General features: G+C 48.2%; 2 protein-coding genes across 2 annotated transcripts; one reads left to right on the forward strand and one right to left on the reverse strand.

The window, feature by feature from the left end:
• Positions 1–1,638: 1,638 nt before the first annotated feature.
• Positions 1,639–25,931, reverse strand: MOGAT2 (monoacylglycerol O-acyltransferase 2). Its single transcript, XM_054220151.1, has 6 exons — positions 25,833–25,931; positions 16,495–16,673; positions 5,198–5,402; positions 3,698–3,872; positions 3,342–3,541; positions 1,639–1,803 (listed from the first exon to the last, which is right to left on the reverse strand). Exons 1-6 carry the CDS (start codon positions 25,924–25,926, stop codon positions 1,649–1,651), a joined length of 1,008 nt encoding a protein of 335 aa, XP_054076126.1. The 5' UTR covers positions 25,927–25,931; the 3' UTR covers positions 1,639–1,648.
• A 13,172-nt stretch (positions 25,932–39,103) lies between these two features.
• On the forward strand, positions 39,104–75,134 carry MAP6 (microtubule associated protein 6). Its single transcript, XM_054188904.1, has 3 exons — positions 39,104–39,804; positions 72,796–73,009; positions 74,934–75,134. Exons 1-3 carry the CDS (start codon positions 39,104–39,106, stop codon positions 75,132–75,134), a joined length of 1,116 nt encoding a protein of 371 aa, XP_054044879.1.
• The last annotated feature ends 50,229 nt before the right edge of the window (positions 75,135–125,363 follow it).

The raw sequence follows: 125,363 nt of genomic DNA on the forward strand, positions 1-125,363 counted from the left end.
GATCTCAGCTCCTTGTCTTCATCCCTGGAGACCACTCCCATCCCCACAACACCCCTTGGGAATATCCCCACCACTCCCCTCCATCAGTGTTCCACATTGGGATGTCTGCAGAAGCTCATGGTGATGTTCCTGGGATCTACAGATGGTAGGAAAGGAGAGGAAAAAACAACTGGATTTAGGGTAAAGCTTGGATGGTGATGAGCAGCAAAAGAAAAAGGTGGGATAGAATCATTTTTATTTTCCTGGTATGTAGATCTTCCCCCTGCTTAGGCACCTCTGTCCTTAATTAAGGACAAAAGAAAAAGACTATTAATAGAAAGCAAGCAAGAAATCATAGCAGGTGACCTGCTTTATTTGACTGGATTAAGCGTGGGATTACAGGAGTGTTTAGAAATGTCGATAAGGGCTCCATCAAATTCTTCCCTGTTGCTGCTTGTTTTCTGGGAACAGGAGGGATTTCCAGCAGGTCATTCAGATTAAGAATCCAGTGGAATAATTTGATCAGGGCAGGAGGAAAGGGGAAAAGAAAACAAAACACACTGATGGCCCTGGTATTGTCAGTTTAGAAACAGTTCTGTGTGTTTTCCTTGTTAAATGCAATTCTTGCAGCTGCAGTAACAAAAATCGGGGGTGCAAAGAAGAGCATGTGCTCTGAGGGATATTTGGTGGTTCCTTGCAGCTGGGGAATGGGACATGGGGAAAAGAGAAATGAAGGGAGAGACAGAAGAAGGTGATGGTATAAGGCCTCTACAATGTAAAGCTGATCTGAGCAGATGGCTTCCTGCCACCTAAAACTTCCACGTTGCGAAATCCCATTAAGCGCAGTTTAACAAAGTTCTGGATATCAAGAAGAAGCCGCTATTTAAAGCCTTGATCACCTGCCAAGCATGGCTTTATGAGCCACATTTCCTGTCCCAAATCACTTCTCCCTTGTCCCATCTAGCTGGTGGCTAGTCCAAGGCATTCTCGAGCAGGGGCGTCTGGGTTTAAATTAATAAAATTATAAGCAGGACTCCCAGATCCCAGATAGGGTGAACCCTCTGGATGAGCCCTTGCCCTTTATAAAAGTTTTATTTCTTTTGCCCTGGTGGGATCTGGCATCGTGTTGCTACCGAGGGTGCCTGGCACCATGCTGGGAGTATGACCTTTCTGATAAACTGTGTTTCAGGTGGGGAGAAAAGAGCCCAGAACGATTAAAGACACAAAGAGGACCAAGCAAACAATGATCATTTGTTGATCTAGACAAATTATATTTTTAAAAAAACCCTATATGCATTCACCAGAAATTGTGGCTCATCATGCCATTTCCGAATGAAAATAGTGCAAAGGGAACTTTCAATAATTCATCTCCGCCTGGAAATATCTTGAAATGGAAGTGGGAGTTTTCTGCTGGGGAGTGTCAACAGTGCTGACCACAGATGGGATTTTTTTTTTTTTTGTTCTTCTTCTTTATACTTTTTATGTGTCCTACAGGGAGAAGAAATTTGCATGGCCCTACGCTCATGCAAATGCTGGGAAAATTAAGTCCTTCTCCCTACACCATACAGACCGTATGTTAACCGTGACTGAGTTGAGGTTGTGAAATAGTTCCAGAGAGAGGAGAAAACTTGAAGCTTGAGCTCCATGGTTTCACCTTGCTTGAGGAGCTCTATATAAATTCCAGGTGTTTGTCTTCTGGGATATTATATTTAGCTTTGTGCTCCTCAAATAGCTTGCACAATTCATTTAGGTATTTCTGATGTACTTGATCAACCTCTTCCTCAGATGGTCTGTGCTTCCTCTGCACCGGAATTGGCTTCCCAACTGTAAAACAAGCACAGGTATTAGGATGAGCCAATGTCAAGTCCCTCCAGACACTTTGCACATCTTAGCACAGAGCTGGGGTCCACCTCTCCAAGGATGTGGTGGATGGATTGATATGACCAGTAATGTCCAGGGCTTTGGGAAGTAGGAAAGCCAGGGAGATAGGGAGATGGACATTCAGATCCTGGCTCTGCTGTTGGTCTCCAAGGTCACATCTCTCCTTGCCTCCATTTCCCCATCTGCAAAGTTGGTTAATGCCAAAGACCTGTCTTCGGCAAAGAATGTGTAGTTCTTTGAAGTAAAAAGTACTGCATCCCAGTGCAGTCCCTACAGCTGCTCCGAACATCTCAGATGTGCTGTGGATAAAGGCAACATCACCCTAATATTTGAGTTGGTCTTTCCAAGTTGTTCCCACATGGTCCTGGGAATCTGCATTGCAAATGGGGAAACTGAGGCAAGGGGGAGCCCAAGAATAAATAACACCAGCGATTGGAGTGCTTCACTTTGCTCAGATTAAAGCTTCTGTGAAACATTTGATTTGTATTAGGCACAGAGTACCCATGTATCTTTTGAAAATCATGCTTTTTTCAAGGGCAAATCTAATTAACTTGATTCCCAGCACTAGAAGAAGCCTCTTCCCATCTCCCAGAACCACCAGCAGCAGGACCGGGTGCCTGCAGAGAACAGGGAAGTCCATGAGATGCCTCTCTTGCTCTGGTCTCTTACTCAAATTGTGTTTTTCAAGTGGCGGAGGGTTTCATCATCATGTAACGCTGCTCCTCATCGGACTAATGAAGAGCCCTTGTGATACTGCACAGCTCATAAACCCATTGAGACAATCCAAACAGGTTGTAAAACAATTAGAATTAATTGCTGACTGTCAAACCTAATCAATGGGATGAGCTCTGAGCTTTCCAAACAGCCTCATTAATTAGACTAATTCACAGAGCATCAGCCGCACTGGTGGGCCAAGCATGGAGTTGTTGAAACCAGGCAAAACTTCTTCAAAACCAAAGACTTTCTTGAAATTTGGTCTCCCATGGACATGATCTCTGGTCAAACAGCTTGCCTTGTTCATGTGCGAAAAGGTTGAGGTTTGTGGCTATGTCTGCACGGGACACTGAGTAAACCTGCAAACTGCTCAGGTGTTGTCCTACTTGTGTTTGTAAAATTGGCTTGTGAGAAGTTTAACCCAACGCGATTGCAGTGATTCATATCACCGGGTTGCATTGGGATTGGGGTTGGCTGCATCCCGCAGCGGTGACGGGATGGCCACGTTTGCTCTGGAGCTTTCCCAGCGCAGCCCAGATGACCTGGGCTCTGTGATAAGACCAAGCCAGAATCCCAAACCAACATGGCATGGGAGCAGTTGGGGATGCTCCTTTGCCAGCAGGTTTCTAGATCACCACAGCTCCTGCCCTCTGGCATGATGCTCCAGCCTGACAGGAGGATGACACAACCCAGGAACTGTACCTGGTCCCGCTTTGGGGAGGCTGAATGTGGCCAGCATTGTGCTGGCATGCCAAGGAAGGACGTACCCACAGTGTAGATAGGTCGGCGGTAGGGTATCAGCCCGAAGCTGTACTGGAAGATGCCTCGCGCATAGAATAGGGGAAGGGAGATGCCCATGATCTGCTGGAGCCGGTGCTGGAGCTGCCGCAGCCAGGAGCCCTTGGGGTTCCTCACCTGATTGAAGAGGTCATTCTCCCCAAAGGAAAAGATCGGGACCAGCGGGGTGCTGTGGGGAGATGAACCCAATGTAGGGGCATGATTAGCAAAGCCCACCCCAAAACACCTTCTCTCCATCTCCAAAACCAGCAGGAAAACTCCATTAACCAGCCCCAGACCGGTGCATCCCTCCCCAAGAGCCCCTTGACCCCGACCCCTGCATCACCCCTGCTCGATGGCCACGCGGACAAATCCCTTTCTGTTCTTCAGCAGCAAGGTGTAGGATCCCGGCCGGGCATCCAGCGCCTCCTGTGCCCCACCAACAATGATGACCAGCATGTTCCCACCCTCCGGCTTCTGCAGCACATAGGATGCACTCTCCTTGCTGGAAGAGACAAGGCCTGGAGGGCAGAGAGGAAGAAAAACCGAACATCTGTTGAACCCACACGACTGTGGTTTGCTCTGTACCTTTTTTCCCCATTATCCAGCTCCGGAGGGGTGTTGCCACTTTATTTTCAGAGTTTTCCTACACTTTGTCAATCTCAGCCCAGCTGCCCTGAACGGTGCTGGATTTGTGCACAGCTCTGCTGTGTGAATATACAATTATCCCTTTGCTGCCTGGCCCAGAAGTAAGAAACAAGAAGAAAATCAGGAAAAAAGTAAACTGAGAACTAGCTGCACTTAACCCCAGGGAAAAATCTGTTTCATTTTGTTGTCAAATGAAACTGTGTCCATTACTGAATCTTTCTAAAGTCAGTGAAACATTTCCTTTAGGTCAAAACATACATGAATTTCAGTGGATGCTGCTAATTGAGTGGAATTTGATGGGGAATTTGGTCCCTTGATGTTGTTTACTTGCAAAAGTCAGAAATCTTGAATTCAGAAATGACAAAGCAACATTGTTTTGATTTTTTTTTTAAATCCTTTTTTCAGGGGCTGAAATAATTTGCAAATTAAAACCTCTTTGTCAAATGGATTCAATCAACCTGAAAATGAGCTATGCACCAAACTCCCACATTACAGTGATTAAACCTTCTTTCGCCCCGGTCATAACTCTCTCATATCTCACTGTTATGATTCCTCGCCCTCCGTGTAAATATTTTTTCAGCAGCAGGAGCCAGAGTTTATGTGGAAAACAGGGTGATGAATGCCCTGGGGTATCTTAGATGAAGCTGGATGCCTGTGTTTAGTCTATTGAATCCTGCCCACGCCATGAGCCCGTTCGGATGGAGAAGTGGCCCTTCCCCAAGCTCACGGGTGAAAGATGGAGACCGTCTCCTGCCAGTCTCCAAAAATCTCTCCAATCTCCCTGTGCCCTCTCTCCCTTTAATTTTTACCTATTCCTTTTCATTTCTTCTTCCTTTCCTGCTATGGGGTTTTGCAACAGCGTGAGCTGCTGTTTGCATCCTCTCTCCCTGGATGCAACAGCTTCAGAAAAATAGTTTTTTTCCTTTTCCTTTCAGTGGCAACCTCAATTTTAAGCCTGAATGTTGCTTGCATGGAAAGAAAGGAATACGGGACCACCTTGCCCTGCTGGTCTCAGCGTTTCTGCTCATGATTTCCTCTATATTTTGATGATACACAGTACCTGGCACAGCGATGCCCTGAGCTCAGAGGTGCTCTATGAAGTTGAACAGAGATAACAGCGAGGAGGGCATTTTTTAACTTCAGAGGAGTTTTGGGTGCCACCTCCAGCAGTTGTGTTCACGCAACCCACCCTGCTTACCTCCGCTCATCAGGCAGTCCCTCAAGAAGGGGATGCGAAACCACAGGGAGAGCATCATCAGGTGTGGAGTGATGCCCGGGAAGAGCGTGGAAAAGCCCGACGCCTCCGTGCAGAAATTGATAAAGGCTCCTGCTGCCAGGACCCCGTGGGGATGAAATCCCATCAAGTAGTTCTGCCTAGGGTCCAGCTCCGCCGTCTTCACCAGCTAGGCACAGGGACAGAGCCAAAAAGGGGCCAAGAGTTAGTGCTGTCCCCTTGCGGAGGGGTGGAACATTGCCTATGGAGAGCAGATAGGGGATTCCTGGAGGGGATCCCTGGCACCCACCATGCCTTCTATTGGCACAGATCAACTGGAACAACTCAATCATTTTTCACTGCGATGTGTTTCATTGCCTGTATTTCCATCTCCTCCCATCCATTGGCCCAACTTGTCATTTGCAATGGAATAGTTCCTCATAGAATCATAGAGTGTGTTGGGTTGGAAGGGACACCTATAGGTCATCTAGTCCAACCCCCCTGCAGTGAGCAGGGACATCTTCAACTAGACCAGATTGCTCAGAGCCTCATCAAGCCTTGAATGTCTCCAGGGATGGGGCCTCCCCCACCTCTCTGGGCAACCTGGGCCAGTGTCTCACCACCCTCAGTGTAAAGAACTTCATCCTAATGTCTAATCTAAACCTGCCCTGCTCTAGTTTAAACCATTGCCCCTTGTCCTATTGCTACATGCCCTTGCAAATAGCTCCTCCCCAGCTTTCTTGTAAGCCCCCTTTAGGGACTGGAAGGCCGCTATAAGGTCTCCCCAGAGCCTTCTCTTCTCCAGGCTGAACAACCCCATCTCTCTCAGCCTGTCTTCATAGGAGAGGTGCTCCAGCCCTCTGATCATCTTTGTGGCTCTCCTCTGGACCTCATGTTGCCTTCAGCTGTCCTAGATGCTCTTGGGAACCTACTTTGTTTAAAATGTCCTCCAATACATTTTTCTAATATGGGGAAAAAAAGCTAAAAAGTGAGAAAAGGATGATTATTTCCCTCCCCCTCCACCCCACAACCAGAACAGCAAAGGGAGTGCAGAACCGCCCTGGCAATAATCCATGTAAAGCTGCTGTCTGGCTCACGGGCACGTCCCTCAAGAGAACAGTGTGGACCCAAGGCTTGTCCTGACCTGGAGTACATGTCAGGGGATTCAAGGATGCTTTCATACATGGTAGAAGGAGACCCAGATCCCAGACATCTAACAGAGCTGATGGTCTCCTGGGGTGTATTAAAAAGAGCGTGGCCAGCATGTCAATGGAAGTCATCCTATACCTCTGCTCTGCCCTGGTGAGGCCACAACTGGAGTCCTGGGTCCAGTTCTGGGCTCCCCAGAACAAGACAAGGTACTACTGGAGACAGTCCAGTGGAGGCCACAAAGATGCCGAGGGGACTGGAACATCTCTGTGCTGAGGAAAGGCTGAGAGCCCTGGGGCTGTTCAGCTGGAGAAGAGCAGACCGAGAGGGGATCTCATCAATGCTCAGCAAGAGCTAAAGGGCGGGGGGCAAGAGGATGGGGCCAGACCCTTCTCAGTGGTGCCCAGGGACAGGACAAGGGGCAATGGGCACAAACTGGAACACAGAACATTCCGTCTGAACATGAGGAGGAACTTCTTTCCTGTGAGGGTGCCAGTGCACTGGCTCAGGCTGCCCAAAGAGGGTGTGGGGTCTCCTTCTCTGGAGAGATTCAAAAAGCTTCTGAATGCGTTCCTGTGCCACCTGTTCTGGATGACCCTGCTCTGGCAAGGGGTTGGACTAGATGATTTCCAGAGGTCCCTTCCAACCCCTGCCATTCTGTGATTCTGTGACTCTCTGATTCTGTTTTCTTTCCACTGGGGAAAGCCTGCAAGAACCCAGCTGCTTGTGCCTGTGTTGGGTGCCCAGGTAATCCATAAATCCATCAAAGAGCCATGGATGCCTGCCCAAGATTGCTGCAATTTTACTAGGAGGAGGGAATGGGGAATGCCCATGCCCAGCCTTTAGAGATGGACAGCATGGCTTGCAGATGCGGTGCAGCATATGGCCAAGCCCTTGAGGGTCGACTGAGCAGCTAGCTGAAATACTCAGCCAATATGAAAATGGGTTTGGAGCCTGGGAGATGCTACATGGGAGAAAGGGTCCCACAGCAGAGGAGGGGAAGATTAAAGAGAGTTAAGGGACAACCGGGGTTTGGTCTCTGTGGGTTACACTTGCTATGGATTGCCTGGAGGAGAGGAGCTGGTGTGACAAACCTACCCTCCAACTATGCCACCGAGAAGACCCTGCCATGCCAACATGAGCCAGCACACGCGTAACCCAGGGAGAAGCAGTCAAGACTGAATGCTGATGCCTCTGCACCTTTTCTGTGGGTGCCGAGGATGCTCACAGCACCAGGGGAGGACGAACCTTTCCAAGGGTAGCCATGACAGAGCCACCATGAATTTCCAAACAGCTCAAAGGCACTTGTGCTCAAGAAGAACCAAAGCCCTCTGCGGTGTAGCTCGCCACCCCTCCAAGTACCCTGGTCCCATCCACGCTTGGGGAGTAGCTAATGGTGCATGTGTTTTCCTAGAAGCAGCCAGAACCACAGGTTAATCACGAGGGTGTATTTTACTTTCTTACATCGCAGCTAATTTTCCATCTGTCCTAAGGCACTGTTGACTGTACACATGTGCCCATTCAAGCGCCTGCTCCTAATGAGGGGAACGGACAAACAAGAGTCCCACCGCTGCCCGGGTGCGGAGGTGCCTAGGCAGGAAGAGGGGCAGATGGCTGAATCACTAAGTGCCCAGGGCCCCTGACACCATTTGCTCATTTTTTGAGTGATTTCAGCTTGCATCAATGTTTCCTGCATTCATCTTCGGTTCCAAACAGCCTTTCATCTCTGCGTGATTTATAAGCAGGGAGGCGAGATGCTCTGGTGTGGTGGAAACTGCTAACTCTCCATCTGTGTGTGTGTGGCGGGTGGCAAGAAGCAGGGGGGGTGACAGCCTGGCTGCATCCCCAAGGTCACCCCATCCTCCTTGCTAATGAAGAGCTAAATTCAGGTTATCTGCTGAGCCATGCAAACTGCTTCAAGAGGAGATTTCACCTGTGCTAAGACACCACACATCCTTAAAAACCCTCCCTAGGAGACATCCAGATGCTGCCTTGGTGCTCACCCCAGTGAAAGGGAATGGAGTGACTTAGTTGAGTTATTTCTTAATTGAGTTATTTGACTTTTTCAGCTTTGTAGACTGGGCTCAATGAGCAAAGCAGGAGAGAGAAGGTCCCCATTTTGTCACAGCGTCTGCTCACATTTGGATGATTTGGCCAGAACTTACAGAGAAATCAAAGAGCTTGTACAAGACTGAGAAGGAAACCTGTAGCAGAGACGAGACTTGGGCAGAGTCTCTTACGCCCCTGGACTCTAATTCACCCTACTCCTTCTGGAAACTCTTTAACACAGAAACTCGATCCTCCCATCTGGATTGTTCTCACTGTTTATTCACTTCTTCCCCCTCCTCCTGCCAGAGGTCAATCTCTGTACCACAGCCTGTTCCCAAGCTGCCAGGAAAGTTAATACTTGACACCGCCGCACAGCCCAGCTCTGGCGTACGCTCCAGCCCCGACTGCTTTAACGGGGCTGGGGTTGAGGTGCAGAGGGGTGGGACTCTCCTCCCTCCTGCCTTGTCATTTCCACTTCTGCTGCTCTGGTCTTTCTGGGTGAGTTGAACCTTTAATGATTGTCAAAGGACTTAAGGGTCCAGCCAAGCTGGTCTGTGCGTAAATATCTACGTGAGACAAGTGCTTGACTTGAAGTTTGCTTGGTAAGACAAGAGCAGTTCCTCATCTCAGAGGTCTGAGGGATGCCAAATTAACGTGTCTGACCTATGGTCGAAAGGCAAAGAGCTGTTATCAGCTCAGGGTTGTGCTCTCCAAACTGAGCCATGGGTTTGATGGCTTTCCCTGAGCTTCTCCTTGGCATGGTTGGGATGCTGGCTTGATTCTTGGCTGCTGACAGTGGTAATGACCCTTTGTCAAAGGTGTTATGAGGCCTTCCAGATCCCAGACCTTGGGTAATCATGGTCTTCCCAAACAATGAACTGAAATTTGTGTTTTGAAGGATGAGGTTTGCTTCATGCTTCTCCTTCATGGAGAAATATTTTGGTAGCTACAGTTGTTCACTGCTCACAGTCATTGCTCTGTAGCAGAAACGCCCTTTTACCCTGTCTACTCACATGTGGGTCCAAGACATGGGTGAAACCCTGCCCCAGTTTCCCCAGCTCCTGCAGAGATGCGGTGATACCTGCTCCATGCACTGCCAGCCGTGCTAGGGAAATGCATGTGCAGACTTTCAGGAGCTCTGATAAGAGCCCACATACCGACAAGGATCTCAAGAAAATTAATCCAAATTAATTTTAAACTGGATTAGTTAAACCACATTAACATCCCAAGTAGATGCTCTTAGCTGGAATTAAAGTGGCCTTAGTTTGGTATTTGTTTTGTTTTGCATTTTTTTTTTTAAATTAATTTTGGAGTGGAATTAGGCTAATTGGAATTGGGGCTTCTGAGGGACTGTATCAGCACAGGAGTTCAGCACTGGTTTAATTCCTTTAATTCCCCTCTCGAGATGTGGCTGGGGTTTCCTGTTTGTCCCATACAGTCCCTGGACTGTCCTGTCCCAGATCATGGGAAGAGGGAGGACAGGCGATTCCCCATATAAGGCTGGTGCACTAATGCTTGAGGAAAGTAGAATTCTCCACAAATCCAAGGGCTTGGAGGTCTGGGTGCTCCAGCACACCCTGGAGATGAAGTGATACCCAGGTCCCCAGCCAGCAGCGCTGGAGGGATTAAAAAGTCATTAAGTGAGGAATTAGATCAAGTCAAGTTGAGATGAGTATGAGCACTGCATGGTGCTTGCTGTGCCGGGGGACATGCAGTCAGAGCACCGATATGCCATGACATTGCATCCCTAGGGATGCATGAACATATGACGGGAGACAGGGAGTAGCATGGCATCACCCCAACAGCCATTTGCAGAGCAGAGGAGGATGTGGTCAGGAAAGCTGGTCAGCAAGCTTGTGCCTTCTTCATTTAAAGTCTCCCAAATTGAATTGCTATTGTATTTCCATCCTTCTCTGGCCCCAAACTGTTTCCCAGGATGTTATGTTCATTAATCTGCTCTTAAGCAGGCTAAACCTCCCTTAAACTTTGTCCTAAGCAAATCCTCAGGTCCCTTGCTGCCCACCCAGGCACCTCCAAAGAGCATCTCTAGCAGGATAAAACGTACAGCCAGATTCTCTGTGGGGTAAAACCCAGCAGATAAATCCAGAAAGCCAGCCAGATCCAAGGAAGGAGAAATTGTGCCAAGGCAAAGAGAAGTGGGTAGCCCACCCAAGGGTGTCTGGATGGGAGACCAAAGGAAGGGCAAATATCTGCCAACAGCTGCTGAGGAAGGTGGGTTTTAGGTCCCAGCAACGGTGTGAGTCTGAGAAGGACAGTTGGAGAAAGAGGGCTTTGGTTTTCTTCAGGTGCCACAATGTCAGGTCAGATCTGTGTTTGCAGCAAGTATTGGGGAGTCTGACCAACCAGATGGGTTTAAATTGAGTTAAGATGGGACTTCATCACCTTGACTCCCAAAGCTGCAGAAGGATAGCAGCTCCAAAATGTCCGAGGCTTCCTAAGTTCCTGTGTGATGCTGCTTCTGGGGTCTTGTGGGACTTCCCTTATCCAGTGGCTTAGCATGTTACTTGGCAGTGCAGATGGTGGGACACAGTCCTCCGGTGGACCTGGCTTCAGCAGTGGCCTCTATCTTACTTAAGGTTACCCGAGGGCAGAGAAAAGAGGGCCAAGACATGGGACAGAGAAGTTCCTCAGCAAAGGAGAGAGAGGTGGCTTTGGGCCATTTGGCCATGTCTTGCTTTTGCCCTAACAATCCCTCTTCTCTCCTCCAGCCAACAGAAGGAAGCAAAGTGAACAGCCAAGACTGCTGTAAATCAGAAATTATCTTTAACGTCATGGGCCATGACACAACATCCCTAGTTACAAATAATATCACTCTTCTACGAAAAAAGAGAAAGCATTCCTGGCAGGGTTTGGTTCACACGAACTTGGGCTGTCCCCTTGTCCCCTCTCTGCAACGCCTTGTACTTCCCCAGCACCGCAGCACACTCAAATAACCCCTGTCATGGCTTACGCAATTATGAGAATGAATGAGTTATGGGATGGAGCCATCCCAAATCACAGCTCCTAGGGGTCAACTCGTTTTACTTACGCTACCAGAATAACAATAAAGCCAGCACGTCCCCAAGCACAGTGACAGAGGTTGGGACTCTGCCAGTTGCTATACATAATAAGGTCCAACTGGCACTTAGATAACCTCGAGGCTGGTAAGAAATGTCCTGTGACTCTTCACAAGGGAAAAACAGCGCAGTGAAGACCACAGGAACCTTCTCCACACAGCAGGCACTTTTCAGGCTGCCCTAAATAAAGCTGGTAAGATGGTGTCTGCTGGGGTTGCTCTTAATAATGATGACACCTGAAGAGAAGATTTGTCCCTCTAAGACCTTAATTTTAGCTTCCTGCTGCTAGTTTTAACTCATAACCCAGGTTGTGTGATGTAAAACTGAAATGTCTTGTCTAAGCCAGCCCCAAGTCATAGTCAGCAAGAGAGATGGTGACTTCTGCTTGAGGTAGAGGTAGAGATGGATCATGTCAAGCTTACGCTTTCCCCATTTCACTGGCGTCCTCACCTTCTGCATGTCTGTGGTGTTCCTCAGCACCTTGGCTGTATGAGGGATGTTGGTGACAACAGCCTTACGCTGGCAGGATGGGATGGGGCGGGGGAGAAGCAGCAGTGAAGATGTGTATTCCCTTGGCCATGTGATGGAGAAATTTGTTTTTACTGTAATGCTGAGTGCATTCTTCCTCATAAAGATGCCACGCTGATAAATGATGGGGAAGGGACTGTGAGAATGGAGATAAGGGTTTGGGCAGAAGCCTGGGAGCAGCAGACAGATGAGGAGGCACTGGAACACGTTGCCCAGAGAAGCTGTGGCTGCCCCATCCCTGGAGGGGTTCAAGGCCAGGTTGGCCGGGGCTTGGAGCAAGCTGGTCTGGTGGGAGGTGTCCCTGCCCAGGGCAGGGGGTGGAACTGGATGATCTTTAAGGTCCCTTCCAACCTGAACCATTCTATGATTCTATGATTGACTTCTTATTGAACATAGCATATGTAGAGCAGTCCAAGGCATCCAAAAATCTCTCTGGGGGCAACATCAACCCACAGCAGCCATCACTGGGTACCTGTTCAACTGTAGCCTGTCCCAAACAGATTAATTTTGCACCTTTTTGGTATATTTTCCCCACTTTTAAGACCCAGCTGAGCTCAGCTGTGTATTGCAGGCCTATCATGAGAGTGTATAAAAAAGAAGGACTAGAACAGGGTTAAAATATAGGAGAATGAAGCAGAAATAACTTTCCTGGGCAATGCACTGGCTCCCCCTTGGATTTGCAGTGTTTTTTTTCTTTTCTCATCCCTCTTTTAAAATCACCCAAACTTATTCAGGTCCTGCCTCACCCTATAACTCCCAAACCCCTGAGTAAAATTCAGTTAGCTCCAAGGGGAATAACCCGAGCAGTGAAGCGGGACTCGTGCAAGGGTGGTATCGGCAGAGGGTGCTCCTCGCACGCTCTGCGGAGGCACGGCTCGGAGCCGGCACGCTCCCACATGCCAGACGCTCGCTGCAGCAAAATGCAAATTCACGCTGCCCAGATTCCCAGAAAACAGATGCTCATCCCAACCTCTCTTTGCTTTCACGACAGTAAACATGCCCAGGGATCCTTTAAAGGCAGCATTTAAAGCCACTTCCTAAAATAAAATAGCAGGCAGCTCTTCCTGCCTCCAAACACTGGTGCTTGGCCATGCTAAGTTTGCTGCCGGGATCCGGGGGGATTAGGAGCCGCATTTAATCTTCCCAGAATGACTAATCTTCCAGGGTTGAATGAACTCAATCTACACACAAATACAGCCCAGGGTGCTGGGTGCCTACCCTGTCCGTCTCCCCAAATCCCGTTCGCCTTGTGCTCCCGTTCTGGATGGGGATTTGGGCGAGGGAGAGGTCCATGGGAGCCTCCAGCTGGGTGTGTTCAGACCAAAAGCTCAGCTCAGCTCCTCGTGAGAGCAGCACACAGGGTGACAAAAGCAATATTTACGGTGCTTCTCTTCCACCCTGCTAGGAACAAACCAGCTCGTGCTCGGTGGTGTGAAATTAAATGCCTTCCATGAAAGGAAGCAAACACGTTTGGGGTTTTTAGGTGTGAAAAAAAGGGTGGCAGATGGGGGATGTAACAGAGTATAAAAGCAGGAGTGGCAGGGGTAGGTGGGACAGGATTTCCTTCGGCTAACCAGGGGTTTTCCAGCGAAACAAGCAGGGAGCAGGGAGGTCTTCACACCCTGTGGTTCGCCTGGGGAGCTCCTTGCTGTGCGATGTTGGGGTTGCCAATTTTTTTTTCCATGCTCTCGTAGCGACAAAAGGTAGCAGATGCATTCAGCAAGGGCTGTTAAATCCTATGTTCTGGCTTAGAAAGTCCTTGAGCCAAAGGGTGGAAGACTGAGAAAATGTTTTAAGGAAATAATATTATGTGACTGCTTGGTTATAATAGCCCTTTTTATTATATATTTTTGTTTTCTGCGGTCCTTTTGCGGAGCCCCCTCTGACTTCTTTCTCCCAGACCAGCGGAGAGAAACGCTCCACCAAATCCTCCCTGCCTTCACCCACTGAGCTTGAGCCAAACCCAGTAGCCATGCTCCCTCTACTGGTCTTACTGGTCCTCCAGTCAGGTCCTCCCTGCCTGGCAGTGGCACCCAGGGAGGGAAGGACAGATGGACAATGCAGTGTGGCGTTCAGGAGGGAATTTGCACGGCCTTACCAGGGGACAGGAGAAGAGGTATCGCTGGGCTGAGCTGGCAGCTAAGTTTTACCAGAGAGGTTGGTCCGACACTGGCCAAGCAGTGGCTTACAGCCAAAAATAATTTACAGAGTATATATTGCATATAATCATTGCAGCCACTTAAATAGCTCATGGGAATTCTAGCATTTTCTAAAGCAACCTTGAGAATAATTTATTGGGAACCCACTTGGTGTTTCCTATTAAACATCGTAAAATATTGCCTGTGCTTCATGGTAAAACTCACCACAAGCTTTTCTGGGATGTGTTCCCATTCCTCCCCAGAAGACTATGATATATCTTTTGGGGGCCATGCTTTGAAGCTCACGCAGAAGCCCTTAAATCACAAGTTAAACTCTGAGATTAGCCACAAAATAACTCACCACAGGTCCTCAGCATCACTTTCTGCCATGCCTTTGAGCAAAAAATCTCAATGGCAGTAGGACGCACACAAGGTAGGCTTATTCTGATGGATGGTCTTGGAGAGAGGCAACTTGGAGATGCAGTTCACCCAGCTGAGACACGGGAAGTTTGGTGAGCGTATGCCAGTTTCCAGCACAAAATTAAGTGGGTTTACATGAATTGTCCACAGCAGTGGAAAGGGAGAGTGATGCTCTGGTTCAGCTCAGCACATCTACTCTACCACTTGCACCCAGGTCCTATAAGACGCAATCCCAGCTTCCACAATGCTGGATGCCACTAACCAGAGAAGGCCACAGACAACACTGCCCTTTGCTTCTTCACCTTAACTCAACAAGCATACTGGGGGTGAGATGAAAATTGAAATGAGCGTAAGGGAACTCAGGGGAAATAAAAAAACTCTCATTTTCCTTGTGCAACATTTGCTTTTGGAGTATCCTGGAGGTGGTGCCTTTACAGGCAGATCTAAGATATACATCCATGGTGTTGCTCTTCTGCATGTACTTTGTCTTGATATCAAGTGGTGTTTCCACTCGACGAAAAGGAGCAACGTTTGCTGGGACACACTCTCTGTGCTTTGGCAAAGCCCCCATTTTACCTGCAGTGTTGGGGTCAATATTGTGCTGAGCTGTGGCCTGCAAAAGGGGATGATGTGACATCAGAAGACACATTTTAGGGACCATCATTTTGGGGGCAGATGTGCCCATCTCAGTTGTTATAATACAAGTATACGTAAGATCCACTCAGGAATGGTAGGAGAGATCCAGACAGATCCTATCTTCTTATCCTTTTGCCCAGCTATGACTTATTCCCTAAATTGATCTCCTTCCACACCAGTCCCGCAGTTTGCACCCCAGGACCTTGAACATTTTGGGTGTGTTTTATTGGGGATGTGTTTTTTTTTCTCCCTGACAAAATGAAGAGAGAAACCTCATGTTTTACAGTTGAATTGTGGGGCTGAGATTCGAAAGAGCTCGCTCTTACTTCTGGTTGATGGGTGATCTTGGGCACGTCATCTCTGGTCCTCTCTTTGCTCCAGCTCCCCCTCATCCTTATCCCAGGCCCTTTTCTATGCAGGATGGACTCTCAACCTGGGCTCTTGTTTTTCCTTTGGGCTGATGAGTCCTTTTGCTGCTTGGGCTCCCCACTTCATTTTACCTGGACTGCAGCACCCAGGTCCTGGTTCCAGGCTATCTCTAACCAGCTGTGTGCCTCCCATCTGAGTTCCCTCAACAGGCGATGTTTCATTAAAGGAATTATCTTACAAATTCCCATAGCTTGGTCTACCATAGAAACTCACTCCCTTGCACAGCCCATGAACTCTTGTGCTGCATTGCTCAGATTTGTACCCACTTGTGATGGCTCTGAGGCAGGACTTCATGCTGGTCCATGCATTCATGCCATGCCAAGGGGATACCAGATAAAGGTTAAAGGCCTGCCATATGCATTAAAATAAATCTGGAAATGGCACAAAAGTCCCACTCAGAGGAACAGCAACTCTGTGAGACTGCCCAGCGCACACCCAGCTTTACCCATCCAGCCTCTTCCCCAGCAGAAGCGGGTGCTGACCTTGCAGGGCACCAGGACCTCTTGGATTTTGATCAAAACTTGGCCCCGTGACCACTGGGTAAATGCTGAGCAACCTGAAGAGCGGGAGTGTCGCAATATATGCAAGGGAAACAGGCAAGGGGAGATTTCCCTAACTGCTGGAATGCAGCCAGGTTAAATGGGTGGGTAAAAGGCAGATGAATAAAGGATGGGGTTGTAAAAATGGTGGCCTGTGTTTTTTTCTGGGTTTTGCAGTAATCTGAGAGCTGGGAAGACAATCCTGCATCAAGCCTTCAACACTGACCTCCATGCCACAACTGCTGGCCCCAGATTGCCTTCAAACACCAAGGAGGTCCCTGAGTCTCCTAAGAGCTGATGGGATTGGTGGCACTTACCGTGACGGGGAAGTAGTCCCTCATGTACCTCCAGATGATGCTGTTCCGGAGGGCGTTGATCTTCCTCCCACCCTTGCTGGGTTTTTCCCTGTCTATGAACCACCATGCAGTGTAGAGGACACTGACCAGCCAAAAACGGGTGAAGAAGAGGGCGATGAAGGCAGCTACGCAGCACTGTGCTGAGAGAAAAGCCAGACAGTGAGATGGCAGTTGGGTTAGCTGGGCACTGAGAGAGGAATGATTCACTTGAAGGCACTTGGTCTTTTTGGACCTGGGATGGAACCCAAGTCTTCACTGGCCTTGTTGCTGAATTATTTTATCAGTGTGAAGGCACCTTTGATGGAAAGAAGTGGTTTCTTTCCTGTCTGCCCTGGGAACCTGGAGAGCAACCAAGCACCATCCTTGCAGCAACCACCTATTTCTCCAAAGGCCACCGTATCCCCCTCTTCTCACAAGACCGATGGACCTCACTGCATCCAAGGGGTTCTCATGGATCAGATCTCTATCCCTTTGCTGTCTGGCTTTTCTCTGGAGTAAGTCTAACTTCTGCAACGATAATGCCCGTGTTTTACACCAAAACTCCTGTTATTACCCTCTGATGACACCTGATATTTCGCAACAGCAGCAAAGCAGGCCACTATGCTCTGTCTGTACAGTCCCTGATGGCTTTGTCCTGGGCTATCAATTTCCCATTTCAATTGTGTCTTGGATTTTTTTATTTTTTTTATCTTTCCCATAGATAAGATTTTACTCTTTATTGAGTTTTTACTTATTGATTTTGGACCTTTTCCTCCACTTCTTGGGTTCACTCTCAACTTTACTCCTGGCCTCTAGAGGATTTTCAGTCCTTTCAACTCAGTGTCATCACAGATTTTATAAGAATGCTCTATTTCATTCCCTAAGACATTAATGACTTGGGACTTTCCCAAGCCATTAAAGACTTTTCTGAGCTGCTTCCAGTCAGTGCTCAGCTTTGCCCTCTACCTCCCACCTCCCTCACGCCCTGTGTTTTGGCACGGGAACAAGAGAAGACAAGTCTGTGTACAAACAATCATCACTTGGTACATCAAATCCCACCCAAGCCCAACACTGTCTGTCTGTACAGAGACTGGGAAGCGCTGATGGCCACCAAGATGCCACCTGGTAAAGCAGATGCCCAGTAAAGTGCCTGGGAAGAGCTGTGTCCTCTCCATCTGTCCCTCTGGAAACCTTGGTGTTGTCTGGGAAGGGGAAGACTGAGCTAAAAAAACTCCATTCATCCAAGCCCTTTGCCTTCCCCAGCTCATGGGTTACATCATGTGTGGTGGGCTATATATATTTTGTTCTTCTTTGGGTCTTCATCACAGATATGGTACCCAGGGTTGAAGGACGTGAGGATGGAGATGCCCCGTTCTGCTTCAGCTGTAAGATAGGTGCATCCATGCCCTCATCCTCCGCGACCTGGATTTTCATCTTTGGGAATCACTTGGCACCTGCCCTCTCCAGCTCATCTCATCTCAGCTAAGGTCTATCAGAGCAGAGGTATACAGTGCCCTCATTTAAGACCTCCTTGTACCTCCTGTTTGCATTTACTTAAGGATAAATAAGTAGGTCTGTTTTGTAGGGTTGTTGGTTTGGGGTTTTTTTGTGATAAGCCACCCTGATCCCAGAGCTTTGCGTGTGGAAACAAATCCCTGCCCCTTTTTAAAACACTGGTGGTGTTTTAAAGTATGATGGTACTGATAATTTCTATGAAGGGGAAAAAAGCAGTAGTTTAGCAGGATCATAAATCTCCTTAAAGCTGAAATGGGATCTTCTGTCCTCATATAGGTAGAGACACTGTGGCAGGCGCCTGGGTAGGCAGGAACTCAGTGCGTGGGGAAGGACTGCAGCTGTCTGCAGAGCAACAGGTCTAACTTGCAACGCATCCTCCAGGTAAGAACAAACCACTGCTCGTACCTGACGCCACTCCTTTCAAGTGCCACAGCCCAGACACAGTCTTAATAACCCTTGAGGAAAACAACATAGAGCAGGGAACGGAGCTCCAGGGTCCACATGACACATAAACGCTACTTGAGGGACAACGCAGAGGTTGCAATTTTACTGAACCTGGGAGCCAGGTCATCAGGTCTGCTGCAGAACCCTGCAATGCCTAGTTCTCCTTTTATCATACTGTGCAAAGCTCAAAGTACATTCTGCAAATCAAAGGAGTGGTTCTGGTCCAAATCCACCCACTTATCATTCAAGTGAGGTTTTATCTTGTAATTATATAATTATTAATTTCTCCCTTGATTCATTTGCAATTCAATTTATTTTATTTTTTTGTTTGTTTTGCAGGGCAGAATTTGCACACCGTGACCTTCGCTCTATCTTAAGATTATTTTTTTTGGTGCTTGTAAAATCTTACGGTATCCCGGTTGCTGTGGGAAAGGAGCATATTTGTGTCCTAGCATGGATCCTTAGTCCAAAAGATACTGTGGGTGGGGCCAAAAAGAGAGGAAAGTTCCAGAAAATGGACAGGTAAATCTTACTGTCTGCACCCGAACCAATCCCAGCCTTAGGCAGACACATGATTTTTTATGGGTTGTATTTTGGCAAGAAGGGGCACTCTGTACTGCTGCCTGGTGTGCGAGGGGAAGTCACCGATCAAGGGAGATTGCTGTCCCCCTTCCAACTTTCTTGCATGTCTTGCAAGTTCTGTGTGTGTCTGTTCTTGTGTGTCAGGTCCTCAAACTCTTCAATGAAAACATAGCTGACCCCATCGGTTAGACACCGAGACTTTCTGGACCACCGGTGGCGAGATATTTGCCCCAGAGGCCCATTGCTGCTTCCTGAAAGCCACGTCAGGTCCCCAGGATGGGTCCACCACCAGCCCCACTGCCCAGGACTTCATGGTCTTCAGCCTGGCTCCAGGGTTCCTTCACCAGCACCAACCCGGCCTCTTTTAGGTTACACAGGTGACTCTCCACATCTTAAAGGCTCCTTGTTCTCCAAGATGCTGAAAAATTACCTCCCACCCAAGAAACAGCCAAATCCTGCATCCATTTGAGCTAAGGGTTAGAGGGAAGGACTGTGCACCAGGAGCCAAGATCTATTTCTATTCCTGCAAATCCCGAGTCTTTCCTGGATCCACACTGGAGGGGAACACATGGCTTCAGCTCCCAGAGGCAGAGCAGCAAGGACAACCTAAAGCCAACCTAAAGCTTTTCTGCAGGACAGGAATGGGTGGCAAACAGGAATAGTTGCTTAGTGTGAGGCTGTTCCCCATAATCACTGTTTTCTTCCCTTGAGGGGGATCCTAAGAGGAAAATGAGGAATGACGAGGGTTTCTTGCCTGTCCCTCCCTGAACTGGGGACCACTTCAGAGCTGCCCAGATGAGAACCATATTTCCCTCAGCATCTGCTTTCCTAAAAACGACTGTCATTTTCTGGGCCACCTGCCAGGCAAACACTTTAAAGGATATCACGAACATGGCATTAGGCTCTTGGCCAGAGAACCTCAGCAGATATCTCCCTGCTGGGGCCAAACTCCAGCCTACGTACAACCCGTTGTGCCCACAAAGCAGCCCGCAAAGGGCTGTCGGGTCTTGGAAATGTCGCTGGAAGAGATGTCAGTCTGTGTTATGGTGGGGATGGGGGGAAATCAGCAAGTCTCCAGTTCATTAGAAACCCATCTTTGAACCTCACCTTTGAACCTCTTGCTGCTCTGCCAGGGCTGTGCAGAGCTAGACAAGGTCTCCAGCTTAGAATCATAGAATGGTTTGGGTTGGAAGGGACCTTAAAGACCATCTGTTTCCAACACCCAGGTCTCCATGGCAGCAAGCTCTCTGGTGAGGATGGGGACTGCAGGCACATCAGGCATGCAAATGGCAATGAGATGTGATTGTGACATGGCACTGCCTCACTGCCCTTACAGAATTCTTTAAGCGAAGGCAGGGGAGAATTACCTTTAGCATTCAGCCATAGCATCACTACAGCATCTACCTTCTACCTTTCTGCCCCCATAACTCCCTCGATTCCCAGCCTCGGGCTGCAATCTCTCAAGCCATGGTTGTACACTCAAGGTGGAACAGGCAGGTTTGGCGGTGTGGTTGCAAACAGATGTGATCCTCATCTCCTGCCTCTGCAGGTCTGGACTTTTCTGAGGTAGCCCAACCACACGTGCTAAATTGTTATAAAATAGCTAAAGCCCCTTTCAAGGCAGACATCACCACGGGCTGCAAGAGGAGGTCTAAGGGCATCATGCATGCCTTTGCAATCACATCAGTTCAGTTGTCTGAAAATGGCCAGGTAATCCTAGGCTGGGCTGATATTAGCTGCTGCACCGTCTGCACTGTCTTGGAAAGGGAAGAGAGACCCCCTTCAAACTAAAACCAAAGCCAGAAGGCCCTTGACAAGAAGGAAAGCTCCATACAGACCCTAAATCTTACACTTTCTACTCAGGCCAGATGCAGGGAGGTTTGCCTGTGGTTGTCTGTGGTGAGGTGTCGTTCTGTGTGAAGCAGTCGTAGGACATTCTTAAACTGCTGGACCACTAAGATCTGCACCCAGCCTGTCGACCAGGGGTGCTTCTGAAGCAGCTTTTCATGATCCAGGACCCAGCACGTCACATCTCCATGGCCACAAGGGAGTCAGCAAAGAGAAGGCTCATCCATGTGGATGTAGTGGCTTTCTTGGGTGCCCTCACAGCCCAAGTGGTTTCCTAAGTTGGCTCACTCAAAGAAGCTCAGAGCAAAAACGAAGTGTTTGGTGGTGGGTATCCTGTGTTAAGTAGTTTTGTTGCAAGCTGCAAGTCCCTTCCTGGATGAAAACATAGACGTATCACAGAAAACACATGTGTATGCCACAGGCTCCAAGTGAGCCACAGGCTACAAAGCACATGGACTTTTCTGACCATGTCCCATCAAGATGCTGCTGGGACCAACATTGCTGCTAACCCAGCACTTGCTCATTCAGTCTGAAACAGAGAAAAGAACAGCCTATGGAAAGAGATTTTTGGCACCACAGCAGCACCAGAGTGAGTCAGATTCATATTGCAGTTATCAGGAGGGTTTGCAAGCTGCATATTGCTGTGGTCCCCAATGCCAGCCTAGAGTCCCCAACAGTGACAGCCTGCACAGGTCATAGAATCACAGAATGGTGTAAGGTTGGAAGGTACCTTAAAGATTATCTAGTTCCAAACCCCTGCCCTGGGCAGGGACACCTCCCACCAGACCAGGTTGCTCTGAGCCCCGTCCAACCTGGCCTTGAACCCCTCCAGGGATGGGGCAGCCACAGCTTCTCTGGGCAACCTGGGCCAGGGGCTCACCACCTAATCTAAATCTCCTTTCTTTCAGGTTAAAACCATTCACCTTGTCCTGTGGCTCCCCTCCCTGATCCAGAGTCCCTCCCCAGCTTTCCTGGAGCCCCTTGAGGAACTGGAAGGGGCTGGAAGGTCTCCCCAGAGCCTTCTCTTCTCCAGGCTGAACCCCCCCAACTCTCTCAGCCTGTCCTCCCAGCAGAGGGGCTCCAGCCCTCCCAGCATCTCCGGGGCCTCCTCTGGCCCCGCTCCAACAGCTCCGTGTCTCTCCTGTGCTGAGGCCCCAGAGCTGGAGGCAGCACTGCAGGGGGGTCTCCCCCGAGAGGAGCAGAGGGGCAGAATCCCCCCCTCGCCCTGCTGCCCACGCTGCTGGGGATGCAGCCCAGGGTGCAGGGGCATTTCTGGGCTGCCAGCGCACATTGACGGCTCATGTTGAGCTTCTCATCACCCACCAACACCCCCAAGTCCTTCTCTTCAGGGCTGCTCTCATCTACCTCCTGTACCCCTCAGCAGAGCCAAGCCTGGCCAGGCTGTCCCTTGCTGTGGACTACTCTCTGCTGTCAAGGAGACCTGACTCACCCTGGCACCACCCGCCCTTTGAGCCAACCCTGGTGACGGAATGGGTTCAAAGGCTGGGTGCCGTACGCTGGATCCGCAGAGGCGACATGCACAAGTCTCACTCTCCTGCACTGGTTTGTTTGCAGAGGTTCAGCCCTACACTAATGCTTCTGCATGGTGTGTCTGGGTGCATGCCCATGCCCAAATCCATGGAGATCAAGAATGAGAGAGGCAGCGGGAAGCAGTGCAGCAAGTCTAGGCACAAGCCTCCTGATCTCGGTACCCTGCAGAAACCTGGCTCTGCTGGATTAGGAGGGGGCACTGGTCAGTACTGGGATCCTGCAGTAGGGAGGTGATGGAATCCCCACTCCGTGCCCTGCATCCCATTCTTGCATTGTGCGCTCTCCTTCCAGCAGCTGTTGGAAGCAAATGGCACCTTTTGTCTCGTTTCCCTTTCCAGGAGCATCCTCAAGAAAGGCGGACAATGCCCTGCCTGTTGCCAGGGACGCCGCGGCAGAGCTGCCGTGCTCATCCAGCACCCCACGGGGAATGAATGAGCCCCTCACCCCGCACTTGGCTTCTCGGGGGATGGCCGGGGGGAGGATGCATTCCCACAACCGTAGCAACAGCGGCGGCTGTTGGGATCTCCAGCCAAAGGGCTGTGCAAATGCCTGGCCATGTGTTTTCAGGAGCCCTTTTCTGGCAGCAGCAGGAGGAGCCTGTCTCAGAGAGAAAGGAGCCAAATCCTGCCCACAGAAGGGCTGATCTCTGAACCTGAGCGCTCTAATTGAGTGCGGCACAGGGTGTTCGGCAGCTCATGGGATGAAATTAAGGGTATCCCTTAGCATCAAGTTTTCACAGTTGTTAAACTGGGAGCTTTCGGGTGGAAAGCCGTGGGCTTAAAGAAAGTTTGTAAAATGAACCAAACCAGCTGGAATCGCTCCACAAGGTTTGGTTACCACCTTTCTAGTGCCTTTCTTATAGCATTTCTTAACTGCTTTTCGTGTCAGATTGTATCACCAAAAAAAAACCACCAAAAGCCCAAAACCAAAATCAAAGTAAAATGTTTCCAGGGGAAGACAGTAATCTCTAGAAGGCCAGCCATGGGAGAGGTGTGGGTTTGGGTCTCACCCTCATTCAGAGCAAGCTGTATTTCCATGTGGTGATAGGTCGAGGGGTAATGGCTTCAAACTGGAAGAAGGGAGATTGAGCTGAGATCTTGGGCAGAAATTCTTGGCTGTGAGGGTGGTGAGCCCCTGGCCCAGGTTGCCCAGAGAAGCTGTGGCTGCCCCGTCCCTGGAGGGGTTCAAGGCCAGGTTGGATGGGGCTCAGAGCAACCTGGTCTGGTGGGAGGTGTCCCTGCCCAGGGCAGGGGCTTGGAACTGGATGGTCTTTAAGGTCCCATCCAACCCAAACCATTCTGTGATTCTATGATTCCATGCAGGAGGCAGAGCCTGCATTTGAGTAGCTCCACGTTACCCTCCAACTGTGGAGGATTCCTTCCTCCTGCCCATTTTCTGGCTTTCTGCTGGCTCCATCAGTCACTGCCATAACTGAGAAGTCAAGTGCCAGCTTGAACCTGACACCAAGAAGAGACAAACCTACAGTGCAAGATTTTTTTGCTGGAAAACACACCGTTAAAGCTTTGTAAACCCCAGCTACATCCATGCTGGGAATAGGGTGGTAGTGTTGTATCCCTTGTTAACATTGCAGCCACATCTCTACTGCCTTCCACCCCGTCCAGGCACCATGGAAGGAAATCTGGGTGCAGGGGCAGAGAAGGAGCTACAGAGAACCCCAAAATGTCCCATTCTGGCCAGCTGGCTCGAAGGCTGTGTGGCTTTTGCCAGATCTCCCCTCCCCTCCACTGTTAACCAATGTGTCCTCCTGCAGGGTTGTCTCTGGTGTACAGGGGAAGGTTGATCACAGCTGGGATCTCTTCTGCACTAGAAGAACCCAAGGTTTATAACACAAGTGCGGGATGGCACTGAGTGCCCTGCACTCTGCCATGCCATAACCATGCTCTGTGGCAGCTCAGCTGGCCGTGCCACCACTGCCATGCTGTGATTTCCCCTCCATCTCGAGAGGGATGTCCTCCAGCTTGTCACAGAGCAACCCAAGGGGCCACACTGGTTACAAGTCTCCAGAGGAACTCCTCAGAGTCCGTTTGCTGACCCAGCGGGTGAGTGGTGTTGCCCTGTCATGTCCACGTTGCTGATTCTTTTCCAATAAAGAGCAACCTCCCCCATCCTGGCTACCAGTGCCCAACATGCAGTTTGGCAGAGTGTTACTCAGCATGGGCCAAACGTATGCCAAGAAGCATGCAAAATGCTACACCACATGGACCAGTATGGCCCAGTGCTCCAGTCCAACAGATACTGGTGCGTAAGTGGCCATTCAGCCCCAGATCTGTAGCAGAGTTTGGATGGAGGCATCTCAGAAACTTAACAAGGCTCTGAAGCATAGCCTATGCTTTCCTTGGAGGTATTGTTTTAGAGATTCTTGTGTGCCAGGACCCACAAGACCCACATATGTGTGTGCATATATATACATATAAATATATATATATATTTATACACACACACAAAGATCTGCTGCCTTTGTGTACTGGGACTAGTCAACAACTGTCCTGCCACAGATCCCATCTGAGATTTAAGAATTGGCATGACAATGGGAAACTCTGGGATGTCACCTTCCAGCTTGGCTCCTGATGGGCTATAAATCACCCCAGACAGTTTGCACTCTATGATAACCTGGCTCTGGTCTTATTTCCCAGTGCATCCTATCCAAAATGGCAGGTATCTCATTTCCATCAGCACCTGATGTCCTCCACAGTGAATTTGTCTGGGTCCCAGTTTGCTAATGTGCCTCTTCCCCAACCTGCTTGGGTTTTCCTGGAAAAATGCCCCTTTGGGGCGTGCAGGGGCATGTTTATAAAGTGAAGTGTATGTTGCCAGGGTTGCAAAGCAGAGTCCCTCGTGCTCTTCCCACCCAACCATCCCTTGGTCGTGGGAATGCCATTTCTCATGACTAACGCTGCGCAAGGCAGCACCTTGGACCAGGAAAACACTAAAGCTAAAGAGCAGGAGAAGCCAAAACCCCACACGGGTGTAGCTCCTGCATAAGACCCGTAGATGTTCCCAAGCACAGACATGCAGACATGCACTTCCCTAGTGCCACCGTGCTCAGAACGGGTGGCGAGAAAAAAAAAACAAAGAAAGAAAAAAAAAAAAGAGAAAAAACCCCACACTTTAGTGAGAAAGAGCCTCCCACACTGCTCTCCATACAGTGAGACAAACAGAGACATGCAAGTGCGACGTCTGCTGCAAATCACTTGTCCTCACATGGCCTGGGATTCACTGCAGGCTCCCAGAAGATGCCTTTAATGCCATTTTCCTTCGGTCCCAGACCTTCAGTCCCAGGTCTCCCCTGGGGTCAGGGACAGAAGAGGTTGGGGAAAAAGCTGTGGTGCCTTCTCAGAGATGGAGGAGATGTCTCTTACCTAGACCTAGGAAGCTGAAGACCCATTGAACCACTGATGCCGTCTGAAGCCTTCTCTGCAGGGGCAGGGAGAGCGGAGCAAACTCAACCTTCATCTTGGTCTCTGTGTGTGCGTCTGGAAAGGAGAAGGAAGCTCCGCAAGTGGCGAATGCAAAGTGCAAAGTCGCCCGTCAATATTTACCCAGTCTTACAGTGTAGGGGATTGTGCAATGTACAGTGGCGGCAGTGGCTGCCCACAGCCACCCTCCCGTGTGGGGAGGAGAGGGACGCTGCTGGGAGGTGTCATCAGCTTTATGCCAACGTGATTCACCACGTGGTTAGACAGTGAGGATTTCATGCTTTTACCAGCCAAATCTGGGAAGTAAACTCCCGTCAGGACCCAGTCCTGCCTTCACATGCTTGTCTCTTTCAAATTTTGCAATATTTGGATGTTTGCAGAAAGGATGAGGCTTTTGTGCATGTGAAACGAGGCTTTATTCCCCTACAAACCATCCCGTGCGCAGCAGGAAGGGACAAACAGAAGGGACAAGCACAGGCGGGTCACTTGTATTGGCAAGTGATATGGTGTGGCTGGGCTTCAGACTCAGACAAGGAGGTGGGCAAAGGAAGCAAGGGTGTTTCACTGCTGAGCACGGGGGCACACGAGCAACTTCATGCCAGCAGATGGATGGATGGATGGATGGATGGATGAATGGATGGATGGATGGATGGATGGATGGATGGATGGATGAGCATGGGGGTACACAAGCAACATCACACCTCTGCCAGTGGATGGGTGGATGGATGGATGGATGGATGGATGGATGGATGGATAGATGGGCATGAGGGTACACGGGCACCCTCATCCCTCTGCCAGTGGATGGATGGATGGATGGATGGATGGATGGATGGATGGGGCAGACAAGAGTCCATGTACACCCTTGCACACACTTATGAGAAAGGAAATATTACCTCTCTTTTGCATTTCTACCTCCAAGCAAGTACATGGTCTGAACCTCTGCCTAGTCGCAAAGAGCTGCAATTTACTGGATGGAAAAAAAACCAGAAATCTGGGGGCAAAAATCCTCAGGAGACCAACAAGCTGCTCAGGTAAACAAAGAAATCATCTCACGAGAGGGCCTGAGAAAACCAAGGGTCTCGCTGTAACCAGGATACAGAATAATACTGCTAACAGACTGAATTAAACAATGAGCCGATGCACTGCTAAAGCACCGGCGCGCATACAAAGGCGTCACTTTGTAAATACCCGAGCTCACTGCAGCCAAGAATTACAGAACAAAACTAAAAACAACCCTTGGCACAAGCAAATCAGAGGTGTTAGCTGAAAAATAATCCCGCCTTTTTGTCAGGCCCTAGGAAGACATAGGGCTATGAGGAATTTACATCTGTTAGACTCCATTTTCCAGAGTCACTAGAAACAACAGGGCTCTGGTGAAACCCCAAAGGCTCTTTTCTAAAGGCACTAGTTGCTTTAATTGAGCTGAAATGGCTTAGAGGTCACTTGCATCTCTCCCCATGCTTTGTCTTCTGCTGCAAATGCCGGGACCTGTGTCTGCTCTGAGAAAGAAAAGACGTCTTTTAACTCTTTCAGCTCTGTTGCCTGGAGACGAGTTTTTTCCTGCTGAGAAACCACCAGCAATTTCCAAAATGCTGCATGGAGATCTGCAGGTCCAGGACCCCTGGTCTTCCTGGGCTGTGCAACCCCTGGCATGGTCAGGGAGGTACGTGGTGGGACCAAGGAGGGGAAAGACCTTGGAGAGAAATCCCTGGTCCATGGATGATGTTTTAGGGAGGGGAGGTGGTTTACATCCTGCAGGCTTGTCCTTACGAGAGCCCAACCATACCAGAGAGCTCTGTTGGTTTTCCTAGTGCAAAGGGTCACACCTGAGCCCTGGGGACACCCAGATATAGGGAAAGCATTTTCTTCTCCCAGAAATTCCAGGCTAAGCCTTGGAGCAGTTGTATTGCTGATTCCCCAAGCACTTGTATTGCAAAAAGTCCAGCTTTTTGTTTGGAGGCCGGGGGCAGGGTTTATGACAAGGAAAGCCCCATGTTCTGGATTTACTACGAACGAGTTGGCTCCTTGGAAGAGCTGACCGAGGAATGAAGCAAGGCTCTGCTGGGTAATAAATATTTATGTCCTGCTTTGCTGTAGATATGTCACTTTCTTTCAACTTCCTTAAATCAGGAGAGAAAAATACCTACTTATGGAGGACTTTGAAACGTTCTGCTTAAATTAGAGAGGGATCAGAGATTTCCAGACAGTCAGGAGGAGCCGAGAGAGATGCCTCTCCTTGCTATGTGTCGATAATATAAAATCTGTGGCTTGTTTTAGGGAAAAGCAGAGCTGTGTCTCTGAAGCACTAAACTGGCTAAGCAGTAGGTGACATGCCCAAACACTGAGCCCTGATTTTTACAGCCTACGTCCTGATATCCAGGTCAGCCTCATGCATGTAGTTGTCTTGGTTACCAACAGATGGTTGAATCAAGAGGTAAAACCGAGTGCTGCCAGATATGCTGAAGCCATTCAGGCTCTACAGACCCCATCCAACTCCCAGTTGATTCTTTTTCTCCCCGAGAAACCATTCCAGGCCCCTATATCCTCCTCAGATTCCTCTGATACTTTGGAAATGAAGAAGAAAGCAACCACGGTCGACATTTTTCTTCTCCTTGAGAACTTTGCCGGTCTCCCAGGCTTGGGACAGGGCTTGTTTTCATGCACATGTTACGATTGCCCACAGTATGGCCAGGGCAGTGATTTGTCACCCCATCTTGGCACTGGATCCAGTTTGGGCTCCTCAATACCAGGCAGAACAGGATAGATGGGAGTGAGCCCAGTGGATCCACCAAGCTGGTTGGGGCTGGAGCTTTGTCTGTGCAAGGAGAGGCTGACCTGGGTGTGCGCAGTGGGAGTGATGGCAAAGAGGGTTTTACAGCTGTCTGCAGCTCCCAACTGGGATGATGGAGAGAAGACAGAGATGGGCTCTCCTCTGAGGTGCCCAGTGATGGAAAGAGAGGTGACAGCCCAAGCTGGGACAAAAGAAATTCCTGTAAGATACAAGGAAGCATGTTTTTCCCTATGAGGGTGGTAAAACCCTGGAACAGGAATCTGAGGGCAAGGAGCGGGAATCTCCATCCTTGGAGACAGTCAAACCTCGCCTGGACATGACCATGAGCAACTTGATCTTGTCAGCCTTGCTTTGAGCAGGGGCTTGGAGCAGAAACCCTGGAGACCCTTTCCGTCCAAACTCACTCTAGGATCTCACCTGGCTTTCAGCATCTAAATGTTGGATGCTGAAGTCCAAACTATGCAGCCCAGGATCCCTGCAGAGTCACAGCCGGGAACACAAACCTCCACAGTGAATTTATCTAACTTATTTAGATAAAAGAGAGAGGCAAATTGCTCTTTGCAAGTGTTGGGATCTCTCCAAGGAAGACTTTAATCTAGCAGGAGGGGTTGAAGGGCAGGAACTTGAAAGGCCTATTTCAGCCCAGCTTAGCACCTGAGACTACACCCCAGCCTCAAACAGGCAACTCGTTTCTCTGCAGGGAGCCATCTCTGAAGGTCTCACCTTGCTCTTTGCCAGTCACATTGTCCAGCTCTCCTCCTTTCCTCTTGCTCTCTCCTCCTGCCACTGTCTATATTCTGGCAGGGGAACTGCAGATGTGTGTGATTGTCTAAAAACGTACCTCCATCAGCTCTGGCGCTGCTTTGCAGATAGGTCCTGGTCTCATCATGGTCAACACCAACCTTACTAAAGGGTCTTGCTACTCTAGGAACATCCTTCACAACTCTTAGTAGCCATGGGGTCATCTTTGAGGACTGAAAGGAAATATAACCAAAACCAAAAACCAACCTCATGATGGAGCTAGGCCGGTGTGAAAACCCATGAGGTCAAAATAGGAAGAAGGACTTTAGCTTTACAGTGACTTCACATGAGTCTGGGCTGGAAATGGAGATGTGAAGAGTCATCCTGCTGTGTCTGTGGGGGATCACCATGCCTTGCAGTGTCCTTTTGCTAGATAAAAGCCACCTTACATCATATCTGTCCTTGTAGTATCACAATCCCCATCTTCCCTGCTGTGGGAGAAGTGATTATATGGGGTGGGAAGGATTTCTACTGGGAAATGAGAAGATACAGATTTATTCCCAGGCTTTCTGTGTAACTTTCAGCAAGTCATTCAGCCTCTCCCTGTCTGGACATGGGTGATGATTTGTTATTTGAGAGCAATGATAACAGTGGAGAAAACTTCACTGGCCCTTAGGTGAACCTCTCCATGGCAGGCCCTAACTACTAAAAGACCCATCCAATTTCTCCTGCACCCGCATGTTTCTCTGGTGACTTTTACATCTTCCTTCTCTTGTTCCTGTTGCTGAGTTGGGTTTCAGCTGTGGGAAGGCTAGGGTGGTTGCTCTCCTTGGGAGCATCAGAGAGACAGGCATGGCAGAGACCTCTGGGACCGCCCAGCGCTGATCACTAGCAATCCCTACAAGTCCCATCTTAGCACCTCCTGGGAAATTTTGCTGCTGTTTAATTTACCCTTATTGCTTAATTCTCACTTCCATGGCTTTTAAACCTCATTTTGCTCCATCTTTTGTAAGTTTCTCACCATTTCTCCTTATTTTCTAACATGCTCAAGCACTCACACACATGTGGCCCATGATATAGCTCCGGCTACATTCTCCTTAGCGTTTTCTTTCTCAGGTATTTATAGTCATTTATCCAATCTCTTATGGCTTGCATTTAGTCTGGGACTATTAAATTCCTTTAATCCCTCAATAGGTCGTCCTCTGTAATCCCTTTATCGTCAGCCCTTGCAACTTGCAGTTGATCAATGTCCTTCTCCGAGTATGAGGAGGAGCCTGTAAAGCCCTGAGTCACCAAGCTTTGCAAGTCAGCATGGCAGGGCGTGCCCATCAGACGTCACGAGTGGAGCAGGTTGCACATGGAGACCTGGCCACGCTCCAGGGTCAGGGCTGAGGTAGCCTAACATGGAGGACCTGAAGGGAGGCATGCAAGGGGCAACGCAGCGGCATGTACGGGAAGCCAGGACACTGCGTAGCTGTCCTGCTTTGCCCTGCCAGGAGAAGCTGGTCATGGCTCCTTGTTGAGTCCCTTGTTGAAGCCCCACCACAAGTAGACCCTATGGGACTTCATGCCCCAGTGGACGAGCTAGAAGCTCTCTCTGGAACACTGCTCCTCTCTTCTTATTATAGATAACTCTCTTTTTTTCCCCTAAAGCCTCTGAGTCATTCGCATGTACTCCTAGAACTTCCCACCAACTTAATTTCCCATCCAGTCGGGAAAATTATCAGAAGGAAACTGAAGGTATCCTTCTAGTAGTTGTCCAGTGGTTTCTCTGAGCTCCATCACTCCCTGTACCATCACTCTACCAGCAGTAAGTGTATCTCCCCTGGGAGGTCCTCCTTGCTCGCGATCTTCCCACCACACAAAAGCTATGTGATACCATTGCACCAAGCCTGATCTTTGTCCATCTCCGGCTCTGAGTAAGAGCATGGGTGTGAGAGAAACTCACTTCTGCCTGCTGCTATTTTTTTTAAAAATGTAAATTCTTTTAAAATACAGTCTTTAGGATTTTACTCCCTCTTCTACCTGTTGCAAAATCACTTCTTCTGAAATATGGCTGTGTTATACCAGCGATTTTCATTACAGAATTTCACGTCCTTTTGAGCACCTGAATTATCAGTCAAATTCTTCTTTTCATGCACTTGAATTATTCCCTTTATGCAGCACTCCGATATGGATTTTCTTTGGCTTCCATCCCATTCAGCCTTGAAGCACCCTCCCAATATATATGAATCATAAACAAAGTTGACAAGGAAAACAAGAACACCCCAGGCAGCTCCTCGTTCCCAGCAGTTGTGTGTGATTATCAAATGATTTAAGATGTGAGAAGCCAGTAAAAATCCCCCGTAAGTTGCTACCTGCGGTGTTGTCATGTTCCCTTGTCCCTCGGTGATACTTGCTGGGGACAGGAGCAGTTTGGACAAGCATCACTGGTGCAGAGTTGGTACCTGTGTGAGTTCCTGGGACAACCCTGCCTTGGCAGGGACACAGAGGCAGCAGCGCCGTTGAAGATAAATATAGGTAAATACAGCTTTCCTACATCTAACTTGGGTAGTGTGGAGTTGAACACACTTCACTGGGGGGTCTCCAGGTGTGGTCCAGGTCTAGCTTTGGAGCTGGAGTCTCACCTACCTTTAGCCCATGAAGCTGATGTCCAGGGTCTCTCTATAATGGAGGAGAAAGGCTCCTAAGGAGATACAGGGCTTACCCCCGCCCCACCTTGTTATGATTTCTTTTTTTAATTTTCACTTCATTACAGCTCTTGTCGGTAATCTCCCGTGAGCAATGAGATGAGCCACCATCCCCTTCCTCCAACACTTGTGGGGAGGCTGGTGATTAGCCAGGAGCCAGGTGCCTCCTTTTGAGATGGCTACCACTTCACAACGCTTTTTTTCTAAATAAAACCACCTTCCCCTCTGATGATGTCTTGCACTGAGCTTTGCCACACCGTTCCTACAATGCCATAACATTATTTCTTATAATAATTGGTGGGTACATTGTGTACAGGGCTGGGGGGGGGAATGTGCACAGCACGTTGAATGGGACAGCATGTGATGAGATGTCAGCTGGTGGTCCAAGAAAACAAGCCGATCCCTCTTCGTCATCAGGTCCAGCAGAGAAAACCATAAATCTGGGTGAGCCCTTACAGCAGGAGCATCCACTCACATTGTCCAGCCCACGAGCGTGCTCTTCACACTGTCATGAAATGCAGGAGGGACTCTCAGACCTGCCCCTGGATGGTCTCCAGTAGCTTCAGTTCAACTGAAAGACATCGTGGCTTCATCTGAGGATGCCAGGAGAAGATTCACCAGGTGCCCCATTAATCAGCTCCCAAAATTTCCCTGTTATCGTTGCATGGAGGATGCTTGGAGATACTCCTTGCCTCCACACCAGAGGATCCCAGCATGGATGGGACCAGGAACAACCAACAGGGGTTCTATCCAAATAAAAAGCTGATTTTGGGTGCTGCAAAACACCGGGCCTGCAGGGATGTGGGCACTGGGATGGAGGGATGGAGAAATGGAGGTATGGAGGATGGACAGATGGAGGGATGGAGTGAAGAAGGTCAGAGGGGAGAAGGAAGGGCAACCCACCATGGTGCCCTTAACGTCATGCAAATTTTTGGGCAGGATCGAACCCCATATGGGCACAGTCCCACGCTGAGTGACACCCAAGTCCTTGGCCATCCCCAACACCAACGTCCCACCATGTGGCGTCACTCTCGGCCATGGCCTTTTCCCAGAAGAGGCTGGAGATGGAGAAAGTTATTCCTGCTTTCTACCACGGCAGCTCTAATTTAAACACGGAGGCATTTTTATGTATTTAACTCCCATCCTCTCCGAGCGAGGTTTGCAGCCAGCAAATCAATTCGGCTGATTAGAGCTAATGGATTTTACTTGACGTAAGCTATTAAACTATTTCCATAGCTTATTCCTGAAAGTGAATGAGCAGCCATGCTACAAGATTTATATATAACTATATATTGCACTGCAGGAGACGCTAAGCAATTTTTTTTATTTTATTTTTTTTTTTTTAAGTCTGCAGCTTCTAACTCCATCCAGGTCTGCCTGGTATCTGCAGAGCAGCGAAGAGGCTCCTGACGCTGCAAAACTGTCACCGAGGACTTTTGCCCATGTGTCTTCTTACAAAAAGAAAAAATAAATAAATTAAAAAAAGATGGGTAGTGCATGACAGAGTGTTTTCGTGCAAGATGAGTCCAGGCTCGTTGCAGATGAGGGAAGCTCAGAAAAAGGTTCAAAATCACTTGGTGCAGGGGACCAATCTCCCTCCTGGAATGGGTGCGAGGTGCTGTGAAAACCCTGGTGTGAAGGCACTGGTGGGTGCTCCCAAGAGGGAGATGCTGAGATGGGTTTGTACGGGCTCGCACCCACCAGGAACACACTAATATATTACCTTCCCTTTATACTAAGGACAATTAATTAGTCTAATAGCTTTTAGCAGAGCAAACCCCAAAATGGCAATGCAATTCCGAATGTTTTCTGCTGGAAGCGCCCAAGAACATGCATGGTATCTGTGGGCATCAGGTCTCAGACCAAGATGGGATGAGGGGGAACAGCTTCAAACTGGAAGAGGGGAGATTTAGATGAGATCTGAGGCAGAAATTCTTTGCTGTGAGGGCGGTGAGACACTGGCCCAGGTTGCCCAGAGAAGCTGTGGCTGCCCCGAGAAGCTGTGGCTGCCCCATGCCTGGAGGGGTTCAAGGCCAGGTTGGACGGGGCTTGGAGCAACCTGGTCTGGTGGGAGGTGTCCCTGCCCGGGGCAGGGGGTTGGAACTGGATGATATTTAAGGTCCCTTCCAACCCAAACCATTCCATGGGTTTTACACCCTCAAAAATCACTGTGGCATCTTTGAGATAAATGAAATTGCAGAGAATATTTGTAAACAAACACATCCTTGACGTTCAGCGGCCGACAACCGTGATCCCATTGCAATCTTTTGGTTGCACGTCTTCCTCGCAGACCTTGGGATATATATATATATATATATATATATTCTTTAATACCGCAGTCCATCAGATGCAAAAAGATGTGGAAAAAGCGTGCATGGAAACACAGGGCTGGGGTCTGACACCAGCAGCTTCAGGACAACTCTCCCATTTCTGCTGCATGACCTGGATGAGATGATCTTCTGCAAAAGGAAAGTGCAGGAAGAGCCACGTGCCTTCATAATATTGTTTTTAAAGGTAAAAATCAGCCTAAAAAGTGCTTAGCATATCTATCGTGGGTGACAAGGAGCACCCACCATAGTTCCAAAAGCAATACACAGTGCATCGGTGCCCCAGGGCTCGGTCCCGACCTGGGAGATGCTCAGGAGCTTCCTAAATCTTTAATTATAATCATCCCTTTTAATTGCACTGGATATAAAACAAGGATGAGATAATCCTTGTGGACAAAGCAACACCTGTGTATAAACACCTCTATTTTTAATTAATTTATTGATTTTTTCCAAAGGCTGCTCTTTCATTTGGCCACCCCTACCAGCGAGAGCTCCGATCCCATCTGTAAAATGGGTTTTCACAATTTACCTACAGGCAAGAAGGAAATTAAGCAAATCAAGGCAAAGACAAGCAAAAACCCCCCCCCCACCTCAGGGTCAAACGCTCAATAAGGGGATACAAAGCATCGGATTAAAGACACAATCCCGGCAGGAGTAATCCCATTTTTCACTGCACTCCCAGCAGCTGCAGGCGCTGCCTGGCGGGAATTGTTTTTTCTCATTGTAATTCAATATTCGAGTCCATGGATTTGGGAGGCACCGGGATCACTGGTTTTATTGGGATTATATTCCCGGTGGAAATGGTGGCAGCGCAGCCGTGCTGGTAAAGACCTGCCAGCTTCAAGTTTGGGGTCTTTTTCATGTGGTTAGACCAGAAGGTGGCTGCGGTCAGGTTGAAAATGGACTTTATTGGGTGCAGTAATACAGAAAGGGAATAAAGAGAAAGATGCAGGTAGAGAGGGGGGGATGGAGGATGGAGGGATGGAAGACAGAGGCATGGAGAAATGGAGAAGTGGAGGGATAGAGGATAGAGGGATGGAGGATAGAGAGATGGAGGGAGGGATGGAGGATAGAGGGATGGAGGGATGAAGGATGGAGGGATGGAAGATGCAGGGATGGAGGGATGGAGAGATGGAGGATGAAGGGATGGAGGATGGAGGGATAGAGAGATGGAGGATGAAGAGATGGAGAGATGGAGGGACGGAGAGATGGAGAGATAGAGGGGTGGAGGAATGGAAGGATGGAGAGATGGAGGGATGGAGGATGGAGAGATGGAGGGATGGAGGGATGGCTAACAGAGGGATGGAGAGTTGGAGGGATGGAGAGACGTAGGGATGGTGAGATGGAAAGATGGAGGAAGGTCAGAGGGGAGAGGGTGGAGGCAAGGCTGGAAAGGAAGGTGGGGAGTGTAGTACAAGGTGGGATCTGGGGTTGGGAATCCACCCCGGGAATATGAGTTGCGGCAGCCATCAGCTGGCCTTGCAGCAGAAGTGGGTTCGGGGGGGGGTTGGGTAGGTTTTGCAGCTCCAAACCTGCGATGAAATACAAAAAACCCAGCCAAAATAAAATAAAATAATAAAATACGTGTGAGAGTGTGTGTGTGTGTGTGTCTGTGTGTGTGTTTGTGTGTGTGCGCACAAGGCTGTGCACGCGTGTGTGCGTTTGGCTTTATCCATAAAAACCCCGGGGGTGGGCGGGGGGGCGGGACGGACAGTCGGTTCAGCAGGCTGGCAACGCAACAGCTCTTGGAGATCTGCGTGGGTGTGTGGACACGTGTGTGCACACCAGTGTGTGCGGGGGGGGGTGTATGTGCGTCTGGGTCTGCGCGCACGTGTGTGCGTGCATCGCCGCGCGTCTGTGTGTATGTGCGTAACTGTGTGCACAAGTGTGTATGTCCACACACGGGTGTGTGCAAATGTCTGCGTGTGCGCGTAGGCGTCAATGCGCATGCAAGAATGTACGTGTGCGCGTGCGCATGTGTATCTGCACACGCGTGTATCTGCACACGCATATGTCTGCGTGTGTGCGCATCAGGGAGGGGTGTGCATGCGTGTGCGCATCCGCAAGCGTGTGTTTGTGCGCGCACGAGTGTCTCTGTGGCCGCGTGCGCATGTGGCAGGCGTGCGTGAGCTGGTGCCCCAGGTGTCAGCGTGCCTGCTTGTGCTCCTGTTTGCATGCGTGAGCGCACGTGTGTGCAAATGTGTATGTACATGTGCGTCCGTGAACACATTAGTGTGCATGCGTGTGTGTACACATGTGTGCACATATGTGCGCGTGAATCTGCGCGTGCAGGTGATTGTCGGTGCCTGTGTGTGCAGTATGCAGCTCGGTGTGCATCTGCGTGCGTGCACACATGTGTGTGTGTATCTGCGTGCATGCACACGTGTGTGTGTGTGCGCATTTGCGTGCATGCATGTGTGCGTGTGCGTGCACTTGCCTGCATGCGTTTGTGTGCGTGTGTGTGCCCACAATTGTGCATATGTATGTGCCTATGTGAGATTGTCCACGTGTCTGCGTGTGTCCCTGTGTGTGTGCGTGCATATGTTGTCTGTGCCTGTGTGCATTCAGGTGGGAGTGTACATGTGAGTGCATATATGCACGTGTGTGCATATGTTCATGTGTTTCTATGCATGTGCAGCATGGATATGCGTGTGCTTGCGTATACACATTTGTGTGCCTGTGCGTGCGTGGGTGATTTTATGTATGTGTGTGCATGTGCACATGTGTGCAGGTGTGTGCACAGGTGCTTGTGCATGCAGATGTGCGCACATGCACACGCACATATAGGCGTGCACGTGTTTGTGTATACACGTGCGTGTATGGAGTGTGTGCACGCGTGTGCAAGTGTGAGCGCAGCTCTGTGTGTGTGTACCACCGTGTCCAGCTGTGCGTGTGCGTGTGTTTGTACTTACATCTGCGTGCACGTCTGCCTGCATGCATCTATGTGCACATCTGTGCTTGCACATGTGTATGGGGGTGCATCTTTGTGATCGGGCATGCACATGCATTAGCACATGTGTGTACACATCTGTGTACGTGCATGTGTGTGTGCAGATGTGAGTGTGCAATGATGCACACATTATGTATGTCCATGCATGTGCACACATGTGCGCACATGTGTCTGTTCACCTATGTCTTTGCATGTGTAATGCATATAAATGTGCAGGTAAGTGTGTGACCATGTACACATGTGTTTGTGCAGGTGTGTGTGCACGTTAAGTGGGCATGCCTGTGCGTGTATATATGTGTGTGGACACGTGTGTCCACGTGTGCTGGGCATGCATTTGTATGCACGTGTGCACCTCTGCATGCATCTGTGCGTGCTCGTGTCTGTGCACGTGTGTGCACGGATCTAGGTGTATGTCAGTGCATGTGTGTGATTCTACATGTGTGTGCATGTGTGTGCATGTGTGTGTATATCCACGTTGGTGCATGTACATGATTGTACATGTGCATGCACGTGTATGCCTATGTAGGTGGGTGAATGTATGTGACTGTACATGTGTATGCATGCGTGTGCATTGCATGGAGGTGCATGTGTGTGACTGTGCACGTGTGTGCATGTGTGTGTACATCCATGTGGGTGCATATGTGCAGTTGTACATGTGTGTGCACGTGTGTGCTTATGCATGTGGGCACAAGTGTGTGGTTGTATGTGTGTGTGCATGTGCATAGGATTGCATGTGTGTGACTGTACACGTGTGCGCGTGTGTGTGTATACCCATTGCGGTGCATGTGCACGATTGTACATGTGCACACACATGTGCATTGCACGGGGGTGCACGTATGTGACTACATGTGCGTGCACCTGTGCATTGCATGTGGGTGCATGTATGTGACTGTGCACCCGTGTGCATGTGTGTGTGTATCCATTTCGGTGCACGTGTGCGACTGTACACGTGTATGCGCATCTGTACATACGCTTGTGGGCACATGTGTATGATTGTACATGTGTGTGCACATGCATGCGATTGTACATGTGCGCTTTTGTGTGCACGTGCACGTGGGCGCATGTGTACAATTGTACATGTGTGTGCATGCATGTGCCTGTGCATGTAGGTGGATGTATGTGACTGTACATGTGTGTGCATGTGTGTGCACCCATTTCGGTGCATGTGTGCCGCCATACATGTGTATGCACATGCATGCGCGTGCGTGTGGGCCCACGTTTGTGACTGTGCACATGTGTGCGTGTGTGTGTGTGCGCCCATGTGGGTGCATGTGTGCCACCGTACGTGTGCGTGCACGCGCGTGCACTTGCATGTGGGTGCACGTGCATGATTGCCCATGCGTGTGCACGCGTCTGCACTTGCACATGTGGGTGCATGTGTGCGATCGCACACGTGGGTGCACACGCGTGTGGGCGCATGCACGTTCCTGTGCGGGTGTGTGCACCCACGCACGGCCCCCCCTTCCCTGTGTGTGTGCACGCCGGTGGGTGCTCGCACATGTGCCCCCCCACCACCACCGGCGCCAGACAAGCCCCTCCCCCCCGCGATGCCCGGCCCCCTCCGGTGCGGCGGGGGCGTGTCCTGGCTTGTGTCCCCCCCCCCCCCCCCCCCCCCCCGCCCTCACCCTCCATCCCCATCCCCGTCCCCATCCCCATCCTGCGGCCGCGGGCGCGGTGCGGCGCGGAGCGGGTGCGCTCCTTGCGCGGGGGCCGCCATGGCCTGGCCCTGCATCACCCGCGCCTGCTGCATCGCCCGCTTCTGGAACCAGCTGGACAAAGCGGACATCGCCGTCCCTCTGGTTTTCACCAAATACTCCGAAGCCACCGAGCATCCCGCCGCCCCCGCCGCCCCTCCGCGCCCCGCCGCCCCCATCGAGACCCAGCCCGCCGGCGATGGAGCGGGGGATGCGGCTCCCGGTCCCACCCGGCCCGGCCCGGCCCCCCACGCCTCTCCCCCGGCCGATTCGGTGATGCGACACGACTACAAGCCCTGGAAGGTGCAGCGACCGGAGCCCAGCTGCAAACCCAAGAGCGAGTACCAGCCCTCGGATACACCCTTCGAGAAGGAGACGCAGTACCAGAAGGATTTCCGTGCCTGGCCCATCCCCAAGCGGGGTGACCACCCCTGGATCCCCAAACCGGGACCTTCCCCCGTCCTCGCCTTGGACCGCGGGTCTCCGGAGAAACCGGCTCAGGAGAAGCGCCGGAAGGTGCTTCCCGCTCCCGAAAAAAAGGAGGAAGAGCCCGAGGGGGAGGATGAACACCCCAAAGCGGTGCGGGCCGGGGATGGGAGAGAGAAGGGTCGGAAGAAGGCGGAGGAGGCGCCGCCGGAGGCGGGCAGGGGCAGGGCGGCCGCCGATGCTCTCAACAGGCAGATCAAGGAGGAGGTGGCGGCGGGGGTCAGCTCGTCCTACAGGTGAGACACCCCGCCATCCCCACCCCCATGTCCTCGCCAGCCCTCCTCTGGTCCCCTCTTGTCCATCCCCAGGGGAAACATCCCACCCTGGGGGATGGGTGAATGCGGCTTTGAAGCATTTCAGGAGGGGTTTGGTGATCTCCTGCCCGGGGTGTGGGGGGGTTGTCCTTAAAATTTCCCACCTCTCTGGGTGTCCTGGTTTGGTTCCCCACCTTTCTGGGTGTCGCTGATGGAGTGTGGGTAGGTGCTGTGCAGGTAGTGAATCCACGGGGATCCTTTTTCCCGGTTGGGTTTGGAGCAGGTTGGGGTGTCCATGCCCCCCGCCCCGGCCCCTGCCACATCCCAAAATTCAGAGACACCCAGCATCACCTTGGCTTTGAGCAGGGGGATGTTTGGGTCGCTTCCCCGGGATGTGCAAGTAGCACCTGGTCCTTTCCAAGCTCATCCCTGACATCCCAGAAACCCGCCCGCTGTGCCACCATCCCGAAGGAGCAGTATCCCCACCGCATTGCTGCATCCCGAGGGGCCCACGCGTGGATGGGGGTCCCAGATGCCTGTGGGGTACCCCAGGCGCAGGATGGTCCCAGGCAGCATCCCAGGCCGGGAGCATCCCCAAGACAAAGCGTCCTAGGCCGCTTGGGTGGGGCAGCCTTGGGATGCTGCCATGTTTAACGCAGCGCGGCGGCGGGGGGGTGGCACATCCCTCCGTGTCCCCCTCCATCATCCCCAGGCTACATAGAGGTGCCCTGATTTCACCCCGGGAAGAGTCCCCGTTTTGGGATTCGGAGCGTTGAAACTCCTTGCTGCGAGATGCCGTTGTTATTTCTCTCCTGGGGCAGAGGTGTTTGGATGCATTGGGAATGCGAAACCAAATTGATGGGGTGGCTGCCCTGCGCCTACGTTCACAAGGAGGGTTCGCTGCAATTGTGTTTTTCCAGAGCTTTCTTTGGCAGAGCCCACCACCGCCGAGGCCGGGGTGGGGGTAGAAAAGAGCAGAGCTGGGAGTTGTTGTGACCAAAGTGTAATTGCAGCCTTTTTTGCTTCTCCCCGTACCCATGTGAAGGTGTTTATGCTTTTGAAGGATTGATTTTCTGCCCTGGGGAGTTTTAGAGGTGACACCCTGCCATCAAACAGGTAGTCGATTCATGCAGGTTTAAAATGAAGCTGCGTTTTGACTCTTGTGTCCCACCGGGGACTGTGGGGCACGGCAGAGCCGACAGTCATCTCCTTTCCCACGCCGGTGGGTAGGAAATGCTTCAAGCCATGAGATTTTTGATTTTTGCTGTAGTTCAGCGTCGGCTCTGGATCTTGCCAGGGATGCGAGTGATGCCGTGGGCTCAGGTGCATCCAGGGGTGATGGTGCTGGTCAGCTGAGACGTGAGAAAATGGCCAGGGATTTTTGGAGGTGGTAGGGAAAGGGTTTTCCAGAAGTGCCCACAGTCCTTTCATCTGTTTTGGCCAGCCGTGATTTTTGACTCAGCTTTTTGTCTGCTCACCTTCCAAGGGTCTGGTGATGGCAGGACTCAAGCAGAAAGCTGTCCTAGAGCTGGAGAGTCGTGGTGTTGCTCTCTGACGCTGGTGCAAAGGATAATTAGACTTATTTACTTGCATATTTAAATGCAGATTGCTCACCCTCCCATCCTTCCACGTACCATCCCTCCTGTCTGCTCCAACAAATTCGTATGGCCGCCGTTGCTGCTCTGTGTTTCCTCCCCATTCCCGGGTTGGGTCAGCTCAGATGTTAAACCCAAGAGGATCTTGAAGGCTTCATCCCTCCTTGTGTCGCTCCTCATCTTTCAAGGCACCCTTCGGGCTTTTCTTTCCCCTTGGATCCTCATCTGCTCTCCCACTTCCATGTTTTTCCTTCCTTGCAGCCTATTGCGAGAGAAGTGTTTGCTCTGACGCTCAGCCCTGGGACGTAAGCGCCTCTTCATTAATGCATAAGTGATGCTGTGGCTAATTGTTCTCATTTTCTGTTCAAATTAGGCATCTTATAAGTGTCGTTTATTGTTTGGGTTCTTTTTAAAAGCCAAATTCTCCAAGTCCTTATTACTCCTGAGAACCTTGCTGCTCACAGGAGTCCCTGCTGGGTGGGTTTTGAACATCTGCAAGGATAGAGACTGTTTGGGCAAGCTTTTGGGCCACCCAGCAGCCAAAATGATCTCCTAGCGACCTTCTGCCAGAGAAGAGGAAGGATGGTTGATGCAGGACTTGTCCTTTGTGGCCTTTGCTGGGCTTGTGCGCAGGTGAAGGCTCCCCAGCATCTGGAAGGAGGATGGGAGCAGGGGGAGATGTCCTTACAGTCCTCCGCAAATCAGCGTAATTGGATGCTCCAAGGCTGGGAAACAATTCCTTGGTGAAACCGAAGAGCACAGCAGCAACGGTTTTTAAACTCGCTCTGTCTCCCCCTGTGTTATTATTCCCAGGTGAGGGAACGGAGCGTGGGACACAGTAAGCAACTCTTCCAAGGTCATCGGGGGTAAAGGGAGGAATTCCCTTTTCTAACCTCGTTATACCAAAAAAAATAGATATTGCGGACCCCGCGTGCCTGTGACCTCCTCCCAGGTCTATCCTGGGATTTATTTTTATTATTTATGTATATTATCCATGGTATTTATATTATTTATATTTGTATTTTTGTATATTCATTAAATATTCATGTATATATAGGTTTTATTTAGGTACTTATGCCCAAATAAATTCCTTTGGCAAACCAAGGGAAACAGTGGGGGGACATGCTCATTCCTAATGGTCTCCAAGAGTTAAATGGCTCCCAGGGCAACGTCTGGTTTGAAGCCATCAATAACAAGTAGGTTTGAAGGTGGTCAAGTTGTGCATGATGGGGCTGTGTGAACATCATGAGGTTCAACAAGATCAAGTGTGGGGTCCTGCACCTGGGTCAGGGGACCCCCGGTGTCCATACAGGCTGGGGGATGAAAGGATGGAGAGCAGCTCTGCTGGGAAGGACTTGGGGTTGATGAGAAGCTCAACATGAGCCGTCAATGCGCGCTGGCAGCCCAGAAACCCCCCCACAGCCTGGGCTGCATCCCCAGCAGCGTGGGCAGCAGGGTGAGGGGGGGGATTCTGCCCCTCTGCTCCGCTCGGGGGAGACCCCCCTGCAGTGCTGCCTCCAGCTCTGGGGCCTCAGCACAGGAGAGACACGGAGCTGTTGGAGCGGGGCCAGAGGGGGCCCCGAAGATGCTGGGAGGGCTGGAGCCCCTCTGCTGGGAGGACGGGCTGAGAGAGTTGGGGGGGTTCAGCCTGGAGAAGAGAAGGCTCCGGGGAGACCTTGGAGCCCCTTCCAGTCCCTCAAGGGGCTCCAGGAAAGCTGGGGAGGGACTCTGGATGAGGGAGGGGAGCCATGGGATGAGGGGGAAGGGTTTTAAGCTAAAAGAGGGGAGATTTAGATGAAATCTGAGGAACTAATTCTGTGCTGTGAGGGTGGTGAGATCCTGGCCCACGCTGCCCAGAGAGGTGGGAGATGCACCATCCCTGGAGGTGTTCAAGGCCAGGTTGGACGGGGCTCTGAGCAACCTTATCTAGTTCAAGATGCCCCTGCTTACAGCAGAGGAGGTTGGACTAGATGGCCTTTAAAGGCCCCTTCCAACCCAAACTATTCTATGATTCTATGATGGCATCTGCTTGATGATTAACGCCCTATGACCATTCCTTGTTGGCTGTGGGGAAACTGTGGCAAGGGTGCTGAGTGACCTACCTGAGTCCACACATCAGGGCTGGGGTCAGGGTGCAGCTCGGGGGCATCATTCTCCTGTTTGTTGTGACTGGGTGTGCTTTGGTGTGACCCAGGTTCCAGCACCAAGGTGCTTCTTGCCTCAGTTTCCCTCCCCAGCAGCAGGTGCTGCCCAAGCAGCGTTATAGGGGCAGGTTGCGTCTCCCTTCACCCCCCTCTTCTCTGCAGTCCTGCTTCCCGTAGTGGCCTATGGACCCTGAGGGACCAAGTAAGGACCAGGGCATCCGTCAGAGGGTAGGAATACTAGTTTTTTGTGGCTGACCTGACTTTTAAACAGGGGTCAGGACCCAACCTGGGGGGCTTTTCAGCTGTTCCTGCTGGATGGATCCCTTTCTTCTTCGAATGTCTGGTGTCCTGTAGGACGATCTGGGGGCATCATTGAGGGCTTTATCTCTATTGGGCCTTGGTGACCCCAATACTCGAGTGCTTGGGAGGGGATTTGGCCCGCTGAACTGGAAGGGATGGGAAGAACTCTTCTCCCTGCTGCACCGAAGGATGGAGGGGGCTGGGGTTGACCCTGGGAGCAGAGAGAGTAGGTGATAAAATGTGCACAAAGTGGCATTTCCTGCTCGAAGTGGAACAACTAGAAGAACAATTTGGCAAAAATGCAAGAAGGAATGAATGTTTTCCATTTTTTCATTGAAAATGATGGGAAGATGTTAGAATTAGGTGTTTCCCGAGTGTTTTTTTTCCTTATTCTCTGTCTTGCATTCTTCTCCTTTTGTAACGGCCTCAAACTGAAAGAAGGTAGATTTAGATTGGATCTAAGGCAGAAATTCTTGGCTGTGAGGGCGGTGAGCCCCTGGCCCAGGTTGCCCAGAGAAGCTGTGGCTGCCCCATCCCTGGAGGGGTTCAAGGCCAGGTTGGACGGGGCTTTGAGCAACCTGGTCTGGTGGGAGGTGTCCCTGCCCAGGGCAGGGGGTTGGAACTGGATGGTCTTTAAGGTCCCTTCCAACCCGAACCATTCTGTGATTCTGTGATTTTGTTACCTTTTTTCCCTGAAGAAAAAAGATATAAAAGGGGAAATTTCACCCCCTTTCCAGGGTGTCGGAATGAGTAGTAAAGCGATGAATTTTCCCCAGAGAAGTAATACCGTGAAACCTAGTTTTCAAGTTTTTCACCAAAGAGAGATCTTTTTTCTACCAAATCAATTTTTTTTTTTTCCTCACCAATTTCCTCTCCTATCAGAGGAAACAAAACAAGAAAGGCTTCAATGGAAAATTTTGGACTGCCTCTAGTATTAATGAATTGCCTGTTGCTAATGTTCTGTCATTCATCTCAAGCCCTGGAGGTACTAAAGATGTGGAGCAAATGAGAATTTGTAGTAGCTATAGAGATGAATGAGTCAGCGCTGGAGACTTGCTGTGTATTTTTCTGAGATACAGAGGAGATAATTTAGGGAAGGATGTCCACGCAGGAAGGATGGATTGAGCTACATGAGGACAGAGAATTCATACTCCTTCATTATAGTTGTGGAAATGTAGGGCTGGAAGGATGTCCCAAGATCTTCTGGTCCATGTCCCATTTCTGGGGAAGGGGATGATATATCTAGACCACACCAGATTGATTTTATCTAACTTGTTCTTGAAAATCTCCAGTGGAGGACATGTCCCACCTTGGTGAGACAACTGCTAACACTGCTGGTACTGTCAGATCTGCCAAACTTGGTGGGAAATTTTCCATTGCCTTCTGAAATTTTGGATCATATCAATAGGCTGGGTCTGTATTAGTAAATTTAAAAGTTCCAGAACACATTCCTGGGCATGGGGACGTGATCATCTACACTCTTCAGTTGTTGAAACAGTCCTTAGCCCGCTTCCCAGGCTGGGTTTGGGAGTGGGTATGAGCCAAGAACTGATCCCAACAAGCAGTTGGGATCAGTTGCACCTGGGGAACTTGCACCCCAAGTGCAGTCACCTTGCTTTGGGGGCTAAAGGGGTTTCATAGTGTGAGTGAGGGCAGTCCCAGGCTCCAGTGACAGAGAACATTCCTGGACAGATTTAATTTCCAAGTGTCGTTTCAGCTACAAACTCCCAGTTTGGATGAGAGTGTCATTAAAGTAACCCGTGTAGGTAAATGGATCCAATTTTGCTCCTAGCTGGAAGAGAAGGGGCAGGATGTTTTCTTCCATCCAGAAAAGGCTGTTCAAAGAGATGTTTGGCAGCTTTGGCTGAGGCTGAGCTCTGGCTCAGCAGTTACTTGATACGTACCTTTAGCAGCAGGAGGAGACACAACGTCCACAAGGACCGGTTGTATGAGTATGTAATAACCATGGCTGCAGGAAACCCTTGTGTTTGCTAAGATACAAAGAGGATGGAGGTGGGTGTTGCAGACAGACAGCTGTCCTGCCACACTCTGCGTCTTGATCTCCTCTGGATATAGTCCACCAGCCGAGAAAGGCTCTTGGTATCATCTCCAAGTTGGAGTATTTGCCAACATATTCCCTGCAATCACATTAAGGTGGACAATATGCAGCCCCAAAAGCCAACTGGGAGCTTCTCAGCAGCGTAGGCAATATTCAATTTGGCTGCTTTGACTGCGTGCAAGGTGAAGCTGGGCTGTGTGTGCTATAGGACAGGGTTGAGCAGGTGGAAGAGATGGAGGTGGCATTTAGGTGATGGAGTCAATGTGCTTGAGCAATTTTTCCTCTGCTCCTGCTCAGCTGTGTCACCTCAGCAGGGACCTTTAGGCACATGGGACTGGATGGGACCCTCTGGACCAGTAAGTCCAACTATTTAGTTTGTTATTTGGTCTTTACGAGTAACACCCAAGGCTCTGTCTCAGAAATAGGGAATTTTTGGTTGCACAATGCCAGCTGGAAGGATGCGCCCAAACCTCAGTCTCTGATGGCTTGCAACCATCATCTCATTTCCAGTCTGAGTCAATGGACAGGTTGTAGTTTGCTGTTTTGTTGGCACTGGGTTACTTAGTGCTTTTCTCCTATCTGGAGGTCACTGCTCAGTGTCTCCAAGTACAGTATCCACATCGTTTGGCATTCTGGTTTTGTAGGGGTTTAGTCTCCTTTTTACTCCCTGTATCAACCATTGCTCTCCATCTCTTTGTAGATTAAATCACTGTTCCTTAAACACTGAGGCAGACTGTTGCCCTTTGGAGATGAGATCCCCATCTGTACTGAGACTCCCATGTCCTGTTTGTAGGCAGCACAAATGCATCATGAATCCCTCACTTACTCTTTGATAACCAGGACCTCCATGTCGTTCTCCTTCTTAGGCAGTTCCAGCCTTGGAACACCAATCCCATAGCAAGAAATCTTGTTGATTAGTACAGAGCCTAGAATTTAGTACTAATAATTTTCACCCCGTCTTGAACGTGGTAGTCAAGGCCAATCCCTGTCTTCCTCTGTGGTATCCCGATCCTCCACCATATTGGTGCTGCTTACAACGTTGTGCCATTAGGAGGTCTCATCGGTGTTGCCCTACTTTTGCATGCCAAAGTCAACCTTAAGAATGTTAAACACTGCTAATCTCCTTCCAGGCTGCCGCTCAGCCTTCCAACGCTCATCATTGTCATATTTCCCTTGCCCAGTTTCCCGTTCTGCTGATGTTCATGTTCACTGGCTTAATTAATAATTTCCCACATGGCCCTGTATCAAACGCTTTACTGAAACCAGATAGATTTTCTCATTTCTTTTGTCTGCTAAGTCAGTTATCGTATCAAAGGACATGTCAAACATCTCTCCTTCTCCCCTCCCAGTTGCTGCCGTGTCTGTTTAGACCACCAGCTTCTCCTGGACGCAGGAGCAGATGCTGTAGATGCATCTTGACATTTTTCACTTGACGGCTTCAACCTACCGCTGTAACACACACAATAAATAAAGAGAAGAGGAGAGGGATCAGCTAATTTAGACAGCAGAACTTTCCCTGTCCTTCCTTTGCCAAATAAATCACGGACAGACGTTGTAAATTTGTCTTCTGTCACATTTAGAGTGTGACCTTTGCTTTTCTTGTCTCCTACGAGCTGAACAAGCCTTCACTTTCTAAGTACTTCTGCGCTCTATCCTACATCAATCGTGCTTTTCTTTGCTTTTAGCTGAACATATTCACTGCGCTAATGCTGATGTCTTCAAATAACCCTTGCTGCACCAGGGCGAGAGCATGGATGCTCTCCTGCTAACATGACCATCAGTGCCAGCCAGGAAGGGAAAGGCAGTTTTAGGGCAGTTTTATAGGGTAAAAGTTTTATTTCTCTTGATTTTTAACTCAGCATTCTGGATATCCTTCCAATGTCCTTTATATTTCTTTATATATATATATATATTTGTGTGTGTGTGTATATACACACACACACACATATGCACATACACAAACCAAGCTGTTCACCAAGTTGACCACTTTAATCTCCAACTCATCGCTCCTCCCCAAGCCCAGCATCCCGGGTGTTGTGTAGCGAACACATTTTGCTTTCTATTAATAACTCCCTTTGCTCAAACGGTGCCTTCACCTGAAGGGACCCTGCAGCACTGTGCAAACCCGGCGTGCATACGGAGAGACTCCTGCTGCTTTGGGGAGCCGGCTGTTGAGACTACAAAACAGGGTGTTTTGGTACTGGGAAGGGGGAGAGTCTGCTTTTTTAAAATTTTAAATTATTTTAAATTTAAATTTTAAATTATTAATTTTTTTTTTCTTATTTTTTTATTTATTTAGTGGAGGTGTAATTCAGTTTTGCAGAGGATTCATTTGAGGGATGCTCTCAGGTTGATGGGTGGGTTGCCTGAAATGATGTGCTGCTCATGCCTGGAAAGAAGGGGGCTGGCTCCAACAGGAAAAATCACTTCAGCCCCTGTAACACAAGCAGAATTACCTGGAGATGAGGATAAAGCCCTTGGGCAGCTGCCCCTGTCCGTGAGGATGCCAGCTGTAGAAAAAGACACCTTGAAGAGGTGAATTTAACCAGATGTCCCAGGGGGGGAACTTCTTTCAGAAAGCACTTTACACCGCTGAGCCGTGGAGCATGGAAGGAAATATTCCTGCTGCGAGCTGCCTTGGGCAAAACAAGCAGGTGTTGAGCAGCGTGCCCTGTGCAGGGATGGGCTGGCATTGGGGTACAGCGTCCATAGTGTCCCCATCCTTCTCCATCGGCAGGGACTCCTCTACTTGGCACTGGTGAGGCCCCACCTCGAGTGCTGTGTCCAGTTTTGGGCCCCTCACCACACAAAAAGCCATTGAGGTGCTGGAGCGTGTCCAGAGAAGGGCACCGGAGCTGGTGAGGGATCTGGAGCACAAGTCTGGTGAGGAGCGGCTGAGGGAGCTGGGGGTGTTCAGCCTGGAGAAAAGGAGGCTGAGGGGAGACCTTCTCGCTCTCTGCAACCCCCTTAAAGGAGGGGGTAGCCAGGGGGGGTCGGTCTCTTCTCCCAAGGAACAGGTGATAGGACAAGAGGGAATGCCCTGATGTTGTGCCAGGGGAGGTTTAGGATGGATATTAGGAGAAATTTCTTCCCCGAAAGAGTTGTCAAGCATTGGAAGAGGCTGCCCAGGGCAGTGGTGGAGTCGCCATCCCTGGAGGGATTTAAAAGCCGGGCAGACGTGGTGCTGAGGGACATGGGGTAGTGGTGGTTTTGTCAGTGTTGGGTTGATGGTTGGTCTCGATGATCTGAAAGTTTCCTTCCAACCCAGGCAATTCTATTCTATGTGGAGTCTCCATCTCTGGAGACATTCCAAACCCACCTGGACGTGTTCCTGTGCAGCCTGCTCTGGGTGACCCTGCTCTGGCAGGGGGTTGGACTAGATGGTCTCCAGAGGTCCCTTCCAACCCCCACCGTTCTGTGATTCTATGACTCGCTGTAGCCCCTATTCCAGGCTTCAAATCAGAGGCACAAAATAATATCCCTGGCCGGGGATTTTTATTTATCATTTTATTATCATGAAAGCGTCTCCCAGCTTGTCCTTGCTGCCAGCAGATTTGTAAAGTCTTGCTGTTTTCCTGATGCATGGTTGCTCAATGCGAGGCTTTACATTCATCTGGTTTTAACTCTAAAAATACCGCCAGAGAGCTGTAAATGAAGCATTTCGGCATCAGTTACCCCATCTCCGCTGTAGGGGCAAGGAAATCCAAGCTGTCGCGAGCCGCGGGCTCCATCCGTAGGACTCCCACTGACTGCAGTCGGCTTTCTCCTGCATGGCAACGTCCTCCCCATGTCAATTATCTCTTGCACGGTGTTTGTCTGCCCGAGCTTGCAGGTGCCGTCTTGGGAAGGGGGCAGAGATTTCTCGCTGAAATGCTTCGCAAGGTCGCTGGTGCCCGGGTGATGTTGCTCGGCTGCTGCTTTTCTTTTCTTGTTCTTGAAAAGGTTTGAAGGTACGTGGGGCTGTGCAGCTGCTTTGCTGCTTGTCTGGCTCGGAAGGGGAATCAAAATGAAGGTGTTCAAAGAAAACGGTGGCCTTTTGGAGCGGAGCTATGTATTAATTGCGAAGGGCAAGGTTATTCTGCTCGTAGAAATCAATATGGCTATTCCCAAGAGTGCCAGCATTGGCACTCCTCTTCATTGGGGGGTCATTGGCACTCTTCATTGGGGTCTTCACTTAGCCCAAAGCTCAGCACAGATCTCCTTTCTCTCCCCAAAGCCCTACAGGACCAGCGTGTCCTCTTGCAGAATCCCTGCTCTCCTCTAGAATTAAAAGCTCATGCCTTGGAGTTGATGTTCTCAGATGTCCTTTTCCACCCTCATCCCCATCTTGCTCCCCTTGCACAAGACATAAATATTCTTCTTGTGGGACTCCTGTGTGTAAGGGCTAGCTGTCAATTAAATGATGCTTATGTGCAATTAATTATTAGGTGAATGAGTTAATGTTTTCCTCCACTTTGTCTTTTTACTCCTGATTCCTTCCCATTAAATTAGCTACAGAAGGTATTGTGGTCACATAGGTAGTAGGAGGGAAGATGGGCAGATAGTTCGTCTCCCAACGAAGGGGATACAATCTGTTTCTTCCAAAGCAAAGATGTGCAGATATCTTAGAAAGCATATACTTCTGGGGAGCTGGACAGTTTGGGCTTTCCAGAAATCCACTTAGACCAGCTAAAAACTTGGCTTTGGGAAGGCTGGAGTTGGCCAGGCCAGTGAGCTGCAGTAAAGAAACCTCAATTTTGTGCCTGGGTGTTGGGTGAATGGCAAGGGGAGAGGTTACCCAGACATAGGAGGAGGTGATCCTTTGGGATCAGCCCTGATTGCTGAGCTTCAGGCTTCCTCCCACATTTCCCTTTGCCTTTGACCTTGAAGGAGGCTGCCCATCTGCTCTTGGGCAGGCAGCTTTGCCTAAAAGAAATCAGTGCATCACGCTCTGATGGGCTGGAAACACAGGCAGTGCTGTGAACCCTGGCTGGTCCCATTCCCAGATTTGGGCAGCAGTGGGGCTGATGGTTGGTTTATTGGCTGAGACCTTCAAGGAGAAGCTGCAGGTGCTGTTTTGCTGCAAAGTGGGGGTTCCTTTCCCTTCTCACATCCACTTCAACTGTGGAGCTCCATCAACCTGAGCCCCAGCGAGAGGCTGAAAGGATGTTCAATGTCTTTCAAACTCTTTCACAGCCTGAGCTGCACTTTACCACCAGTGCAACAGACCAAACTATTGGTGGAGTTCCTAAAGCTAAGGGGAGAATTAAATGTAAAGGTCTGATTTTTATGCTTTGCTGGATTTGTGGAGGCCAGCATAGAATCATAGAATGATTTGGATCAGAAGGGACCTTAAAGATCATCTAGTTGCAACGCCCTGCCTTGGGCAGGGACACCTCCCACCAGAACAGGTTGCTCCAAGCCTCGTCCAACCTGGCCTTGAACCCCTCCAGGGATGGGGCAGCCACAGCTTCTCTGGGCAACCTGGGCCAGGGGCTCACCACCCTCACAGCCAAGAATTTCTGCCTCAGATCTCATCTAAGTCTCCCATCTTTCAGTTTAAAACTCTTCCCCCTTGTCCCATGGCTCCCCTCCCTCATCCAGAGTCCCTCCCCAGCTTTCCTGGAGCCCCTTGAGGGACTGGAAGGGGCTCCAAGGTCTCCCTGGAGCCTTCTCTTCTCCAGGCTGAACCCCCCCAACTCTCTCAGCCCGTCCTCCCAGCAGAGGGGCTCCAGCCCTCCCAGCATCTCCGGGGCCTCCTCTGGCCCCGCTCCAACAGCTCCGTGTCTCTCCTGTGCTGAGGCCCCAGAGCTGGAGGCAGCACTGCAGGGGGGTCTCCCCCGAGCGGAGCAGAGGGGCAGAATCCCCCCTTTTGCCTTGCTGGCCACTCTTCTTACCTGCTGGCCATGCAGATCAGGACTTCGACCATGCTTTGTGCTCTCATTATTCATATATAAAATGGATGTGCAGAAGGTCTGAGATGGGGGAAGAAGGGGAAGATCAGAGGCTGGGAGTGCGAGACCCTATGAGGTGTGGAAAGCCCTGGGTTGGGTTTGCATGGGGCTGATGTGCCGTGGCTGGGTGACAGCCTCCCACCGGGTACCCCATGCATCAGGGGGGGACGAACGCGCCGGCCTTAGCCGAGCGGCAGAGCTTGTCACTGTGTCGGTCAGTAGCTATGGCAACTCGGGCGGAGGATTCCCGGAGAGGGATGTATTGGCAAGCAGCCCGGCGGAGGGAGGACACGGAGAAAAACCGCGTGTTCCCTACAGGGAGCTGGGATGGGCTTCGGCAGCATCGTCGTGCAGAGAGCCGGGGAGACGCTGTTGTCAAAAGTTGCAGTGCTTTTTCCTCCGTCGGTGGGGTAAAAGCCTCCGGTAGCATTGGACACAGTGCTGCGGCATTGCAGCGGCGTTGGAGCAAAGCTCAGTGCAGGGTGATATAAATGGAGAGGCAATTTCACTGTGTCCCATGGAAATGCTCCCATCGCTCTGGATAACCTGCAGGGCTGGAGGGGTCTGCTGCATTCAGACAGTCTGATTTCTGACGTGACACAGAACAGGTTATTTCATCCCTCGACTGGCTTGTAGCATCTCAAGAAAGCTAGCCAGCCTTCAGAGGAGGTGCAAAGGTCCATTGCTTGATTTGGCCCCAGAGCACGGGATGAATTGGATGGGTTTTGAGGTCCTCCCCAGCCCTGTTTGCCATGATTCCCCTTCTTCCTTGTTCTGGGTCTGCTAATTAATGTGCGATTCCCTGTCCACAGAGGAAAGGTCAGGTTGGGTGGGGCTCTGAGCAACCTGATCTAGTTGAAGTTGACCTTGTCTAGTTGACCCAATCTAGTCCCTGCTCATTGAAGGGTAGGTTGGACTAGATGACCTTTAAAGCTCCCTTCCAACCCAAACTATTCTGTGATTCTTTGAAAAAGAGCTTTCTCTTTTACAACCAGTTGTGATTTGTCTCTTTCTGGCTGCTCTGAGGGCTGGAAACCCTCAGAAAACACAGGCACATCTGTTGGCCTTGAGGATGTGTTCCTGGTTGGGCTTCTGCTGGTACCTCTAGTCACGTCTGAAACCTTGGCAGCACTTTTGGACACCTTTTGCAAAGCCTAGCTCCTGGAGTTAAGTGGTTTTGGGAGGCCCTCAGCATCAGTCTAGAGAAAGGGTCTTGCAGGTTGTACAATGTGCACAGCTGGTAGTGAACAGCCGGAAGATGTTTCTTTAAACTTGACGTGTCATTGCTGTGATTTGCAGCCAGGTACATCTGTCCAGCCCTTTCTATCTCAATTTTTGGTCTTCCAGTAGCTCTTCAGGCATGTCTGGTAGTCTTTCAGTGGTGACATACACATCACCATCTTTTTCACACCCTGTTGGGGAGGAGGGATGCTCCCAGAAGTTAACCCCAGGATCTGGAAACCAGGGGTTTGATTAGGTCATGCTGACATTTGAGATTGAAATTGGGTGGGAAGTCAAACTGGATGATGTGTAAAATGGGAAGGGAGTGAGGACATGGTGCTTTCACAGGAGACTTTTGACATGATGCAAAATAGAGGGAGATAGAGCGTGGTATTGTTTTTATGGCATGGAAAAGGGAAGGACGTCTGAAGGTGGTAACGCTGCTGTACAGGCCACTTTCACAGCCTCTTTGCTCTAATGTCATGGGGAGCTATAAGCACTGATCTACATAGAGGGTGTATTTTATTTTAAGGTCTCAAAATCCTTGTGAACAATTCTGATTTAACCTGGTCCCCGTTCTGCATTTCAGCAGACACCATGTTCCAGCCCATATGAGTATTGCTCGGTGCAAGACCAGAGTCTGGTAGTGTCCAGCTTTGGGGCTATGCCCTTGGCATAGAAGCTGCATGGATGTGTTACGCAGAAGGTGAAATATGGGGAACCACCGTGACCCCAATCGCTGTGCACACTCCATCCTTCTGCTGTGTGGCAGATGTGGAGACATCCCTTGGGAAGCTGCAGAGATGCTGCAGATGTGCTCAGAGCTTCTGCAGGGACAAACAAACACACCTCAACGCACCACGGGGCAAAAGAAGAGCTGTGGTGTTGCAACTGCATGGCTTGAAGCACACCCGGGTGATCATATACTCATGAAATATGATATTGTAGGAAATTAGTATATAATCTTCAGTGTAAAACCATATGGAAGAAAGTATTTATTTACAAAATATATACATAAGTTGATTTTCCCCCTTTCTGTCACAGATTTCATTCATTTGCACTCACCCCATACTTATAGGTACCAAGTTGTCCGTGTTCAGGTGGTCTCACCAGTATCACTGGTGGGCAGCCCGTGGGCTAAGGGACACCAGTTTTTGAGTTCTCATTTCACCTCTTGAGTTTTTTTCAGCTGATGACTACAAACTCATTTTTGGACAGATCTTTTATATCACTTAGGTGTTACTAATCTCAGCATCATCCTCAGTAGCCCATTGATAGGACTCACCAGAGCTCTAGAGACATCTCCCTAGAGCTCGATCCAAATCTCAGTGGAGCCAATGAAAAAAAAACCCTATGCTCAGCTTGGATCATGGATCCATTTCTGCATGAACATCACATTTTCAGCTTGCAATAGTACTCGCTTAGGTCCTGCATCACATGGACCAGCATTGCCGTTTGGGAGAAGGGCTGAGGTCTGCTCAGTGGAGAGAAGGAGCTGTTTCATCCCTTCTCTAAAGGACACAACCTGCCTTAAATATCCCACAGGCAGTTTAAATTTACAGCACTATTTTGCTCCTGTAGTTGTAACGGATACCTTATTGCAGTTAAGAGATTTTTAAGGGCAGGAAGGGACATTAGGACCATCCCATCTGAGTGGTTGTACAGCACCGTATTTCATCCACATAGTCTTGTGCCGAGTCCTTCACTTGTGTGTGGCTAAATCATTTTGCATGCTGGAATTGGAATTCAAAGAGATCTTGACATAGTGGAGAAATAGCCTGAAATAAATAAGAAGCCGCTCAGGAGAGGTGAGGGCAGGGTATGACATGGAGGTAGGAATCATCAGCGGTACTGGTGCAGACGGAACAGCTGGGACAGGAGCAATTCTGGAGTGAATCACAAATCACATGTCAGTAATGTTATTGCATTGAAAAAAAAAAAAGAAGAAAATCAAGCAACAAAAGCACTCAAACAAATAAAAAAAAAAGGACTTTTTGGCAAGTAATGTACTGAGATGTATGTAGAGTAATTTGACATGTAATTTAGAATCATAGAATCATAGAATTGCCTAGCTTGGAAGGGACCTTTCAGATCATCTAGTCCAACCATCAACCTAACACTGACAAAAACTGTCACTAAACCACACAGTGGTTTGAGATCTAAGCACTATGTCTACCTGTCTTTTAAATCCCTCCAGGGACGGTGCCTCAACCACTTCCCTGGGCAGCCTTGTCCAATGTTTGATAACCCTTTCCGCGTAAAAAATTTTCCTAATATCCATCCTAAACCTCCCCTGGCACAACATCAGGGCATTTCCTCTTGTCCTATGGCCTGTTCCTTGGGAGAAGAGCCCTACCCCCCCTGGCTACCCCCTCCTTTCAGGGAGTTGCAGAGAGTGAGAAGGTCTCCCCTCAGCCTCCTTTTCTCCAGGCTGAACACCCCCAGCTCCCTCAGCCGCTCCTCACAAGACTTGTGCTCCAGACCCCTCACCAACTCCATTACCCTTCTCTGGACACGCTCCAGCACCTCAATGGCTTTTTTGTGGTGAGGGGCCCAAATGTGACAACCCAGATGTGACATCCTTCCACATTAGTAAAGCCTCAGGTGGACTCTTTTATTCAGGTTGTGGCATAGCTATGAACCAGAGAAAGTCCTGAGGACGGCCATTAGAGAGGTCAGGACCATGGAAGGCATGATCATTGCAGAAAGCTGGAAAATATTGAATGGCTTGGGATAGAGAACAGAGCGCCGCGGAAAAGTGGATAATTGTCTTTGCGTATATGAAATATAACGGTCCACCGGGATGCTCGAACCTGCTGTAGTCACAGTCAGGAGGGGCAAGACTTGGATGTTGAATGTTAAAAATGTACTAAGTGCTTTGCTGGAGCAAGTCCGAGGGATATTGTGCATCTCTGGAGATGCCAGCAGGATATCTCCACAGCCCCTCTCTTTGAAACCAGGAAAAATATAAGTCATTACCATTCATTCCCTGCATTGATTTTCTGTCTGCAGTGACCTTGGTGCTGCTCGCTATTCTTTATGCTCCCCAGGGCACAGGTTGGATCAAGTAATTATAGCTTTAATAAAAGATGCCTGGGTGTATGCATGATGACATTTGATTCATATTATATTGATGGCTTCTGCTGATCATCAGTCGTTACCCCACTGCCTCCTGCCGTGCTCCCAGTCCTTCATCCCATGTTGGGGTCCGGCTGTTGGAGCCTTATCCCATACTGGACTTTGTGTGTCTTTGCGACCAAGACCCAATAACCCATTAGTGGGCTCAGAGCCTGCTAATGTGTGCAGAGCTGGTGATTTGAGGTCAAAAACATCATTGCTCGATGGCAGAGGTTAATATGGGACCACTGACCCTGCTCTGCCCATGTGAAAACCACCACATGGGGAGACCTTGCATGGGCACGAGAGCCGGCTCCATGCGGGCATCGCGGAGATCGATTAGAAAAAAGGCCTATCATTCGGGGCAGGATCAGGATTCGATCCGACAGACCAGAGGGAGCATCGAGTGCAGCCAAGAGTCGCCTCTTTTAACTGCTTTAGCTTCACTCTCAGCAGAGGAAACCCAAAGTGACAGCTTCAAGGCAATCATATTTCCCCACCCTCCTTCGGGTTGATTTTTCTCTCAGATGGAATGTTAGTTATTTTTTCGTAATGCAATATTTAATTATTACTTAATATAAACATTTTATGAACTGTTACAACGGGTGAATTATTTATGGGAGGGGAAGGAGTGCTCTTTCTGAGACTTTCTGCTCTGTCGGTTGCAATAAATATCAATCTAGGAGCGTGTTTAAAACATGGATGCTCTGCCTGGGGGACAAGAACAGTGCCGCCTTCTCTCATCTCGTCTCTCAATTAAGTACCTGCTTAATACGTTTGTCCCTAGCATGTTCTATTTCTCAATTAAGCTTGGAACAGCTCCAAAAGAAGAAGTATTTGCAGATTGTCTCATTTCCAAATGCATATTATTTATCCAGTGGATACAAATGGCTCAGAGAGGCTGTAAACATTCGCTGTGCACACAAAAGTGCTTAGTAATAACAAATTCTCCTTCCAGTTCTTTGGAGAAGGCTTATAAAAATGGTGCTTTTAATTTTTTGTCCCCAAATTTACTGCCTGTGAGCTTTTTTTTTATTTTTTTTGCTTTAGGAAAGGTACTGCAGTGCACACTTGTGTGTTCTGGCGGCTGGGTTTGGGTTTTGGCAGGTAGGTGTGTGATTGTAGATGTTGCAGAAGCCATGCAGGGGCAGGGGGATATGTTTTTTACATTTTACAATATCCTTCTTCGGAATCACAGAATCACAGAATGGTTTGGGTTGGAAGGGACCTTAAAGATCATCCAGTTCCAACCCCCTGCCCTGGGCAGGGACACCTCCCACCAGACCAGGTTGCTCCAAGCCCCGTCCAGCCTGGCCTTGAACCCCTCCAGGGATGGGGCAGCCACAGCTTCTCTGGGCAACCTGGGCCAGGGGCTCACCACCCTCACAGCCAAGAATTTCTGCTTGAAATCTCATCCCAGTCTCCCCTCTTGCAGTGGAAACCCCTTCCCCCTCGTCCCATGGCTCCCCTCCCTCACCCAGAGTCCCTCCCCAGCTTTCCTGGAGCCCCTTGAGGGACTGGAAGGGGCTCCAAGGTCTCCCTGGAGCCTTCTCTTCTCCAGGCTGAACCCCCCCAACTCTCTCAGCCCGTCCTCACAGCAGCCTTATAGGCTTCCAAAACCATGTTGATGCAAGATACTCCCAAAAATGGGAATGGTCTCTGAGTCTCCCAGGTTTCTGGGGTTTTGTCCCAGCCTGTGCATCTCTTCAGGCTTTGTTTTCAGCATGCTGGTAAATCCCCTTTGCTGGCACAGGCAGCCATGCACATGCCCTGGGATTTTCTTTCATCTCTTCTTGGTTTTAGCTCCCCAGTGCATGTTACGCACAGGCTCCTTGCATCTGGGAACAGAAAACCACTTCTCTACTCCGCTTTTTCCTCCAAAGGGAGCAAATCCTACGCTTTGCGTGCTGGTTATTGCTGTGTGCCATGCCTCTCATTTCCAGACACACTGATTTTAGGGTGCCTTTCAGCTTCACACCTCTCCTTTGGAACAGAGCACCAGCTTTGGCAGCACAGGGCTGTCATCTCACCCGTGTGAATGGTGTGTTTCCCCGATGGTCTCAGTGTGCTCAGAGTGATGCTTTTGATCAAGCGCGGGGAGGGCCTCTGGACGTGATGTAAAGACACAAGCCATTTTGTCTGTGCTTTGCTTTCAGGGCTTTCCACTCCTTACAAACACTGGAGAAGCCAGTTAATTATAAAACAACCTTCTTCCAGAACCTGCTTTCTCACCATTTCCCCTATAAATCTTTCCATCAAGTCCTCCTCATCCTCTTTTATTTCATGACAGCTTTCGTGCGGACAGCGTGGTACCAGCAGTGACCAGTAATTGCTTCGTTCAACTTGCATTGGTCCTTGTTTTACCTAATTAGGAGGAGATTTCACAATACAGCCATCTGCTCCAGTGCCTTGTGCTGTCTCTTTCCCAGACTCCCCCGAGACAGCTTTGATGGTCCCAGTATTTACTGATTCAGTACCATGGGACTAATTCAGTTGTTGGGGAGCTGGGCTCATCAGGGCATCCCCATTACATCGTTGTGGATGCACAAGTGATGCTGATGGTTTCCCAAGCTTGCAGAGGAGGAAACTGGGGAAACAGAGTGTTTCCTACCCTAATTTTCTCGTTTCCTACAATTTATCTACTTTTGTGCCTCCTGCAGGCAGGGATAGCTTCTAAAGAGAGATGGGTGGACTGGAAGTGGCACGGACTTGAGTATTACAGCATTAAAAGTGATATGCTTTAATGGACCTAATTCTGCTCTCCATGACTCCTGTGCAGCCCTGGTGACTTGTGGTGGTGTGTTTTATGGTTTCCTAGAAAAAAATGCCTGGGCATATTAAGCTTTGTTTCCTCTCCTCTCCTCTCCTCTCCTCTCCTCTCCTCTCCTCTCCTCTCCTCTCCTCTCCTCTCCTCTCCTCTCCTCTCCTCTCCTCTCCTCTCCTCTCCTCTCCTCTCCTCTCCTCTTTTCCCTTCCCTTCCCTTCCCTTCCCTTCCCTTCCCTTCCCTTCCCTTCCCTTCCCTTCCCTTCCCTTCCCTTCCCTTCCCTTCTCCCCAAAGCAGCTACCTCCCAGTGCTCCCACACTGTCTCCCTAAATTCTCTGTCCATCAGCTCAGCCCAGTTTAGTCTTTCCGTGGTGCTTTTAAAACTAACCTTCCCCACAGCCCCCAGGGCAATTTCAGTGTAATTTCCCCGTGTTTCTTCCCCAGTAATTCCATATATGTCGTTTAAACTCCGGAGCAGGAGCTCTGCACCTTCCCATCCACAGAACAAATCAAATTTAAATCTAGATTTTGCAGCCCTTGAAATAAGACGGTATCAAGGGTAAAGATGGGGGGCGGGGGCGAAATCCGACTCAGTCCTTCATTTCTTTCCCTTAGCTCAGTAATCCTTTCTTTTAAGATCCTCGCTCAAGCCTCAGCTCTCCTCTTTCATCTACTTAGCTTACACCCAGCTCTATTATGGTTCTTCCAGTTAAAAAAAGAATTACAACCTCTTAATTTCAACTAAAGAAATATTGAGTGGGTACATTGCAGAGAAAGGCGTAAAATGCAAAGCAGGATTCAGCCCTCTCTCTCAAAGCCAGCAACAGGCTAGTCACTTTTGCCTGCTAAAAAAAATACTTCAGATTCATTATATGTATAAAATCTTGTAAAGAAATAGCACGAGTTCAAACACGTACACACACATAGGCGCAGCAGAGGCAGATGATCGGACCAAATGTAGGTTAATCTTGCGTTCGTCCACGTTCTGTGCTGCGTTATTCGAGGCTGTGTGGTTGTCACGCGGCGTATGTCGTGTGCAGCACATCTCCCTATGCCTGACTTCACCTGCGCGTGTTGCACGCTCGGGACACAGGGGAATTGCAGCTCATCAAGCCACAGAGCCGTTTGCTGTGAAATATTTGTCGTGTCGGGTCTGGTACCCCAGCTGATGGATTCAAGGGATTTCTGGCAGAGTAATTCTTGGAAAAAAACAGTGGGAAACCGCAAACCTGTGTGTGGGATGCCGCTCGCAGGCATGCCTTGTGGATGGATGATGTATAAAAGGCCATGGACTTGATTTCACTTTCTTTCTTTGAGAATAAGATATTATACATGCAAAGCATGTATATATAAGACATTTGGAGTACATGTTACTTTCTGTATTTTACTTTGTAGACTAAAATAGGATAAAATTGGGTGTCTTTGGAGCCTAAGCATGTGTGTGCTTCGCTTTCACAGGTGATATTTCAGCTTGGAGGCTCTGAGCTGTTGAAATGTAAGATCACTTAGGACGTACTCGGTTGTTACTACACTCAGATCATAGAATCATGGAATCACAGAATTGTCGAGGTTGGGAGGGACCTTTCAGATCATTGAGTCCAACCATCAACCCAACGCTGCCAAAACCACCACTAACCCATGTCCCTCAGCACCACGTCTGCCCGGCTTTTAGATCCCTCCAGGGATGATGCCTCCACCACCTCCCTGGGCAGCCTGTTCCAATGCTTGATAACCCTTTCCGTGTAAAAATTTCTCCTAATATCCATCCTAAACCTCCCCTGGCACAACATCAGGCCATTTCCTCTTGTCCTATGGCCTGTTCCTTGGGAGAAGAGACCAACCCCCCCTGTCTACACCTTCCTCTCAGGGAGCTGTAGAGAGCGAGAAGGTCTCCCCTCAGTGATGTCACAGATAATAAGAGACCATCCTGGTTACAGCTTGGCTTCTAAGCTGGCCTGCAGGCTCCTCTGTCTTGAAGGCATCTAGGAGACGTACCCATTGGGGTGAGTAGCAACTGAGGCTGCGACCTTGCATCGATACCTCCATCAGCTCTGCAGAGGCTTTGAAGCGGGAAGGGGGGTGCTGGCAGGAGACAATAGGGTTAGACAATGTGTTTGCCCACCATGGGCAGTATGTACAGAAGAAATACATGGTATTCAAGATTTTCTTTGCATTGGGCTTTCAGCAGCATGTTACTGCTTCAGCCCAGTGCAAGGAAAAACTTGAATACCACATATTCTGGCCACTAAATTTGCCATGGGGCTTGGTTTACTGCTCTTCTACTCAGTGGTCAAAGTCCTTGTTCCTCAGTGCCTCCTCCATGAATGTTCATGGGGATCCTGGTCCATGATCTCCCTTTTCCTAGCATTTGCCTTCTTGTCACCTTGGACATGTAAACCTTTTGAAATAGGGTGGCTGGCTTTTCTATTAAAGCCCACGCCAGAATTGCTTTCATATATTAACTGAACCTCAGACTGTGACTAACTGGTCTCTTCATTTTTCATGTGCACAATTAAGTTCTTAGGAAACACGGTGCCCAATCAGCGTAGGAAGGGTATTCAGATGCAGTCGTATAGTAGCGACTACGGTGAGGAGCAAATAATAATGCCCCAAGTCATCAATGCAGTAGCAAAGCAATAGGTGCTATTTAAATTTCACCATCTTCCTCCTTTACCTCCTTTACTGCTGAATCTATTTCTGCTCCTGTGCCAGGATGAGCAATTACACTGTCATGCAGGCTAGAAATGAAATCAAAGAGCAACGCTAATTTTGAGCTGCACTGGGAACACAGAAAGAAGGGAAGTAATGAGTCCCTGAAGGGAGCAGAAAAATACAGCTAGTCGAATAACATCGCTGCAACAGAAGAGCTTCTATTTCATGTCAAAGCCATTTCCTGACCTCCCTTCAGAGACACCCATCTTTCTGCATCCGTGATTTGGATGATAATTGAATAAATTCAGACAAAATCTTACCTGTCGTGCCCTGCACTGCCCTTCTCCATTTTTTGCCTCAAGGGCGAACCTTGCGGTTCCTATGCAGCTGAACTGCAGCATCACTGAAGCATCCCCGGGTTGGAGAAGGGCCAGGATCTGAGGAACAGGAGCTGGTGATGAGCTCAAGAAGCTTCACACCAGAGCTTTCAGGAAAGTCATGGCAGGGAGTTTTTCCCTGGCAGGCTCTGCCCAGCTCTCTGAGGATAAATGGTCTTCATGAAAACCCCCACCACTACAGCACTGTGAATGGAGCAATCTGGACCAGAGCTGTTGTCGGCTGTGCTGGTCAGTGAGATGCATATATATATAGGTGAATACATATTAAAGGTGAAGGTGACCTCGACATCTTCCTCCACCCCAGCCAGGAGACACGGGGTTGATATGAGCTCCGAGCTACGGCACGCAGCCATGGAGACGCTCACCACCACTCCTGTAGGCATTGATCACCTTCATCTATTGATGCCAGAGCAAAGCCAAGAGGGGGAAGGAGGCGGAGGTGGGGCCAGGTTTAACCACTTCAAAGCTTCCACCTACTTTGAAGGACTTGTGAAGAGAGGTTACGTTTGTTCAGAATCAGCACAGGATGTTAAATATATTCTGCTGACAGCAGTGTTACCGGCATTGACCCAGCCCAGTTCCCTCATCCTGATGTGCACATATCAAATAATGAACGGTGCAGAAAAGGGAGACCAGGAACTTCATGGTGGAGTCCTGCACAGAAGGGTTACATCTGGCTTAATTTGAAAAACTATGGCTCAACCAAAAATGACAAATATTCAGCTTTTTCACTGAAAAAAAAAAAAAAATACGAAATGTTTGGCCTGAATTGTTTCATTCATATATACATATATATATATATGAGATATATATATATCTCTCATCTCCTTGGGCAGCAGCTCTTCATTTCTATAAAAGTCTGGTCCATCCTTGCCAAAAAAGTGACGCCTTTGGATTCGCTCCCCATCCTGCTGCTGGATCTCTAGGGTGGTCTGATTGTGCTACGAGGATGCAAAATGTAATTGCTTCATTTGACCTAAAAAGCTTCCTTTTCCCCAGCCTTAGCACATCTTGCTGCACCAGATTCCCCTCTTAAAAATCTCATCGCAGGTTCACATATAGCTTTTGCAGCGTGGTTCACCAAGCTCTGATTCAGAAAGTCATTTATGCCCATATTTACACGTAAGGAGCAGCTAAGAGCCGCGCTGCATGTGCTCAAGTGTTTTGCTCAACTGAAATAATGCATTTTTAATTCGTCTCTTGTTTGTGTCTTCAGACACTTGAAACGAGGTGCTGAAAGCATCTCTCCACTGGGAATCCCACCCTTGAGGCCACCAGCTTTGGCGTGGGGATGGGCAGAGGCAGGAGGACTCCAGCTGGGGACAGACCCGGCGTGCGGTGTCGCCACAGACAGCTGCTGGTTTCTCTTCATCCCATCAGATATTTGAATGAGTTCATTGCACTCAGCATGAATTACACTGAAAAATCTTTGGACTTGAAGAAGAGCAGAATTTACAATGCTGTGTTGTCTTTGCAAGGTCTTCCACTTTTCTTCATGTGAAAGTTTCTTCTCAAGGTTCTTTTCTTTCCCCATGTGTTACGGGGTGAGCCTTGTTAATGCATGTGCCTGTACCTTGATAGTAGCCATGTGGTGCACGTTGTCTTGCAAGGGAGTCAGATACATGATGCTCTTTGGCTCAGGAAACTCTCACAGGAGTACTTTGGCTCTCCTTGCGCTGTTCTGGTTTCTGCAGCCCATCCAGATCTGCCTGGGGCGACACATTTCCCAATCCTAAAGATGCTTTTGTTTCAAAGCATTCATGCCATGAGCTGTTTTGTTTGTTTAACCTTGTGGCAAATTTTACAGGCATCTGCCCATTTGGAGGACAAGGGGGATGAGACACTGCTCTTGCTCCAACCAACTAGAGAATAGATGTATAGGCCATTAAATGGGAAGTTAGCAGAGCTTCGACCTGGTCCTGACCCATTTTCCAGGGGTGAACATGACATTTACAGATGGGTTGTTTCTGCAAGGGAGCTCAGAAATGTCAGGCTGTGATCACCCTGGGAGCTCTCCTAGCAGGCTGCATCGGGTGGCTTCCTTGGTGACACCAACATTGAACTCACTGACTTTACAGGCTCGAGCATGTATGAAGAGAGCACAGCAGCTTCTGTGTGGAATGGTCTATGTGTGTCCCTTCCTCAGAAGGACCCATGAGCTTCAAGGGAAATTCAGAGAGGTATAAACTGGCAAATCTCCATGGGGCTGGGATTCACACAAGGAAAGTTCATGAGGTCTCACTGCCATTGGGTTTAACCTTTCCTTGATTTCTGGCATTTCTGCAGTGGGATCTCCCAGCGTTATCTTCCCCTGAGTCCACGCTTTTCCCTTTGGTGGGTATTTAGCCACCAAAGGGAAATTTAGGAGGGAGGGAGGGCCTTGGGCTGCTGGGCTGTAGAAGATGCTGATGGATACCTTTTATCTGGCTTGGACGCTGCATTCCCTGTGGCTGTCTGAGCACAGGGACTTGGGCGAATGCTGCAGGCTTAAGAGTGGAGCTAAGGTGGAGGTAGCGCTGGAAGGAAGGAGGTGGTCACGGGGGTGTTGGTGTTAACCCTGAGGTCCACAAACAATTGGACTTTGGGTGTCAAGGGTGCCCAGACGTGCCACCTAGTCTGAGTGTGGGGATTTATCTCACCTTTTCCTATCATACATGGACCTCTCCATTCTGCTCAGTGGCTGGCTATTCCTCATGGACCGTCCTCAACTCTCCTATTTCTCTCTGCTGAGAGATGAGTAGTGGCAGGGCTGTTACTCCTGGGGTTGCTCTCCCAAGTCCTTTGCTCTCTGAGCTCCTTGGCCCTCTGCAGCGTTCACCGTCACTTTCATCCATGTATTTGTGACGTTTTGGACATGACAACAGGTGCAATAATTCTACCTCCTTGGAAGGCCATGCTCCATGGCCCTCGGGCAATGAAATATCCGTGATTTGTGAGCTGCTGACTCAAGCAACTTTTATAAATGGATCACAGCATGGTGCTGCTCTGCCAAATGACTTGACTTCATCCTTTTTGGTACATTAATCATATCTTACTCATAGCCTGCTTCAGCCAGCACTAAAGTTACCCTGTTGAAGGCTCAGCACTTTCCTCCTTTTTCCTGACAGTGCTGTACTTGATGGGCCCTAACTAGGGATGCTCACAGATACTGGTCGCCCCCCAGCCTGCTCACACTTACTCCATTGTGCATTGTCAACATTTCAAACTTCACATTGTTTTAGTCTTTGTGCACAATTAGGTATTGGCTTGTCCAGTTTGCTCTGTCTTTGTCTCTATATGTGTGTGTTTGCATGTCTTAGAGGTTGATTATGAATGTTTGGGAAAAAATAATCTTCGGCACCAGGAGCTTCATTATACCATTGACAGTCTCAGTGCAGCTTTACAGTAAATTATTGTGTGCAAGATAATAGCATGGGGATTAGAGGATAAAGCTGTCATTAAGCATCCATATAGGAGCTGGAGACAGGGCACTTGGTGCAGCAGACAATGGGTGGGTAGTTCTTGCACTGGCAAATTTGGGATGTCGACAAGACCATGGCAATAGGAGTTGGTTGGAATTGACCTTTTAACCAAAGGGGGCTTGGGGTGGGAGATGGGATGAAATGTCTGAAGCCAGTGTCTTGAGGTACAGGGGACACGTTGTGTTGCAGTAATGTTTCAAGCTGTCAGAAGCAGCAAGGAATCATCCAGGTCCAGGATTTTAGACTTATTTCTCTGGGAGGCAAGAACACGTTTTGCTGTTCGCTACTGCACAAGGGACTTCAGCATGGGGCAGTGTTCCTTTATGGCTGAAAATGTGTTAGGAGCCATGTTTTGGCTCTTGCAGAACAGTAACCATCGATCGGCCTTATCTTTAAAATTAATTGTGTTTGCAGGAGGATCCACAGCCTGTTTATATTGAGTCCAAGTGCAATTTTTCTGTTCGCATTAGAAAAGAGAACAGCTTTAGGATCAAAACATGCTCACGCTCCTCGTATGGGCGGTCCTTTGTGAGCAGAATTTGCTAGTCCAGTGTCTTCTGGCTGATCACAGCCAGGACCAGAGGGTCCTGGAGAGAGATTGGAGGAGATTCCTACAGTGTGGAACAGCTCCTGCTTCCACCCACAGTTTGTAAAGAACAGCTAAATGCTGAAGAGCGATGTTAATGATTATCTCGAGGATGTGTGGCTGAAATTTCCTTTGGTACCTTTGCATATTCTCAATATCCATCTAAACGGCCATGACTTAATTGAATCTCATTAAATGCTGGACTTCGGTGACCTCCTTTGGCATTGAGTTCCAGAGTTCGACTAGGCATTATCATTGATTTTGGGTTTCCTACTGTTTCATTTCACTGAACATCTCTTCTCCTGCATTAAGAGGGAAAAGGGAGCTGGATAATATTTGGGAGCAAACGATACTCTATTCCAGAAAGGCAAAATAATTTCAAAATCCCAGACAAATTTGCTACTTAGTTTGGCCAAAATGTATATTTTTTTTTCATTGATATTTTGTTTAGAGGAATATTAAGGTGAAATGTGACATTCTGAAATATTCCTTGTGAAGCAGTTTGATGTTTTTCTTCATAAAGGGATTCATAGTCCTTTTGTGTTGTCCTGAATAGAATAAGGAAAAAATGGGATGGAAAAGAATTAAAGAAAGTAAAAAAGAAAGATAAATTTTAATTTTAGAATGAATTAAACAATTCAGGCCAAACATTTCATAAAGGATTTTTTTTTTTTCAGTGAAAAAGCTGAATATTTGTCATTTTTGGTTGAGCCATAGTTTTTCAAATTAAGCCAGATGTAACCCTTCTGTGCAGGACTCCACCATGAAGTTCCTGGTCTCCCTTTTCTGCGCCGTTCATTATTTGATATGTGCACATCAGGATGAGGGAACTGGGCTGGGTCAATGCCGGTAACACTGCTGTCAGCAGAATATATTTAACATCCTGTGCTGATTCTGAACAAACGTAACCTCTCTTCACAAGTCCTTCAAAGTAGGTGGAAGCTTTGAAGTGGTTAAACCTGGCCCCACCTCCGCCTCCTTCCCCCTCTTGGCTTTGCTCTGGCATCAATAGATGAAGGTGATCAATGCCTACACGAGTGGTGGTGAGCGTCTCCATGGCTGCGTGCCGTAGCTCGGAGCTCATATCAACCCCGTGTCTCCTGGCTGGGGTGGAGGAAGATGTTGAGGTCACCTTCACCTTTAACAATCCTCAGCCAAGGGGAAAATACAATTAAAATAAAATAACCAGGGTGGATGAAGCCCTATGCAAGAGCAGTGTGGTATGCGCTGATATATGTAGGGAGCAGCTCTTAGCTTTAATGGATATAGATCAGGCCACCATCTCCCCAGGCTACTGTCATCTTAAAAGAAGATCTGCTACCTATTAATTTGCAAGACATCTGCCCCATCCTATGCAGCCCTATGTTCTCATCCGGTCTGTAGATGCCTAAACTTCTTTTATCTGCACTGGGAATTTTTCCTGTTGGACTTGGCTTGCAAAAGGTCATCTGATGCCTCATATACTCCTTTTTGTTAAGTTTCATTTCGATTTCCATTTCAGGTCAGCGCCGGGTTCCCGACTGATTCTAATTATCCTTTGTAAGGCTGGGACCAGAGCTCGGCAGAAAATTAGGAGATGTGTAATTCGCTGCTATTTCAGTTCAATCCCCTCCTTTTCTTGCCAAGATAGCAGTTCTTAAAATCTTCCTCAGCAAAATTAAGAGCAATGAAAATCCCTTAGAGAAGAATTACAGCTGGACTAAGCTGTGCCTGTTGGAAATATCCATGTTGGTGCTGGTCCCTGCTCGTGACTCGTCATTGCACTGTGAGTAAAGGTTTTTGGTCAGGTTTTAGGTGAGCTTTGAGGATGAGATCTTTTAGGATGGGGTCTCGCACGCTCCTGAAATACTTTCAGAGCTCATTTTGCATGAAGCCAAGGGGAAAATGCAATTAAAGCATTTTGGTGGTCCAGATGCCACTATGACTGGCTGATCTCAAAACAGGGAGAAATAACATTTTCAGGGCTCATTTCGGACTGTAGCTGGAATTTGTAACTTTTGGGCACCTTCCCCACAAATTGGCCTTGGGATGGTAAACAGTAATGAAGGAGGTTTCAGAACTGCAGGGGCTTTCCTCAAGCCAGGGTTAGTTTTAGTGTTCCAGGAGCAACTGATAGAATACCTTAGAGACCAGATATTTTTACTAGTCCTAGAATAGCAAAAAAAGATCAGGTCTTAAAGCTGCTGCTTTTCCTCTTGCTTCTTTGCTGCATATAAGGGGTATATAAATTCATAAAGCAGCATCTCTGAGGAACATAAATATCCTGGAGCATCAGGCCAGTTCCAGATGGCCCAGTGTGACTGCCCTAAGTGCCGTGCCATGCACTGTTTGGACAACACGAGCTCCTGGTGACATAGGACTGTATCGGACAGACATTTTATGGAGAGTCACCAGACGTAGGAGATTTAGGTCACCTTCCTGAGATGTCGTCCCATCCTTACGTTCAACAGAGACACAGACCCCAAGCAGGGCACCTGCCTCCTCCTTCATACTTTGAATTAGCAAATTCGATGTGCCTGGCACTCAAATGTGGTGATCCAGGCTGTGAAGTTGCTAGCACACTCCTGCCTACGTTTTTTTCCAAGTGCTTTTCCAAGCAATTGTTGGGCTGGGTTCAGGACCTGGCATATTCCCAGGGCAGTTCCCAAGGGGCTGTTTTCCCTCACTCATCTGTGATGGAGACGGAGAGGATTAGGAATTAGTACTTTTGTACTAATTAGCCATGGTAAGCCAAGTGTCTGAGCACTGACGCAACCAGCACAGAATAGCCTGTGTCTATTCTAGTAACGCTTTTGTACAGTTTGTGTGTCGCTTGCATATCAAAAATAGGCACTGAGATCAGCTTGCTGCACCAGACGTAGCTGTAGTAAGTGGTCTGAGTTTCTCTCCTCCTTCCACAGCCTCTGAAAGCTTTGAACAGCAGAAATGCAGAACTGGGCACGCTGGGTGCTTGAGTGTGGTCACAGCAGGGAGTATCTGGTCCTTCCCAGGTATGGTAGGACTCCATAAAGACATGGCCCATGCTCTCTCACATGCTTGAAGGGACTAGCTCTAGTGTAATTGTTGCTGCTGTGAAATGATGCACATTTACCTGGAAAGGATTCCGAATAAAATCATAAAATGGTTTGGGTTGGAAGGGACCTTTAAAGATCACCTAGTCCAACCCCCCCTTGCCATGAGCAGGGACATCTTCAGCTAGATCACGTTGCTCAGAGCCCCGTCTAACCTGACTTTGAATGTTCACAGGGATGGGGCATCTCCCACCTCTCTGGGCAATCTGTTATTTCTAGATGTGTGCCAAATCTGCGTGACATACCTGGTATTTACAAATTCCTTGTCAACACTGTAAAATATTTCAAGATCAATAGCCTCCTCTTCTCCGCTTCCAGAAAAAATCGTGGCTGAGCTGTTTCAGAGCTGGTGGACGTGGTGCATCAGCATGCAGACCCCTAAGAATGGCTATTGGCCTATCCTTTGCCTGCAAAGCCAGGTGGATGCAGGGTAGTCAAGAGTCCTGTCGCCAAGTACAGAGGAGCTGAGTGCTCGCAGAGTTTACACCCGCATTAAGACCAACAGAGCAAGGATGGAGAAGAGCAGAGGAACTCATGCTCATTTTTAACAGTCAGGTGGGATTGGTTGTTGCTCTGTTGCATGATCTCTTGCTTTAGCATTTCAGCAGCCAGCCCATGGGAGTGCAGAAATGCATTCCCTGCCAGCCCACTGGTAGCATGAGGCTTTTCTCTGCCTTTTCCCCACCTCCTGTGTCTGCCTTGTCTGCAGAGATCACAGGCTTCTCAGGGAGCAGCCCGACTCTTTCTGCTTGTTTGCATAATGCAGTGCATAATGAGGTTGCTGGGTACTATGGTAACAAATACGGTCACACTGCTTCAAAGCTCACCTCCACATAAACCAGTATTTTATGAGCGGCAGAATGAATAATTCCTGGTTTGTGCTCTGTCTTTACAGTCCAGCCCCTACGTGGATGGTACCACAGCCTCCATCCTTTGTCTCTCGTTCTGTAGATGCAAACTATGCTTAGCTTTGCTGATTGACCTCATGGTCCTTGTGGGTTGGTTGGCTGGCTGGCCTTACAATAAGTAAGAAAATGAACTTTACCTGGCTTTCCCTCAGTTGAAGAACACCATTTAGATGTTTCTCCTGAGCGCACTCACTGATTTTGAGGAAACATGTTGTAATTTTCACTTCTGAGATTTCTACCTCTGCCACAAATATGATAGAACATAGCTGATAGAACATAGCTAACGGGTTCAGGAGTTGCTAGAGAGGGATCTGAGTGATAGCCATGGGCAGAGAGAATTAGTGCGTGATTTTTTTTTCCTTTGGAAAGTGGTTAAAAGCAGAGAGTCTACTGATGGAACAAAAGTGACCCCTAGGCTTTTGAGGAGCTTAGGATGAACTTTGAGTTTGTCAGTAATGTCTTCACACCTTTAATCCAGTTCTTTAAAGATGTTTCCTCCCCCTTTCTCTCAACTCTTCATGCAGAAGGGATATTTTAGCAACGGACTGCAGAGAAATATCTGTGGACAAATGGGTGACATTTACTGAAGAGGAAAGAAGGGGACACAGATAAGCTCATTCATGTATTACTCATTAACTGCAATAGTTTCATGAAGAATAGCGTCCTTCAAACAGGCAGTATCGCTGGGCCTTTGGCAGTATTGCCCAAGCCCAAGAAGGGCTGAATAGTAAAAGAGGGAGTGGGAAATGAAGAAATACATGGAAAATAAAAAGTAGATGTAGTTAGACTCAACACTAAGAAAGTATGGAGAGTTGGAGATGGGATTTGGCTCATAGACTAAGATACCTACATCTAGGGGTGTATGTGTGAGTGTATTCACGTGTGCGAGATGTTTGTATTCCCATCAGTGGAGATCTAGTCCGTTAACACAGCCCAAAGAAGCATTCAGCTCATCCTAAAGCAGTCACCCATCTTTGGCATAGGGAAGAGCTCTCCGAGCTCCACTGACTGTGTTGGCCAGTCCTCTTTGGCTACCACAAGGAGACTCACCCTTGCAGATATGGTGAGACCTTAACATAGGTGTGTTAGGAGGAGAAACACACTTGGGACACTGTTGCAACTGGAGTTATCTTGGAAGAGAAAGATTTTTTCCATCTTTGCAGAGGGATTATGTGAATGGGAAATGTAGTACTGGGTGGGCAGGGAGCTGCACTGGTCCTGCAGGTGAAGGGACCATTTATTACCGGGCCCTGAGGACAATAAGTGAACTTCTGCAGCCTAGCCTCCCTGTCTAAGCAGGTCCTCTGATGACTGATGAAGTGTGCATGTCCATACCAAAGCTTTCCTGAGCCTCTGGACCCAGCCCAACTGCTTATCTTCATAAAAGTAAAAGCTGAATATCTCCATGACCATTTGTGAAATTTGGTTGAAGCTGATTAAGATGGTCAAAGCTGTTATGGGAAGGGATTGGCTGGCAGTACCCTCACACAGGGTTTATTTCCCTAATAAACCAGGCTGAGAATGAATAACACAACTCAAAGGTGGTTGAGTGGAACAGGGCAGGAGGGACAGGGTCCACAACTTAGTGGTCCCGTTGCTTCAGAGGTCCCGAAATTAAGACAAGGGCTTTGATTTCCAAGGAAAATTCACGCCTTCACAGAGGGCTTGTATCACCACCACTAAGATAGCTCCTGGCTTGCATTGGAGTATTAAGGATCTAAACACTGCCTGGGACTATGTCTGAGCATGACCCATCTAAGGTAGCAACACACTTGGGGTTTTCTCAGATGGATGGCAATTTTTAGAAAAAAAAAATGAAATGTTTTGCTTCAAAATTAGAAACATGTTGGCACTCTGTTGGGAAGAACTAAAACATGGATGAAAAGGAGGCTGTGGATGGGAACCAGAATTTGTCCAGCAGATTATAAAAACGTTTGAAATGTGTTTGTTTTTTCTCCCAAAACTCACAGCTGTGTCCAAAAGAAATGAAAGATGGTGTTATTTTTCCAATAACTCAGGAATTCATCATCAGCTAATAAAGAGAAGCCATAGCTCACAATACCTGATAAACCGTGCCATTTCCTGCTCTGCTTGAGTTTACGTCTAAGGCAGCTTTATCTTAAAGTATTCCTTTATGGAATTAACAAAAGCTGTTGTGCATCATTTCGTGCAATATAGGCAAAATGATACAATTCACTACTTATAGGCATGGGAAAGGGGTGGCTGTAGAACATCTTGTCTCTTTACATTTCTTAATCACCCAGCTAGCTTGCCTGCGGGGAATTTTGCCGAGAAGTGTGTGTCACATGTTGAGTTGCAGAACATGAATTTTGATGTTCCTTCCTAAGTATTCTTTTCCACCATAATTGTGAGAGTCAGGAATTGTTTGCGGGTAGCCTCAGCGCAGAGGTGAAACTACAGAGACAAAAAAGCATCTGTCTTTTCAAAAAAAGGATCACTGTCACATCTTAGGCCAGCTTTTCAGAGGGCACCCGACCATTGTCACCCAAGTAGCAAGTTGTCTGGTGCCCAGGACTGCCTGATTTTAATAGACCAAATTTCATTTGAAGGTCTCCTAATGTGTCAATGGGTTTTAGATGAGGTCAAAAATAAGTTGTTTGGAGTCAGTTTCTTTGTAAACCTGACTGGATGGAGGTAAAAGCCTTTCCAAGTAGACCTTGCTGAGCAATGAGGGATTTCATTCCCATATTACCACTACTCCTGTTGGTTTAATTCCTTAACTCCTTTCTTTTTTGATCTTCAGAAATGAGTTCAGACCCTGGGTAGATGTCAAGCCTGTGAAAGCTATAAAGGCGAAGTCCCAGTACAAGCCGCCAGAGGAGAAAATGATCCATGAAACCAGTTACAGCGCTCAATTCAAGGGGGAAACCAGTAAGCCTGCTCCATCTGATAACAAATTCCTGGAGCGCAGAAGGATACGCACTCTCTACAGCGAGCCCTACAAAGAACCGCCAAAGGTGAGAAACACAGCAGAAGGGACCCAGGGCCATCCATTGCTCCTGGTGGGACATGTGCAACACAGTAAGGCTGGGATGAATACTGCCTGCTGTCGTTCACCTTATGTGGCATCTTCATTTCCAACCAGCGGGTGCATCTAGGGATCCACCTTGGAGATGGTGGTGGATGAAAAACTGAATATGAGTTGGCAATGTGTGCTCGCAGCCCAGAAAACCAATGGTATGCTGGGCTGCATCAAAAGAAATATGGCCAGCAGGTCGAGGGAGGTGATTCTGCCCCTTTCCTCTGCTCAAGTGTAGACCCCATTTGGAGCACTGCATCCAGTTCTGGGGCTTCCAACATAAGAAGGACATGGACCTGTTAGAGAGGCTCCAGAGGAAGCCAGAGAGATGCTGGGAGGGCTGGAGCCCCTCTGCTGGGAGGACGGGCTGAGAGAGTTGGGGGGGTTCAGCCTGGAGAAGAGAAGGCCCCGGGGAGACCTTCCAGTCCCTCAAGGGGCTCCAAGAAAGCTGGGGAGGGACTCTGGATGAGGGAGGGGAGCCATAGGATGAGGGGGAAGGGTTTTCCACTGCAAGAGGGGAGATTGAGATGAGATATTAGAAAGAAATTAGAAATTAGGAAGAAATTCTTGGCTGTGAGGGTGGTGAGCCCCTGGCCCAGGTTGCCCAGAGAAGCTGTGGCTGCCCCATCCCTGGAAGTGTTGAAGGCCAGGTTGGACAGGGCTTTGAGCAACCTGGTCTGGTGGGAGGTGTCCCTGCCCAGGGCAGGGGGGGTTTGGAACTGGGTGATCTTTAAGGTCCCTTCCAACCCAAACCATTCTATGATTCTATGGGCTCTAGTACATGTTGCTGCACTTCAGAGACTAGTGCATCAAACTGTAAAGAAGTGATGATAGGACCCAGACGAAGAGGATTTTGCACTGTCATTTCCCAGGTGATTATCTAGACAGCTTTTTCTTTCTCCCTCCAAAGCTATAGGCACCCCACATTACACTTTGTCCCAGGAACAACATGGTAAGAGCCAGATCTTCATCTGCAATTAATTCAGGGCGCTCCACACATTTTTACAGCAAGCATTTTTGGCTTTGATCAGATGGAGGACATGTGTCGAGAAGGGCTTGGGTTGAAATGTGTTTCAAACTTTTCTTCTAGGAGCAGCAGAGGATCCTCATTAAATGGAGTCAGTCTGTGCAGTTTTAAACCCAGGACCGTTAGTCCTTCCTGGTGTTCATAAGTGCTTAGATTTGTCAGGTCTCAGAGGGATGGCAGGGCCAGCATGGAGGAGCTGAAGGCTCCTATTCCTCCTTAATTTTGAAGCTGTCCTCCCTATTTTGTCCCTATTTGGGGGGCTGAAGAAATAGGTGGATGCAAGACACTGTAATGGCCTTTGCTTGGATGCCGGTCGGGGTCCTGTGCCCCAGCTATCCCCAATTGATTTTACTGTGTTGTAGTGATCTGTTAGGGAAGAGCAAACTGAGGAGTCATGCCCCGAGAGAAAGATGGGGATTTAAACCAGCCTTTTTTGTCCCGAGCATTGTTCTTCTGCTTCAAATCCAGAGAGACATAATCCCCTGTAGGCTTGCAAAGCCCCTCCTGAAGCCAGAGAATGATGGAAGAATTGATAAAATGATCGATAATATTCATTCTACTCTTTACCCTACTGTGTCCTCATCTGGATGCAATGGGCTCTGCTGGCTTCCGGGGTACTGTGACTTCAGGGCATCAACACCATGAAAGGAATTGGCCATTTGCAACTCAGCACGCGCCCAGCTGCTCCTCTCCCTTTGTGGCAGGGCATAGCTGGGTAGATAAGTAACATTCATGCTATTTCTGATCTAAATCCTGTTTTCCACCTGTCCTTGTGTCTCTCTTTCTCTCTCTCTCCATCTCTGTGTTGTCGTTTTCCATGTCGCCCTCCATGCAGGTGGAAAAGCCTAGCGTAAAGCCTTCCAAACCAAAAAAGACCACAACAAGCCATAAACCCCTGAAAAAGGCCAAAGACAAGCAGATTGCATCTGGCCGGGCTGCCAAGAAAAAGAGCGCCGAGACCTCCAACACAGCAAAGCCAGAGGACAAGGAGAAAAGTAAAGAGATGAACAATAAACTGGCTGAGGCAAAAGAGTAAATGTCACTGCACTTTCCTTTCTTTCTCGTTTTTTTCCCTTCCTTTTCTTTCTTTCTTTCTTTCCGTTTTTTTTTTTTTTCCCTTTGATTAAATAAAGGCCACAAAATTAATTAGAGGCTTCTAATCTGCTTTTTGTTCTGATTGTATTAGAAGCTTTTCTGTTTTATTTCCAAGGAGGATTAGGGAATCCTTGTCTCTGAGGTCAGGTTGTTCTGCTTTGCCTGCACAACACGGCTCTGCACAGAGTGAGGGACGTGGGAATGCACAAGCAGGGGCGTAGGAGATGAAGGTGATGGATCAACCGTGATTGCATCCAGCAGCCTGTCCCTTTCCTCAGGCTTGGTCCTTCAACACTTTGACGGCGTGGAAGTGCCATTGAGCCGTGGAGGGGCTGTGCTTTCATCCCATGAGGCCCTTTTGCGGTTGGCCATTGTTTGGTCATCTCCCACTGGTGTCAGCAGGTGAAAGGTTTTGAAGGCAGAGAGGATCAGAGGTTCATTCATGGTGCCATGGATCTGCCATAAGTCTGCTAGAATCAGTGGTGTGGCCAAGAGTGATTTCCCCTGGTGACATCGGTGGGACTTTTGCTCCAAGAAGCAACAGGGAAGGAGATCCCGTGCAAATGAAGGGCCAGATCTTTCCCCTAGGCAGCTTCACCCATCAACACCATTCAAAAGACTTGATTTTTGTTTAGAAAAAGGAGTGAGGGAAGGCGCAGAGAGCAGTGAAGACTTCCCAGGCATGTGGCAGGTCTGACTAGGTTATCGGCAGGCTGTTCTTCCCTATTGTTTCCCCTAGGTTATGGATCTTTTTAGTTATTCCTGCTTTGTTTTGAATCTTGGTCTGCTTTCTTCACTTCTGGGGTGCCAGTAGACAGAGCTAGATTTCTGAAAGAGGTTCGGTTTGCAGATGTGACCTTCCAAGGGGTAGAGAGAAACGTGTCACCAAGGTTGGCTAGAGCTATCAGCCCCCGTTGTTTTGACTTTACCAGCAGTTGAAGTTCATGTTGACTCATAAGTATCCTAAGAGGACCACAAACCACTTGCTGGGATCCTTCAAGGCAAGATCTCAGGGTTTCAATCATATTTACTGTGCTCTTACTCTAGGAAATCCCCATGCCCAGCAAGACCAGTTTGGAAGCTGTAAACACAGCGGGACCATTTGTCAGCGAGTATGAACTGGCCCAACAAACTGGCATCGCACACCCCAAAATTTGGGTCATTGAGCTCCCATGGGAGCTGGGAGAGGTATGGTCCCAATCCAAATTTACGTGCCTAACTCCTGGATCGGGTCCTAAGTACGTAAGGATTAAGCTTGATCCCACCAAACTGAGCGGTTAAACTCTGCTGTAGCAGAGTAGCTGCAAGTCAAGATTCTTTATTTTTGCAGCTCAGCATTTCTATCCTGATACACAGTCCAGCTTGAAACTTCCAGAGAACAGACAATTGGGAAGAACAAAGACTGAGATGGGAAGTAGGGTAGGGAGGTGGTGTAAGAGGAGACTATCAGAACTGTGTTGCTGTAGAGGTGTTTGAGTGAGGAAAGTCTTGCTGCTAGGATATTTTAGAGAAGTGAAACTATCTCACAGAAAAAGAAATGGGCCGGGAGGGTGAGGAGTCCCGCTTTTTGCGGTCTCACCCCATTAGAATTGGGTCTTTTGGAAACATAAATGAGTGGTGGGCTATGAGGCTGAGAGAATGTTTCCAAAGAGGAGGAAAGCTCTGTGGTATACAGATAGTGACATTTGCTGGCCTTAGTAATGAATAAATGCCAAGTTCAGTGTATTGTGTGATGTGTCCTGTTTGCCTTGCGCTAACAGCCTAAAGCTTTGAGTATAAGTAAGTGTAGTGTTCTGAATTCAGTGGTGTATTTCCAAGCTTAGCTGTGTTAGAACTGTGTGCTATGAGCTAGTCAGGTTGTGTATGTGGAAAATATATATTCATATATAGAAATATATATATCTAAACCTCCGATGTTTAGGAGGAAACCAGGGAAATCCTCCAGGAAGTAAAACTGTGGAAATCTTTGCGAATGTAGTGCATTCTTGATGTGCATGCTCCATGGAGACGCTGACCTGTCCATATTGACCATTGCTTTTCTGAGTGCTCAGAAGCCCCTGCAGCACCGCTCGAGTGCAAAGCTCAGCTCTGTCTCCAGAGCAGCTCGGCGAAAGGCTTGCATTGAGCTGGTAGAGAGGAGTGCCGCTCACAGCTCTTCCCACCCCGTCGCACAAGGGACAACTGGCCAGAGAAGCCTGAGCTTCCAAGACTTGGTGTGATTCCTTGGCATTTAGATGCTTCATCCATCTTCACACTCCTCAGTAACGTCCTTTCCTATCGCAGGATATAGCAACAGCGTGAAGATGACGTGTCACAGCAGGCAGAACATGTCAGGAAGGCATGTAGACAGTTACCAATAACCCTGAACACACCGATCTCAAGGTGCATAAGGAAAGACCATACCAAATGATTCTCCCAATCATTTTTTTGGCCCAAAGCTTCAAATTCAAAGAAACAGCACACTTGCCACCATTTCCCCTTGAATTCAATGGGAATTTCACCCTTGATTTCAAGGGTAACCAAATTTTTCCCAAGGAACACCATTAAGATGCTCAAACCACCTAATCCAAGCATCTCCATGACTCTGGATTGACTGCTCATCACCTAGGGCTTCAGGGTTGCTTCTTCTCAATGAAGAGCATCCATCATGGTGTTTGAATGAAACATGCCCAGTGAATGGTCAGAATTTGGCCTTGTGTTTCCTTAATACATGAAGTTTTTGGTGGCATCTAACTACAGAGCTAGATATGAAGTGCTAGCCAGTGATCTAAATTCCCTTTTTAGTGAAGGAACTTTCCAAGGGCCATTGAGCTACCTATTTTGGGCACCTCTCTTTGGGTGGGATGAATGATCCTTGGAAGGTTTTAATCTTTGCAGAAAGAGCCTGGGAGACTGGTAGGGCCTGGGGACCTCCCTCTCAGACAGCAACAAAATAGGGATATAAATCCTGGCCTTTGCTCCACGTGCACCAGGTCCTCAGCATACATCCAAGCACACAGCTTAGCATTGCATTGAATGCCAGGAACTGCAGCAGAGTCAGGTCTCAGGGTGAAATCCTGCATTGCTCTACCTTCCACAGATTTTATACCCATCCGACCCACTCAGGTTTATCAGAAAGGAGACCAAATCTCTGCCTTTTCAAGTTCACTTTGGACTCTGAGCTTGTCGATCCCACTGGGAAAGAGTGCTCTGCTGTTCTGTGTTTCCAGCTACCACAATGCTGATTCTGTCTCACCGCTAATTTGTAATATGTTTTGCTTTCTTTGTAAAAAGAAAAAAAAAAGAAAGAAATGTTTTGCTTTTTACCCTGTGAAAGTTCCTATGCTGTCTATTGCTTGCTTTCTCATTCTCACTGTATTGTACTGTTACTCCTTTCTGCAAAATGGTGCTAATTGCTGACTGAGCTCCTGTTTTCTGACTGCTTTGCACACCGATCACCTGCTTCTTCATTTGCAATGCGTCCGGTGTAAAAACATGGCTCCCATGAATTCCACAAACTCTTGCCTCTTGGAGGCAGATAGGAAGTGTCTAATTAATATTTTGTGGCCTGGGTTTGGTTGCATATCACAAATTGTCTCTTGTAATGTGTTAAGCACACCTCCTCGTGGTGCTTTTTCATTCTTGCTGTTCTAATGAGAATGACACACACACAAACACACACACACACACAAATTAATGTATAGCCAATTGATTGTGACGTGCTTGTGATCTTTGCTTGCTCAAAGGGGTTTTTTTTCCAATGATAAATAAATGCTAAAGACGAATTCCACCTCCTTGATCTTGTTTTCTCGATAAGAAGCACAGTTAAGTGAAAGAAACACCCTTCCAACCATAATCAGGTTTGTGTTGCTTAGAGCCACCACCACTTCCATCCCTGCCATGGGGACAACTGAGCTGTCACAGCCTGACTCCCTTTAGGTGGGTGCTAACCTCAGACTAGCCTGACACGAGAGCTAAGCGTTTGCAAAGGTGAAGATGGACAGTGAAGCCATGTGGACGGAGCAGGTAGTTGGCTTTTCTTCTCTGTAAATACAGCGTGTCGAGCGGAGGGTCGGTGCTGCACCTTGCTCCTGTCCACGTTGCACTGGGCCAGGGAGCAGAAGCCGAGCCCCTTGGAGAGCTGGAGGGAGGGGAGGTGCTCTGGATGAGCCCACTGCCTACAGCTTTTGCTTTGGGCCAAAACCACCTGAAAGGCTCAGGAGAGGGGTCAAGGGGCTCGAAATCCTCATTGAAAGGAGGTGGCAAATTCTTGGGTTGAGCACTTCCAGTGTGCTCCAAGCCCAGCCACCAATGAACAGGCATTTGGCAGTGACTGTGGAAGTGCAAAGCACTGATTTTATATTAATGAAAATGTTTGCTATCTGGAGAAAATGATGGCTGGGAAGAAAGCAGGGTTGAGGGCACAATTTTATTTTAAATGGTGAACCCTAATCTTAGTTTCATCTCTTTTTTTCTTTTAACTAGCCTGTAAGCTTCTACCTGCAATTTTTATTTTTAATCATGTTTTCACTTTTAATGGGTATTCCAGTAACATCACCACCAACCTGTGGAAAATTATCTGCATTGGGGTAGTATTTTGAAATCTCTCCTCCAGCATGGCTCTGTTGACTTCCATAGAGCACTGATCCTTTTCTGCCCTGCCATTTCTGGGTGCTATTTCTCATCCCTGCCTGGTTACAAATCACTTTCTGAATTTATCCCGTCTCTGACTACATGCTAATAACAGTGCTGCTTTCTGATGTCCTGCCATATCACCCTGCCCTCCCTCTCCCTTCCCCACCACCTTCAACCGTTCATTGATCACGCATAACTATATGGTCTTTAAAGTGTTTCCACTGAGCTGTAGGTTGGGGGATTTATCATTTCACCCCTCCACGGCTGGTGTTGGAGAAAATGCTCATTGGTAAAAGACCGGTCATTGATGGGACTTATCTGTGACAATCCATGTAGGGCAACAAAATGTTTCTCCCATGACACAAAGGTATGGGGTCTGTTCCATACTGCAGCATGGATGGCCGATCCATCTAGTCCCACGCAGCCATCCACACTCAGTGCTGGAAAACATGCCCTTGCTGTCCTACTGCTCTCTGAACTTGCTCAGCATTGCAAAGCCTAAATACCCAAAGGGGCAGGAAGCATTTCTAAGAGACAGCAGGACCTGCTGTGCTGATGACAGGCATGGGGACCTGGTCTCCCTGGTCTTTAACCATCACTGTCTGAACCCGCTGCTACTGACTCACTCCTTCATCTTTGCCAAGTCATTAGTGACTGGCACTGCCCACCTTTTTCCAAGGGTTGTTGTGAGAAAAACATCTGTGCAAAGCACTGGCGGTGGGTTACTAGAAAAGAAATTCTTTGTCTTATAAGAGCATTTAGTGTGGAGGAGCTGGCTGGAGTAAAAATAGTCCTAATTGTCAGTGTTGGTGTCTGGTGAGGGGACAAGGAGGGGAGGGAAAATATTGGCATGTTGAATTTAAAGAGTCAAGTCTGCTTCTCATGCTCTTAATAATGGAGCGTCTGAGAGTGGGTTTGCAAAGGTGTCGCTTTGAATGCACAGGGTGTAAGCAGCCCCGTGTTGCTGATTTTAATCAGTTGCTTTCAAATACATCATGTACTGAGGGCTTCAGCGCACACCCCTGAAGACTTGTGCATGGATGGATGAAGAGGTTGCTGCCTGATGCTCTCCATCCCATTCCCTGCATCAGATGGGCATTTAAGTGCCTTGGGCACAGGACTGAGATTTACTGATTTTGCCACTTCCCAATCACGGAGCTTCCTTTGAAATCCTCAGTTATCATTATTACATCCCTGACTGGTAAAGTGAGGTCAAAGGATGAATATGGATATTTCATCAGCTGACATATCAGTCCTTATACAAAGGCAGCCTCTTGTATCGTGATGTTCTTTGGATTTAGGGTTTATTTAGAGATGTACCTGTGCAGGAGAGAAAGAGACTTTTTCAGATGATGTCTCTGTCATAGCTGGTACATCCCAACATCCAAGGAACAACCACCATCCCCAACAGCAACAGCAACATCAAGTAAAGAAGAGGAGCTCTACAGGAAGAAGAAATTCCCTAGTATGAACATGATGACATGGCCATGTTCAGCACTAAGAACTGTATCTCTTGCACAGTTGGAAAATATTGTGATGTTCAAACATGGGCTTCAGCTCTCCCGGTTTCTGGCAGCATCATGGTAAGTTTGATCCAATGGGGGATTTGACAGCCCACTTCCATTTACCCTTACTCACGTGAGCTTTCTGGGTTGGGAGCAATTCCACTAATGCCACTGGGTCTACTCACAAGCTCAGAGGTCTGCGATGAGGGGGTTACGCAGCTCTGAGTACTTCAGGACTGGTGGTTTATCGGTAACTATGGATTGCTTGTAAACAGTCTTAATTTCTGTTGCAGGGTGCCTTGGAAACAGCTCCCTAATCACGACTGTCAGGTGGAGGAGATGTGAGCCCAAGGATAAAAGAAAAGCCTGCTAATGGATTGAAGGCATCTTTATGCTTTCTGAAACGCCAGCTTTCCCTGCAGGGATTCTGCTCCACGGCAACCAGTGGCAAGGACCAGCCACCAGAAAAATGATGGATGAGGAGTAGTGACAGATCTTAGCGATATGTGACAGCACTGAAGAATAATAAGCGTTCAACGGTGTGAGAGATGGAAAGGGGCAAACATTTCTGAAATCTCCTTCTTGTCATCTGCCCACCTCCCACCCCAGCCTAGCCTGAGACATGAAGCGACCTCAAAGACCCAAGCAAAGCTGGGTCCTCCCATATCTTCTTGGGGAACCAGAGACCCCAAGAAGTGGCCTACCTGGCTCTGAGAGGGGTCTGGTCACAGCAGAGGGTGAGGAGCACCCTGCATGGCATGTGATGGAGGGGATCTCACCACGCGATGGCTGTGGCAGATGGGTCTGTCCTCACCAGTTAAACAGCACCCAGGAGCACTTGATGGTGCCAGTACCCAGCGGCCAAGATAGGGAAATCCTGAGACTAGTCCCTGGTTGTTTGACTGACCTGCTCCTTGGCCTGGTTCAGGGTTTAATACCCAGCTGAGGACCAGTTCAGCTGTGGCCACTTTGTTTGGAGCTAAGAGATTTATCAGCAGGGACAAGAGCCACCAAGGCACCTTTAATTTAATGAAATAGATAATGCTTTGGGGTCACAGGGCTGTGGATGTCCTTGCCCCCGTTGCCTCTGCTCCCTTCCCTCTCCCCAAGTCTCATTGCTGATCAGACTTCTCTGTCCCTGTTGGCTCCTTCCCATGCAGTCTTCAATGCCCTCACCACCCCATCAGACCCCATCTCCCCACCATGCTGCTGTTCCTTCTTGCCTTCAAAATCCTTGTCCCTGCATCTTCCCTGCCACCTTTTCCATGTCTGTCCCTCAGCTGCTTCTCCAATCCTGTGCTTTCTTCCACCACCCCACCTTTCCCCTCCACGTCATCCTAAATACCCAGCTCCACCAGGGATGTTCTCCTTCCCATCCTCCCCAAGTTACTGTCTCGTGTCCTGTCTCTCTTGGACTGTAAACCTTTTTCTTTGCCTGTACTGTGCGATGACGCTCACTGCTTAGAATAAACAATACCTCACGGCCCTTTCTCTCTCTCATTTCTTGGTGTGGCTTCAGTAGATGTGTCTGCAAGTGCACCGTATGTCTGTCCTCGTGGCCAGTTCAGCAGTCAGTCTTGCTGCCACAGCTCTGTCTGTAGTCTTTTGGGATGACTCTGGTCATGTTTTTGTTCCCTGGTACCTTCCTTTCTTTTTTACAGCCACAGAGACAAGCTTTGTTGTCTATGTAGGAGCCTGACATATTCCGAGCTGCATGACCTTCAGTCCTTTGCAATTCTGGTGCATCTGATAAAGAGTTTGGCCTTTCTCCAGCTTCCTGCAGAGATGTCCTGGGCTGGCAGGTGGCTCAACAAACACAGCAATTGAGGAGAATGAAGGAGAAATCTTGTAGCCCAGAGCAGAAGCAGCTGATGTTAAAAGAACTGTATTTCCCAGCACAATACTGAAAACAGTGGGCAGAAGTGTGTCAGTGGAAATCCAAGCAGATGCACCTCTCAGGGGAAGAAGCAGAAGCTGGCTTAGCAGAAGGACAAGTTTCAGAGATGGATGCCCGGGAGGCTTCCTGTTGTTCAGAAAGTGCCCTGAACATCTTCTTCCTCCATCCCAGGCTAGGACTAAACCTGCCCGTGGTCCCTTCAACCTGTGAGTACAGCTGGGATCCAATTGTGACTAAGTCCCAGGTGGCTCCTTGCTCCCTCCTTGTCCTAATTTATTGCCTGAATGTGCTATTTTGGTCTGTGCTGGCTGGAGCTATGTGTGCACATGGAGATGGTCCTTCTTCCCAGCTGTTCCACACACCCATGGAAAGATGCAGGAGCAGCTCAGTTCTACTTTTACTGTGACCCTCACTGCAGGTAGTGTGACATCGCCCTGCCAGAAAGCAAAGGAGACCCTTTATCATACTGAGTGAGGAGCTGAGCTCACAGCATGGCCACCAGTCTGGTTTCATGGGCCATCTGCAGAAGTTAGGTCTGAAGACCTAACTCAAAGCCAAACTGAAGCTGTTTTGTGGACATGGATGGGAGAAGAATCAAGCAGTCTCAGCCCCCTGGGCTTCATTCAGTGGTGCTGTGCAAGAGACAACATGTGTGGGGAGGTCCAGTCCTTCTCAGTGAGGAGCCTGGAGATTTCACCTAGGACAAGTGAGACCTTTAGCTGGGTTGTGCTTGACATCTCCAGGCTCTAGGGATTTCTAGATACTGGAAAGATGCAGCGGGAGAGAAGATCCCTTGGTGTAGGTAATGCCCTGCATCCTTTAACATGTGTCACCATGACCTGCTCCCACCTGCCATGCTTTCACAGTCCTGCTGCCTCCTCCTACAAACTCTAGACTCCAAGAGTGAAAAAGCTCTAGAACAACCTAAAACAGCAGCCAAAAATCTCAGCTGCACAGTTCTAGGGGCTGAATAGTCAATATTCCTGCATGCCACTGGGGTCCCTAGCTGCCCTTTGAGGTACATTGAAGTCTTCTAACATCTGAATTGCTAGCAGAGCTTTGTAAGTGCTTGTGTATCTGCTGCTTTGGAGGTGGGCAGTTGTTTAAACTCTGAAGCACTGAGCTCCTTGTTGCTCACCTCACACCTACCTCAGGTCAGGTTTCACAAGAAGACACTTTCTTCTCCTTCAGCCTTTGCTGGCCCCAAACTGGTGCACATTTCCAGCGCCCACCTAACCTATGTAAGCCATAGAAACCCCTCTGCTTGCTGAAATTCTTCATTTCCCTGCTGTAACTTACAATGTTAACTCCACTATTTGATGCTGTTGCCTTTTCCAAGGAATGTAAATAAGACCAGTTATTAAGTACAACGTTAATGCCATTTTTCAGGACAAAAGAAGACTTGTATTTTTGTCACTGTTATCAAGGACAACAAACTTCAGTGCACAAAGGACAATAAAGTGTTCAGCAGAGAGAAGTGACTTGCCATATCTTACAACCTAATTGTTAATTGCATTTGCCCAGGAATCAATGAGTTTGTATTTTCTGAGGAACATGAACCTGCCAGTGTCCTGGGTGAGGGCTCTAGCCAAAAAGTCAGTTCCTCCACAGAGGAGAGTCATCTCCTCACCTGAATTCTCTGGGAAAGAAAGGACAGATTTCTCATGGTTCTTTATAAAAAATGTCCCTTCGGCACCAAACTTCATATGTGCCTGGGGCTATTTTGTTATTTCTGAGCCACCAGTAAAGGATTCCTGCTGCTTTTAGGTGCTCTTGAAGGCAACTTTTCATTTTCTATGTGCCTGGAGCTGTGTCTGTCTGTACAGACTCATAACAGCTCCCAAATAGTTAAACTGCTTTGAATGAAGATAGTTTTGTAGAAGAGGATAAATGTCATCATCTCTTTCTGATATGTGTCCACCAAAACATCAAGACCTGAATCCACAGAGGAACAGAAATGAGCTGTGAGAAGGTCCTCCACATCTGTGAAGAACAAGATAATGTTGCTGGAGCCCCTTATCGTCAGAGACAAGTTTATACCCCAGTCACAAGATTCCAGCTCCCTGTGATTACACCAGGACCAGTGAAGAGGAGACTGTGCTACGTGTGCTCATGGTAGTCATCTATTGGTTACTTCCAGACACCTCATGCTCCCTCTGGGAAACGAACCTCTCCTGAATTTCATGCTCTTTCTGCATCTCTCTCTCAGATTTAACCTGAGTAATGATGTGTCACCTCCAATTCATCTCTTCTGCATTTCTCACCTTGTCACATCACATAACTAACCCAACAGTGTGTCACCTGCAGCCCTCATGAGGGCAAAGATCTCCGAATTCTTTCCTTGCTTGGCTAAGACAGAGCTCATTTGTAAGTGTTGCTGCTTGTGTGTTAGGACTTGCTATGTTTCAGGATCAGGCTTTCCTTTCAACCTTCCGATTTGCCCCCTCCCAGTTCACTATTCCCAAGGTTGATATCCAGGGCCAGACCATGCTGTGCAGCCCTGCAGGGAGCAGCCAGGGCTGATCTCCTCCTAGGGAGGGGCTGTGTTGTCCCTGGATGCCAATTCCTGAGGAGAATAATGTAATTAACTCCCCCTCGCATTCCTTCCAGTTTAAAACAGGTTTGCAATGATTTTTACTGGGAAGGACAATCACACAATTATCTGTATTCAATGCAAACAAAGAGGAAGCCAGGGGATGGGGATGGGACAGAGCCTCTTTGTCCTCCAGGAAGATGGGTCTTGCTGAAGGATGCACACACTCATGAGAAAAGAGCCAAGGGATTAAAATGAAGAGGTATCCACCATGCAAACATGCAGTGCATGCACCAGCTTTCTTGGCTGCCTCAACAGAGAGCTACTACACCGGGGCTGCCGGGAAGGGTGACTTCTCCTGGTGACTCTCACAGGGTGTAAGGGGAACATTGATGGAGAGTGATTTCAAACAGTTTATGTTGCTCCAGGGAGAGAGGATTTTTGGCTTTCAAGCTCTGTTCTGGAATGCAGGGCAGCAACAAGAGCAGGGTTGGACACCAAGGAAGAGTTGGGATTAGTCTGGTGTTGTTCCTACCTACAACCTGGATCGTCACATAGGCACTGGCACAGGAAGACCGGAGCTCAGACCCCATAGTTACTCCATCCTCCCTTCCTAGATCAGATGTGAAGACGTGCTTACAGGGGATGGTTTGGCATCTGGAGTAGCTGCTGGCAACTTCAACCTGCCCAGCTTGCACGTGCAAGTGCCCTCGGGCACGCTCTGATCTGGAAAGTGTGTACAGGCACCTCCAGCCTTCTCCAGAGACCAGGCAATTGGTCCTGTCCTAGCAGATGTCTGAGCATCAGCAGTATGGACCTGGTCTGTACTGACAGTGGGACATCTTTCCAAAGAGGATCCACCCTGCATTTTCCCCTAATCCCTTGATATACGATGCTGGGCTCACCTCATTCCCATAGGAACTGGTAGGTTGGAAGGACTCAGCAGTTTTCCTACACTGGGGACACTGGGTAAGGAAAGTCCTTACTGACCTCTGCCAACAGCTTCTGGCAGCAAACGTCTCTTCACTGTAAGCACGAAGGGCAGGATGAGGGTGAGTATATGAGCAAGAGCTGTCCTGCCAGGGCTCTCCACGTGGTCCTGCCCCATGAGCATCTCATGCAGGGATGGTTAGACTCATTTGTCCAGGTTCAGCTGGTTTCATGAGCCAAGGAGGTGGTAACTAATACCTGTTCTCCTGGCCGTGTGCCAACCTCTCCTTCTCTCCTTCAACCTGAAGGCTGGAACCATTCCCTACACAAAGACAACGTTTGGCTGGTGGACGAGGGGGGATCTCCACAGCCCCTTAATGCAACTGCTGTGCAAAGTTGCCCATTTTAAAGCTGAGCAGTTTTCTCCTGCCTCTCCATCCGCTTTCTGCAGCCTCACAGATCCCACCCCATCCATCACACATCTCTCCTCATCCCTGGAGATCCTCCTTTTTCTCTCTCCTAATGAAGATTGATTCCCTCATTCCCTACAGGTCTTTCCTTCCCCATCTCTCCCTCTGCACTTCAACAAGACCTGACCTTTCCTCCAGCACCCGTCCAGAGCTCCTGACAGCATCTACCCTACCTCCCAGGCTTTGTTCTCTTATGCTCCCATCCACGATTATCCCAGGTACAGAGCTGTCCCCAGAGCTGATCCTGACAGGCATCCAATGCCTTGGTGCCACCATCGCCTCCTGGTGTCTCCTGGGGGCATTGAGAAGGGGCGGAGGAGAAGCTCTCACATGGGGGTTAGCATGTGTTAGCTGGCCTTGCTTTCCTGGCGGTCATTTTAACAGGAACCGAGTCCTTCCTGGGCATCACGAGAGCTTGGCTCCCCTGCGTTATAGGGCTTTCACCATCCGCCTTGAGGGAAACAAACTGCTTCTTCGTGAGACAATTTTACAGCGAGGTGCTCGTTCGATGCAGGTTATAATCAATTGGCAAGCATTTTTCATAGCTGGTGGGTGGGCCTGATCCTGGTCCCAGTTGAACCAGGGGCTGGTCAAAAAGTCAACAGCTCCAGCCCTCCTAATTTTGTGGACATCCATGGGTTTTGGACCAGGACCAGGCTCACCAACCAGCCTGAGGACATACCAAACATGTGCGGGCTGCTTGGGGAGCGCTCTGCAGAGCCACTTGTCACGGGGCAAATTCCAACTCGTGGGTGGCATTTTGGTTTTAGGCAGCAGCCAATCGCTCTGACAGCTTTGCAATGATGCTCTTTCTCTGCTTCCAGGACCCCTGAAAAAACCACTGGTGCTACAGACCAAGAACCAAGTACCTTAGTGCAGGACCAACGCGCATGAAGTCGAGCGCTTTCTTCTGAGCGGCGGTTGGAGCAAACGTATAGTCTGCATGAAATACGTATCGTCTGGCTGGCATACAATAAAGCTGATGATCAGAGTTGAATGACAATTTCTCTTGTCTCTCGAGCACTGAGAAGTTACTGTCACCAGGATCTGTGTAATGTAGTTAGCATGTCTGTGCCTTGATTTATAATCAGTAAAGTCAGAGAAAGAAAAATGGGTCCAATTCTCCCTTTATTCATAGCAGTGAAATGGCACTTGGTTTCAGTGGTCTCTCTAGTTTACAGAGAGATCAGAATCACATCCGTAACTCAGGGAAATACCATACTGGATTTCAGGGATTATCCCAGGAGTCTAGTTGATAGGATCAGCAACCCTTTTCAAAAATCCTTGCAAGATTTAGTGCACCATAAATTCTTAACCACTGTTAGGAACTTGCATTGGGATGTTGCCAGGTGAAGCACGCCTTGTGCAAGATCTGGCAGATCCCCTTGTCATTGTGCTGTAGCCAAGAACATCTCAGACCTTCTCTGAGGCTGTTAACATTCAATTTTTTCAATTTGCCATTTAGGGCAAATGCTGGACAAGACACCAAAACTTGCTGGCAAATTAGTCAAATTTCTTATCAGCATATTTTCCAAAAATGTTTCCTTGAAAAATTGTAAAGTACAAACTGGAAATGCTGTAGGAGAAGTGTAGCTGGTTCATGGGTTCGCAGGTCTGGTTGTTCTGTATGCCCATCTTTTCTGGGCTGGGCTCCCTATGCCCATAAGTCATATGCATCCCATGTTGGGAGATAGATGCAGTCCAGCTCTACGGCCTATCGCCTAGAGATAGATAAATAGATGAAGTACCCAGACTGCAGTTCCAGCAAGGCACTGGCCCAGCACAGTCCAATAAATAATTCTAGGTTTAGGCTGAATTGTTATAACAGTTAGAGCTGGGATGTGCTTTACTTTCCTCAAGTGCTAACCTTAACCAGAAGGCTGCTCTTCCTTCCCAAATTAATTATGCAAGGCAGCTGCTTCATCAGAGGTGGGAAGAGCTGGGCAGCTTCCACGGACCATGGCAGCTCCAAAGCCCTCCAAAAACAGAGGATCTTGTTTGCTGGGTCTAGTTCAGAAGGAAACTGCCTTGGGCTTGGAGGAGTCATTCAAGTATTTCAAAGTGAAAATGCAAGTCCATGATACACCTCCTATATAAGCACTCCTCCCATACAGACTCCTGTTCTATGCAGGAGTAAATCAAGAGTGATTCCAGTTTTAAATGGTTTAAATTTAAATGGTTTGAGTTCTAGTTTTAAATTTCCAGTGATTCCAATTTTAAAATGAACGCATGTTCTAGGATATCCCTTCTCCTGCACTTGCAGAGACCTTTGGTTACGACTGCTATTTGTTATCCAGGTTGTACCACTGCTAAGGCACCCTGTGATGGCCAAAATCCCAAGGGTGCCAAGAGCCTTACAGTCACAGGACAAAACATGGGGATCCACCCAAAGGACCTTGAAGGCAAAGCAGGAGCCTAAAATTGCCTCAAGCTCCCAAAGTTCACATTGTGATGAGTTCTCTTTGGCAATGGGAAGGTTGGAAAGAACCTCCTTGTTAAAGGGATGAAATACAGAGGAATATTTGTAGCGACAACATTTGTACAAGCCAAGAAGAAATGAGAGTAAATCCAATCACTGAACCATTGCAAAGCACCTCCGAGAAGACGTGAATAGCAACTAATGAAATATTCAATACAAAGGGAAGTAGATTACATGCCTGTGAATAATTGCGCCGAGCGTGTGCCTCGCTCAGTAGCTGAAGGGTCCTTGTTACACACGATTAAGTAATTAACTTTTTTTTTGTGTGTATAATTACCATGATTGCACAATTATTAGAGAGGAGCCCAGTCCAAAGCTCCAGCGCCAGACATCGGTGGCCTGCAGAAGGTTTTGCTCCAGATCCGTGGAGCTGCTGGTGTCCCAGGGAAGCAGGACGTGGCTGTTGCTCTCTGATGTCTTGGAGCCCATCACTTGTTTCTGAATCAGATGGACCTCAGGAAAAAAGACAGCATAGATCCAATCATCCAAGTATCTTATCTATACACAATTATTTGTAGAAACCCGGACATCCATGGTGGAAAACATGAGAAAAAAGGCTTTTTCTCCCATCATTATCTGATCTTCAGGGAGCTGGCTTGGAGGGGAAGAAAAGCCAACCTTAATGTTTACCAAAATACAGACATTTTTTCTCCTCCATCAGCTCCATGAAGCAGCTCAGCACAAGGTGAGAGCAGGAACAAGAGGCCACCAGGTCTCATTTCACCAGTGGAAACTGTGGGGAAATGTGTCCAAAGTAAGAAGGTGAAATCTCACAGAGGTAGGTTTTGAAATGGCAGAGTTGATTTAAACACCAACCCAAATCAAGGCAGAGGATTCCCACATTAGAAAATGTTTTTGTAACTCGTAAGTAACCACGTATTTTTCCACCAGACTGGGTACGGTATTTCAGACTGACAAAAAAAAAAAAATTCAATTCAAATTTCATTTCATACAGAAATGCAGTGTTCTGACTTAACTCAGCATCTCACCCTTCTCAAAATTTTCATTTTGCCACAAGCTGGAATATTTACTGTTTATTAAGAAAGAAAAAAATAACAATTTCTGTATCCTGGCGGATTCTGCTCTCCATTGCTAACATTTCCCTCCCCTTCCTCCTGGTGTCAACTGCTATCCTCAGACTCTTGCTTGCTTCCACTTCTCTTTCCATTTAGCTTTTCTTCCTCTACATAATGCGTCCCACTCGGGTTCCTCCTACCCTCAAAAATAATCGAGTTACCAACTGTCATATTGCCCACCCAGCACATAGTGTACAATTTCCCACCGTGCTTCTCTTTTTAGATTGTGGCTGGGAGTTTCCCTCATTTTGTGCTTTTCACTGCTCTGCCTGCCTTTCGCGTATCCCGAGGTATTACTGTAATAGATGTGATTAATAGGAATTATCCTCCCACCAGCAAGACTAATTCAATGCAGCTGAATTTTGCATGACTGCTTTTATCTGTAGTGTACTCGGTACATCCTTACAACCTTGGCTGTGCTTTGTATCCGCCACGGCGCAAATCTGCAAAGCTGAGAAAGGAATCCCCCAGGCAAGCAAAGCCAAGGCTAAAATAGGTGCAACACAGGAGATCAGGAATTAGAGCAAGGAAAGAAAAGGAATATTTCCATATCAGAAATTAAATGCAATGGAGGGAGATAGAGGCAGGAAGCAAAGTTTCACGTTCCCCCCTTCAGGAGCTGGGTAATAAAACTGGTCCAGGGAGGATGCATCCCCTAGAGAAGAGGAGCAGCAGTTCTGGAAACGAACAGCAAAGTGTTCAGAAAGGTGTTTCAGACTGGATTTTAACCTTTGTAGGTCTCGGGCTTCACAGTTTTGGGGACTTCTGCTGATTTTCAGGGAAAAAACATTGCCCGGGGTGGAGGAGATGCGTAAAGTTCACAGGAGATGCTTTGCCCACCAGTGGCACTGGCAGCATGAACATGGATGAATGCTGCAAAACCCCTTGTCTGATGGGTTATTTCCATTTAACGAGGCAGTGACTAAAGGAGCTCAGTGGCTCACAGACAGATCTATCGAGGACCAAGGGGAGATTCAATTAGGATTTGAGGCCAACAATATCCATGATGCAAAGTGGCCAAAACTGCTGGAATTGTATGTGTTGGATTTGCCCTTCTGATTTATGGCCCGCTTCTTCCAAAGGTTGTAAATACCGCAAAGCAGAGGATTGACTTCTCGCTGATTTACACCAGCCAAGGTCTGTCCAAATGGCACAGAAAATGCAACAGCTCTTGTTAATGCTGCGAATAGCACGTTGGTTTGTTTGTTTCTCCCCCCAACCCCCCACAATGATTCCTAGATGACTTAGGCTCCCTTGTTTCTTCGAGCCTCTTAAAAATTCTGACCTGAATTATTTAACCTCTATTCACTCCCCCTTTCCTCCAGTGTCTTTTCTCTTTTGTTTCCATTACCTTGATGTGTTTATCTCCCACTCTGTCATTCCAGTCACTTCATTTCTTCTTTTACTCTCATGCATCTTTCATAGTTTACCCCTCTTTGCTCTGGCAAGGGGCAGGTTTTCCTATTTGGTGGCAATCAGTTTTTGTGACATATCTAGGTTACTGTCAGGACTCCTTCTCTGTGTAAAATGTCTTTCATTTTTTATGAATCAGCTTTAATAATTTATCCCCCATCAATGATGTATAATGAAATCACCATCCTGAAATGGCTTTTCCGTGTTGAGGTAATGGAACAGAGAGGGGCTGGAAGGTACTGTCCCCGGATGGTATTTTGGTGCAAGATAAGCCACAAGTTCCAGGGGAAGGAGAAAGCTGAAACAGCTGAGAAGATGCTATTGTTTGGGGTCTGGATGGGAAGGGAAAGGAATGGACCTGCCTTTATTTGCCTGTAGAGTGAAACATCAGGATTCACATGAACCATCGTGATACTCTCACTGGTGGACTTTTGTCTCAGAGCTAACTTTAAGCTCCATTACTTACCTTCCCTGAGCTGCAAATTTCCCCACTGTGGTCCAAAATGGATCACAAGACGTTGAGGCCCCATCCCTGGAGGTGTTCGAGACCAGGCTGGATGGGGCTTTGAGCAACCTGGTCTAGTGGAAGATGTCGCTGCCCAGGGCAGGGGGGTTGGAACTGGATGACCTTTAAGGTCCCTTCCAGCCCAAACCATTCTATGATTCTACAATTCTATGTAACTGAGGCGTATGACCCACACCATATCATGAATTCATGGAGGTGGGAGAGCTGCTGTAGTCAAGGTGATCTAGGGATACCAGTAAGGCAAGGTTGATAGCATGTTATCATTTATTGGAAGAATAATAAGGATTTGAGAGGACATTTTCTCAGGATCACAACTGCTGCACCAAATTGAGTTGAGGCTGTTGGTCCAGACCCTTGCAGTGACCTAGGATGGGTTAATTAAGGAGCCAAATGCACACGTGCAGTATTTTAACAGGCAAAACCAATTATAAGGTACAACCAAAATCCTCTTAATTTTCAGATGACATGACAGGAAAGTGCGTGAGCCAAATCCTGGTGTTTACACCTTTACACTACTTTGAACCTTGGCTTTGTAGGAATACAGATGAGTTAACACAGCAGAGGATTTGACAGTAGAGGCTGTCAAACCTAGGATCCAAGGGATGCAGCTTGCTCCTTCCTGACATTCCACAAAATCAAACTGCCAGATCCCAGTGATCACAAACAATGCAATAACGCAGCCTTGGATCCAGGCAGCTGGAGCCCATCCCTCAGGAGGGCTTCCCTCAAAGAAGTACCAAATCCCCAAGTATTTAAACATTTTATCTCATGCACCCAGAGTTCACAAGTTATTAAAAATAATTAAATTAAAGCTGATATTGGATTTTTTTTTGTTTTCATCCTTTATTCTCCAGTCATCTCTTTAAGCTTTTCCCTGTAATCACATCTTTTTAAACAAATGGAAGCAGAAATATTTACCAATCCACCTGAGTCTAGCAGCTGCAAAAACAAATGTTCCTTTAAAAATAATTTCCTGAATTCCCCTAGGAGAAAAACATAAAAGAATATTTTTGCATGGAAGTAAACATGAAAGAAACGACTCTTTTTTGCCTGGTTCTTCAGCATTCATCATGTGATTATTTAAATCTTCATAGAAGTCATTAAATAAAGCAGCTCAAGAAAACATAATTGATTTTCCTCTCTCCTCTGTGTGGCTCATTTCTAATTAACTATTCGTTGCTCGTCTTTCCTCAGGAAGAACAATGAATATATATTTATGAAATTGCACAATCACAACTCCCAGCACAGCAGCTTTTCAAAGGGTGAGTTATGTTTGTATTAAGCTTGAATGTATCACGCAGGGCACTGACGATAGCCATGACCGTCCAGTGGGAGTTGGTGTCGTGACAGAAGAACTCAGTTATTCATTCATATCTAGCAGAAATATGATAAATCCAGGAAACAAAACCCAAAGCAGTAACAAAACAGAAATTTTCTCAAAACCAGGCAAGCTAATGAAATGCAAATAAAGTTCATGGCAAGGTATTTAGGGTAGGTGCATTTTAGGAGGAGAAGGAGGTACTCCAGAAATCAGGCTTAACTGTAACAATCCTCATGGGTTTTCATAGGAAATTTGTATGAAATGCAATTGTCTTTTTTGCTCCAAAGTCATAGAATCGTAGAATATAATCATGAATAGTTTGGGTTGGAAGGCACCCCTGCCATGGGCAGGGACATCTTCAACTACATCAGGTTGCTCCAAGCCCCGTCCAACCTGGCCTTGAACACCTCCAGGGATGGGGCAGCCACAGCTTCTCTGGGCAACCTGGGCCAGGGGCTCACCACCCACACAGTGAAGAATTTCTTCCCAATATCTCATCTAAATCTCCCCTCTTTCAGTTTAAAACCATTACTCCTTGTCCTATCACTAGAGGCCCTGCTAAAAGGTCTGTCCCCATCTTTATTGTAAGCCCCCTTTAAGCACTTGAAAGGCTGCAATAAGGTCTCCCCGGAGCCTTCTCTTCTGCAGGCTGAACCCCCCAACTCTCTCAGCCCGTCCTCCCAGCAGAGGGGCTCCAGCACTCCCAGCATCTCCGGGGCCTCCTCTGGCCCTGCTCCAACAGCTCCATGTCTCTCCTGTGCTGAGGACTCCAGAGCTGGACACAATACTCATATGAACAGAGCTCAGATCTCCACTGGTCTTCAGGTGTTAATCCCACTACTTTCTGGGGCTTGTAAACTCCTAAATAAGTTTTGAAAATGGTCCTCGGGGAAGTGTTTAAATAGCCTTTTCCCACGCACTCTACCCTCTAGCCCACATTTCCCCACTTAACATGTGGGCTTTGGTCTCCATCCCCCATGGTCTCCATCCCCCATGTACAAGTAGATGCAACCAGGAGGTAAGAAAATCACCAAAAGCCCTATTTTATTCACATTCTTCTTCTAGGTTTACAACAAATGCCTCTATTAAACCAGAAGAAGGGAATATGCAGCAGAAGGGAAGGGCAGAAGGCTTGAAATTGCAAGGAGGGATTTATCCAAGCAAAAACGTCCTCACCATCTGAGATGTTCACTCCAGTCTCCTGGAAACAGAAATGGTCGCTTCCAGGAGACAACACATCTCATCCTAAGGGAAATGATAAAAACAGCTTCCATGAGCTGCATTCCAGAGACCTGAGCCAGGTGTGACCATCTCAAATATTTAAATTTATATTCAGATGTCTAATGTCCAGGGAGTTGAATCTCCAATGTTGGCATCCTGTGCCCCGGAGAACCATATGCAAAAGTCTGGTAATATCTTATGTGAAGTTTGCGTTGCACCAATGATTGCACAAAAAATGGACAAAAAAGCCTTGCTATGATAGCAAAGTGTGTATTCTTTGCATATAAATTTAATACATGCACACACCAGCCCCAAACGATGCTAGGACTGTAGTTATTAACACAATATTGGATCATCTGCCCTGATGCTGTAGAAAAGTAAAATGGGGGTTTTTTTGCTCTTTTGGAACGAGAAAACTAAAGCCAAAGGAATTAATCGCTTTTCCAAGGTGTCTAGTGCAACTATAACATGTCTCTGTATTTCAGTCCAGCATTTGTCTTATCTCAAGGAATACATTTTGTAAGCGCTGCCTTCAGAAAGGTGAAGTTTTCTCCCTCCTGAAAGCAACCCAGCAGCTCAGAAATGGGTGACTAATGGATTTCCTGCTTCTGTTGAGATACAGCCATATTATTCATAATTATTTCAGTGACATTTTCATTTGTCTTAGTTTGCAAGGCATAATGGTAATGATGTGCTGTATTTCCCAGTGAAAAGTGCAAGGAAAAGGTTAAACCAAAGCTGCACTTCAAAGTGTCACTAAGAAATTTGGGAAGAACTTGGGCGCTCCTTAGCTATCCACCCTCTCCAGAGTGTCCACCCCTTTTCCAGGCAGGCTTTGGGATCAAAACCTTCAAAGTCTTCACAAACACCTCTATGGACATGAAAATACGGGCTCTAACTTTAATCCGGATTTTAAAAGGCTGTGTTTAAAGGTTTCAGGATGGAAGTTGGAAAGCCACTTCCCCTCATAACAGGCTATTCTTGAAATGTTCCTTCTAGAGTGTTTTCCTTCAGTTTTCTCTGAAACAGCAGACATCAATCATTAAGGGTGTTATAACGGACAGTAGGGGCGTTACCTTCTCTTCCAGCACAAAAAATCCAGTTCTTTGCTGGATTTCTAACTGCCTGAAATCTCTCATAGCCTTCACTTAAAAACAAAAGAAAAACAGAATGCTAGTTTTCCAGTGAGGGAGGGAAAATAACCAACCCAGCTCTTGTCTATATGTATATGAATTTCCCTATACTCTGTGTAGCTATCTGCATTTTGGATTGAAAGGGTGAAGAAGAAGATCCTTGCCCATACGCCCACGAATTTCAGCAGACCCCTGCTCATCTACAACATTTGAGCATCCCACTTGCACGCTTCAGCTGCTGAAGTCACTTCATGTTATGCATGGTAGAAGGAGTCTCCCCAGCTTTCTCCCGCGGTGAGATAATTTCAGATATGCACGCAAAGCGAGCAACATCATTGGAAAAAATCTGTCTCCTTATAACATCTCTGCACTGGTGCAAACATCCAACCTTGTGTATTCATCGACCATTCCTATGAGGGGGTGCTTGTTACTGGCCTGGCCACTGTTTGCTTACCAATATCTATGGCTGAATTGGTATCTGCATTACTGAACTGGAACCCTGACGTTCTTGCCTTCTCCAGCCCATCTAAATTGCTCTGCATGGCAACTTCGCTCCCAGCTGTACTGATTCTGAGACTTAAATACACTGGAGAAGAGAAGACTGAGAGGGGAACTCATCAATGATTATCAATATCTAAAGGGCAGGTGGCAAGAGGATGGGGCTGGACTCTTTTCAGTGGTGCCCAGCGACAGGACAAGAGGTAACAGGCACAAACTTGAACATAGGAAGTTCCATCTCAACATGAGGAGGAACTTCTTTCCTGTGAGGGTGGCAGAGCCCTGGCACAGGCTGCCCAGAGAGGTGGTGGAGTCTCCGTCTCTGGAGACATTCAAAACCCACCTGGACGTGTTCCTGTGCCACCTGCTGTAGGTGACCCTGCTCTGGCACAGGGGGGTTGGACTGGATGATCTCCAGAGGTCCCTTCCAACCCCTGCCATGCTGTGATTCTGTGAAATCATACCACTTTATTTCTGTCTCCACCACGTCCCACAGTTCTATTACCTTCTGATCAGATTTCTGCTGCAGGACGTGCTGGCTGGTAATGCAGGAAAATGGACATACATTCCTTCTTAAGGACAGACTGAGCCTGTCTGTAGGCAAATACGAAATGAGGAAAGGTTCAACATGGCTGTTCTCTGAAAAAGACTCCAGACTTTCTGCGAGCCTATGTTGTCCCTGTTATCCTTTCAGGTTTTTTGCTGCCTCTTCTCTGATTTCTCCAGATCTGGCCCCATTATCACTAGGACACTAGAAAGATGATCAGTTTTATCCAATACAGCAACTCAGTGTCTTCCACTGTCCCTAACAGGACATCGCGTCCCCTAGATGTAATTGCAATGGCCACAATGGCAAAAGAATTTTCTCCCAAGAGGGGATCCATCCTCTAAATAGTCTTGGCGTATTTCTTATCCATGTGGTCATCCAGAAGAGCCCAATCCTGCAAGGCCTTATGCCCAACTGGGGCCTTTGTGGTCCATACTTCCATGCAAATGGGTGCCACCATCCGGTTGATGGCACTGCATGTGACAGTTGTGTCCCAGACCAACTATTAAACATGGAGCCAAAAAAAAAGGTCTTAGTTCATTCATCAAAGCTGAATTAACACCAGTTAAATTCCTCAGCTCAACTTTCTGAGCTAGTAGCAGCAAGCCTCCTTCATCCTGCCCAATATGTAGTACGAGGTGTATTTGGCAGGAGAAGACAAGCCTTCCTTTCCCTTGTGCAACAGGGCTTGGTTTTTGGAACAGTTGCATAAGGAGGAAATGCGATGTGTGGGCAACCTTGCTTGTCATTCAGCTTTCCAGTTATGCAGAAGTAAAAATAGGTTAGTGGGTTTGCAGGAATAGGAAGATTCTGCAATCCCCACTAAACGATGCGTGGCCAGATGGTCCCTCTCTGGGCAGGATCTATGGCCAAGACTTTTCTACCCTGCCCAGTTATCCTCTGAACAGAGCCCAGAGTTAATCCTTCTCGTCCAGGAGGGCATCTCATCTTGATCTGATGCACCAAGAGATGGGGAAGCCAACACTTACCTCACTAAGCTCTTCTCCCTTGACACTTAAAAATGCATTGCTTTATTATGTCTGAAAATAAACTGCCCCACTGAATCTCTAGGACCTTCTCTCAATGGCAATGCTTTCCCCTTTCAAAGGGTGACACTAGCCCTTTTTCCTCAGAAGATCACACTGATTGCCTGCTCTCAGTGACCCCCAAGAACCCTTCTTCCCAAGAAACATGCGTATCTCAGGCCACAATGTCCTACATTTTCCCAGACTCTGACTTAGCTTTTGGCTTTATTAACATGCATTTTGGCTGTACAGCCCCAAGCGATCCAGGCTGCTCTGTGTGACTCATCACTTTTTTTGTGCTGGCTGTCTTTAAGTTGTCTGTGAGTTATGTCAGTGGTAATTTTATATTTATTTCCAGATCATTGAGAAAAATGTCGAAGAACGTCAAGCCTTGTAGCAGCCTCTGTGGATCTCTGCCCAAAAGCTCCACAGGCAACCACAGATTTCAAACCAGCCACGTCATCCAGCTGGTATCTGCTGATTAAAACCTGCCAATTCCTTGTATCATTGAATAACATTATTTTTTGCTAATGACACAGAAATATTTGGTCATTGTCATGCTGGCGAAATATCGTATCTAACATGTATTTCTAAGAGTATGACTATCTCAATTCAGTGACCAGCTCCAACCCATTGATAGGATTCCTCCATTCCCATTTCATCATCTCTTTGCTGTATTTTCCCCAGTCATCGTGTATTTTTCCTTGCAGCCTTCAGCCTCTCTTATTCATTTTCTCTCCTTCTTTGCAGCTATGCATAATACAAGGTACCTGCTTTCCTTTTTGCCATTGTTTTTTAGCGTTTCTAATTGTGGAGATGGAGTGGAGAAGGTTTTGACTCTATGCAGTCCTTTTTCTGTGTTACAAAACAAAATATTTTAGATATCCTACTGGCTTTTGCTGAAAAGCTCCTAGATATCACCCACGTTTTCTCAGGCTGAATTGTCCCTCTTGGCTCATCTCTGTGCAGAGATGAATCCCTTGTTTCTCTGTGCAGAGGAAGGAGACACCTCAAACAATTCACTGATAAGCCAAGGAGGAAAAAAAAAAAAAGGCAAACTGTTTGAAATCAGACAGATGAATGTGGTGTTATTAACGTGCTTAAAAATATATGAGTTGCAATTTATAACTCTGAGTTGTTCAATGAACCAACAAGATGTGGTTTGGATTTCATTTTAGTGCTAATGTGAAGCAAACCAAGAGTCCATCCATGCAGACGGGACTTGGTTTTTGGAAGAGGTGATGGGCTCCTGAGCTGTTTTCAGTAGACAGATCTGGGCAGTGGCACGGGGATGCGGGCACATCGGAAGGATCAGGCAACAGATGTCCTGAACATCAGGAATGGAGGCTGATCTCTTTGGAAAAACCATCCTGCCACATTTAATCATGGTAAGCAAACACAGGATGAGGGAATACCAGCTGATGCCGTCTCCAGTGCTTTCAAGGAGCTCAGTAAAAGTGCACTTGGAAATGCACCTTTGCCTCGGGCAGTATTTTAAATAGGCAATGCCCCTACTCGTGCCACAAATGATGTTTCCATTTGGAAACACGAAACTGTTACAATACTGCTCTAAATCACAAGAAATGTTCCCCTGTAGGGTCTCCCTGTCTCTTCCTTCTCTATGGAGACAGGCAATTTTGCAGCAAAGATTTCTGCAGCAAAGATTTTGCAGCAAAGTATGGATTATGAACAGAGAGAAGGGGAAGGCTGGCAAAAAAATTAAGTGAAAATAGAGAAGGACTTGGGAGTGTTGGGTGATGAGAAGCTCAACATGAGCCGGCAACGTGCGCTGGCAGCCCAGAAATGCCCCCGCAGCCTGGGCTGCATCCCCAGCAGCGTGGGCAGCAGGGCGAGGGGGGGGATTCTGCCCCTCTGCTCCGCTCGGGGGAGACCCCCCTGCAGTGCTGCCTCCAGCTCTGGGGCCTCAGCACAGGAGAGACACGGAGCTGTTGGAGCGGGGCCAGAGGAGGCCCCGGAGATGCTGGGAGGGCTGGAGCCCCTCTGCTGGGAGGACGGGCTGAGAGAGTTGGGGGGTTCAGCCTGGAGAAGAGAAGGCTCCAGGGAGACCTTGGAGCCCCTTCCAGTCCCTCAAGGGGCTCCAGGAAAGCTGGGGAGGGACTCTGGATGAGGGAGGGGAGCCATGGGACGAGGGGGAAGGGTTTTCCACTGCAAGAGGGGAGATTGAGCTGAGATCTGAGGCAGAAATTCTTTGCTGTGAGGGTGGTGAGCCCCTGGCCCAGGTTGCCCAAAGAGGTGGTTGATGTCCCATGTCTGCAAACATTCCAGGCCAGGTTGGACGGGGCTTGGAGCAACCTGATCTAGTTGAAGGTGTCCATGCTCATGGCCGGGTGGTTGGACTAGATGGCCTTTAAAGGTCCCTTTCAACCTAAACCATTCTGTGGTTCTCTCCCATCTAGGTTTCTGCCAGGGGTCCTGGGCCAAGGGGTTGGAATGGGGTGACATCAGAATCGTTGTCATGGAATGGTACTGACCATGTCCCCAGAAGGTTGTTGCCAGGATACGAGGTACAGGGACAGTCTCCCAGTGTTCAGCTCCTGACCGCCTGCAGATCCCCAATGCCACCATGCTTGGCCAGGTAAGATGAGACGTGTCCATGTCCCCATGCTGGAGCAGGTCTCCATCCTTTCCTTCTCCTTGTACTGGGCTCACTGCCCTCCTCCCCACTGCCTCCCCTGCACCTTGTCAGAAACTAAAACTTCACACCCTTGTCCCTCTGACTCAGGAGGCTGTCTTTAAAAACTAGTGTTTTGGAGGCATTTTTGCTCATAAAAGTGTGTGTTGCTGTTATGAGTATTCTGGGGCCTTCCTTATAATTCTGAAGATTGTCTTGAAAGACAAAAGTGCGCAGGGTGAGATGATGAGAAATGAGAGCTGGGGGTCTCACATGAATTCAGGAACTGGGGATTTTAAAAAATACCATATTAGCCTATTTCTGGCGACAGACTCTTTCTCCATTCAGCATCTCTTTATCAATCTGCTCTGTTTTATACCCTCTAAAAGAGATTTGCCTCCATTAAGGAACAGAAAAATGTGGTTTTGGCTTGAATGTCAGCTGTCTCATTTGATAATAATTTGGGTTCTTTTCCAAAATCTTCTCTGATCCCAGTCCCTGAGGTGGCAGCAGATTTCTGGAAATGCTGGCACAGCCTGAGCCCACCTGTGGTATTTTCAGTACTTCCAGCGTCGAGTCAAACCAGAAATGCAGAAGACGGTCCCTTTCACAGAATCACAGAATCTTCAGAGTTGGAAGGGACCTCTGGCTTCTCTGCATTTCCCACTTTCTTCCCAGAATAACATTTATTCTTGCAGTTCTGTTTCTCCCATATTAATGTACTTTTTCTTTCTAACTCTGAAGAAATGCCGATATCATAAATATGATGTGGAAGGCAGAAACCCCTTAACTCTGTTCCCCACTTTGCCATTCATTTTGTGCCTCATCTTGGATGTGTTATTTAATCTTTTTGCTTCAATAGCGATATATGTACAGCAGAGAAAATTCCTTTTTTTTTTCCCCTCTCTATTGTGAGATGTTGTTATGAGGATTAGTCAATGTTTAAGACGGGAAATTATTCTGAGTTATTCATGAGAAAACCATAGCATCAGGCTGCGTGGAGTCCGTGACAAGATTTCATTTAAAATGGTGACAAAAAATATTGCATGCAGCTGCAGCAATTAGCCAGCAGCACCGGCGCCCATCAGGCTGCTGACAAACAGCCCCATTTACCCTGTTTTCCCCTCCATGGATCATAGAATCATAGAATATTTCAAGTTGGAAGGGGCTTATAAGCATTATTGAGTCCAACTCCCAGGTATGTATCCTATACCCTCTCCCAAAGAGATACGGGTTCCCACTGGAGAAACCAAGTTTGAATTTACTTTAAGACTTGGTCCCACAACACAAAGTCTTTGGTGGCAACATGGTCCCTGTCCCTTGCCTCTGCCAGTTCACAGTCCAGTCCCTGTTGGCTTAAACAAATGGATGGCCTCCACAGTTGTCTTCTCAGCTGGGAGAGAAAGGAGGCATGACCTTCAGCCAATATTCCTGCTGGAAACTGGGTCATGGAAAACCACAGCCGTGGGAGAGTCAAATTTACCCTTGGGGGAGCCTATAGGTCTCTATAGCCCTTACAAAGTGCAGGCTGTTGCATGCATCAGTCTGAGATGCCTGAAAACCAGGAGAACTATTCCTCATCCAGCACATCCGGCCAATACGTTTAGCACCAGATTGTAAAAGAGGTCATTTTTCAGAAAAATCACAGAATCACCAAATTGCTGAGGTGGGCAGGGACCTCTGGAGATGACCTAGTCCAAACCCCCAGCTCAAAGCAGAGTCAGCTGGAGAAGGCTGACCAGGTCATTTTCCAGCTGGGTTTCAAATATTTCTGAGGATGGAGACTCCAGAGCCCCTCTGAACAAACTGTCCCAGTGTTTGATGCACTGGCAAAGTTTTTTCTTACATTTAAATGGAATGTTGAGTATTTCAGTTGGTGCCCATTGTCTCTTGGCACCATCACCAAGAGAGATGACTAGACAAAGACATGTCCACCCTGGCCTAGAGTTGGGGCAAATCTTACTCTGAGAGGTGCTGGGCTAAATGTGTTCAGAGGTCCCTTGTCCCATGAGCCTTTTGTAGAGTTTGGCTGCTCCCATCCAGCCTCTCTTCAGGAAAGAAGGTCTCCAAATGATGCTTCAGTAAAGAGACAGGAAGGAGACAGAGGTGGACTGTGCAATTATTGATTAAAATTAAAGTGTGGAGCAAGCACAAGAGGCAACCGAGCCTGTCTGTGGAGCAAAACGAGGTGCTCAGCTCAGCCTTTCGGCTATTGCTGCTGGAGCCAGACAGACACAGGCTGTGATGAATGGAGATGAAGGTTTTGCTGATTCACAGCAGGCAGGTGATTTACTGCAGAAAGTGCCTGGCTGTTAACTCTTCCCTCCCCTCCGCTTCCCGACTGGAAGAAAGAGGCAGCCTGTGGCTCTTCCCATGATGGGCAAAGGGCTGCAGGGCTGGACTGTGGCTGGTGGACACGTCCTCCTGAGGTGTTCCTGGGGGACAGCTTAGCCCACCTAGAGCTGACTTTGTCCCTTTTCCACCATGCTACAGGCACAGATGGGAGACAGACACAAAGATGAGAAGTTGTGTCTGTTTGTCGTGGGTGGAAATATTTCACACAGTTATGAATGAGTGGCAATTCAAGATTTATTAATGATTTGAGGCAAATCAAGAGGTTGAATTTTAGCAGCACTTAATCGTTAACCGATTTAAGGGTTCACAAGATGATTTAATAGAATAATTGAACAGCGACTTAATTACAGATTCAAAAATGACAAGATTCACACTAACTTACTAAAAGGTATCCCAAATCAATACATACGCATATGAGCACAAACACACAAACACACATCACTTGAGGGGCTGCACACACACCTACACCGGAGTTGTTAACTCCTAGGACCAAAGGTCCCTTTACAACGGGCATCTCCAATGAGTCGGTGGGTGCCCCTTTCTGTTTTATGCACGCACAGACAAATGAACAGAAAGTATTTGGATCCAATGAAGTATAAGAACACCCTCATTGGAGCTAATGTGTATATTAGAAACACATGGATAGACAGGTGGATGAAAAGGTTACCAAGATGGCTATCAAGGGCTACCAAGATGCTGAGGGGACTGGAACACCTCTCTTATGAAGAAAGGCTAAGAGATTTGGGTCTCTTCAGTCTGGAAAAAAGACGACTGAGACTTATTCATAACGCTTATGAATACTTAAAGGGTTGGTGTCAGGAGGATGGGGCCAGGCTCTTTTCAGTGGTGCACGGGGACAGGACAAGAGGTAACAGGCACAAACTTGAGCATAGGAAGTTCCACCTAAACATGAGGAGGAACTTCTTTCCTGTGAGGGTGGCAGAGCCCTGGCACAGGCTGCCCAGAGAGGTGGTGGAGTCTCCGTCTCTTGAGACATTCCAAACCTGCCTGGACACGTTCCTGTGCCACCTGCTGTAGGTGACCCTGCTCTGGCACAGGGGGGTTGGACTGGATGATCTCCAGAGGTCCCTTCCAACCTCTACCATTCTGTGATTCTGTGAAAGAGAGACTATCCTATCCTTAAAATTTCTCTTTTCTCGAGTTTGGAGTAAATAATACAATGCATTGGCCTTCCACGGTGGGAGATAAATGAGACTCAAGAGGGTTGACTCACCCTGGCCTTTTTGTCCTCAAAGTGTCTGCCTGGGTGGTGTCCCAGCTCAGGGGAGATGCTGCTCACAGCCCACTGCGATCCAGGAGAGCTCAAAGGGTCTTCCTAGAATGACTACTTATAGGGGCTGAGATAATTGACTTTATCAGTTTTCTCAGGTACTTTTCCACTCCGGCCCAACTCAGACAATGGAATATTCTGGTACTTTCCACCAGTTGCACAAGCCCAGAAGTTGTTAGATTTTGAAATTCTTGTATCACCCCCCTCTTTGGGCCACAATCCGTATGTTGTCAGGAGTGATCAATTACTGCTATTGTTTCCGAGCAATAAGACTCACGGGAGCCAGGTGTGCTAAGGGGTTGACATAACATTCTGGTCCGTCACTCTCCACTTTCTTTCTTTCTTTTATGTTGGACCATTATGCGTCCCAGATGTTAATGGGTTGACATAACGTTCTAGTCCATTGTATAGTTATGTGGCCCAAGTGTGGTGGGGGAAATCACGCCAAGCACCAAGTGGCCTAAAAGGGAGTGGGTGCGAGAGTTGCACCACCACACTGGTCCATGAGGTCATAGTGATGTCACACCAAGAAAAAGCAGCTTAAGGAGCAACGGAGTGAACTCCACTTTGTGTGGGAGATGAGACAGGACTGGGTGGGTTGAAAATGGCACCATCACTCTTTGTGGGGCAATGGTTAAGACAGGCTTTGGGATCACAGCAACTCTCACCATTCAGGAAAGGGAGCCACCCCAGCATCTGAATTCTCAACTTTTCGACCCAAAATAGAGTTCAAAGAAAGGCCCCCAAAATCCTCTCCAAAGCCAAAGGACCTTTGCAGAGGCCAGCAGCGTGTGCCCAGGGCCACACAGTCTTGAAGCCTCTCAGACCCATACTGGTGGGTGTGATCAGTTCCCATTTCAGGTCACTGAGTCCGGCAGAAATTTGAACCAAACATTTTGGGTATGCCCCCTGTCTAGTAAAAAGTAGCCATTCATGGGGAGGAAAAATAGAGGATGAGCTGATCTTCTCTTTCTCCTCTCTTCTTCCTTCAATGAAAAATTTCTATGGGTTTCATTTCCATTTTGCATAAGAATTTTTTCATTTTGGAGAGCTGTTGTTTATTATTCAAAGCCATTAAATATCCTCTAAAATCACAGTACTTACAAAATGAAAAAGGAGCTATTAGATCATCCCGTCTATTCATTTAGAGGATTTATTAACCTCTGGTAGAGGCATCTACCACTCGTCCCTTTAGGACAAATCTTGAGCTTGACTTCCCAAATGAGTGCATTCATCTCCCTGGCCCTAATTTGCATGAGCCTGTGGTGCAGACGCATTTGCAGACCTCCTCTGTGCTCAAAGCATGGATGTGTGCACATAGGGTTGCTTGCAATGGACTGTGCAGAGTTGTTGGTGAAAGCTGGGGGCTGCTGGAGGGGGGCTGGAATAGACGTATCCATGCTGTAGCTGAAGGATGTCTACATCTGAAAAGCCCCTCTACCCACCCATCCCTCCCGGCCACTCAGGTGACCCTGGAGAATGGCTAAACTCCCTAAAGGAGACACCTCACACGCACAGACCCCACTGTTGCCATGTGCCAGCCCTAGTGCCTTTCTCCTTCCAGTTCACTGGACCATGCTGGTTTAATTATGGCAGAGCTGCTCTTGTCTTTCAGAACTCAGTACTGGAGAGGAGATGGAATATTTAGATAGGCTGGGAGGGAAGAGACTTAAGGGTCCCAAGGAGATGAAGAAGTGTGTGGTGGGGTTTGTTCTGGTTTTATTACAATTGATCATCCATCCATCCATCCATCCATCCATCCATCCATCCATCCATCCATCCATCCCATCCTTTTGTGTTCTCACTGAGCTCTCTGAACAGGGCTTGTATGACAAGTTTAGTGCCCCATAAAGGAGATTTCCAACACAATAACTTCTCCTTCCCCAAAAACATCATCTCAGACGTGCAATAACTGTGCAGGCTTTTTGGATGATGGGGAGACAGGACGAGCTGATCTGGAGCAATCTGCTAGCAGACACATTATCTCAGCTTCTCCAGGCTACAGTGCAGATGCTTTTGTACAAGCCATGGGCAGCAAGACGGGTGAGAAGTACCCAAAGCTCACAATGATGGCAGCCAGCTCTTCAGCAAGGATGAGCATAGAGTTACTATCACAGATAGGCACCCTGACTGCAAACTAATAAGGCAAATCCTCGTTACACCTCACAATGAAGTAGGACAACACTCTTACCCCTGCTCCATTGTATAATATACTAGACCAACATTTCTCTGCTGTGGCTGGATGCCATTGAGAGTATTTCTACTGCACCGGATTGCATTTGTGTACTGATGCAGCAGGCTGACATGATTGAAAAAATATAGGATGAAGTTCGAGTGAGGTCATCCTCCCCCTCTGCTCTGCCCTGGGGAGGCCACATCTGGAGTACTGGGTCCAGTTCTGGGCTCCCCAGTTCCAGAAGGACAGGGAACTGCTGGAGAGGGGACAGGAAAGGGCTACCAAGATGATGAGGGGGCAGGAACAGCTCTCTTATGAAGAAAGGCTGAGGGATTTGGGTCTCTTCAGTCTGGAAAAAAGACGGCTGAGGGGGGATCTCATCAACGCTTAGAAATACTTAAAGGGTGGGTGTCAGGAGGATGGGGCCAGGCTCTTCTCAGTGGTGCCCAGTGAAAGGACAAGAGGTAATGGGCACAAACTTTAACATGGGAAGTTCCACCTAAACATGAGGAGGAACTTCTTTCCTGTGAGGGTGGCAGAGCCCTGGCACAGGCTGCCCAGAGAGGTGGTGGAGTCTCCGTCTCTGGAGACATTCCAAACCCGCCTGGACGCGTTCCTGTGCCACCTGCTGTAGGTGACCCTGCTCTGGCAGGGGGTTGGACTGGATGGTCTCCAGAGGTCCCTTCCAACCCCTATCATTCTGTGATTCTTCTCAACCTTTCTGGAGCAGGAGATGACGCAGATGTCCCATGTACCCCAGCTATCAAGCCTGCACCTTCTTGTGCCTCTAGGGACATGTCTCACCTGTGACACTTTGAGATGGTGTTTGAGCATCTTGCTGCTCGCTAGATTTTGAAGGAGGATGTTCAGGTGCCTCCTAAGGTGGACCGTCTACCAGCTTGTGCTCCTGGACATGCTCCCTTGCTGCACAGTTTACCCCGCATTTCCACAGCGGTGAGGACTTGAGTTAAATTTGACCTGTTACGGGCTGAAACAGAAGTATTGGCTGTAGGAAGGCACAGGTACAAGAAGCAGTGAGTTAATTAATTCCCACATGAGGTTTCTTTTGTAGACTGGTGTCAGAGAGTTGGTATCGCAGCTACATGGAGAGCAGATCATTAGAGAGGGCTTTGCAAGAGTTTCTCTACAGCCATGAGGAGGTCACCAAAACTTTCTATGCCTCAGCTTATCAATTTAAGTAGAGCTTGCCTCAGGCTGTTCCTGTGTCTAATAATACTAAAAGAATCACTGGTCTTACCTCATGTCCCTAAAAATACCTTGTAAGGATGTGAAAGGGCTTGGTAGCAATTTTTGAGTAACATCTGGCCATCTGGTTGTTCCCCGCTGACTTCTGCAGGGCAAAACTGGCAACCCTTGTTCAAGCACTTCTAACTCCAGTTTCCAGCCCGTGGAAATGCATTTCTCCATGACTTTTCCTGAAAAACCTCCTGATTTCTGCATCCTTAAATTTTGGGGGATGTCTTTAGCCTGGTCCCTTACTGAAATGGTCTGAAACGTGCTGTGTTTCTGCTCGACCAGTCAGCCTGGAGGTTTCACTGCTGGTTTGCCACATGGACCATTACCCCTCTTCCTGACTTCTGTGATTGTTTTTCCCTACTAATTAGCCTTCATAAAAGCCACTTCCAGAGCAGTGTGCAAAGACCGTCAGCGAGACTGCATCTGTGAAGTGCAATTTCCCTGCCACTGGAACCAGCCAAAGGGATTTAAGATCCCAGCAATAAACCTTCCTCTGCACCCCTGTGGAATTCCCACAGTCCCTGCCCATGCCTCAGTTTCCCCATCAGCAAAATGATGGTCTCGACGCTCATTAGCAACACAGCCATGTTCTGGAAAGCAGATAATAATTGCAGAGAGCCAGGTAAATTAAACAATAAAAATTAAACAATTCTAGTATTTTCTGTTTAAAACAAAACAAAGCAAGCCAACTTAGTCCCTTCCCAAGGATTTTAAAAAACACCTTTCAAATTGAAATACAGCAACAATGAGTTTTTCAGGAACAGGCAGCAGCAGGGAATAAAAACAGAGCCTGGTAAGAGTCATCCATCCATCCCCATTTTCTCAGTCTCTCCCTTCACCGGTGGGTCTGGCACTATCATGTGTCACCCAGCACGGGCTGAAACTGTCAGCCTTAACCTTGCTGCTCGACCCACAGCCAGCACCTCTCCGAATTGATGTGTTGTCCCCTGGGATGCTGATGGGGTGGGGAGGGTGCTTAGGGTTTTGCTGTGGGTGGGTGGGTACAGAGAGGAGCCATCCCAGGGGATGCACCATACCCAGTGAGTGAGTGGGATGGATGTCTTCATCCCGTTGAATATCTGCATGTTCTGGGGAGGGCATGGAGGAGGAAAAGGTAGAGGAAAACCCCTCTGCAGACCTGCAGCCCCAGCCTTTGGGCACAGCAGGTGTCCATCATCCTACACCAAAAACCTCCTCCAGCAGCCTACATCTTAAAAGACTAAGAAATTGTTTTAAAACCAAGTGTCACGAATGGTGCGATGCACTTCACTCGTAGAGAGAAGCAACAATACATTTGTTGATAAAAAAACAGAGATTTAACAAAGTTTGATGGTAAATGCGACAGTGTTTAACAAGATTCAAGATGGCAAGGCACACTTATTTATTTATTCAGGAAGAAATTCCTTACTGTGAGGGTGGTGAGCCCCTGGCCCGGGTTGCCCAGAGAAGCTGTGGCTGCCCCATCCCTGGAGGGGTTCAAGGCCAGGTTGGCCGGGGCTTGGAGCAACCTGGTCTGGTGGGAGGTGTCCCTGCCCAGGGCAGGGGGCTGGAACTGGGTGGTCTTTAAGGTCCCATCCAACCCAAACCATTCTGTGATTCTGTGATTCACTGCACAGAGGCCAGGGTGAGACAGAGCTGTCAGTGAGACCCTCCAATTGAGTCAAGAGGTTCTGAAAGGACCCCCTGATTTTCTAAACTCCTTCTCAGAGAGGAGTCTGGGTCTGGGTGCAGCTGGATCCAGTCCTAGTCCCAGACTTGGTCAATGGTTTATAACTAAAGGATTATTTATGGGCAATCAATCCTTTATATCACTTAGCTAAGATTTTGAAGTTTAGCTATTAGTCCCTTACTGAGGATCTGTTGTGGCAAGGAATCTCTCAATCTCGAGGAGTAAAAGTACCCTTGAGCGGGCATCCCTGCTCAAGGGGAGATCCTGTCGTGCAGCCCACTGCCATTCAGGAGAGCTCAAAGGGCTCTTGGGCTCTTCACTGTTCATGGGGGTAAGGTGATTGACCTGTAGTCATATTTGCATATCGACCACAGTACCAGCATTGCTTAAGTTTAACCCTTGGCTATTTCGTTGTTATGTATCTCACCAAAAACATGTTGAGCCTGGTGCAGCCATCACGACTACATGCACCTATGTGACCACCATGGGTGGTTATCATTTGGGCAGAGTTACAGGAGACAAAGGTCATGTTGGTGCCTGGGGAGGGGACGACACCATCACACTAAGGGATCAATGAGGCTTCCTTTCTTTACATCTGCCTCTGGAAGATGGGAGTACCGGGCAAGGAAGAGGTGGTTGTAGGGTCAGGGTTTGTCTCACAGTCTGCTCCAAACCCAAGTTCAGCAAGGAGCGGGTTACAGTTTCTTCCCTTCTGCTGTGTGTCCATGCCGAGATGGAGCCTCTGGCTGCAGACGGACACAGCCCCACGTCGGGATTCTGAGTCTGGGAAATGAGAATGAAGATGGGTTTTGGGGAAGGCGCAAAGCCTTTCATACAAAGACATTTAGGGTGTTCAGCACAAGCTGTCACAGATTTGCAAAGCTCTTGGCTTTGACTCAATCTTTATGGTTTTCACTGAGGAAAAAGGGGACTTTCTACTCCAGGGGCTGCTCAGCAAATGTTGAGAAAGCTTCATGGTTTAACTGCAATTTTGTAAGTCTCTGTGAAAGGGCTGACTCCCTTTGTAATTTTGGGGAAGTGACCTGAGTGTCTGCCTCAGTTTCCCCACGTATGAAATGGGAATTTGAAGAGCTATCACTCTCGAGTGAAACATTGAGAGAAATAATACGCAGTGCTTCAGCTCCTGTGCAGACATTCAGTGTTATGTCTGTGGGGTGAAGGGCATATCGGAGTGAAGTTACGATATTAGAAAAGTAAGAGAGTGGTAAGATCCTGACATCCCAAATAATTGTGGTTTGTCAGCTCTGGGATGACCAGCTCAAAGGAGACCTCTGCTTTCTTGGTGTTTGGGGCTGGGTGAGAAGAATCACAACCAAGGTCTGCTGTTAGGACGGGACCACATCTATGCCCAGAGATGTCCAGGTTGGTCTTTTGCTCTAGGAAACGTCTTTTTACTCACAGTAGGTGCTCAGGGTGAAGGATCTGAGGCCATTCTGGAGAGCCTCCACATGCCTCCAGGGCCTCTATGAGCCAGCTGCAAGCAGAACATCTGGAACAGTCAGGAGAAACCTTTTCCCAGGACACTCCAGAGGTGCTCAGGGCCAGCCCAAAGGGATGGAGTGGATGTTGCGTGACCACATACCTGGCTCCTGGGCAGTTCTCAACTCATTTATAACAACAAGCTCAGAGTTAGTCATATTTAACCCATTTATTAAAATGGACATTTTTAGGAAAAAAACCCACATCTATAAATCAAAGATTTGTTTCTTGAAGATTCTGATTAAACTGTGTTCCGGGTAGGCTGCTTCTTAGGGCATTAAGGTTATGACTCATTTCCTTTTTATTGCTATGATTCACTAATGAATATTTGTGGTCTAATATCTGCCTGGTTTTGTTTTCAGGTTTTCTTTCTGTTTCCCTGCATCACTGTTTTCAATCTGACTCCAGTCCAGCAGAAAAATCAAATCTGAAATGCTGGCAAATGTCTTGAACTCAATTAAAAACTTGATTTATACGGTGCTTCTGCTACCTCAAGAAAGGACATATATTTTCCTGATATTATGTGGAAATTACTTTATGCCTACGAGAAAGCCAAGTTCAAGTTATGGTTATTGCATATTTCCATTAGCAAGGTTTTCTGCAGCCATTAGCTTTTTCTTCTCCTTCTTTGCTTAAAGACAAGCTTGAATGAAAACAACGGGGTGTTCAGGCATTGGCATATGCAAAACGTGGTCCTCCTTGACCCCACAGTGTTTCCATGCACCCACCTAGATTTAGTGCTGTGAGAACTGTCTGTTGTTCCCCTCCAAGGACACTTTTCATTTATTGCCTTTAAATCTTTAGCTGAGATTTCCAGGACCTTTCATTGTCTTTATTTTTGCTGTGAGACTGTCAGCCTGAGTGGTTTACCTGTTTCTGGGGAAAAGGCAAGGAGAAAGATGCAGTTTTACTGCCTGTCATGGTTGAACCCCAGCCAGCAGCTGGGAGGTAGTAGAGAGGTGGGGTTCAGTTTCTTCTCCCAAGGAACAGGCAATAGGACAAGAAGAAACAGCCTCAAGTTATACCAGGGGAGGTTTAGGATGGACATTAGGAAAAACTTCTTCCCCAAAAAGGGTTGTCAAGCATTGGAAGAGGCTGCCCAGGGCAGTGGTGGAGTCGCCATCCCTGGAGGGATTTAAAAGCCAGGCAGACGTGATGCTGAGGGACATGGGGTAGTGGTGGGTTTGTCAGTGTTGGGTTGATGGCTGGACTCGATGACCTGAAAGGTCCCTTCCAACCATAATGATTCTATGATTCTATGATCACAGAGCTACTTGCCTACCCACTTCCCCCCAACACCCAGGTTTGGATGGGGGAGAGAATCAGGAGAGTAAAAGTGAGAGAAAAACTCACGGGTTGAGATAAAGCCAGTTTAACAGGTAAAGCAAAAGCCGTGCACACAGGCAAAGCAAAACAAGGAATTCATTCACTCCTTCCCATCACAGGCAGGTGTTCAGCCATCTCCAGGAAAGCAGGGCTCCATCACCCGCAATGGTTACTTGGGAAGACAAATGCCATCACTCTGACAGTCACCGCCTTTCCTTTTTCTTCCCCCAACTTTATACACCGAGCATGATGTTGTATGGTACGGAATATCCATTTGGCCAGTTGGGACCAGCTGTCCCAGCTGTGTCTCCTCCCAACTTCTTGTGCCCTCCCAGTCTACTCATTGTCAGGGTAGTGTGAGGAGCAGAACAGGCCGTCAGAGCTTAGCAACAACTAAAACCATCAGTGTTTTACCAACACTATGTTCATCCCAAATCCAAAGCATAACACTATACCACCAGCTGCTAGTAAGACAGTAAACTCCATCCCAGCTGAAACCATGACACTGCCTTACACATCCAACCACCGTCTCTTGAGCTGCTTTCCTCTCCCTTCCTTGCATGCAGAGATTTCACCCTGCACCTAAACTCTTGCAACTAAAATCTCTGGTCTTCACAGGGAAAATCTACACGAATTTGCATGAGACTGGCTAAATTTGGGGCAAAACTGCAAGATTTGCATCAGACATTTTGCTCAGTGGGAAAAATCTGGCTGCTAAATCCTCCCAAGATGCCATCTTTGAAGGCCATATCCCACTCCCCTCATGATCCCATGTGCGTGGCTCATCCCCTCTGGACATGGCAACCCTTGGACTGATTCCACATGTCCCCTGTTGACCCTTCTCTCAACTCCTGCTCCTGACACTCAAGATGGGTGGATGAAAGTGCTTCATCAAAAGGGCATGTATGGGCAGGGCATTAGAGATTTCCCAGACGCTTTTCAACATAAAGAGCGTCCAAGCAGTTTGAAAACACACTGCACTTTGCATCTCCTCTTTGGCAATCAATGAAGGAACGTGTATGCATGTTGGGGGGCATAAGCAGAATATTCTACCTTGCCAGAAATAAGTTTATTGCTCTAGAGAACCACAGTTTTCCAGTGCTGACTATAAAAAAAAATAATTAAAAAAATCAATCATAAAGATAATTGATACACTTCCACACCAGCTTCCAGGTACTGATAGTAGTCTGGACCAGCCCTGTATTAGTGCACAGTATGCGTGGTTTCTGCTCTGTGAAACACCTTCTTCTGGCTTTATAGCTCATTAGTGGTCCATGAACGACAGCTCAACACTGGACCAGTGCAGCAGAGCCTGCGCCTTACCACCTGAGCCACTTCTGGTCAGAACTGATTATTTCTGGGGGTAATTTCATTGCTGAAGTCTCAGAACAGAGCCATAAATCACGTCCAAATGCTATTAAACACAGCTGACATCTTCACCAGGCCTTTTGTGAGCTGATGACTTGCAGCTTTAATGACCAAAATGGTCATTGCTTTCATAGCCAGGATTTCCCCTCCCCTTTGAAGAAGAGTAAAATTCGGTCTTTGAATTGCTTCTCCTGACACCGCAACAGAAGGCAGAGGGGAAGCTTCGACCCAGCAGAGGCTTAGTGAAAACCAAGAATCTCATAACCAAATCTTTCTGGAGGAAATATATTAATTACAAGACAAAGTGCTGCAGGATTTGCCCACAGCAGCAGAGCAGGAATACCCAAAAGCAAGCTTGGCCCTCTGGGCAAACCCAAGTTGGCGGGAGCTGATTGTGACCGGCTTGTGCATCCAGCATCTTGCAAGCATCACACCACGGCACAAATGAAAAAGGGATGCCAACATATGCCCTGCAAATACCCAGCAGCTAGAAAAGCAGGGTAAAACTGGATCATTCTGTCTGATTACTTCCCCAAAGAGCCTATATTTACAAGATTTTTCTCTTTACAGACACAGCCATGAGTGTCCCTGCCCATTCAGAGTGGAAATTCATATAACGAGTCGACTGTTTTGATTGTGGACCATATGGCCTTTCCATTTCCATTCCCTAATACAAATCTGTTCAGATTGTCTCAGCTGCTCAAGTATTTGGTCATTTGTGCTGGCATAACTGCCTAATTGTCCTCCTTTGTCATGGCTCTTCGGGACGGGATTGGGTCTTGTCAGCAGCTGTGAGTCAATTTATAAATCAGAGCATCTGCCAGAGGCTGGAGGGAGACGAGTGTCAGATGGAGAATGGACAGATGTTTTCCCATCCCTAAACCCATGATTAGCTGCAAAACCAAGTCGCAATTCATTCCCATTACAGCATCCCAGCCCCATCTGAGATGGGGAGGCAAGCAGAAAGCCCTGCCCTCTAATAAATTCTTCCATCCTTAATCAGACAATTTACCTCGGTGGCTTTAGCAATTTAAGCTATAGCTATTGTAGCTGGGCAGCCAGGACGGCTCAGCTGGCAAAATGGGCTCGTTTTGGCCCAGGGGTCAGTGGCTCATATTCAAACCCTGTTTTATGAGCCCTAAACATCTGTGACGCTCCGGATCTTCACACTGCAAAAAGTGACGCTGGCCGCAGGACATGTCTTGGGTGGGGTATCTAGTCCAGCCCTCTCTAATCTTGCCTTGTTATAATTTGAGCAGTGCGGAACCTGGTATTTAAGCAAATAGCAGAGCTCGGGCGGGTACTGTAAAAGTGGCTGCCCCATGCCAAAATGTGGCCAGATACCCTACCCGGGCTCTGCTCGGTTGGAAGAAAACCATGCATGGGTGTGTGTGTGTGCATGGATGTACCTGTGTGAGGGGCGGGGACGTTCTCTCCATAATTCATCAGTATGGGCATCCCTTCCATATAATATTCACCTCCCCAAGGGTGGACATATGTGCAGTTCTTTCTGGGGCACAATAACTGCCTTAGTCCCTCTGCAAAAGAGTAAGAGCTCAGGTGTGAATCATTTCATAGAATCATGGAATGGTTTGGGTTGGAAGGGAACTCAAAGACCACCCAGGTCCAGCCCCCTGCCCTGGGCAGGGACACCTCCCACCAGACCAGGTTGCTCCAAGCCCCATCCAACCTGGCCTTGAACCCCTCCAGGGATGGGGCAGCCACAGCTTCTCTGGGCAACCTGGGCCAGGGGCTCACCACCCTCACAGCCAAGAATTTCTTCCTGATATCTCATCTAAATCTACCCTCTTCCAGCTTGAAGCCTTTCCCCAGTATGAGCTCCATAACTCTCTGTTGCCCCTCCAGAAAAAGTGGAAAGGGCCAGTGGTTGAGTCCTGGTCACACGGAGCCTGGGTGTAGCACTAGGTTCAGTCTTAAGGCAATGTGTGTAATGGTGATGCAGTAATTTTACACTTGTGTGTGTGTGTGATTTCACCCCTTTTGGCCATTTTGCCATTGCCTGGGAGTGATGCCTTAAGAGCTGAACAGGCACCTGCCTGCAGTTCTGCCTGCGCAAGGGCTGATTTTCACAGGTTTCCAGCAGCTGACCATTAGTGTCATAGTGCAAGGAATCTAAATCTTTACTAAAAGTTGCCTTTTTTCTTCATAAATGAAATGCTTTCTTCACCTTCTCCCTGACTTTTTCATTTACTGGTTTTCGTACAAAATCCTTTATCTTCCTTCACCAATTTTCTACAGTATTTCAGTTACTATTTATGTCAGCTTGTCTCCATCCATCCCCATTTTTTCCCATTTTATATGTTTTTTTTTTAACAAAGAATGATCCTGTTCCTTGACTGTGCAATACTATCTTTTTATCATCTGCACAACTTCTCTCAAAGACACACTTCTTTCCTACCATTTTCCATGCAGTTAATTTAAATCACAATATTTCTCTGGAAATCAGCCCTGCAGAAACACTGACTGCAGGTACAGGCATGTGTAGGTGAACACCACACACAGCGTGATACCAGCTGTGATTGCCCTCTATTTACCTAAATTAAATGTAAGCGAGTTAACATCCCTCATCCCCAGACAGTCATCAGCTTCCAATCAGCAATTTATCTTCACCGTCTGTTCCTGTGACCAAGAGCACAAAAGAGAAAGAATATTAACATTAATTTCATAAACTCTACTGATGGTTTCTTACCAGCTCTGTGAGCTTGCATGGGTATGTCTTTCTCAGAGCTTCACAAAACCAGCGATTTTGCGCCCCTTACTTACTGCTTTTTCTCTTATTTTGCACATGGGACTAACGGGATTTAAGAAATCACTTGGATCTCAGCATTCATAAGCTCTCTTCCAGTGGATGTCATAGCCAGGTGAGAGCTCTTCACTTTTATGTGGTGCAGTTTTGCTTCAAAATAAATTCCACAACACCCTGTCCTTGTCTCCTATGTTGAGCTCCCTGCCCAGCCTTGCAGGTAGGATTGTTTGTCTTCCTAGGATTGTGAACCTTTGTTGATCCTTTTCTTTATACTACGAAGATATCCCCCAGTAAGGCATAATAATGGAGGGGCTGTTTGCGAGGGCATGTAGCAATAGGATGAGGGGCAATGGTTTAAACTAGAGCAGGGCAGGTTTAGATCAGACATTAGGAAGAAGTTCTTTACACTGAGGGTGGTGAGACACTGGCCCAGGTTGCCCAGAGAGGTGGGGGAGGCCCCGTCCCTGGAGACATTCAAGGCCAGGCTTGATGAGGCTCTGAGCAACCTGGTCTAGTTGAAGATGTCCCTGCTCACTGCAGGGGGGTTGGACTAGATGGCCTTTAAAGGTCTGTTCCAACCCAACATGCTATGATTTTTCTCAGAACCATTTTTAATGTATGTCAGGGCTGGTGTGCAAAGATGAAAAAAAGCAGCCTTCACAGAAGTCAAGCTCAGAACATGCATTAATTTGCCAAGCACATGGGGGCAATCAAGTGCTTTGGAGGGTGGGATATCATCGTATTCATTTCCAAAGACCAGCAAGCCCAGATGAATTTCACCTCTAGACACTCAGAGCTGTCATCTCCTCCACAAAGCTGCTCCAGGCACTGTTACGATACTGCAAAACCATACAGCTGGCCACAGCGTTCACCTCCCAGGTTGGACCAGAGGTTCTTCTGAGGTCCCTTCCAGCCCTGTGATCCTATGAGGGTGCTGGTCTGGTGGTAACTCCCTGCCCAGGAGGAGTCAGGCAGCCAGCAGCAGACTCGGTCTTGCGCACTTGGTCCCCCCTCATTGTATTCCCCTCTCTCTAAGCCCAGCATCTCCAGAAAATCATTCTTCGGATTGCTCTTAGCAGCATCTTCACCTCTACTGCAGCAAGACCAAGCACTGGCATGAGCAGCCAGAGCCTCCCTCACTTTTAACTCTAATTTGCTAGCAGAGAATGAACCCATATCTGAGAAGAGGTCCTCTTCTTCTCCAGAATAAATACAACAACAACAACAAAAAGAATAATAGACAAAGTAGAAGCAAGTAGCACTGAAAACATTCTGTCAGCAGTCTGTTTTCCCATCTGTCAATCCATCTGTTGTTCCTCAACATACCCCTGGTACCAAACAGCTGCTCACAAACATCTCTTCCTCAGCGGCGTTCCCCTGCTAGATGCTTCAGGATTCCTGGATGTATTTGAGACCACTACACTGCTCCAGTCACTTATCTGCCTCATCTCAGTAAAACTGAGATCAATTTGTACTTCTGGCCTAAATATTTATGAACTTGTGGATTAAATCAGTGTTGGAGGCCATGGCCTGCTCCCTGTTTGCTCTCCAAACACATTTTCACAGCTGAGATACCTGCGCTTGTGCCCTGGTGGAATTCAAGACTCCATGTAAAGTCTAAGTTGTGTTCAGGGAATTTAGGGATTTGGTGGCTGAAAAAATCTCCATTGGCTGCCATGTCACAAAATTACACGCATGCCCATCATGCAAGGAGGAGGCAATATGTTCTCCCATGTATCCTTGGACATCCCAGCAACTGGGTGGCTCTGTTTCTCCCTCCTCTGTAGAAAAAACAGCAGAGAGGTGGCTTTGTTTCCACCCAGCACTCCTGATTTCTGCAGGCACTGCCAGAGGAAAGGTCTGGGAACTGGAATGGATTGGAGCAGAGCCTTGGTGGAGCAGAGCATGTCATGAGCCATGAACAATGGGAATGTCCTCCCTGGTGTCCCAGCACTGGAAGCCACATACCCCAGCCTCCCCTTCAGCTCTTCCATCTCATTTCAGGTCCCTCTGGCTCAGTGGCCACAGGGAAGGAGCTTTTTAATCTCCCTGTCTCATCCTGCCCATTCCAAAAACATGCTTCTAATTTCCCCAGGCCATGTTGGTGTTATCAGCCATAACCAGGGTGTGTATGGTCCTTCACATTTAGCTCACCTCCTAACTACCACCCCTTCCCATAATCTTCTCCCTCATCCTATATTTAATGCTCCTCAAAAATATATACACAGAAGGTAGGGAGCTTGAAGGAAATGGAGAGGGAGAACAACAATATAAACAGAGGGATAAAAGCCATATGCACCATGAAGTAGGTGATAATCTGTACAGCAGAAGAGGCAATGCCCTAGGAAGAGACTGATTAAAGGGAAAAACAAGGAAAATCCGGCCAAGGCTAAGAGAAGGACTGTGGTAGGGACATCTGAGCTAGCTACATCTGAGATGAAATCACTAAAACTGCCTCCATGCGATGCTCGGCTTAGACGTGCAGGGAGGATGGTGGCATGTAGCATTACAGCATCCTAAAGCCAGCCCAAACCATGTTCACCCACTAGCAACTAGTGGTCTCCTAAAGTGGAACAAGAAAAAAGAAGCTTTTTGCATCACAGGAGCAGGCCTGATTTTGATGTGACACCCTAAATCCTAAAGCCGGATAGTCTGTATCGCCATTGCTGGCCAGATGGGGGCTGTGGCATAAATTACCCATGAAATTATGACTTTAGCTTGAGGTTAAGATGTTCTGCGACATCTCAGTAGTGGGCACACAATTAACTATCACTATTTAGACGACTGCAAGCATTTTCTGCAAGGAAAAAATCCCATCTAATTCAGAAAGTTAAAAGGTTTCTTTGCTTAAGAAATTAAATCCCCTTCGCAGTTTTTCTCAGAACAAAATGGAAAAATAAGGGTGGGGGGAGAAAGAAAAAAATAAGAAAAAAGAAAGAAAACAATAACAGGTGTGTAGGTTTTCTCTCTTTGGAGTAATTGGGACCCAGAAGAAAGATGGAGGATTAGCACTGGAGTTGCAGATAATTTAAGGAATTTCTTCTCCAAATACAAAATATCACAGACTCACAGAATGGTTTGGGTTAGAAGGAACCTTAAAGATCATCCAGTTCCAACCCCCTGCCCTGGGCAGGGACACCTCCCACCAGACCAGGTTGCTCCAAGCCCCGTCCAACCTGGCCTTGAACACCTCCAGCGATGGGGCAGCCACAGCTTCTCTGGGCAACCTGGGCCAGGGGCTCACCACCCTCACAGCCAAGAATTTCTGCCCGAGATCTCAGCTCAATCTCCCCTCTTTTCACTGTAAAACCCTTCCCCCTTGTCCCATGGCTCCCCTCCCTCATCCAGAGTCCCTCCCCAGCTTTCCTGGAGCCCCTTGAGGGACTGGAAGGGGCTCCAAGGTCTCCGCGGAGCCTTCTCTTCTCCAGGCTGAACCCCCCCAACTCTCTCAGCCCGTCCTCCCAGCAGAGGGGCTCCAGCCCTCCCAGCATCTCCGGGGCCTCCTCTGGCCCCGCTCCAACAGCTCCGTGTCTCTCCTGTGCTGAGGCCCCAGAGCTGGAGGCAGCACTGCAGGGGGGTCTCCCCCGAGCGGAGCAGAGGGGCAGAATCCCCCCCCTCACCCTGCTGCCCACGCTGCTGGGGATGCAGCCCAGGCTGCGGGGGGGTTTCTGGGCTGCAAGCACCCCTTTAAATCAGGGAAGCAGACACACAACCACCACCTGCAAAGTGCCCATATGCACTTGGTCGTCTCTTGCTGCTCACCCGAGAAGGATGCAGCTCAGGCTGCAATCCCGCAGCACTCTACCACTCCAACCGGTGCAGGTGCAAACACTAACTTGGGTCCTATATTTGCTCCAGGAATCACCTTTTGGGTTCAAGGGTCCAATGCAAAGAAATCCTCTGCCAAAACCTCAAATCTCAGAGACATGAAACAAAAAAGCCCCAAACACTTTTCTTCTGATTCCCAGCCTCCTCTGTAGCTACCCTGATAGCTACAAACAGGTATTTGAGGAGAAGGTAACCTCCCGCTCCCTACCCTCCAGCCCTATATTCCTGTTTTTAACATGTCTAGGAAAACAGTAAGCACAGGGCTAATTAGAGAGCAGAGATTTTATTATGCGGTGCGCTCAGCACGGCTAGCTGCGCTGATGGAGATGGATGGCTGTTGGTGGATACGCCGAGAGCCGAAAGCACTTGTCATGAGCAGATGGCAAGGGAAGGGGAGGAAGAGGGAGAGAGGTCTCTCAGGAGAGTGAATCCAGCTCAGAAAAACATTCGTTTTACTCTCTGGCCAAGCCGACTGAATTAACATGAAGTGCAATCAGCCTCTCGGCCATTAATGACATGCTTTTGAAAGGAAAGAGAAGAGAGGAGTCAATCAGCCGGGGTGTAATTGAGGGATGACTGATGGAAAGGCCTAATGCAGGCGCCTTCGCCACATCGCGGTGAAATAATACGTGGATGGAGTAACTCCCTCCCTTCCTGATGGCTTGGGGAGGCATTTGAGGATGCCAAAAACCCCCTCTGCATCTCCAGTGAGGGTGGCAGCCCTAGGGGTCGGGGAGAGCCAGGCTGGCACAGCACCGAGCAGGATGGTCTGAGACAGCACATCATGTCCCACTTGGCGTCCTCGTGATAAAAAGCCACTGGCCACGCACCCTGCTGCAAATTCAGGTCACATATTTGATACAGGAATCACCTCTTGGCTGCAAAGGACAAACGTGCTTTCTTTCCTTGCCAGGTCCACCATATCCTGCCAGAGCATCTTAGTTTCTGGAAGAGGGACTTTGGCATCACCCTTGCAGTATCTGTGGGGTTGGTGGCTGATGAACTTTTGTATGGATGGGGATGGCAATCAGTGCCCAAGATTCGCAGCTTTGGGTCTTTGCGAGCCAGAGATCTGCCAGAGTTCACCCATAGCTGCTCAAACATCGTCGTCTGAGCTGGAGCAAGGGCCAACACATAAGGGAAAAACCATGGTACGGCTTTCACCTCCAACCGGAAGGGATCCCTATCGCATTTTTCCCTGTACAAAAACAGGGACCTGCACTTCGCCCAACCCAGCCGCGTGGTTCAGTCCTTACCCAGAGCACGTTCTGTCATTGCCATGGCTGGAAGAGACGACCAGGCAAAAAGAATCCCGTTGTGGGGGCGGATGGGAACGCAGACACAACAGGCACAGGGGCAAAGTGCTCACTCCGCCTTCCCATGGTGCAAACATCCCCATAAATCACCATTACAAAACCCAGGAGATTAGGAATACCACTTAATGTTACAGAATGAGAGAAGGAAGGGGGAAGAATACAGCAAGTCAAGGAGATTCATTGGTCTAAGGCTTCTAGACACCCCCCGGTTGACCTAATGCTTTGCTAGTAGTACTTGGAGAGATGAAGGTGGTCGACACATTCATCATCCTGAAGCACCCTATTTCTTACCACCATTTCTAGGAAGATGTGCTCAGAGCATCTTTGTTTAAGGGATGGTACTGCAGGATCCACAGTCTGCTGTGGGTCAGAGTCCCGTGGGCACTTCCAAGCTCTCCTTGAAAGCCAGAGGGTCAAAGAAGGGTTCAACAAACAAAGCTCTCATCACACACATGATGCTTGATTGCTTGAGGAACAGGAGAGCACTGAGACCACTTTCAAGAGTGATCACGGTCTATTCAGGGCTGGCCTTGTGAGCAGTTAGGAGGAAAGATGTTATATTGTGTCCTGATCCCAGCCCATTTTTTCCAGGAAAAGGAGAAAGGGAGGAATTGCATATATATTTGGAGATTTCCAACCATCTGGTCCTTATCCAAGACTGTAGCCCAACAGATGCACACCCCCACCTACCCAGCAAACCTGGCTTTGTTTTCATTTCCAAGCCCAGTCACCCAGGTTTGTGCTGTGCATGAGCATCACGGCGTCACCGCCGATTAACTCGCCTGCTGACGGTACTGTCTCAGCCGTTTCCATGGCAAGCGACAGTGGGATGTTAGCAGGGCTCTTGCTTCCTGAGTCAGTGGGATGCTTGATGAAAACAAATTGAGACACAGAGGCAATGTCCTGAGATGCCTCCCTGCCTCTCCCAGCCATCCAACCTATCCCACCTCTAACCCTTAGGGGATTTATCATCATAAAAACTCTCTCCCAAACAAATTTGAGGAGAATTTTTTTCCTGGAAAGGGGTTCTGTCGGGCAATAGATGGCCTCTCCTTTGCAAGGTGCCTACATGCTGCTGTGGCAGTCTCCATTTTGTAGGTGGGAACCCATCTATAGTGATGTTGAGGGCTTTGGCCAAGGTGAGGTGGATGGTTCGTAGTGGAGCTGGATGGTGAGCCTCAGTGCTTCTCCTAGGAGCCTATAAGCCACTCTGCTTCCTCATGTACCTTTAGGTAGTTGTGACCAGAGGTGAACTGGTTTTGGGAAGGGATCTGGACCAATGTTCAATGTTTGGTCTGTAACCAAACTCCAGCTCTGACTCCTTTTTTCCGTAGCACATCCATGCTGTCATTGCACCCATGCCTCCAGCAAAGCAGGGACATGTGTCTGCTTTGTACTTGTCTACTCGAGGTCTTAAAATGCTGTACAGAGCCCAGAGCTCAGCCTGGGCAGCAGGGGGCACCCATGAAAGGAAATATTCACATGTAGCCCCTTTCCAGCACCCAGCAATCTGGGATAAAACAGTCTCCAGTACCTTGGCCCCTCCACAGGATCAAGCCACCTCTGACAAAAGTTTGTTTAAAATAAATCTTGACTGGGATAAAAATGTCCCAAACACACTTTTTTCCCCAGCAGCTCCTCCAGACTTTTGCTGCCATTACTGTGAGTTTCATTGAATCACAGAATGGTTTGGGTTGGAAGGAAACTTTAAAGCTCATCTAGTCCAACCCCCACCCATGAGCAGGGACATCTTCAACTAGATCAGGTTGCTCAGAGCCCCGTCCAACCTGGCCTGGGATGTTTCCAGGGATGGGGTATCTCCCACCTCTCTGGGCAACCTGGGCCAGTGTTTTGCCACCCTTGTTTTAAATAATTTCTTCTTTATATCTAGTCTAAATCTTCCCTCTTTTAATTTGAAGCCATTACCCCTTGTCCTACCGCAACAGGCCCTACTAAAAAGTCTGTCCCCGTGTTCCTTTAAGTACCAAAAGGCTGCAATAAGGTCTCTCCAGAACCTTCTCTTCTCCATGTCTTACCTGGCTCCTTACTTCATTTAAATATGTTGGACCTAAAGAATCATCACTTATTTTCTCTTTGTACCCAGAACTTGTCGGTCTGTGTTTGCAAAGCCATATGGTCCCAGCTCCATCCATATGAAAGCAGTGCCGAGGTCCAGCAGGACCCGTAGTTGCAGGGCAGGGGATTAAAGAGGGGACTACAATGAGAAGATGGGTAAAACCTGGTGTGCGGATGGGGCATGTTGTGTTGTTGTCACCTGTTACTGATCCAGCCACAGCCCCAGACAGTGACAGCTAAGCCGGGACTTGTCCCCACGCTCCGTGCTCTGCAAACCCAGACTGCAGTAGCTCTACCTACAGTTACAGCTGTAAGGATGGACATAGCAGCAGGGAGGACAACAGCCTTTCCAGGTTGAGGAAACCCTACTGGAAAGCACAGCAAGAGTGGGCTGAAATGGATAGAGCTGCAAAGTCCAGGACTGGTGGTTTTGAGATGACACCCACTGGTGAGGAGCAAGACTGCAGGCAGGCTGAGGTGTGGTTGCCACAACCCTTGGAAACAACTCTGAGTGGGTCTTCCGTTTTGCAAACTGTCCTTAGAGAGGGACCAGATTTACATAGCACACCAAAAAAAGTACCCCAAAAATTGAATGTACATTTAACTGCGGCCTGTGGCTGGTCTGGGACTGCCTGTCCCTCCCAGCTTCAGAAATGTCCACCGTGGTCTTATAGTGATTATTTTATATATCAGCAGAGCATTTAAAAGGCCTGGACATCGACAAGGGTCCTGCTACTGTCCAGTTGCAATAGGCGGTCGTATAGCATGGATGGGGCAAGGCAAGGGTTCCTGCTCCAGGAAGTTTATTATCAAGGAGGAAAAAAAAGTAACTGATTGCACGTGATTTAGAAAGAAAGGGGGGAAAAAGATGTTCCATTAAAAAGCACCAACAGGGACAATATTTCCAGCAGAAGCAGATGTAATATGTGAGTCCAGGGAAGATTTTAAGTGCATGGGAACCTCAGCGCTCAAATGTCGTTTCCCAGATCAGGGAACAAGCTGGAGTGGGACTCAGAGGGACCCAAGTAGAGGTTAAACCCATCAGGTTACACCTTGGAGCCTGTCTGGGCGTTGCATGGGGTGTTCACATCGGTCAGCTTGAGCCTGCAGCCCTCCTGTCCTGTGTACACACACATATATCTCAGAGAAAGCAGGGGTGACAGCAGTCAGAATTTGCAGATTAAGATGCTGAGAAAAAGGGGTGTTAGTGTTGTTGATGGATTTGGAGAATTAGGCAAAATTTTCTCATGCCTCAGTTTCCCTTCTGAGCCATAGCATGACCTGAGCAGTGGGTCTCAAACACTGAATTAGAATTTTTTCACCCACTTCTTTCTGACAGAGAAGTCTCTGGTGTCCTCCAAGTCAAAGATGGGAACAATCTCTGAACTGCACAACTGGATCTCACCTACATCCCCAGGAAG

The sequence above is a fragment of the Rissa tridactyla genome, chromosome 1 (genome assembly GCF_028500815.1).
Source record: "Rissa tridactyla isolate bRisTri1 chromosome 1, bRisTri1.patW.cur.20221130, whole genome shotgun sequence".
NCBI lineage: Eukaryota > Metazoa > Chordata > Aves > Charadriiformes > Laridae > Rissa > Rissa tridactyla.

Bases quoted from the DNA above. Each gene is read 5' to 3' on its own strand.
- MAP6 (XM_054188904.1), top strand. From the start codon at position 39,104: ATGGCCTGGCCCTGCATCACCCGCGCCTGCTGCATCGCCCGCTTCTGG. The intron at 39,805-72,795 runs GTGAGACACCCC...TTTGATCTTCAG, and splicing joins GGGGTCAGCTCGTCCTACAG to AAATGAGTTCAGACCCTGGG. The intron at 73,010-74,933 runs GTGAGAAACACA...CCCTCCATGCAG, and splicing joins CCTACAAAGAACCGCCAAAG to GTGGAAAAGCCTAGCGTAAA.
- MOGAT2 (XM_054220151.1), bottom strand. From the start codon at position 25,926: ATGAAGGTTGAGTTTGCTCCGCTCTCCCTGCCCCTGCAGAGAAGGCTT. The intron at 3,873-5,197 runs GTAAGCAGGGTG...TCTGCCCTCCAG, and splicing joins GGACTGCCTGATGAGCGGAG to GCCTTGTCTCTTCCAGCAAG. The intron at 3,542-3,697 runs GTGATGCAGGGG...ATCTCCCCACAG, and splicing joins CGCGTGGCCATCGAGCAGGG to CACCCCGCTGGTCCCGATCT.